The 144179-nt window shown below is 36.5% G+C and overlaps 1 protein-coding gene across 2 annotated transcripts; it reads left to right on the top strand.

Annotated features, from left to right (window-relative positions):
* The first annotated feature begins 51352 nt into the window (after positions 1-51352).
* Pclo (piccolo presynaptic cytomatrix protein) lies at positions 51353-134510 on the top strand. 2 transcript variants are annotated; one of them, XM_059257267.1, is made up of 13 exons: positions 51353-53535; positions 58036-58172; positions 62351-62441; positions 92104-92229; positions 102376-102484; positions 102999-103066; positions 104300-104514; positions 111990-112040; positions 115239-115363; positions 127743-127836; positions 129086-129157; positions 130706-130886; positions 132313-134510. In XM_059257267.1, exons 1-13 carry the CDS (start codon positions 51462-51464, stop codon positions 132522-132524), a joined length of 3555 nt encoding a protein of 1184 aa, XP_059113250.1. In that variant the 5' UTR covers positions 51353-51461; the 3' UTR covers positions 132525-134510. The 2 variants fall into 2 exon arrangements, with proteins under 2 accessions (XP_059113250.1, XP_059113248.1); XM_059257265.1 differs by having other exon boundaries at positions 57997-58172.
* The last annotated feature ends 9669 nt before the right edge of the window (positions 134511-144179 follow it).

The raw sequence follows: 144179 nt of genomic DNA, 5'->3' as shown, positions 1-144179 counted from the left end.
TTCTGAGGGAACCAGTATATATACCCAAACAGTAATTCTTTGGCAAAGCAAGGCGAGGCTTGAAGTTTTCAGGGTAGCAGTGAGAGGTAGTAAGGATCCACACATAAAACAATAAATGTCATCTTCCAGTTACAACCCAAAAGGGGAATGACTAAAGGAGAATTCTCTGGTAGGGTCAACTAAAGGCTAAGATCAATTAGGGAATCTGGGAATAGCACCTGACTGAGGAGAAATTAAAACTTAATTTGCACAAGAAAGAAGCTTGGCACCTATTCTGCCTGGCCTTGAGGGCAATCTTCTTGGGTCAGTGGGAAGTAACTGTCTTAACTCAGTAACTAGCAAATGGCTAAAACAGCATCCCAGGAATGTGAGCAGTAAATTTCTTAAATTAGGGTCTTGTGTAAATAACCTGGGGTGAAGGTAAGGAGTTGAGGATTTAATTGTTAGTGGTTCTTTTCTCTATTTGTGAGTGAGATGAGCTAATGTTTATCTACGTGCAGTTTTGTCCTTGGAAAAAAGGTGTCTTTGCTGAAATACCTTTGTCTGGAGAATGGCCCTGGCCAGATACATGTTATGAAAAACAAACACAGCTGGGGTCAGTTATCCAATTACCCCAAATGTATAGGGAAAATTGTGCCCAAGATTGAGATGCAGTCGTGAGATTACATGTACAAGTAACATGGAGATGCATGGTAAATGGGGAGAATCATAGCTGTTATTGCACAAGAAGTTTACAAGAGACAGCCAGTTCATTCAAAAGGCAGTAATTCCATAATGCCGTGTGTGATGGTTTCCTCTAACAGAACCCTTAGTTCTGATAGGTTGACCTTCTGAACTCTAGTTGTCACTGCTGTATACTCTCATGGACTTTTGCTATCAGCAGCTCTCAATAATTATATATTAGGCATATATATTTTTGTATGCCTAAATATACAAATACAACATATTCGGTTTGTTTAATGTTACTTATATGTATATAATGTCAGGGATGACCACTTGGTGTTGAATAATCAAATAGGAGGATCATCCTTAGTGAAGACGGTTTCTTCTTCCACTTTCAAACATTTAGTGGCCTGTAGTTCTTTGGTTATGAGTAGAGCCTTGGGAGGTTCCCACTTTCATTTTAGCTTGTCTGTTGGTTTAGTACTTCTTCAGGCCTTGTGGAAGTATTATGGGTGAAGCTTCCCTCTCATTTCTAGGAGACAAAATTTTACAGCAGATTTCCTGGCCTTTTGGATCTTAAAATGTTTCTTCCTCATCCTCCATGATATTCTCTGAACCTTGGATGCAGAGTTGACTTTGTATATATAAAAAAAAATACATTTTGATCTTATTCTTTTCCCTTTCCCAACTCCTCACAGATTCTCCTCAACTTCTCCTTGTACACAACTTCATGTACTTCTCTCTCTCTTAAAACAAGCAAACAAACAACCATAGAGTCCAATTTATACTGGCCAACTACTACTGAGGATGAGACCTGGCCCACAGTGTGGTTGGTATCCCCAGTGTCACTTCATTGAAGAAATCTGAATTTCCTTCTACCTACATCTATCCATCATGAACAGCTTCTTGGAGGGGGGTAGGGTTTTATGCTTTCTTCCTCTCTTCTGTGCTGGGCAGGCCTTGTGAATGTTGTCATGGTGTATGTAAGTTCCTAGATGCACCTGCCCTGTTGTGTCTGGAAAATGCTGTTTCCTTGAGGTCATCCACCACTATGGCTCTTAAAATCTTTCCACACCCTCTTCTGCACAGATCTTTGAGCCTACACTTCAGGAGTGTGATACAGATACCATGTATAGGGCGGGGCATCCCAAAGTCCCTTATTCTCTACACATTGTCCATTGGTGGGTGTCAGTGTTAATTACTGTAAGAAGAAGCTTCTCTGATGACAGTAGAGAACGACACTTATCTATAGGTATAGCAATATGCCATTAGGAGATAGTTTATTGTATGTTGTCTTAGCAGAATAATAATAGTCGAGTTTTCCCTAGAGCCCATGACTTACCTCGGTTTAGGATCTTGGCCTCACTAACACTGTCTTATATAGATGGGATCCAACTCTGGAGTGTGTCAGAAACCCACCCAGAGTGGTTGATTATCTCCAATACCATTTGTTCTGCTCTCGCACCAGTATATCTTGCAGGCAGAGAGCTGCTGTAGGTTTCAGGGTTTTTAGCTGGGTATTATCTCAGAGAGCTGCTCTACCATCTGTTCACGTGGGAGACGCTGGTGGTGTAGTCACCACTGCTTTATAAGTTTACCACATGCTATAAATTGGAGAAATGAAGTATTTTATTTGGCATAGTATACACTAAAGTTAAGCTTCTTACCTAAATTTCCAAAAGGTATGAAAATATTGAGTATACCACCTCCCAAATACCAATGTGCTTCATTTTCTCAATACGTTTCCTTTTTAATAAAAGCCACATGCTCTGTGGTACTTACCATATACTCAATATATGGCAACTAAGTAAGAGTAATTTTACAAGAAAATAATCAGAATTTTATAATAGACAAAACTTCTGAATGGAATAAAACCTGTATTCCCACTAGATTAAAAATCCCCAGCTTATTTACACTGGGACATGTCCTGATGAGAATGCTTTGTACACACCTGCATGTGATTTTTAGAATCCTTGTGACAAAACAGCACTGCGAGACTGCTATTTTTGTCTGTTTTTGTTTTTTGAAATGTCAAGTTCAAAATATGAATAATGAAAATATCTTATGATGTGTTTCAATCCAGTAATGGTTTCTGAAACCACAGCACAGATCAAGGTTGGTGTTCTGTAGGTATTATCTTTGGGAACTGTTCAGCACAGAGCTACGGCTCTCACTGTTTGACAATGATCAAGTCAGTTTCTTTCCCATGACTGGTTGTTACGTAAAACTGTAGTTCACATCAAAGATGCTTTCATGGGAATTCAAGAAAGGTTTGATATTGAGGGGTCATACACAGCAAAAGCAAAGGCACCCAAATACATCCTAATGTTTTAAGAAAGGGCTTACTGAACTCAACAGTTGGCTTTCACCTTTGTACTTTAGATAAGAAACTAAGGATCTATGACCCCTTACAGATTACAGAGTAGTCACATATATTAAGTGCCATTGTTAACATTTCTAAAAAATAGAAAGCAGGGGACAAAATGAAGCTTTTTCTCTAATAGTATTCTACTATAGTAAGTGACTTTTCTGTAAGGAATTTAAACCAAGCACCTGGAGAAAGGAGCCAGTATAAAAAGCAATTTGAAATTGAATTTATCTGGAGACAATGCACCATAAGAAAGCAGGCAGTCTTATTTATAGACCCTCCCACCTTGTTTCTTGCATAATAAATACACATTAAATGGTAATAATTAGAAAGAAGCAACATGCACAGACTTTATCTCTTACATTAAAATACGTATAATGGAGGGCAAAATACAAAACACAAAAGTCAAGGATAGCGTCTGCCCTTAGCCTAGCATCTGCCTCCTGTGTGCTTGTTTTGCCTGCCTTCTTCTCAGAGAGTACTTTTCATGGTTAGATTGCCAGAGCAGTGAACTGGCTTTTTCTCAGAATGGTGGGTCTTCTTTTCTTCCCTTGGTGCTCTGCTAAAATAGTCCCCTAGGAGGCGGTATATCTGAGTACCACCTAAGGTGATCTGCTGAAGGGTGTTACAACTTCTTATGCCTTGAGCAGCATGCACACAAGGAAACATTTCAGTCAGAAAATCAGAATACTTTTAGGAAAAAGCAAGGCAAGCAATTTGATCTATGACTCCACCCTGCTTAACTGATGAATGCATGTAATTAGTATTAAAAATGGAATCATTTTATTAATTAGAAAGAAGATAGAGAACCAAACACAAGTGATACTTGAAAACTCTATGCTACTCGGTGCAATTGTATTTGGTTGATACCAAGAGATAAAGAGTTGGTAAATTAAACTCAAATAACCTTTGCTTAATTTTAAATAAAATGAAAATTATTATAAAATGTAATTGTATTTGAGTAAATTTATGATGGAAATACTAAGGTGTTTTTTTGTTTTGTTTTGTTTTGTTTTGTTTCGTTTTTTTGAGACAGGGTTTCTCTGTGTAGCTTTGAGCCTTTCCTGGAACTCACTCTGTAGCCCAGGCTGGCCTCGAACTCACAGAGATCCGCCTGCCTCTGCCTCCCGAGTGCTGGGATTAAATGCATGCGCCACCACCGCCAGGCGTAAATACTAAGTTTTAAGGTACTAGGCTTAAAACAATTTTTCTTTCAAACTTACAGATTCCTTTCCTCTGCAAACCCCTAAATGAGTATTTCTCTGGGTCCTCCTTAAGTTCCTTCTTCTATCACCTTCTCTTTTTCTTGGTAGTGGTGAACGTAGAGATTAGTAGTCATCATAGATTTTGCCCACGTCTATATTTTAAATAGTCTTTTTACATTTTTTTCAATGACTTGCCCTGTGCCTATCAACAGTCAACAAAACAACCAGGCACTTTCAATTTTCATCTTGATTAGTGCGCTAAGATAGAAAGTCTGAGACAACCCTAATATGTTCATTGCTGTTTGTCTTGCAGATTCAAGAATGGCTTTGCTTAAATTGCCAGACGCAGAGAGCAATATCAGGACAACTGGGAGATACGGGCAAAATGCCGCCTGTGTCATCAGGATCCACGGCATCCCCTGTGCCTGCCCCTGTGGGACCATCAACTCAGGAAACACCCGCAGGGGCCCGTGGAAACGGTAAAAAGAAGGAAACAGAAGTAAAAACTGAAACTGAAACACTTATTCCAGAAAAAGAAACACCATCAATTGAGAAAACCCCTCCAACGGCCACCACAGATCAAAAGCTAGAAGAGAGTAAACTAGACAAGAGCAAAGTTCCAACCCGGCAAGAGAAGAAACCACCCTCTGAAAAAGAGCAGCCGCTCTCGGAAGATAAAACCGGAAAGAAGCCACCTGCAGAAGAAAAGTCAGCACCTGCCGAAGGAAAACCACCGCTGGAAGGAAAGAAGCCAGCCCCCGAAGAAAAGAGATTACCCCCCGAGGAAAAGCCACTGGCCTTGGAGGAGGAAGAGAAACGCGGCATGCTTGAAGCTCATGTAGACATTCCCGAAGAGCCCACAGGAAGAGTGGCCGCAAAGCCAGTGGAGGAAGAGGGGCAGCCGGAGGCCAGGACTGCAGATCTGCCACAGGACACACCTCAGACTCTGCCCAAGGATGGAGAGAAGGAAAGGGGAGCAGCAAAACCCCCACAGGTGGAAGGCGGTGCCAAGTCTGACCAAGGGGAGCCTGGCAAAGAAAAAACAGTAAGTACACTTCCTACCACCACAGTCTTCAATATGCAGGCCACAGGTTTACTTAGTACCTGATGTGATCACTGAGAGAATGGATGTGAAAACCTTTAAACCATGAATTACGTTTCAGAGAACTCTATTTTTTTTCCACTCAAATGAAAAGCAATGGCATTTTGATACCTCAATCAAATTCCATAAAGCATAGAGATAAAATTCTCTAAATCATACAGAAAACTGAGAAGATTTTTTTATAGCTCCATGTTCTCTTTTTTAAATCCAGAATGGGTGTATAAGTCAGTTTTTCTCTTTTCCTAAAATGAAGTATCATTAAGGTTTTGTAAGAGGCAAGTAGTTGTTTGTGTTGTTTTGGTTGGTTTTCCTTCTGATAGGTTTCTAAGCTGTGGTCAGCCACAAATTTCTTGGTTAACAAAAAGAGGCATGGTCAAATCTGTAATGAATGGAAATTTATGTATTCATATTTAATTCTAGATTTTTCTCATGGTTTAGTGTCTCATGGTTTAGTGTCATACATTTAATATGGGAGGATTAGTTATAATCTGCATATAGTATGGAATGATACATACTTTTCCTTTAGTGAGAAGTTTCATAAATGCTCCATTTTAAGTAATATTTGCATAAGTAATTCTGCAATTTTAAAGGAACTCTTTTCTTTCAAAATATATTCATTTTAATTAAAATCTAATTACATCATCCCTTCTCTCTCCACCCTCCTGTCTGTTCCCTCTAGCCCCTGTCAGCCCCCCTTTACCCCTTTACTCCCTCTCAAAGTGATGGACTCTTTTGCTTTTATTTTTATTGTTATGTATATATTTGTGTGTATGTTTATATACACAGGAGTTAAAATATAAGCTGCTTAGAGATCCACAAATATATCTAATTAAATAACCTTAATTCATAGAGGACACCGAGGATTCACAGAAAAATGACCTATTGTATATCTATTAAAATTCCAAGTAGACGTTACAATTGCAACCTTGAATCAGTTTGTAGGAGTTTGCTATTTTGTGTTCACTTTGACACATGCCTGCTAACCCATCTCCACCATCTTTCTTTCTCATTCTGATGACCTTTGTGGGTTCTGCATTTGCCATTTTCAGGATTTCTCTTTGTCAGTTTCCATTTTTTTCCTTTGATTTTTTTCCTTCTTTTCTATCCAGAGAAGTCACATGAATAACCTTTAAATCCACATGTGCACATGCGTCTCTATTTTGGGTTTCAGAACTGTGTTTTTATGTGCCCAAGTACATAGTTTCCCTTTAAATATCATTGCAAATTCAAGCTCAACATGTTTGACTATTACTTGTTTTTCTTTAGAACCCACCACTCTATTTGGCTTTCTGTAATAGTAACACCATCATTTACTTGTCTCTTGTCTTCCAGGCACTAATCTGAGGCCAAATAGGTTTCTTTTTTTCTTGCCTCCGTCCTCCATGCCATTATTGATCATAAGGACATCCCTCTATTTAATGTTTCCCTGAGTTCCTGAGTTTGTTATTCTCCTAGTGGTTATAGGTGCAGATTCCATCAAGTTTTTCCTGGCACTTTCAAATATTTTACTTACTCCATGTGGGATCTCATTTAAACGTTGTTTTACCTTGGTATGCTGCTAATCAAATGCCTGTAGCAATACAGGAAGTGTCAGTTCCCTAGTGATACACTTGTGAGTTCTTTGCATTGTAAGTTTTATCAGCACATGACCTTTGTGTGTGTTTGTTATTGTTTTATCTGCCACTAACCTACCATACAAAAGGGTTTAGCTGAAACTGTATAATATAAGCCATATTTCTTCTTTACCAAACAATTAGCTTTAAATTAACAATGAACAAATTAAGTGATTGCTTCACTATACTTTTTTCTTATAGTAGGATTTCCAATTTTCTTTTAGGATTTTGTAGACCATATGAACAATTAACAGGAAATTAAAGAACACCAATACTATCAGTCTATTTCCAAAATCAAAAATAAAACTTTCAGTCTTGCATTTAAATGATATCATAAACATTCTAATATTTTGTTTTCCTGCTTTGAGTCATTTACATAGCAGTCAGGGTATCCACACCTGTAAGATGAATTGCTAAATGGTCTTATTAATAAAAAAACCCAGAGCCAGATATTGGGGTGAACACCGAGAGATTAGGGAATAGGACACGCCACAGCCAACCCCACCTCACCAACTCCTCAGCTTCCAAAGAGAGTGACTTCATGTATACCCTATATGCCTATATGCCTTTCTGTCCCTGCCATCTCACTCCTCTCTCTGCCCAGCTACATCACTTCCTGTCTGTCTGTACACACCTCCAGACCTCTATAGTTAGTGCTGGGATTAAAGGCATGTGCCACCACATCTGGCTCTGTTCCCAGTGTGGCCTTGAATTCACAGAGATCCAGATGGATCTCTGCCTCCAGAATGCTAGGATAAAGGGCGTGTGCTGCCATTGCCTGACTTCTATGTTTAATATGGCTGGCTTTTTCCTCTGATCTCCAGATAAGCTTTATTAGCATGCACAATATATTGGGGGACACAATATGTCACCACACACACCCACAGTAGATAGTCCTGCCTAAATAGCGTAGGTTGGCTTTTCACCCTCTGGTATCTGGCTGCAATATAACTTCCCTGCAAACCTTACCATTCTCTCCCAGTGAGAAATCAAAACCACAGAGGCTTCCATGTGTTTCCTATGCATAGATTGTTTTCTCCTCTCTGGAACTGTCTGAGCGTCTCTGTGTGTACCTGTGCAGCGCCTTCCCTGCAGGTCCATCGCAGAAGTCCCACCTGAGCTGCTGTCCTTTTGGAGCCCACCCGTCACCCAGGACTGAAAGTCAGCCTCTCCTGCTGCAGAACTCCCGTATATTGATTCCTTTTTATATTACCATTCAAAAGCCAAGCAATACTCCTCATTTACCTCTTACCATGCTCTAGGCACTTTATAAAACCCATTTCCTACTGTCTGACCTATACACATATTGATAATATAAGCATTATGATGGTTGTTTTAAAAATAGGGAAATTAGATTTTATATTCCAAATACAAGTATACTTGGAGGGAAATAGCAGAGTGAGGATCTTAGTACAGTTCTGATTATAAAGCCTCTATTCACAGCCACCGCCTAGGAGGATGTTTCTCCTGGGACACTTCTGACATAAGGTTTTTCCTTATTAGCCATCTCCTTTTGCAACTTTTGTCACAATCTTTTGGGTAACTTTCACAACTTGTATATCTGTGCTACTTTATAGTCTTTTATCAATTTGTCAGTTGTTTCAATATTGTGTTGTTTATATTTCATTGTTGCTAAATCATTGTTTCTTTATTCAAGTTTCCTGAATGTGTTTATTATATAAAATTAAAATGAATATATAATATATTGAAATGAATATATTTGAATATTATATATTTGAAAGTATACCTCTTTAAACTTTTTAGTTTCGTATTTTTAAGACATGTTGCCCTAAAATTCTGTCTTTTTACTTATTTATCCAAGCAGGAAACTTTTAGTCTTTATTTCATATACCATACTGAAAAACTACAGTCCTCCAGATGGGAATTAAATTAACAGAGATTTTTATGTGGACTTTGGTTTCTGTTTAAAATAACTGAAGGATTAATATTCAGTTTATCTATTGACATAAAATACAATGTTTGCATTGTTTTGTGACTGCATAATCAGAGTGAAAAATAATCAAGTGTTCTGGTGAACTATTTTATCTTTTTCTTGGGTTGAGTTCTGTGGACTCAATCTTGATTGGAGTGCTTTAGTTATTCATATTTGCAGTCCATCTTAACATAAACTTTCTATAAATGATCAAAGATAATCCCTGTGTTCTTTCAGTTCATTTAAAATAAAGTCCAAAAAAAAATAACCAAGCACTTACTGTTATCTGTCTTTGCACATTTTTGTATGAATCCTAGAACTCATTTTTCCCTTTATTAAAAATTTTTTTATTCATTTTACATACCAACCACAGATCCCCTTCTCTTTCCTCCTCCCGCTCCCACCCAGCATTCCCCCCAACACCCCCATTCCGTCTTACAAAAAGAGAAGGCCTCTCATAGGGAGTCAGCAAAGCCTGGTACATTCAACTGAGGCATGTCCAAGCCCCTCCACCCCTAAATCAAGACTGTACAAGGTGTCCCACCGTAGGTAATGGGCTCCAAAAGGCCAGCTCACGTACCAGGGATGGATCCTGATCCTACTGCCAGGGGCCCCTCAAACAGACCAAGCGCTTATGCAGAAGGCCTAGTCCAGACCCATGGAGGCTCCACAGCTCTTGGTCTAAAGGTCATGAGTTCCCACTAGCTTGGTAGAACTCAGTTCTTAACTCTTATCAACTTAAGAAACTTTTGTCTTCCTTCAATGTGAAGTGCTGCTGGCTTCGACGCTTGTGGAAAAGCACAGACCAAGTTGACAAAGCACGTGTATTTTTGTGCATTTCTCCCACTAGGTTCCCCACAAAGTACACCACCAGCAGAAGAGTGTCAAGTGGTGCTAACTCATTACCGCCTTCTCTCTGACTCATCTGCTGTCAATCAATGGTGATGGATGCTCACAGGAAAGGGGATGTTCAATCTCTGCTGTCCGTTAGCACATTGAAAACTGAAGCTTAGCCCTGAAATTCTGGAGTGATTCTTTTTTTTTTTTTCACAGAGATCCGCCTGCCTCTGCCTCCCGAGTGCAATGCATAGATAAGCAAAACTCAAGTAACTAAAATTCTTTGCATGGAAAACATGCAATACAATATAGGCCAATGTGGTGGAATGTGATGATAAACCATTAAAAACAGATAGAAACTGTTTTCTTTAGGGGAAATGAAAAATAGCATTGCTGTTTCAAAGCTGTGCCTACAATGGTACTGTTCTCACCGCTTGACATCGAAGGTAACAAAATTTGTATGCAAAAGCAACCTAACTGAAATTTTATTCTTATTTCAGAATTTCAGAGGTTGTCCTAAATGGTATTTAATATAAAAAGTGAAACAGATAATTAATAAAAATGTCAATTTCCTGATGATTCAAATAAAAAAATGAGTAAATTTTTACAAATCAGTAATATTTTATACAGCTATGTGTGTTCTATATGTTATATAAAAGTATGCTTGTTAAATTTCTATCTTTAAATATTATTTAACTAAATAGATTAATATTTTTCCTTAAATAAGTACACTCTTACAAATTTTTGAAGCACCCAAGAAAAGGTTTCCAGTCTTTTAGTCTGGTATAATAAGAAATTGGTGAGAAAATGGTCCATATTATGTTGCCTTCACATGAGTCCTTTGACTATATCCTAGTCTGTGGTACTTCAAACACCCATTTTGAAGTTCAATAATTAGAGAAAAAAGATCCAGCTTATGGACTGTAATCTGCATCTGATTTCCCCTTGTTAATAAGTGTTATTAATGAAGTAGTGTCAAGGACCAGTTAACCACAAGACAGACAAATGGTTGCCAAGTCCTGATATGTGGAAATCCTTTTTAAATCAATTAATAACAGTTGTAAAGATTAATTTGTAGGTGCCTTCAATCAGTGAAGCAAAGGACCTGATCATTGAGTGATCCCATGTTTCACAGCTAAACTATGTAGTTAACTAGGGTACATTATTCTGTGAGGGGATACATACCTAAATCTAGTTACTGGGAGAAAATGAACATTATGAAGTTTTTCAGTGTACCCTGGTGAACTTGACTCTCTCTTTTGAATCTTCCGGTGAGGTGCATTAGAAGTTACTAACTGATTCTTCATCAGCCACTCCTAACATATTGTCTTAGACCCACAAGCCTGTAGAATGAACATTTATACACTTGCTACCCTTTAATACAGAATAGAGACATCAGCAGAGCAGCAGCCCCACAAAACGTGGTGATTGAGACAGAGACATGTGGGACAGAGACAGGCCCAGAGGGATGATCAGGTAGAGTATAGCACAGAGAAATTTAGGAAGCATGGGCACAGAGGGAAGCCATACACAGGCAGGTATAGGGAAAATATTTTGATATTTTGTGTTAGAATTTCCTGAGTTTATTTTTGCTTTTATTTGTTACATTCTGTGTAGCTAGTCTTGATTTTATTTTTATAAAAATTTCAGGATAGACTTCAAAAATCTATATTTTCAAACTAACGTGTCTTTTTATTATGTTCCAAACAATAATACATACTTTACCTTCATATGTATGAAATTTTATTATGTTTTTGGGCTTTACCATATGTGTAGGCAGAAATAATGTATAAAAATAATATTATCAAAATTAAATTATGAAAGATCATATTTTGATTGATTTTTCTTCATAACCATGGTGTTTACTGTGAGTGATGGGTAGATAGCATTAACTAAAGAAATCATGGAGACTATCTTGTTCTTTCAAAAACTGCTCTGTGTCATCATGTGGGATGTGATGAGGTAATGCTGTCCACTCAGGAAAGCCTTTTGTTGGTGGGCTGGTGTGATGTCTCCGTGGGTTTGTTTTTGTTTTCTGCCTGTTTGTTTATTTCTAAAGAGAGAGAGAAAGAAAGGATATGTGGGTGAGTGAGGAGGTAGGAGGGATCTGAGAGGATATCCTGGTAAGAGTTACTATTGCTGTGATGAAACATCACGAACAAGGAAACTTGGAGAGGAAGGGTTTGTTCCATCTTACACTTCCAGGTGACATTATCACTAAGGGAAGTTAGAGCAGGAACTCAAACTGGACAGGAACCTGAAGGCAGGAGCTGATGAAGAAGCCTTGGAGGGGTGCTACTTACTGGTTTGCTCCCCATGGCTTGCTCAGTCAAGGACCACCAGCCCAGGGACGGCACCGCCCACAATGGGCTGACCCTTCCCCATCAATCACTAACTAAGAAAATGACTTACAGCTGGATTTTATGGAGGTATCGTCTCAATTGAAGTTCCCTTTTCTCAGATAACTCTAGCTTGTGTCAAGTTGACATAAAGCTATTCATCACAGAGGAGCTGAAGGAGAGAAAACCATATTCAGAATATATTTATGAAAAACTTTTCAATTAAATAAAAGGAACATACACACACACACACACACACACACACACACATACACATGACTCTTTTAACAATTTAAGCTTTGTCACAATGTAAATGTATTGATACAGATAATGTATTTGAGGAAAAGTGAAATTAAAATGTAAAGGGGCCTCATAGAATTAATGGAAGAAAATCAAGTAACATTGAGAATTAATATGTAATTTAAATTTAGGTTAAATGAAAACTAACCTAAGTTAGTGGTTATCAACTGTTGTCAATTTTGTCCTCATACAAACATTTATAAGACTATCATCATATGCCAGGGGGTAGTGGCACACACCTTTAATCCCAGTACTCAGGAGGCAGAAGCAGGTGGATCTCTGTGAGTTCGAGGCCAGCCTGGTCTACAGAGCGAAATCCAGGACTGGCTATAAAGCTGCACAGAGAAACCTTGTCTTGAAATAGGAAAAAATAACAACAAAAAAACCCCTATCATCATATAGCTGAATTTTCCATAATTATTCCTCAATTATTAATGGTTATTTAATAATAATGGCAAAGCTATGTGATTGGTTTGACTCTAATCCATTTCCCTGTGTCTTTCCCACTCTACTAGGAAAAGGAAGAGGACAAATCAGACACCTCCAGTTCTCAGCAACCCAAGAGTCCACAAGGTCTGAGTGACACGGGATATTCTTCTGATGGAATATCGGGTTCTCTAGGTGAAATTCCAAGTCTTATACCAAGTGATGAAAAAGATTTGCTCAAAGGGCTCAAAAAGGACTCCTTCTCACAAGAAAGCAGTCCTTCTAGCCCCTCAGACTTAGCAAAATTGGAAAGTACAGTACTATCCATTTTGGAAGCTCAGGCAAGTACACTGGATGAAAAATCAGAAAAGAAAGCCCAGCCCCAGAGGGTTTCTCCCGAGCAGTCTCAGGACCAGCAGAAAACTCAGATTCCATCTGAAACACTGGATGTCACTATTTCAGAAGAGGTCAAAGAGAGCCAAGACAAGAAAGAAAGTTCAAAAAGGGACAGCCAACAAGGCTTTCCTTCCAGGAAGGACCATAAAGAAAAGCCTGAGCTAGCTGATGACCTAAGTCCAAGAAGAGCATCCTATGATTCAGTGGAAGATAGCAGTGAGAGTGAAAACTCCCCCGTCGCACGTAGGAAGCGGAGAACTAGTGTTGGCTCATCAAGCAGTGATGAGTATAAACAGGAAGACAGTCAAGGTTCGGGGGAAGAGGAGGACTTCATTCGCAAACAGATCATAGAAATGAGTGCTGATGAGGATGCTTCTGGCTCTGAAGATGATGAGTTCATTCGGAGTCAGCTCAAAGAGATCAGCGGTGTTACTGAAAGCCAGAAGAGGGAAGAAGCAAAAGGGAAAGGGAGAAGCACAGCAGGAAAACACAGGAGACTGACTCGTAAGAGCAGTGCCAGCTTCGATGATGACGCAGGGAGACGTCATTCCTGGCATGACGAGGATGACGAAACATTTGATGAAAGTCCTGAACTCAAGTTTCGAGAAACTAAAAGTCAGGAGAGCGAAGAACTTGTAGTTGCCGGAGGAGGAGGGTTACGTCGATTTAAGACGATCGAACTCAACAGTACAATAGCAGATAAATACTCTGCAGAGTCCTCTCAGAAGAAAACAACGTTGTATTTCGATGAAGAGCCAGAATTAGAAATGGAAAGCCTGACAGACTCACCTGAGGATAGATCTAGGGGAGAGGGATCCTCTAGTCTCCATGCATCCAGCTTCACTCCTGGCACGTCCCCTACATCAGTCTCATCACTTGATGAGGACAGTGACAGTAGCCCAAGTCACAAAAAAGGAGAGAGCAAGCAGCAGCGCAAAGCTCGGCACAGGACACACGGCCCTCTTTTACCTACCATTGAAGATTCTTCGGAGGAAGAAGAATTGAGAGAGGAAGAAGAACTGTTAAAAGAGCAAGAGAAGCAGCGAGAATTAGAGCAGCAACAAAGGAAGAGTTCTAGTAAGAAATCAAAGAAAGACAAAGACGAACTTCGAGCTCAGAGAAGGAGAGAAAGACCAAAGACACCACCCAGTAATCTCTCTCCCATTGAGGATGCCTCTCCCACAGAAGAATTGCGCCAGGCGGCAGAAATGGAGGAGCTCCATAGGTCCTCTTGTTCTGAATACTCACCTAGCATAGAGTCAGACCCGGAAGGATTTGAAATAAGCCCTGAGAAAATAATAGAAGTTCAAAAAGTGTATAAATTGCCCACAGCTGTGTCTTTGTACTCGCCAACAGATGAGCAATCCGCTATGCAGAAGGAAGGTGTCCAGAAGGGTCTGAAAAGTGCTGAGGAGATGTATGAAGAAATGATGCACAAAACCCACAAATATAAAGCTTTCCCAGCTGCAAATGAACGAGATGAAGTCTTTGAAAAAGAGCCATTGTATGGTGGCATGTTAATAGAGGACTACATTTATGAATCTTTAGTAGAGGACACATACAATGGATCAGTAGATGGCAGTCTGCTCACAAGGCAAGAAGAACAAAATGGATTTACGCAGCAGAGAGGAAGAGAGCACAAAATAAGACTCCCTGAGCAGATTTATGATGACCCTATGCAGAAAATCACAGACCTCCAAAAAGAGTTTTATGAGTTAGAAAGCTTACATTCTGTGGTGCCTCAAGAAGACATAGTTTCAAGCTCTTACATCATTCCAGAAAGCCACGAGATAGTGGATCTGGGAACCATGGTAACTTGTACCAGTGAAGAAAAGAAGTTATTAGATGCTGACACTGCCTATGAAGAACTCATGAGGCGGCAACAGATGCAGATGACAGATGGGTCCAGTCCCACACAGACCACCATTGGGGATGACATGGCCGAGTCCACCGTGGACTTTGACAGGGTGCAAGACGCATCTTTGACATCCAGTATCCTTTCTGGAGCATCCCTGACAGACTCAACCAGCAGTGCAACTCTCTCTATCCCAGATGTTAAGATAACCCAACATTTTTCAACGGAAGATCTGGAGGATGAATATGTAACTGATTATACGAGAGAAATTCAAGAGATCATTGCCCACGAATCACTGATATTGACCTACTCTGAGCCTTCAGAAAGTGCTGCGTCTGTCCCACCCTCTGACACACCTTCGCTCACATCATCTATTTCTTCAGTCTGCACCACAGATAGCTCCTCACCTGTTACTACCCTGGATAGCCTAACCACTGCTTATACAGAGCCAGCAGACGTAATAACAAAATTTGAAGACTCTGAGGAAATTTCTTCATCAACTTATTTTCGGGGCAGCATCATAGACTACCCAGAAGACATAAGTGTGTCTTTAGATCGGACCATCCCACCTGAAAGTAGAGCTAATGCTGATCATATTATGATTTCCTTCTCTAGTATAGCACCGTCGGTCACAGAATCTGTAAGTCCTAAAGCTGAGAGGCCACAAGCAGACACTATGTCCACTGACTTACCTCTGTCTGAAAAGGACCCAATAAAAGGCAAGAAGGAAACTGGGGATGGAATTATTCTAGAAGTTTTGGATGCTTACAAAGATAAAAGGGAAGAGTCTGAGGTTGAACTAACAAAAATGAGCTTACCTGATACTGGGTTGGTCCAAACACCTTCTGTAACAGCCCCTCAAATGAAGGAACAAGCTGTATCTCCATATTCTGTATCTGGAAAGCTCTCTGGTCAGGAAAAGCCCACATATAGGTTACCATCAGCTGGTCTTCCCGTTTCTACCCATCCATCTAAGTCTCGTCCATTTTTCCGAAGTTCTTCTTTGGACATATCAGCCCAGCCACCCCCTCCTCCTCCACCACCACCCCCTCCCCCTCCCCCACCACCTCCTCCCCCTCCTCCACCATTGCCCCCAGCAACTTCACCTAAGCCAACCCCTTATCCTAAAAAGAAGCTGGCAGCGGCCCCTCCAGTGACTCCAACGACGATTGGTACCGCCCATGTTGATGCCGTTACCCCAATAGAGGCCACCACTGCTCGGAGGAGCAATGGGGTACCTGCAACCAAAATCTGTACCGCTGCACCTCCTCCTGTCCCTCCTAAACCCTCTTCAATCCCAACTGGACTTGTGTTTACACACAGGCCAGAGCCAAGCAAACCCCCAATTGCCCCCAAGCCAGCAGTTCCTCAGCTTCCGGTGACTGCACAGAAAACATCAGATGTGTGCCCCAAACCAACAGGTCTATCTTTGACCTCCAGTATGTCCTTAAATTTAGTGACTTCCGCAGATTACAAACTGCCTTCCCCTACCTCTCCACTCTCCCCACACTCTAATAAATCCTCACCAAGATATTCTAAGTCTCTAATGGAGACTTACGTGGTTATTACATTGCCCTCTGAACCTGGGACTCCAACAGATTCTTCCGCTGCTCAAGCCATTACCAGTTGGCCCTTGGGATCACCCCCAAAAGATTTGGTTTCCCTTGAAACAGTGTTTTCTGTAGTTCCTCCTGTGACAGTTACAGAAATTCCAACTTCTCCACAGCCAACCCTGTATGCACCAGGAGCTTTGGAGACATATTCTGCTGCCCCTGTTGTAACTCCATCTCTGTTTCAAGGAGCTCCAACTTCACTTACACAGTTTCTTCCAACAGAAGCTTCAAAAACGGAGGTTTCTGCAACCAGAAGTGCAGCCCCAAGTGTGGCTCCCAGAAGCGTTTCCATACCCATTCCTCCAGAGCCTCTTGCTCTGGACAGACATCAGTACAGGGAAAATGGAAAGTTGCAGCTTATTGGTGATGCCATTGATTTGCGTACAATACCAAAAATAGAAGCTAAAGCAACTGAAAAATGTATGGATCTTTCTGCTTCTGCAATGGATGGGAAAAGGCAGACCACAGCAAGTGAAGTTTACGGGCGACAAATTAGTGCCATCCAACCTTCTATCATAAATCTCAGTGCATCTTCCTCATTAGTAACTCCAGTCACCCTAGACTCTGAGACGGTGGCTGTTGTCACATGCACAGATACTACAGTTTACACAACAGGCACAGGAAGCCAAGTGAGTGCAGAGTATGCAATGACATCACCACTCCAGCTTACTATGTCAAAACATACTGAGTCACCATACAGGATACCAAGTGGCCAGACATTTCCTGTGATCAGAGATGAAGCGCCAATAAACTTATCCCTAGGTCCTTCAGCTCAGGCAGTGGCTGTTACAAAGCCTGTCACTGTACCTCCTGTGGGTGTCACAAACGGCTGGGCTGACAGCACTGCATCTCGGGGGATCACGGATGGAGAAGTGGTGGATCTCAGCACATCCAAGTCTCATAGGACTGTTGTTACAATGGACGAATCTACTTCAAGTGTGGTGACCAAAATAGTTGAAGACGATGAAAAACCTGTTGATTTGACTGCAGGGAGAAGAGCTGTGTGCTGTGACATGGTCTATAAACTACCTTTTGGAAGGAGCTGCACAGCACAGCAGCCCGCAACGACCCTTCCTGAAGACCGTTTCGGTTACAGGGATGACCACTACCAATATGATAGATCAGGGCCATATGGGTACAGAGGGATTGGTGGAATGAAACCTTCCATGTCTGATACTAATTTAGCAGAAGCTGGACATTTTTTCTATAAAAGTAAAAATGCTTTTGATTATTCTGGAGGAGCTGATGCAGCAGTAGATCTAACTTCAGGGAGAGTATCTACAGGTCAGTATGATATAGTAATAGACCCTGCCTTGAAATGCCATTACGGTGTTATGCATCTCGTTTCAGGATGAAAAATGCCCCTCCTCTGGTTTTATTTACATTTTGGCTTCCCTTGGATGTTCTGGCAGTACGTTTTAAAGTCCATGTGCATTTTTTGTTTCTTCTTGGTTCTTGCTGTTGTCCTCGCCTGCATGTGCCTGCATGTTCAACATTGCTTTTCTTCCGCATCGCATTAGGTTAACCTGTGGATTTGCATGCAGTCCCATTCATTGCGCTCATCAAGATAAAGGGGCTTTCAGACCCAAACAGCAGCATTCATTCTGAGAACTGGACGATAACTCTACCCTGTATTTCAGGTGAGGTAATGGATTATTCAAGCAAGACTACAGGTCCCTACCCAGAAACACGCCAAGTCATTTCAGGAGTTGGGATTAGTACCCCACAGTATTCCACAGCAAGAATGACTCCACCTCCAGGACCCCAATATGGTGTGGGAAGTGTTTTGAGGTCATCTAATGGTGTTGTCTATTCTTCAGTAGCAACTCCAATCCCCTCCACATTTGCTATCACCACTCAACCTGGCTCCATTTTCAGCACCACGGTGAGGGACTTATCTGGTATTCACACAACAGATGCACTGACTTCATTATCAGCCCTGCATCAAAGCCAGCCAATGCCTCGATCATACTTCATAACAACAGGTGCATCAGAAACAGACATCGCAGTAACCAGTATCGACATCAATGCCAGTCTGCAAACTATTACTATGGAAACTCTTCCTGCTGCGATGATGGACTCTGCTCCGGCTTTAACCACAGCATCGGAAGTGCTTTCTGAGGTGGGAGGCGAGGAAAGCACTCTTTTAATCGTCTCTGATGAAGATAAACAGCAGCAGCAACTTGACTTGGAGCGAGAGCTCCTGGAACTGGAGAAAATTAAGCAACAACGCTTTGCTGAGGAACTGGAGTGGGAACGTCAGGAGATTCAGAGGTTCCGAGAACAAGAAAAGATCATGGTTCAAAAGAAGCTGGAGGAGCTGCAGTCTATGAAACAGCACCTCCTATTTCAGCAAGAGGAAGAGCGGCAGGCCCAGTTCATGATGAGGCAGGAGACCCTAGCTCAGCAACAGTTACAGCTGGAGCAGATCCAACAGCTGCAACAACAGCTGCACCAGCAGCTGGAGGAGCAAAAACTTCGCCAGATCTACCAGTATAACTATGACCCCTCTGGAAATGCTTCTCCACAAACCACCACTGAACAGGCAATTTTGGAGGGTCAATATGCTGCTCCAGAGGGCAGTCAGTTTTGGGCCACTGAAGATGCCACCACTACAGCTTCTACTGTGGTGGCCATTGAAATACCACAGAGCCAAGGATGGTACACTGTTCAGTCTGATGGGGTGACTCAGTACATTGCCCCACCTGGCATCTTGAGCACTGTTTCAGAGATACCTCTGACAGATGTTGTTGTAAAAGAGGAGAAACAACCCAAAAAGAGAAGTTCTGGAGCTAAAGTTCGGGGGCAGTATGATGAGATGGGGGAAAGCGTGGCAGACGACCCACGGAATTTAAAAAAGATAGTGGACAGTGGTGTACAAACTGATGACGAAGAAACCGCTGATCGGAGTTACTCAAGTAGGAGGCGAAGAACTAAAAAGAGCGTTGATACCAGTGTCCAAACAGATGATGAAGATCAGGATGAATGGGATGTGCCTTCTAGGTCAAGGAGAAAAGCACGTCCGGGGAAATATGGAGACAGCACCACGGAGGGTGACAAGACCAAACCCGCTTCCAAAGTCTCCAGTGTAGCAGTTCAGACAGTCGCAGAGATATCTGTGCAAACTGAACCCGTGGGAACCATACGGACACCTTCCATCCGAGCACGAGTGGATGCCAAGGTAGAAATAATTAAACACATTTCCGCACCTGAAAAGACTTACAAAGGGGGCAGTTTAGGATGTCAAACAGAAACAGATTCAGACACACAGAGCCCTCCATACCTGGGTGCCACCTCTCCACCCAAAGACAAGAAACGCCCGACACCTTTAGAGATTGGTTACTCATCATCTCACCTTCGGGCAGACACCACAGTGCAGCTGGCTCCTTCCCCACCCAAATCTCCAAAAGTCCTTTATTCCCCCATCTCACCACTTTCACCAGGCAAAGCTTTAGAATCAGCCTTTGTACCTTACGAAAAGCCCCTCCCTGATGACCTAAGTCCACAGAAAGTACTACATCCAGATATGGCTAAAGCTCCCCCAGCAAGTCCTAAAACAGCCAAGATGATGCAGCGTTCTATGTCTGACCCCAAGCCTCTGAGTCCAACAGCAGACGAAAGTTCCAGGGCTCCTTTTCAGTGTCCCGAGGGCTTCACGGTAAGAGGGATTCAATTCAGTTAGAAGACAATGGATGAGTTGATGTTAATCATGTGTTTGCAGACTTGCAAGGTAACAAAACTAGCATGCAGAAAGTGAAATACTAAAATTGAGGGAGGATTATTGCATTATAAATGTGTGTGTCGGGGGTAAGGGGGAGGGCCATGTTCACTTAAAAGTGCCAAAGATAAAAGCTGTTATGTGAGATGCCAAAGATAAAAGCTGTTATGTGAGACTGAAGTTTTATTCTTAATATAAAAATCTCTAAATTGCAACCTGCTTTCAGTGTATTTAACTGATATTCCTTTCCCCGCATGGTGGAATAAGTATTGAATATAAACAAACAAGGCAAAGGATGAAGCATGAGCATGTGTTTACATCAGGAGTGCTAGGACTCAGGACTGAAGTGCTGGTCAAATGTGTGTGGTCAGCCTCTTCCGGCCAGAGTATTGACCTCAGCTTAGCATAAGCTCGTTGTCCAAGATGCGCAGGAGAAAGGATGCTCCTTTAGCCCCGTTCATCCATGCTTATTTTGTTTGTGGCAGCTTCCTTAAACTAATCTCAGATGAAATTCACTGCTACTGCTTAGAGAAGCATAACTAATTTTTATGTCGGTTTCAATAGTAGAGGTTATTTTATGACGCATAATTTTGCCTCAAGGAAAGAAAGAGATAAATATGTTAGACATAAAGTTATAAATGGCAATGGGAAATGTTAATTACTCATAATAGCAGGCATATTCTAATTAATAAAATCAATTATATATAGTTTAAGTATCAGTTCAGTCTTGAACAAATCTTCTCAAATCAAAATTTTCCCATGTGCAGTAGTTACTTAACTCTGGACCTTCAAACTCTGAAGCTTCTAAATATAATAATCTGAAATACCACAATTTTCCACTGATCCCGTGTGCTAAACAGTGGCTGTGATCTATAAAATATAATATAATTTTAAGTACATATATTATTATATTATTTATTATATAATATACAATATATTATATGTGTTATAAAATATATTATATATTATATGATATAAAATATATATTGATAAGTCTGTAGTTATAAAGACATGATGTTTATAATCATATTTATTAAAATTTCACATCTAAATTTTCCATATTTAAAGTGAAATTTCATTATCTTCTGTATTTCCTTCTCAAAGAGTATTGTGAAGTAAATATTATAGATACAAGTAAAACTGTCTTTATGTGGGTACAGAAAACAAAACTATGGTTAGATAGGCACTTGTGCATTGAGATTGCATTCAATTTTCAGTTACTTCATGATAGTCTGCTTCTGGAATCTGTTTAATCTTTTGTGAAAGTGACATTTAAATAATTGCAGTGCATATTTATTTTTATGGCCTATAAATTCACATAACTAATAAAATGAGAAAGCATTATGTTTCGGACTTTGAAAGGAGTGTTCCAAGCTTCAGTCAGTAGAAAGAGTAGCTTTGCCAGCTGATGATTGGTCGTCTACTCATTGTGACTTGAAACTTTTAATTCACTTATGGCAGAGACCCAAGCTACTGGGATTTTTCTCACATTTCCCTTTGCATTTGCAAATGTACAAGGAAGAATATAATAGGTGGCATGGGTATATGAAGTAAAAATAACCAAATGATAGCTAAGTCTGAAACATATGAAACATAAGTCTAAACAATGAAACGTAAGTTCATTGAGCATTAGATCACAACTCCAACTTCTAGACTACCTGGTCAACTTGTACATATAACAAACATGGAATAATTGTATACATGGTATTGATACTGATATTGGTAGGACCCACCACAACAAACACAAGGTAAGTCTTATAGTCTGTAAAAGTCTGGACCAGCATCTCCTGCTTCCAATAGGTCAGGAAAGGTTCCAAGGAGGAGACTCTGGGACATGAAGGCTGAGCTTTCTGCTGGACCACAAAGAAAAAGGTGAAGGTCATTCCAAATAGAGGACAAAAAATATTCAAGTGTCCAGATTAATAGCCAGATGTGCAGCTAAAGGGGGTGAACATGGTTTACATTCTCTAAAACTGGCATGGTGAGTGAGGGGTCAGCTGCAAGGAATCGAATGTATCAAACTTCCTTTGTCCCTGAGAAGTTAGTTCAAGGTCAGCATCCTTCTGTGTTCAGCCTCTGGACTCCTGTGTTCTGCTCTTTCCCAAAGTCAGTTCTCTAAGGAGCAAGGAGAGCAGTTTCTGATTAAAATCTATGTAAACAAATACATTACCTGCTTCACAATTTAAACTCACTAGTAGAATCTTACAAAGTTCAATCAATACTAGGAATTTATTTTTTATTGAAGATTTTTTTCATGCAATATATTATTCTGGTCATGGTATCCCCCTCCCTCATCTCCTTTCCAATCTTCTCTACATCCCCACCCACCCAACCCAACTCCATTCTCTCTCTCTCTTTCTCTCTCTCTCTCTTTCTCTCTCTCTCTCTCTCTCTCTCTCTCTCTCTCTCTCTCTCTCTCTCTCAAAACAGACAGAAAAGAAAATAATAAGAAAAAGAAAAAGCATGAGGAACACATACACATTAAGAGACACACACAAAGAAAATAAAATCCATAAGAATATAAAATAAGAAAATAAAATATATGAGCAAAAGACTAATGAAGTTAAAAATGTACGAACAAAGAAGTATGAGATTGAAAACAGTCTCCAAAAATACTATTGCATGGGTTTTATGCCATCTATCTATTGCTGGGCATTGCCCCACTCTTAGTTATGGTTTGTATACCCAGTGAGGCTCCATCGGAGAACACTAGCTGTACCTTTTCAAACAGTGGTCAGTTGGAGATAGCTTCTTGGTTAGAGATGGGAGCTTGTGTCCCCTTCACTCACCACTGTGACTCCCTGTAGCTTAGACCTGTGCAGACCCTGTGCTTGTTGCCACAGTCTCTGCAAGTCATATGTGCATCAGTCCTGTTGTGTCTGGAAGACACTATTTCCTTGGTGTCCTGAATCCTCTTGGGCTTTTACAATCTTTCCACCTCATCTTCTGCAGAGTTCCCTGAGCCCTGAGGAGGGAATATTTGATAGAGATATCCCATTTAGGACTGAGTTTTCCAAAGTCTCTCACCATCTGCACATTTTTCAGTTGTGGGTCTCTGTGTTAGTTCCCATCTACTGCAGAAGGAAGTTTCTCTGTTCATGACTGAGTGAGACATTGATCTATAGGTATTGGTGAACGTTGTTTGAAGTCATTTTATTGCTATGTTCCTTTAGCAAAACAATAGTATTTGGTTTTCCCCTAGGTCCATGGCCTCCTATCTAGTGTCAGGTATGGGTTCCATCTCATTGAGTGGACCTTATAGTTACTTCCACAAGTTTGTGCATCATGCAGTTTATCATGCAGGCAGGTCATCACTGTAGACCTCAGGGTTTGTAGCTGGCCTGATGTTCACCCTTCTCCCCTGGAAGTGTGCAAAGCACCTTCCAGTACTACAAACATTTGGCAATAGGGGTGAAGAAGGCACCAGGTAGACACCAGGTTGACGTTTCCATGATCTATGAAATGTATAAGTGTTGTCTTCAATAATAAGGCCTTGCCATCAATTTGTGGACAGCAAGAAATAGCCTTGGCAACAGCCTGAGTAGTTTAGGGGTTTCAGATGGGCTTCTTTGGCCAAAAACTTAATTAAATGAAACCAATTCCTTGCTCTGGAGGTATAGGTTAGTGGCAAAATACGTCTAGTAGTAGCCTTGTCTCCCGATCATTTGGTGACTACTCGGTTTAGATTTTATGTTTCTATTTTAAGAGCTTCTGTTGTTTGCAGGTTTCAATAGGACCCTCCCAAGTGGCCCTTAGTGTTAGTTTCCCTTCTCCATCGTCCCCCCCTATCTTAGTCACTGTCCTATTGCTGGGAAGAGACGTCATGACCAAGGCAACCTGTGTAAAAGAAAGCATTTAATTGGAGGGCTGCTTACCACTTTAGAGAGGTAGCTCATGATTGCTGTAGAAGGAAGCAGATGTGCACGGCACTGGAGTAGTAGCTGAGAGCTTCACAGTCTGAGCCACAGGCAGCAGGAAGAGACAAAGAAACACTGATCCTGACATGGGTGTTTGAAACATCAAAGCCCGACCCAGTGACACACTTCCTCCAACAAGGTCACACCTCCTAATACTTCCCAAATTGTTCCATCAATTGGGAGACCAAACATTTAAATACAAGAGCCTATGAGGCCGTTCTCATTCAAACCACTACACTCCTTTACACCTGACTTCTCTCCCCATCTCTATTTAATTTTCCTATTCTAATTCACCCCCCCCATCTTTCATAACTATGTGTTCTATTTCCCCTTCATTAAGAGAGCCTCCCCTTCACCCTAGTTACTATTCTATACCTAACCTCTGTGGTTATGTGGATTGTATAGCACGTCTATTGAAGGCCAAAAGCTTACATCCACGTATAAGAGAACACATATCTCATTTTTTCATTTGGGGTCTATTTTACCTCACTCAGAATGATTTGTTCTAGCTCTATCCATTTACCTATGAAATTCATAATTTCATTTTTTTAAACAACTGGATAATTCCATTGTGCAAATGGAATTATACCATTTTTAATTTTAAAAATATACCACATTTTTGCAGGGCGGTGGTGGCGCATGCCTTTAATCCCAGCACTCGGGAGGCAGAGCCAGGCAGATCTCTGTGAGTTCGAGGCCAGCCTGGGCTACCAAGTGAGTTCCAGGAAAGGCGCAAAGCTACACAGAGAAACCCTGTCTCAAAAAAAAAAAACAAACAAAAAAACAAACTATATATATATATATACATATATATATATATGTATATATATATATATATGTATATATATATATATATCACATTTTAATTATCCATTCATCTGTTGATGGGCATCGAGGCAGTTTCCGGTTTTAGCTATTGTTAGTAGAGAAGCAGTGAGCATGAATGAGCAAGTGTCATTGTAGTAGGATGTAAATAGAGTCCTTTAAGTATATGACCAAGCAAATTATAGCTGGATCTTGAGGTAAATCTACTCTCAGTTCCCCAAGGCTATTTATGCCACACTGATTTCCATAGTGGAAATACAAGTTTGCAATCCCACCAGCAATGCATGAGTGTTTCCCTTACCCCACATTCTGACCAGCATGACCATCATTTGTTCTACTGATCTTTGCCATTCTGACTGGTGTAGTCAAATCTCAAGGCAGTTTTGATTTGTATTTCTTAAGAAGGACTTTATTCCATAAACTCTGCCTGTCTCATAGCATCCTCTGCTGTTCCTGCATTCTTCCCACTTCTGGCTCTGCACAAACCACCAGTTTGCTGTTATTTGGACGTGCCCACATCATCTGTCATCCCAATCAAGGTTCCACTTCTGGATTTCTCCCAGATCTTTGTATAATTCACTCCTACTTGATGGGGTTTTGCTCAGATTATATTCAACAGAGGCCCTCCTGCCTAATTTTCTTATATATTCTTACGACCTTAAGTCTCACTTTCACCCCTAAATTTATACATAATACATATGAAATATTATCCTTATTATCTAGTAGAATATACATATGACATATGACATAATATTCTTACCTAGTAGAATAAAAACTCAGATTTTATTCATGGGTGAGGATTTTCTTTACTGAGTTCACAGTTCTATATAATGCACAGAAAAATGCCTGACCAAAAAAATGTTTAATTTTAATTTCTTGGTTATCAAACTGCTTCCATTTTTCCAGTTTCAAAGGCTTTACAAATTTTTAATGCCCACAAAAACAAAAAGCAAAAGTTAAGCCTGAAATAAACAAGCCAATATTCACCCACTCACTAAACTTGCCTAATTCAATGTTGTATTATTTCATTCTGTTTTATTCTGTTTGTTTTTCTACCTCCTGGATGTGCAACATTGGACTTTGTCAAAATTTATTTCAACACACTTTTTAAAAATGTGTTTGTGGAGTATCTGTAGCTGCAGGTCCATGAGGATTTCATAGCTGAGAAGAAACAAACTATGTTCCCTGTGTCCTTTCTCTTCCACAATGAGACTGATTTGCATCACTAACCCAGGTAATCCATAACTTCGGGAAGGAATGTTAATTCAGCATGTCAGGAGAGAAGGTGACTTTAGCCACAGCAAGAAAGCAATGTAAATTCTAAGAACTTGCCTCCAGCAAGAAAGATCTGAATCCATTCAAAGATTCATACGTCCTGAAGAATAGAAATTCTTTAATGATTTCCCTGTCAAAAAGATGATGCATTTCAAAAAACTAATCATTCCTCAATAATAATGCATAATACTTTTTGCACTGAGATAGGCTATTGTTGAACATGTTACCACCTCTCCATAGAAACACAACGTATTAAAACTGTTTGAGTCTATTCGCAGCCTTAACTGACAGAATCATTATTAAAATTATTTTTATCTAGAGGAAGCCAGGATCCTTTAGAAAAACAGATGCAAATTATGAGCTGACTATTACAAGAATATATTTTGCTTCACTGATTGCTGTTTTGATAGCTATTTTTAAATTTTTTGGAACCCTTCAGTGTCTGTTCCTCAGAGTAATTTCCATAACCAAAAACTTAGAAATTTTGTTTTGTCAAAATTTTATTTTTGTATTCTTCCAAAATAAGAATTTAAGAAATAATGACTAAGTGGGATTTGAAGAAAGATTTTTAGCATGGGTGATTGCCCTACCTTTTAAGAAAAATCAAGATAAAAATCAGTTTATTACTGATTTTGATGAAATCATGTTTATAATGGCATTATGTAAGAAAATGTATTTACATGTTAAAGATGTTTATAAGTACGTCATCTTTTCTAGTTCTGATCTTTCTTTATTTCTTATGTTGTTCATATATTTGTTGGGATTAAATTTTATGTTGTAAAATCCAACTACATTAAAATTTCAATAGGCAGCAGTATATTAGTGTTTTTCAAAATATAACAGTAAAATGGCTTAGAGTTATTAATAGTTAGCAAAGTATAATCAAGTCTTAGGATAAAATCAACTAAGACAAATGAATGCATAAATACAAATGTCAGTTTATCATTTGTTCAATAATATTGCAATTTATTATGATCAATATTGAAAGATTAATTCAAAACCAAATTCAGAAGACTGAAGAAAAGGCCATGTTTTCTTATGTTCTCCAGAAATCCATATTTCAAAATATAAAAATTAGCATGCTTCTAAGAAACAGATTTCTACTCTTGCTAAGCAGTGAAGACCTCTGCCAAAGTGTAACAGTGGCATTTTACATACCAGTTTAACAGAGACAAGGGGCCCTTCTCAACTGAGATTCATCTGATTGTGATTAGTGTAATTTACTGATGTACAGCATTACTTAACATTAATTAGTTTCCAAAGTATTTTATAATATGATTTTCTCAACAACTCATGTTAGTTTCTATTTGAACAGTTGTGAGGCTGATTATCACCTCTTCAATAAAGCTACATACACACATTTTCCCAAGTATACTTCCTTCAAAACTCACATGCAAATAAATGCACATTTGTGTATCTATTTGTATTTCTAAAAATTACTAATTTTTAGGACTTAAAGGTATAGCATTAGCTATATATTAAGCACTATATACAGCACTAGCTATTATTAAGAATAATAAAATAATAATTAAACTGATAATAATATAAAAATTTGGAAAAAATGGATATATTTCAAGACATACATTACAGTTAAAGAACAATATGTTCCACTAATTTTCTGATATTTTCTTGTCATATTCAATATCATAACATACATTTATATCATGTATATATTGTTTTAATATACATACATATAGAGAATATTCACACATACACCTATGGCATTGTATAATGTTTCATGTGCTGCTGCATAGTTCAAATGTACAAATCACTTCATTTCTGTAGGTGCTAAATCTATTTTATTCAATACTTTCACGGTGAGTAATCTGAAATCAAGATGTATGTCCTTTGAATTACTACACCAACCAAACATCAATTTTACTGTTGTGTGATTTTGTTACTGTTTAACAGGCTTTCTTTTTTATGATGTTCTGTGTCTGGGTTATAATTAAGGTCTCAGTTAGGGAATGATGAGAATAAGTTTGTCAGCTACACAGAGTCTCAAAGAACTGGCTAAATAAGTCGAAGTAGGTTAGTCCAAAGATAAATAGCAGAAGGGCTTTTATTTATTTAAATTTCACATTAAGAACGAGATGTGAAAGATTCAAATTAAATGGCTGATAAAAATAACAGTCTTAATATGTAGCCCTGGCTGTCCTATGGAACTCATTATGTAGACCAGGCTGGCCTCAGACTCACAGAAGTCCACCTGCCCCTGCCTCCAAAATGCTGGAATTAAAGTTGTGTACCATCAAGCCAGGAAAATTCTTGAAAATAATATGAGAAAAAAAAGAAAATAATATGAGAAATTATTAACCTTGATTATAGCCCCATAATTTAAGGACTTATTTGCTGTGAAAAATGAATGTCACATTTAATTACATATGATGTCAAATAAAAGCTTAATATTGTGGATAACAGTAAAGAACACATACTGAATCCAGGGAACAAGTAGATTTGAGGCTGAAGGTGATTACATTTGTTATTCCCATTCTTCCCAATTGAAAGGCTAATTATTTAGTTATTATTTATTTTTTGAAGAAATAGAAATTCTTTCTGATAAGTTATTTTAACCACATGACTAAATCACTCTTTTGAAGTTGGATCAAAATTCCATTTAATTTCTGTTAGGTACTGAGTTTCTGCAGGACAAGGATAGACCTGTCCCCCTTGTTTTTCTAACAAAACTTGGCCCTAATTACAGATTTGTGCTCTGTGCCTAGAGGCTACTTGGGTAGTTACTTCCTCCTTTGAGCCTTGACCTGAAAACACTTCTTAATGTGCTAATTAATAGTGTGAAGTTGTGAATATTTCCTAAACCACTCAGTGTGACAATTTACTTTCCTTTGCACCTGAAAAAATGTGCACAAGTTTCTTCAGTGTGATGTAGTCATCAGTGTCCAAAATTGTTCTAACAAAAATCATCCCAATATTGCATTCAGGAAAGTCATCTTTATTGAAAAGTTCAACCAGTTTTTCATGTATGGCAGGAATCACTTACCTATAACTACTTATAGAAATGCACAAAAGGCTCATATTTCATGGATTATCTATTGAAAGATGATTGACTTGCTCATTTCTACTTCTGTATAGAATTGGGAATTGAAAGCAAATTTAAGAACTTAAAATAACAGAAAAAAAGACATGATTTTACAAGCCTGTGAACTTTATCTTCTAATCTATGGAATGCTTGTTGACACTAACTGAATTAAATGTACAAGCCCTAATGAATTGTAAATATTATTGTCTCATAAGGAACCAAATGATCTCAAGACCATTTAAAATATGGTCTATCACCATTACTTAACAGCAGGACTTAAGTTTTAGGGGCACTGTTTCACATGATTTAAATTTATGAAGAAGAAATATTTCGTCAATTGCAATCATACATAGATTTAAAAAAAATCTCTTGGAGCTAGAGAGATGGTTCACAGAATAAGGGTGCTTGTGGACGCACATACTGGAAGAAGCAAACCAGTTCCCACACATTGTCCACTGTGATGCATGTGTTCATACACATCCACATACACAAGATAAATTAACAAATACACAAGCAAACACAAACCCATGTCACGTTTGTTTTGATGTTGTTTCAAGGTTATGTTCTTGGGCAAGGAATAACCAGCAAGATAGAAACACCGAATAATAGAGATCTCTGTGACTGTGGGCAGTGATTACAACAACCTGAACACAGAATGTCTTTCTCACTCTGTGTAAATCAATGTCACTTGTAAAATTGTCATTACAGTTCTCAACACTTTCGATATTCAGTGGTTGCATCATTCTTCATATTGCTAATGGTCTGATGCTTGGGAAGCATTTTACAGCAGTCGCAGATCTAATACTTCATGTTCAAAAAGAACTGAAAGAATACTTCATGTGAAATAAAGAATTGCATTTTACTGTCTATAAAACAGAGTTAATTGTATCCAGATGGAAGTGACAGTAGGTAGATATTTCATGAAGACACTGCAATCACAGCAGTGACTCTCTATGGAGAAGTGGTTTGTTCTCAAGCCGACTAAATCAATGGTAGGCCATGCTACAGTTAACACCCCTGAGTCAGAAAGAATGGTTGCAGGTAAAAAGTAAGAGATGCTTTTCAATTTTCATATTTGCATCTATGTCTTCATATAAGTTATTGTTTTAATTTTTAGAAGTTTTATTAGTTTTATACTCTCTTCAGATTTCCCGCACAAATGATTTAGCCCATTTTCCAGTAACTGAATATAGTTAGGTGCCATATAATATTTTTTACCTTGAAGAGAGTAGCATTAGATACCAGTAATTGGTATTCAGTATCTCTAGGTGAACAGCGCCCTGTAAAAATTAAGTTGTTTAGAAATGAGAAAATAGTAACTGTCTGCAACTTAAAGAGGCGGGGATTTAATTTGGCTCACATTTCCAGGGTACAGCCAGTCCATCATAGCAGGGAATGCATTCACATACACATAAATTAAAATATTTTTTAAATCTTAAATAAAGTGAAACATTTCACTACATAGCCCTGGCTAGCCTGGAACTCACTGTCTAGACCACACTGGCCTCATACTCCTGGTAATCATCCCACTTCTGCCCCCTGGGTGAGGGGATCACAGGCTAATTCTAATATCTAAAGGCTATTAATCATTCCTGTATTATTCCTTAATCCATTATCCTATTCCCAACCTTCATGGTACTTTAAAGAGAGCAACTCTTACTTTTATTTGTACAAACTTTGCCTCATGGTCTTTTATGTGGCTTCCAAAGTCACAGCTCTTAAAATTCCACACCCTGAAAGCAGCCATACCCTAAATATGTATGTTCAAGGAGAAAAGAATAAGCTTGGGTGGGCTCCTTTACCAAGTAAGATACTATAGTCATGTGAGTAAAATGGGAGAGAGTGCTTCATTGTTTTAAGTTTATAGAACAAAGCCCTTTCATTCCACTAAATTCCCATTCATACTGTAATATATTCTTCAATGAATAAATGCTGGACTGTAAAATATAGAAGTAAAATTTGAGTGGCTTTGGCTAATTACATGCAGATGAGACAGTGCTACCCCTAAATAGAACTAAAATAGAACCTGCTGGTGGCAACAATTGTAAAATTTATAAAATAGGAAAATTGTGTTTCTCATCTGTACTTGCCATTGATTATGTAAAATATGCAGTGGAATGCTATTGCCAAAGTTAGAGAAAGTTTCCAAATGCATATCAAGCATAAACACTCATAGGAGAAACATTTGTATAATATTCTTTACACTGTAAGTACTTTGAATAGTCAAGGGATTGATCAACCTAGATATAGGGTTTTTATATTCCATTATACAAATAATTAAGCAAAATTTTGAGTTATGGCTGATAGAGATGATTATTTTACACACCAAAATAGATTCATATGGAGTGGGTTGCTTTTTTTTTTTTTTTAATGTGCTGGGAATCAAGCCCAGAGTCTTGCCTGTACTAGGCCGCATTCTACCACTAAGCTACACACCTCAGCTCAGAATGTGTTTTACAAGGAAAATCCTGTAATTCTGATGCTGCTAGCCACTGCCAAGAATTTGAAATTAACATTTAATTGCAATAAAGCGTCAACAAAAAGTTCAGAAGTAAAAGGGTTTTAAAATGTAAGCAACTCTTGTTCATATATCAAATATTAGAAAGTAAAAATAATTTCTAAGAACAGCTTTTTATAATTAATGTGAAATTCATAGCAAATTAATCATTTAAAAGTAAGGAATCTGGCTGTTTTTAGTATATTTATACTGTTACACAGCCACCACCCCCTCTATGTATTTCTACAACATTTCATCCCATCAGAATAAACTTCTGCACCTATTCAGGGGTGACTTTCCACTCCCTCTCTCCTTCCTCTCCATCAGCCAGCGGTGTTTTCTGTCCATGGAGATCCAGCTCCTCTGGCTATACATATAAATGGGATCATATATATGTGACCTGTGTGCCTGGGTACTTTTACTTTAAGTAATATTTCCAACATTCATCACATTTTAGCATGTATCAGTAGTTTTTTCCCTTTGTACTCTAGAAAGCCATTGTACCATACACTCTCCAATTTGTTTATCTCTTCATCTCTTGAGGGACATATTGGTTATTTAGAATTATTCTGGTGTGTATATGAATGCATATGTATTTGTTAAAGTGCCTGCTTTTATTATTTGTATATGTACTTAGGAGCACAAGTGATAAACCTTACAGTAATTCCTCATTGCGCTTGAGTAATTATCAAACTCTTCCATAGCACTTAAACTTTTACATTCCTATCAGCAATGTACAAGCATTACTATTTTTCTATCTGCTTTCAAACACTGATTCCCCTTTAATTAAAGAAACAGCAGCCATCCTATTGAGTATAAAGTAGTATCTAGTTGTGATTTTGATTTTCTGAGTAACTAACGATGCTGAACATTAGTTCAAATGTTTTTTGGCATTTGTATTCATATTCTCATTTGGAGAAATTATTCAAGACTTTTGACTAGTTTTTAATTTAATGATAATAGTTTGTAAAAAGCCATGCTTTAATATTAATGAATAAAGACAACTAACATAATAGGTAGCTTCTAAAAATATTGCTTAACTGAGGAGTAAGGTGAATGTGTATAGTTATATGAATCTCAACAAATAATGCTCTATTTCTCTTAACTAGGAAAAGCTACCTGCACATAAAATTCCTACTATTAAAGTTTACAAGTCTGAAAAGGAGCTGGTTTCAAGTTTCTAAGGAACAGTTCACTCACTTAGAAAGAAGAATAGTACAGAGAGCAGGGGACATTTATTTAATCTGCAGCTCAGTTTGGCAAATCCTGAAAATGTAGACTTCTCAATGCACTGCTTGTACAAAACATTGTGTGTTTGTGCTTGGAGATTTGTTGGAGCTCAATGATATGTCAACATTTAATGTGCACCAGAGCTTTTTGATCATATAGGGTTGTTTACTTATGTAGCAGGAATAGTTTTAAAATGTGGACATAACTGTGACCTTTCGCAATGGTCAAGAAGCTGTGAACTCAGCCATGCTCCCAGGCCAATGAGGAAGACTGGAGCCTGGTCACGAAATAGGAAGATGACCTGAGACTTTCTCCCCAGCCCAAGCTGTTTGCTCCCTTGAATCCCTGCTCTTCCTGAGAGTAACCAAAGTGAGGGCATTTGAAACATTTCTCTGAAAACTCTAACCTAGAAAATAAAAGAGTCCTAGGACAAACTTAATACAGAAAAGTACTAAGGATTCATCTAAAATCTTGACATACAATAAGAAAAGTAACGTGTGTGTCCAAAGGTGAAACTCAGGTTTTCAGGTTGCTGGCTGATGCATTTCCCCAGTCCCAGACAGGCAAGTATTGTTATATCTAGTTTTGAAAAAGCAATTCCAATAGGAAAATCCTTCTTGGTTAAAAAAAAAAAGCATCAGAAAGCCTTAGATGATCCACTTTCCCCAATGAATTCCTATGCTACTTCCAAACTACTTCTTTTTCTATTATTATTATTATTATTATTATTATTATTATTATTATTAAGAAATTTTCTATTCATCTTACATGCCAACCACAGACCTCCTCCTCCCTCCCCCTGTACCCCAGCCTTCTCCCCCAGTCCACCCTCCATTTCCACCTACTCCAAGTCAAGATCTTCCATGGGGAGTCCGCAGAGCCTGGCACATTCAGTTGAGGCAGGTCCAAGCCCCTCCCCGCTGCACCAAGGCTGCCCAAGGTGTCACACCTTAAGCACTGGGCTCCAAAAAGCCAGCTCATGCACCAGGGATGGATCCTGATCCCTCTGCCTGGGAGCCTCCTAAACAGTTCAAGCTAAACAACTGTCTCGCCTATTCAGAGGGCTCAGTCCAGTCCCATGGGGGCTCCATAGCTATTGGTCCACAGTTCATGGGTTTCCACTAGTGTGGCTGGTCGTCGCTGTACATTTTCCCATCATGATCTCGATGTCCCCTGCCCACAGAATCCCTCCTCTCAACGACTGGATTCCTGGAGATTGGCCTGGTGCCCAGCCATGGATCTCTGCATCTGCTTCCATCAGTAACTGGATAAAGGCTCTATGATTACAGTTAGGGTATTCACTAATCTGGTTACCAGAGTAGACCAGTTCAGGCACCCTCTCAACTCTTGCTAGTAGTCTAAGTTGGGGTCATCCTTGTGGATTCCTGGCAACTTCCCTAGCACCCTGTTTCTTCCTATTCCCATGATATCTTCATTTATCATGGTATCTCTTTCCTAGCTCTCCAACTCTGTCCCTGTTCCAGCTCAAACTTCCCATTTCCTTATGTTCTCATCCCCCATTCCTTGCCCTCCATTTCCCCCTCACCCCCAGTTTGCTCATGTAGATCTCATCTATTTATCCTTTGCTGGGCTATAGAATGTGTCCCTCTCAGGGTCCTCCTTTTTAGCTAGCTTCTCTGGAGCTGTGGGTTGTAGTCTGGTTATCCTTTGCTTTACATCTAGTATCCACTTATGAGTGAGTACATACCATGTTTGTCCTTCTGAGTCTGGGTTACCTCACTCAGTATGACATTTTCTAGTTCCATCCATTTGCCTGCAAATTTCATGATATCATTGTTTTTTACTGCTGAGTAGTACTCCATTGTGTATATATGCCACATTTTCTTTATCCATTCTTTGGTTCAAGGGCATCTAGGTTTTTTCCATGTTCTGGCTATTAAGAATAATGCTGCTATGAACATAATTGAGCATGTGTCCTTGTCGTAAGGATTGAGCATTCCTTGGGTATATGCCCAAGAGTGGTATAGCTGGGTCTTAAGGTATATTAATTCCCAATTTTCTGAGAAACCACCATACTGATTTCCAAAGTGGCTGTACAAGTTTGCATTCCCACCAACAGTGGAGGAGTTTTTGCCTTGTTCCAAATCTTCTCCAACATAAGCTATCTTCAGTGTTTTTGATCATAACCATTCTGACAGGTATAAGATGGTATCTCAGAGTTATTTTGATTTGCATATCTTTGATGATTAGGGGTGTTGAACAATTCCTCAAATGCTTTTCAGCCATTTGAGATTCTTCTGTTGAGAATTCTCTGTTTAGCTTTTTAGCCCATTTTTTTTTATTAGATTGTTTGGTATTTTGATGTCCAGTTCTTTTTAATTCTTTATATATTTTGGAGATCATCCCTCTGTCAGATGTGGGGTTGGTGAAGATCTTTTCCCATTCTGTAGGCTGTCATTTTGTCTTATTGACCATATCCTTTGCCATACAAAAGCTTCTCAGTTTCAGGAGGTCCCATTTATTAATTGTTGCTCTTAGTGCCTGTGCTACTGGTGTTATATTTAGGAAGTGGTCTTCTGTGCCAGTGAGCTCAAGACTGCTTCCTACTTTCTCTTCTATCAGGTTCAGTGTAGCTGGATTTATGTTGAGGTCTTTGATCCACTTGAACTTGAGTTTTGTGCATGGTGACAGATATGGCTCTATTTGCAATCTTCTACATGTTGACATCCAGTTATGCCATCACCATTTGTTGAAGATGCTTTCTTTTTTCCATGGTACAGTTTGGCGTCTTTGTCAAAAATCAGGTGTTCATAGGTGTGTGGATTAGTGTCAGGATCTTCAATTTGATTCCACTGGTCCACATGTCGGTTTTTATGCCAGTACCCAGCTGTTTTTATTATTATCGCTCTATAGCAGAGCTTGAAGTCAGGGATCATGATGCCTCCAGAGGTTGCTTTATTATAGAGGATTCTTTTAGCTATCCTGGGTAATTTTGTTTTTCCATATGAAGTTAAGTATTGTTCTTTCCAAGTCTGTGAAGAATTGTGTTTGGATTTTGATGGGATTGCATTGAATCTGTAGAGTGCTTTTGGTAAGATTGCCATTTTTACTATTAATCCTACCTATCCATGAGCATGGGAGATCTTTCCATTTTCTGATATCGTCTTTGATTTTTTTCTTCAGAGACTTAAAGTTCTTATCGTACGGATCTTTTACTTGCTTAGTTAGAGTTATCCCAAGGTATTTGATATTATTTGTGGCTATTGTAAAGGGTGATGTTTTTCTGATTTCATTCTCAGCTCATTTATCATTTGTATATAGGAGGGCTACTGATTTTTTTGAGTTAATCTTGTATCCTGCCACATTACTGAAGGAGTTTATCAGCTGTAGGAGTTCCCTGGTAGAATTTTTGGGAATATGATAGTCTACATAGACACTTATGTAGACTATCATATCATCTGCAAATAGTGAAATTTTCACTTCTTCCTTTCTAATTTGTATCCCCTTGATCTCCTTTTTCAGTATCTAATGAGATGATCATGTGGGTTTTTTTCTTTTAGTTTGTTTTTGTGATAGATTACATTGACAGATTTTCATATGTTGAATCATCCCTGCATCTCTGGGATGAAGCCTACTTGATCATGATGGTCGATTTTTTTTTGGTGTGTTCTTGGATTCAGTTTGCCAGTATTTTATTGAATATTTTTGCATAAATGTCCATGATGGAGATTGATCTGTAATTCTCTTTGTTGCATCTTTGTGTGGTTTGAGTATCAAGTAAAAAAGAAATCATCCTACTGTCAATTCATAGGAGTAACTGTGCCCAATAAGTGAAAAGCACACTGCCAATAGACTGTGGAAGGGTCCCACAGCTGCTTTAAGGGAGAATATGGTAGTTCACAAGAAAACTACAAACAGAAGCCATCAGTCATTTATAGGCAGTGACCCACAAGCCTTTCCTGACTAGGTTCCTCTATCAGAGAACTTTTCATCTGGTGGGTCAGCCATATGAATATCAGTTGTCATCTGTTGTATAGCTAGAAGACTTCCTGTGTCCCAGCCTGCTGGTGGTCAGGACAAATCTCTCTCACCCACCAGTCCCATAACCGCTCAGACCCCAAGTCAACATACAGAGGCTTATATTATTTACAAACTGTATAGCCATTAGCTCAAGCTTATTATTGACTAGCTCATACACTTTAAATTAACCCATAATTTTTATTTATGTTTAGCCATGTGGCTTGGTACCTTTTCTCAGCTCTGTCTTGCCATCTTGCCTCCTCTGTGTCTGGCTGGCAACTCCTGACTCAGCCTTCCTCTTCTCAGAATTCTCCTCTCTGCTTTTCTTGCCTATACTATACTTCCTGCCTGGCTACTAGCCAATCAGCATTTTGTTTATCAATCAATCCGAGCAACACATTCACAGCATACCGAAAGACATCTCCAGCACTGTTGCATATTTTTTGTGGCCTCCAACAATCTATCTTTTGTGTGTTCTACTTAAGACCCTGATTCTAGGAATGGTTTACTTTATAACTCTTCATTTTTCTTCATTCAAATTTTGTTAGATGCAAGCACTGGGAACTTGAGGAAATTGATAAACCTTCCTCGGCTTGATTGGAGGTAATAGAATTTACCCTAAAAATTATAAATTGAAATAAGTCAACCAAGTAACATAGTAAGATATAACATGAAATTCTTAATATCATATATATATATGTCTTACATCTAACCACTTACTACTGCTCTTTCAAAGGCAGGTCATCTTTTGCTCCTGGACCATTTGATGAATTGTGGCATGTTCTCCTACCTTATCTGTATTTCCACCCCACCCATTCTGCACTTCAAGCAGAATGTTTTCCATGTGTAAGTGATATCATCCAGTCAGTATTCTCGAAGTAAGTAATATGAAAAACTAATAGGAAGCCCCCTGACTTTCAAGACATATCACATGGCATCCCATGTCTTTCTTTGTGCCCTGAAACTTGAGTTAGTCTACTGAACAACATTTTCAGCTGACTCTACATTCCTGTATGTGTATAGCACCCCCATCAGTAATAGCTGTTTGTATAACCAAATGCATTTTAATATAATGTATACAAATATCAGAATATTCTGAAAAATGTTGGGCCCTTGCCCCCGTTTTTTTTTTATTATTTTTTTAATATAAAAAATAAAGTCCGGGCTGGAGAGATGGCTCAGCGGTTAAGAGCACTGACTGCTCTTCCAGAGGTCCTGAGTTCAATTCCCAGCAACCACATGGTGGCTCCCAACCATCTGTAATGAGATCTGGCGCCCTCTTCTGGCATGCAGGCAGAACACTGTACACATAATAAAATCTTTAAAAAAAAATAAAGTCCATCTTTTTCCAGATTAGAATGTCTCAGTGGAACAAATAGCCACAGAGCTTAAAACCACTTTGTGAATGTCAGTACCACTCAAAGTTCTAGGTCCAATTCAAGGCCAGTTTTGCCCCATCTACTAGAAAATAAGTTAGTAGCAAAGTGAAGGCCGCTAAACTCTGGAAATTAGTGTGCGATTGCTTCTCACTGAGGACCAAGCACGAGGCAGTGCTTCACCCTAGACCAGACAAGAGTCTGGCATTGCAGTTCCTGCACTGATTTCTCCACATCCCAAGGGAGAGTCCGCCAGCAATCTCAATCTAATGTTTTAGTCACCCTGGTTATTCTATGGTGTCTGGATGAAGTCTTGTTCTTAGGGATGGCATAAAAAAAGACCAGTCCAACTCTGAGTTGTCATGATGCAGAAGTCACTCCAACATTAGTGCAAGGGACTCAGGAAAGATAGGAGGCAGGGTTTATCTACAGAGGATAATCTCCCACTGACCTGAGAGTCAGACACACCTCTAAAATCCTGAGGCAGATTAAAAGTGTCAAAGGGCTGGGCAGTGGTGACATACATCTTTAATCCAAGTACTTGGGAGGCAGGGGCAGATTTCTAAGTTCAAGGCCAGCCTGGTCTACATAGCAAGTTCCAGGACAGCCAGGACAGAGAAAGGTGGCAAAAGTACACAACCATAGTTTAAAACAGCCCTATGCCTCTGTAATTTCCCAGTCCTAGACACAATTTAATCATGCTGTAAAAGCATTGGCAGAATGTTCCAGAAGACAGCTCCAGTTGGAAATAGGCTGCAGAGGAGAGCTCCTGAACTGGGCTCTAGTCCCCCTGAAGAATATTATGCATATTCAAAACACCTCTGGAGGCCATTAAAACTCTAGGTAGCCAATGACAGGGTAGCCCCGTCATCCATACCTTAGAACTGCCTGCTCTGGGCCTGGCCCCGGTTTTGGGGGAGCTGTTGCCTTGCTTCCTGACCTTGATCAGATGTCCTCCCTATGCTAATTCCCTGCCGGATTCATTTCTCCTTAACTGCTTACCGAAGGTTCCTTGTTTGTGTATCCTACATATTGGTGTAATGCTAGAATGTAAAACAGCTGTAGTGAACTTCTGCCCTCCCAGGTTCTTCCACTGTCTGTCAGTCTGTATTTAAGGCCTCGTCCCTCCTTCAATAAAGGGCATTCTACTGAGACGAATGACCCGCTGTCTTGTCTCTCTTTTTAATCTTCAGTCCCTTGCTCGAAAATGGTGAATGGGTAGTAACATGGGCATTGCTACAGAAAAAAAACAGAAGTGTTAAAAATAACTAGTACTTCAGGAACTAAGAAAAGTGATTGCCAATGCCTGCAACCCGATACTGTTGGGTTGTCCTCATTTTCTGTGATATTATTCCAACATCTGAAACAGTATTTCTTGTTTGTTTGTTTTCACTATAGAAAGCTTCAATCTTCATCCCTTATTTTTTAGTCAGACCTCCTTTTTTTTTCTACTGTGTCATAACTACAAGTTCCATATGGTTTTTGTTTTTAACATCTGTTCTACCATAAGAACCTAGTATAATGTCTGTTTGCTCAGGGAAAACACTCTAAGAATTTTATAAGTTAAAAAACATTTTAAGGACCATTGTGTTGAAATTCCATCAAGGAAATGGTAAAAGGAACCAAAATATTTGTGAAATATCCTTAAATTTTAGGTGAGGTAGAGAGTGCACAATCTAATAACCAATTTTAGGAAAGGTACTATCTTAGCTAGAGACCCAAGTTAGAAATTTTCAAGTAGGAAACTATTTACCACAGAAGTCAGAGTTTATAGACTAACCTTTGGCCATTTGAATATTAGCTTCTACTTTTGTAGTGATGAGATGAGTGTTCTGCTGTTGTTGTTGATGATGATTTTGTTAAACCACTACCTGGGAAATTCAGTTTCTATCAATGTTTGTTGAGTTTAATAGTTAATGCACTATTTATATTAATAAAAATTTTCAAGGACATTCTCTGATAAATACTCATTACTGCATCATTTCTGTATATAGACTCTTCAGTCACACTTTTGTTGACATGATTAATCTAAACTTGGTCTGATTGCCTCCCCTCCTCTCCATACATACATGAACACTCCGTGGTCCGCACTGTAGATCCAAGGACATGTGTGTATCAATGTGCTCATGCCCTTTGTCCATGGGGTTTGCTGCCAAGAACTCTTTTTCTTATGGACCTTGGATTTCCTCTGAGTGTTTGGAACAACAGCACAAGTTCTCTCAGTTGCAATATGTGTATCAATCAACTGAGATCTACTTGATGCTCCCTGAGAAAAAAGTATACGCTTTCTTTCTAAAATGGGATGTGTTAAATTATAGCCTGGAGTGAGACATTTCTATTCTTTTTTAAACTGCATGTTCTTAAACAAGAGCCATTCATCTTTATATAACCACAGAACATGACACCAAGTGAAGGTTTAGCAAATACTTGTCAGACAGGCAGACAGACTGGCAATTAGAATTCTTCTATCCCAAGTATTTATTCACTTTATTTTAGACTTTATGACTCCAGTTCATTCATTAAGAGTAATTTCTTTGAAATTTCTTTGAATCTTCATAAATTTAAGAGATATACATTACACTTTGAGAATAAAGTAGAAAGCTTTAAAGACAGAGATCAGCGTACTAGAAAACTGAAATTAAAACACATTGATAATCACTTTTCAATGCTTTCCTTGTGTATTTGGCATTGGCTTCCTCTGAGCCACTAAGTAGAGCATTTATTTTATGCATCATATATAACCACTTTGTCTTAATATGAGAATACTATTTATCATATATCCCGATGTTTACATGTGTGTCGTAGATTGCTTTCTTCTTTTAGAATTTGAGGTTTATTTAAATCACATTGTACTTGAGCAACAGTGTTAAACAAACATAGACTGAGGATCATCTCTGTTTTCTAGTACTGGTGTAATCTTGACCAAGTTGTGTAAGTCCCTGAAGTTACATATAACGGAAACATACAGTTAAAATTACTCCCTCTCAATAGTCTGTTGGAGATTTTATAAGATATATATTAAGCTCTTAGTAACATTGAATACACAGTACTTTTTGATATAGTTTTGGTATTAATCTTTAGTTATTGCTCTCAAAACAATGCATTCTCCCTACTTAACTGATATTATATAAAAGTTTTGTTGCTTTGTACTAGGCACTTTTATATCTTTGATAATTCCCATCCTTGCTTTCAAAACACAGAATTTTATATGTTGTCTGTCTGCTCTTTCTCAGATTGGTAACCCCCAAACCATAACACAACCTGTATTAATTACAAGCTGACAAGTCACTGCATCCTCAGGGTTTTTGCTCCCGTTTGTTTTTGAGTCTAGACCACTCTGGGTAAACTGAGGACTCACTGAGAAAATGAGTGCCTCTGACTCTGCCTCCTCCTGACACTGGCACCGTGGGTGGTGTGCACACGCAGTGACATTATGACCTTTCCATCTTGCTTCTAACGGCCCTGACTGCTCCACTTCAGAACTGTGTGGCATTGTCCATGTTTATGTGTAACGTAGCTGTTTGGTGCGACAATTCATTCAGTTGCATCATTTTCGACTATTTTATTTTACCCATTCTGTCTTTCTTCCTTTAAATGGTTTCTTAAATGACTTATATTTTTCTGATTTTCCATTAAGAGTTTACAAATTTGTCCAGATCACACTGGGCTTAGTAATGTATGTACTTGGGAAAAGAGTCAGGATGATCAAGAGTTCTATGCTACTCTTAGCTAATTAGAAAATTAGCAGCTAGCCTGTGCTACATGTGACTCTGTCTAAGCAAAACAAAGCAAACAAAAGCAAGAAAACAAAAATATAGTAAATTTCACTGATTGCATTAATCTTTTTAGACATGTTTTCTCATTGTCAGTGAATATAGTTGCCAAAGATACTATTTTGTTTATCATATATTTAGAGTAAATATAAGAAATATGTTGAGCTTTAGTGTATATTGATCACACCACCATTTAACATTATTTAAAGGAGAAATAAAACCTGTATATATTATTCCACAATAATATTCTAAATTATAAATCTTTTTAATTGAAACCAACATACATTTATCCTGCCCATCCTGAAAGTCATAATAGAATACTACTTGAAATAACTACCTTTTTCACATAAGCTCTGTTTTCACAAAGATAAATAAACAAATTTTGAATAAAACTCAAAGTTGAATAAAACTCAACTTTAATTGCCTTTTTTAAAGATTTGAAACATGTGTTTAGATTGACCTCCTTTTTTAGTATTCATATCACATAAACTAAGGTTTTGTATTTAAGCATAAACATTATCCTCACTTCTTAAACCTGGGTCTGAAGGTACTAGTTACAAATATGGTGTCTTACAGAATTTTGTCTGCCTTCCTATTCATAACAAAATCCTGAGTCTACTTTATGAAGAAAAGAGGTTTATTCATATCATGTTTGTGAAACTTCAAGGGCATGGCAATGAACTCAGTCAGTTTGATGAGGAACCCATGCATAAGGAAGAGATTACCTGGACAGACAAGACACTAGAGAGGCTACAGTCCCACAACCCCTTCCAGTAATCTATCCCCAAAAGACCTAAGGACTTTCCATTAGCCCCACCACATTAAGTTCCACACTCTCTCTTCATTGCCAAACTAAAAAGCAAGCCTCTCACACATGAGCCATTGTGACATGGTCATATGATATGGTATGCACTTGAATGCAGATATAAGACGTGTAAACCCCAATATGATGGATGTATGTAAGAGAATGGCAATATAAATTCTATTAATTGTTAACTATAAAGGTAGAGTACTTTACCGAACAGGTAGTGAAATGGAAAGCATTTTTACTAAATAATATTTGAGAGAATATGGTGAGGAAGGAGAATTAAAAAGATGAATGGATTGTGATGGTTAATGTTAATTACCAGCTTGACAGTCTAGAATCACCCAGAAGACAGCCTCGAAGCGTGCTTGTGGGGATGCTTCAAGCACCTCCTGCTTTGACTGCTGCACAATCATGGAGTATACTCTTGAACTATGAGTCATAGCATTTCTCCCTTAACTTGCTTGTGTCCACATATTTTACAACAGCAGAGAGAAAAACATTATGACAGTGAATGTGTGACAGAGCCTTGAAATCCTGGCAGAATAATTTTGTTGATATGTGATTACCAGTAGAAAAACTTGGAGAATTAGGGAAAGTGTTGACTTACTGTTAGTTGTCCTCTCAGAGATGGCCTAAAGGAGGGAAACCTTCTAGAAAACAATTCATGACCAGTTAAAAAATTATAAAACACTAGATGAGCCAAGTTCCCTTCAGTTTAAAAGCAGGAGCTTTTGCAAAGATTGATATAGAAAACATAAACACTGCTTGTCAGTAGAGGGATAACTAATATACTGATGCTTATGTACAGTAAAGAATTAGTCTTGAAGATTGTGTATGTGATAACAGCTTCATGCCATTTTGTTAAATGTTATTTTTTGTTGCTTTAAATGGCAGTTAAAAACAGGCTGTAGGTACTCCATCCTTATTTTCTTAAAGGTTTTATCATTGATCATAATGGTTTCAGACGGATTTGACCTTCTACTCAAGCACTCATAGTAAAATACTATTTTAACATCAGTTATGGAATGTCGATATTCCATGGAAGCCTGCTTATGGGTGTGATAATAGAACAAAGCAGTTGAGAAGAAAGTCAAAGGAAAAAGAAACTTAATAAGGCTGTTGGATTGCACAAAAATCCTTAGGGACATCATTTATATTATTTTCTTCATTGTGATGAAGACATCTGAGTCAATAGATGGGAAGAAGGGAGAGAGGGAGAGAAAGGAGAAACACAAATGTATGTGGCTGCATCACCTTAATAAAAGTCCCAAGAGCACTTTAAAAAATACTTTATACAGATTTGGAGAAAGAAGAAATTCATCTCTTTGGGACTTTCCAGATAATATGAAGTAATAAATGTCACACAGACTGGCGTCTCTCATACTCTGTCCAGTGAGGTAGAAACTCGTTTTCTGCTTGGCTGCTCAGCCCAAGAGCAACGACTTTCAGCAAGAAAACAAAGCAAACTGGGACATAAGGTTCAACAAGGGACAGCTTCAGGGTGACTGACGGAATGTGAGTGCATTTTCAGTCTATCGGAACGTAAACAACTTGTGAGACTTTGAAGTGTGTTCTAGTGCTTGGTTTTCACTCTTTTACTACTACCAGAGTACTATAATTTAGCTTCTCACACGTTATTAATTATTATTATTTTACTTTTATTATTGCCCCCAGACTCTTTCAATTAAACTATCCTCTGGCCAATTTCAGTTCCATTCACAAAGGATAAATTCTCCCTGTCAGCAGTACACATTCAAGATTTTATCAAGTATCTGATTTTTCCTATAATTTGAAGATATTCCCATTATCCTAGTACTGTTTTTCTAGTATTTTGATCATGGAATCAGTCACTCATATGGGCTGCAGCACTGTAGTTGAAAAGATATGAAATACATATGTATGTGTCAAAAATATAATACATATATATATGGAGTAAGACATATATATGAAGCAAGATACTGTACCCTGTTGCAGGGTATATGGATTTGAGAATCTCAACAGTATTTAAGCATTTTTCTACATGTAGAATTTTAGTGTTTCCCTTCCATTAAACTCGTGGGAGTGGAGGACTGAGAGGAAGATAAAGGTTTTCTGTGAAGGTTTAATTAATGGCATACAGTGGAGGACATGCTCTTGTCTGTTTTTATATTTGACTGCTATTTTGTCTCAAAACTGTTGAGTCTTGTTGGAGATGGAGAGCTGTGGATACAGGAAAGCATCTTGGTGTTTCCATTGACATTTAAGTTATTTGTGCTTACAATCAATTTAATTGGAAGGAAGTATAATATGTATTTCCTTCTGTATATCCTTATGCTTACCTACAACTTCACCATCATTTCCTAACTTATCAAAGCTAAATGAACATGGTACCCAGGCTTATGTTTTATATAGCTACCTTGTTTGGAGGAGGCAAAATGCCTACACATTTCCACTTTTTGACTAATGATTTAGAAGCATGAGGGTTTATAATTTTTTTGTATCCAGACCTGAGGGAAATAAAGCCAGAGATTAGAAGAATGTATTAATTTTTTTAGCAAGATTACAGGAAAAAAAGGCTTATTCTCATATTCAAAATGAATAGAATTTCCAAATTTGGAAGACTGAAGTAGAAAGGAAGAAATGACCTCAGAGTGATTTCTGTTCTTGGGTTCTGTATATTTTCCAAAAATGAAGGGTACAGATCGCATCTTACTTATCATTACAATCTCAGTCTTTAGTATAATGAGCAATATTCAAGTGTTTATTGTTTGTTACAATGTTCCCAACTATTTGTTTTAACTCCTGTTAGATTTCAGATGCATTTTTGTTCTAACTTTTGTTTCTTAAGTTATTTTTGATGGCTGGGGTTTCCTGACTTTAAAATTAACTTTAGCTGTACAACTGATCTCACTGAGTAATTCCAACATTTAATTTTACAAACTAAATAAGTACAATATTAGGGTTTTAATGTGTATTTGTTACATAACTAATTATTCTTTTAAACTTAGTAATAGTCTTTAATGAAATCTAGAATCTTTCAAGTTTTCAGTCAGAGTGACAGTTTCTTTCATATTGTTTTTCATAGTTACTGCAGTAGTGGAAAGTATCCCAGGAATTTTCAGAGGCATCTTGTTGCTGTAACAAAATAGCCCTAGATCAGCCCATGTCAGTCTAATCTCTGGTGAGGGCCTCAATGGTCAACATTGTAGCAAAACAAGATGAAGAGGAGGAGAAAGATGAGGAGGAAGAAGAGGATTTCTTTTAAGCAGGTCTAAGAAGGCCTAAGCAGATGGGCGATCTTACATTGTAGCAGCCCACTCTTGGAAAAAATATTCAGAAGAGGTGAACTTATTTTACTTTCATGGGGCAAATTGATAATGAGGCAATATAATCTAGTACATTCTTGGTTTATTTTTATCAGATTATTACTGTAACATAGACTCTTTTTTCTTGAGTAGTTTATCTTACTCGTGTCTTTTCAAGACACCATTCTAGGAACAGGTTTTTGTTTGTTGTTTGTTTGTTTTATTTTGTTTTTGAAATATGTTTTCCCACTCAGACTAAAGCAGTCTGAGATACATACAAAGAGTAGCCTTTTCCACATTAGGAGATAGATTTAATCATAATAGAATAATGATCTCTCCCTGAGAACATTTCCTAATATCTGTGAGTATTAGCTAAAGGCTGCTTGAGAAGATGATTGGTAATACACAACATTAATTTTTATATTATGTGTGGTAGATAAAGGCCATAGGTATAAATATGTGCAGAGAAACATCTGGTCCCAATAGATTAGTAAGAAGGATAAGTAACATTGGGTAATTATATACGTGCATGTAATGTGTGTGCCAGATCATGAATAGCCATGATCTGCTTATGTACCCAATAGATCACATTACTATTTTCCATTCTTATGGCCAAAACGATTTTGGTGATGCTCTTGGGAAGACACTGAATGTCCTGCTGAAGCACTGGTAGATGACATCTATGGCCTTTGTGTTATCTGCTCTGATAGCTGCATGGTCACTGAAGGGAATTAGACAAAGCCACACTGATTACTGCCAGTGGACAATATCACAAGCCAGAGCCAGTGACTGAATACTGACACTGATGGTTTGCCCTGCATTTCATATGTTCCTGGGTGGGTAATTTAACCTGGATGTGATAACCAGGGTTGCCTTTGCAGCCTGAAAGAGAATGACACGGAGGGTTTGAGATGTTAATATAGACACAGATTTTGAAGGTTTGTGTTGTAGTTCCCCATACATTTATTTATTTTTCCAGTTTTCCTCTCCAAGCTTGTATCACGAAGTCACTGATCTGATTCTTCTCATAGGACTTGTTGCATTACCAGCTGATAATGAAGCCAGATGATCCTTGCCGTTTCCCTGAAAATTTGTATTTTATACATTTCCCTCCAATAGAATATATACACCTGCTTGAAACTCATCCATTTTTGACCCTGAATTTGTTATATCTGTTATATTTTCCTTTCCCAAACTGATGATAAAACTTTATTTTGGGGCCCAATACTCTATATGATCTTTTAACTCACCTCCTGGCATATTACACGGACCAACAAAAAAGAGAATATGTTTTCTCTAGAAAATTCTACCTTTACATTCTCAAAATGTCTTGTTTATCAGCAGTTTTGGTTGACTTGTAGTGTTTAACATAAATCCGTGCAAAGTCAAGATACAGTATAACTATCATGATAAATATTTATTTATATGTTTATAAAATGAGACATACATTGCCTTGTCTTTCAAATGATATAATGATAGTTTACCTTTACATCTCAGATATTGACACCAAGAGCTAGCCAAGAAAGTAGTAGTGCAACAGTGTAGTGTATGTGTGCATGTGTGTGCATGTGTGTGTGTGTGTGTGTGTGTGTGTGTATGTGTGTGTGTGTGTGTGTGTGTAGGCTACAGGTCAATGTTGTATGTGTTCCCAGTTACTCTTTATCTTATTTGTTAAGACAAGCTCTCTTGCAGAACCTAGAGCTCACTGACCCAGCTAGAATGGTTTGCCAGAAAACCCCAGGGGCCCAGGGGTTCACCTGTCTCTGTTTCCTTGGTGCTTAGGTTATAAGCTCTTGCTCATGAGCAGCTTTTTATGTAGTATCCTCATGCTTTCATGGCAAGTACTGTACATAACAATGCTTCTCCTCTACCATATAATTTGATTTGTATTTATTTTTAACTGAAACAGAAACATAAAAAGTGCACATGTAAGCATCTTGTGTAATGTGTAATGATCAAGTCATGCTAAACCCTTTAAGTAATTCCTTCATACAATTTCCTAAAAAAAGCTTTCCAGTGTATGATGTTTTTATAGGTAGAAGGTTTTTTGTTGTTGTAGCTTTGGGTTGTATTGTTCCCAAACACATGATTCTTGTGCTTCAGTCTCCAAGATGCCAGGGCACCAAGCAAATGTCACCGTACTGGGCTTTGAGCAAGTTCAAACTGCTCTATCTCATCCTATTCTATAATTATGCATAGCAACTCTTTGAAGAGATTTTAAAACTGAGTTTTGTCATATATATAATTATTGAATAATTTTGTTCAGGCATTTATGACTTTAAACAATAGTTTTTGCATAAATTTAGCTTGTTCAACTTTTTGAAAAAAAATGTTTCTTCTCTCTTAGAATACCATTCAGTGCCAAAACAAATACACACTCAACCATACACACTTAAATTTAAATCTCCATATTTAATGATTTTACAGTTTAGAGTCACTGCACATATGTGTATCTGCCAGAAATCTGTGAACCAGAGAGTAGTTGAAATAATCTATCTCATAAAATTGGCAAAAATACAAGGGGAAATTGTGTAATGTAGAAGGAAAAATCTCTAAAGGATCCTATTTCAGAGTTAGCTAAACGATGAAGAAAACTCAACAAGTAAGTAAAGTTGAAGGGTTTATCTTGAAGGCCATTTTATTCTCCCCATGTCTTCCTTCATTCTTTAAAATCTATGGCCTTCTGGGCTTGTTTCAACCATCCACTGTTATGTTTTCCCCTCCCTAGAATGGCATCTCAGTGGGTGTTTCCCATAAGCCTGAACAGTCTTCTTTAGAGCAGTGATTTATAACTGACATGCACCCCAAAACTTTGGTTTCTCAGATATTGATAATGTTATGAATCCATTTAAATTGAAGACCAAAAATTTAATGGATATTCCTATTTCTGATGAAAAACAAAACAGATGTCTTGACAGTGGGCCTCCATATTTTATGAAAGAAACCTAAAGCTTAACAGATGGGACTTATTCACTTAGCACAATGCTTCGCTTCCACTTCATTTCCTTCCATCACATCCTAAGCTGCTTTGCCAACATAGTTTTGTGCCCTGAGTGGTATGGAGTCCATGACCTTGTCTATTTTCCAGATGACCTCTCATTTTCATCCCTGTGTAACTTTCCTACAAGACTTACTTTATGTTCTCCCAACAGTTTAAATATAACCAGTGGCAACAATATTCTATAAAAACCATAACAGTGGTGAAAAACTCAAGAAGTCCTTGGCAAGGCTATACTTAAAAATAACAATCAGTTCTTTTCAAATTGCACACTGAAGGTAGTTATATTCAAAGAAGATAATCTTTTGTTTAAGGAATGAAAAGTGAATAAACATTGACCTATCCATTGCTATTGTCTATCTACAAGGCAGAAAGGATGATTCATTCTGACGACTCACTAAGACTCAGTGTTGCAACACCAGTATGTAAGAAAAAGGTGTTCCAGAAAACAATTTTTTGTCATTCTTTGTTAGACAGTATAACCTTCAGTGCTTACCTTCCCTAACCTAACACATTCAGAATATGACCTACTCTCTTTTCCAAGATCAAGGTTCTTGCTATCTGACATATTAGAATATAGAAAGCCTGGACTTGGAACATTAGACTCAATTTTTGCTTACTTAAAGGAAAAGTATGCTTTTAGAAGTCTTTATGAATCTTTAAAGACACAACTTCTATCTCAATATTCCAGTTGATAAAAGAATGAGTACTGTGCTGACAATCATTACATTTATGTCAAGGTCAGCACATTGAGAGCTAACGTTTTCCCCAAAGGGATAAACAAATGAATGAGTAGACTTGATTGAAAAATGGGTGGTGGAGGGGGGAGGCTGGAGGGATGGGAGGAGGGAAGAGGTGGATCTGTGATTGTTATGTAAAATGAATAAAAAATTTCTTAATTAAAAAAAATGAAACGTGAAGGAAATGGACTATGAGATGATGTTTGAAAGCAACAGAAGTACAGGGGCCTAGACAAATACGATCTAGTTACTAAGGACTAATTTATAATTATTATAACAATAAATAAAGAAATGAGATTTTATTTCCAAAACTCATAGAGACATGTATCATCTATTCATGTCCTATGTATTTGATGACTGAAGGTAGGTAGGAATTGCCTTTGGATTGCTGAAGAGAGAAAGGAAAATGGCATCTTCTCAAGAAATGGAAGAGAACAGTGGAGACCAAGCTCCAGCTTGAGCATGCTGCTGTTTAACACACAGACAGCTTTGAGAGCATCAGGGTATTGTAACTATACAATGATCTTTCATGTCTCTAATTTTATAATTCTCAAGGCTTCCCTCTATCAAAAAACAAGTTTATGTCAAATTAATGAAATAAAACAAAAAGTACTTCACTTGCTATTTTAAAAATTTATTGCTTTACCTGATTGAAACTAGCTCCAATAAACTTTTATTGCAGTCAATTATTTTTGCTTTTATAAAGTTGATAAAAAAACACTTGGAAGAAGGTAGAGTCTCTAAAGAATACCAAAGTTTAAAGGGCATGGGAATCCAAATAATTGTGGAAATATTGGCAATTGTGAGATATGTACAAGGTGAAACAAAAAAGTTAGACATAAATCTCCAACAAATGTATATGGCATTTCAGATGAGCAACACAGTTACATTGAGCATAGATTAAGTAAGCAATCTTATTTTTAATAACTTGAATTGAAAATAAGTGTGCAAAGAGTTCTTCTAAGAGCGAAACTAAAATGTGAGCTTGCATAAAATAAGAGTTTGCCCTGAGTTAAATACACCCCTCAAATGTTACAGACATTATGACTATAAATTAATTTACAAAGAAAAAATTTCACTGATTTGTGATCAACTTTTGAAATACAGGTGAAATTTTAATTTTGCTATGCTATAATACTGCAATGTATCATTCAAGTGGAATTTATATAGCTTGTTTTTGGCCTTTATGTTCTTATTTGATAGTGAAATACTATGTTTTGTTTACTTGATTGTAGACTAAAGGTTCCCAAACCACAACCGCCTCTGGGTCCCAGAAAAAAGTGAAGAGAACCCTGCCAAATCCCCCTCCTGAGGAGGCGTCCTCTGGAACACAGCCGACCTACGGCACAATGGGCACTGCGTCCAGGAGAAGAATGTGCAGAACCAATACCATGGCTCGAGCCAAGATTCTCCAGGACATAGACCGAGAGCTTGACCTCGTGGAAAGGGAGTCTGCCAAGCTTAGAAAGAAGCAAGCAGAACTTGATGAAGAAGAAAAGGAGATTGATGCCAAGCTGCGGTATCTGGAAATGGGAATCAACAGGAGAAAAGAAGCATTACTGAAGGAGAGAGAAAAGAGAGAGCGTGCTTACCTGCAGGGGGTAGCTGAGGACCGCGATTACATGTCTGACAGTGAGGTCAGCAGCACCAGACCAAGCCGAATAGAAAGTCAGCACGGCATTGAGCGACCAAGGACAGCTCCCCAAACTGAATTCAGCCAGTTCATACCACCACAAACGCAAACTGAAGCTCAGCTGGTTCCTCCAACCAGTCCTTACACACAATACCAGTACTCATCGCCTGCTCTTCCCACCCAAGCACCCACCCCGTATACTCAACAATCTCATTTCCAACAGCAGACGTTGTACCATCAGCAAGTCTCACCTTACCAGACTCAACCAACCTTCCAAGCGGTGGCAACCATGTCCTTCACACCTCAAGCTCAACCTACTCCGAGCCCACAAACATCGTATCAATTACCATCACAGATGATGGTAATACAACAGAAGCCTCGGCAAACAACACTGTATTTGGAACCCAAGATAACTTCCAACTATGAAGTGATTCGCAACCAACCCCTGATGATCGCTCCTGTTTCTTCTGATAATACGTATGCTGTCTCCCATCTCGGGAGCAAGTACAATAGTTTGGATTTGAGAATAGGTTTGGAGGAAAGAAGCAGCATGGTGAGCAGTCCAATATCAAGCATATCTGCAGACTCTTTCTATGCAGACATCGACCACCACACTTCAAGGAATTATGTCCTAATAGATGACATTGGAGAGATCACCAAAGGGACAGCAGCACTGAGCACAGCATTTAGTCTTCATGAAAAGGATCTGTCCAAAACAGACCGTCTCCTTAGAACCACGGAGACACGGAGGTCTCAGGAAGTGACAGATTTCCTAGCACCTTTGCAGACTTCCTCAAGACTGCATAGCTACGTGAAAGCGGAGGAGGACTCGATGGAGGACCCGTATGAGTTAAAGCTTCTGAAACAGCAGATTAAGCAGGAATTTCGTAGAGGGACGGAGAGCCTAGATCACCTTGCTGGTCTTTCACATTATTACCATGCTGATACTAGCTATAGACACTTTCCCAAGTCTGAGAAGTATAGCATCAGTAGACTCACCCTTGAAAAGCAAGCAGCCAAACAATTACCAGCAGCCATACTTTACCAAAAGCAATCAAAGCATAAGAAATCATTAATTGACCCTAAAATGTCAAAGTTTTCACCTATTCAAGAAAGTAGAGACCTTGAACCAGATTATCCAAGTTATATGAGTTCCAGCACTTCATCTATTGGTGGCATTTCTTCTAGGGCAAGGCTTCTTCAAGATGATATAACATTTGGCCTCAGAAAAAATATTACAGATCAACAAAAATTTATGGGCTCATCACTTGGGTCAGGACTAGGCACATTAGGAAATACCATCAGGTCAGCACTCCAGGATGAAGCAGATAAGCCATACAGCAGCGGGAGCAGGTCCAGACCTTCCTCTAGACCTTCATCTGTCTATGGGCTTGATTTATCCATTAAGAGGGAATCTTCCAGCTCATCGCTAAGACTGAAAGCTCAAGAGGCTGAAGCTCTTGATGTCTCCTTTGGCCATTCATCATCTTCTTCCAGAACTAAGCCCACCAGCTTACCAATCAGCCAAAGTAGAGGAAGAATACCAATTGTGGCCCAGAATTCAGAAGAAGAAAGTCCACTCAGTCCTGTTGGCCAACCAATGGGAATGGCCAGGGCTGCAGCTGGACCTTTGCCCCCCATATCTGCAGACACAAGGGATCAGTTTGGATCAAGTCACTCATTGCCCGAAGTTCAGCAACACATGAGAGAAGAGTCACGGACACGGGGGTATGACCGTGACATAGCATTCATCATGGATGACTTCCAACATGCTATGTCTGACAGTGAAGGTAAATGGGGCCTCAAACTACCGTGTTACTCTCAAAACTCAAACTCGTACCTTTCTGCATGTTTAATTTTCTTTCTCCAAGGATGCAGTTCATCTTTCTTGGTGCAACTTGTGCATGTTTATTTCAGTTTTATTTCTTGTATGTGTACTTCTTGTATGTAGATTCAGTGGCATGTTTCTCTTTGATTATTTTTAGTTTATTATTTTAGTCTGTTTCTTGATTGTTGGCTTGATTTGTTTTGTATATCATTTTTTAAACAAATATTACATAATTCTATCAATAAAATATGGTCATCCTTAAAATATATAACTGGGAAGATTTTCATTGTATGGTTCTTTCCACTTCAAAAATATATTTTGACATATTTAATAAATTTTCCTAAAATCACTAAGGTTTAGAGCCATTCAGTAATAGTACTTGATTCTACTATGAATGGAGATGAGTATTTGCTTCATCAGAGCTTGTTCTCTTATGGAGAGAGCTTTTGCAACAACTTGACGTTAGGATAATGTAGAATTTTATCATTGTCATTGAATAGATGTGTTTCATCTTCCTTTATTATGAAAATTATTACTGACAATTTTGTATATTTAGTGTTTTACATTAGAAAGTTTCACTCTAATTAAGAAATTAAAATAATTTTTCAGTATATATAAAACATTCTGTTCAAAACTGAATAAATATATGGACTGCTTTTGCGGCTGTAGCTGTCTGGAGTCTTGCCTCCTGCTGTACTGTGGAGTCTAGTCCTTCCTGCTGTACCCCTTTGCCATTTCCTTGCCTTTTCTTTTTGCCCCAAAGTGTCTTGCTACTTTTTTGGTTGAGCAAGTACATACTATACTAAAGTTTCTTTAAAGTGGAAATTCTTATAGAAATATAAAGATTTTCAAAATTATTTTGTGAAGTCTATGATGTTAGATATATAATTTTTATTTATTTTATTGATTTTTTTTAGATGGATCCTATTCTGTAGCCCATGCAGGCCTGGAACTCATTATACGGGTCAGACTAGCTTCAGATTTATGGTGACCTGCCTATCTCAGGCCCATAAGTGCTTGTATCAAAGACATGAGCCACTGTACCCATCTTGTATATTGGTTTGTGTTTGAATATATGTGGGGCTGAAGCCCTGGAAATAAAACATGTCTAAACACATAAAAATATTATTTCATTCATTTGGATACTAAAAAAATACTAAACTGATGTGAATATCCTCCCATTTGTATCTAACTTGCTCAGTTAAAAACTCACATTAAAATGTGTTTTCATAAAGAGCATTTTCTTTTTTTATTCTGTATGTAGACACAGATATGATTTTAGAACTGAAATATAGACTGTTTGATGAACTGAAGAGGGAGGTCTGTGGGCCTGAGGTAAAAGAACCATTTGTGTTGCTTATGAAGTTCTGATCACCACGTTTCTTTCAAACCTGTTTTTTTCTCAACAGGCGATTGGTTGACCATTTTTATTGACAGTTTGTTATTTGAGTAAAACATTTCATTTGTGTGTATCTGTACTAGGCTAATATTTTAATTAATCCATTTAGCTTACCTGGAATTATGATACTATGTGGAAACAGTTGTTCTTTTAGTCTAGTACATATTTGATACTCATTGTATACATGTAGAATGACTGTGAAAAGGAATAAGAAGCCATTCAATGGCCATATCTGTAAAAATAAAACAAGAACTCTTGGAATTACAGAGCAACTCAATACCTAAAGGATATGAGCACGAAGGTGACAGTTACCTGGAAAGATTTTGACAAATGGAGTTATTCCTCAGAAATGTGTCTTTAGCTTGGTGTTAGAGATGTAAATGTTTGTAACTAGTCCCAAATGTGGCATTTATTTGATTCCACACAAATTAAATTAGCCAAGTCCTTTTTATTTCTAGAATTTTGTATATAGCAGTAATCACTGACTGAACTCTTGTTTCATGATAATATGATAAGAGAGCACATACCCTACACAGTAGTAAGGTGAATAAAGATTGTGCCCAACTGAAAAGACAATTGGAGGGAAATTTAAGAACTAAAATATATTTCAAAATGAAGCAGACAAAACTCATTCATTCATAAAGAATATCAATAGAGAATTAGGTAAAGGGCTATAATAAATTGAATTATGTTAGTAACTAGTGATTGCATTGTACTGGATATCTTTAAAATACATGCACAATAAAATGTTACATATTTTCATTGTTTGTATTTTATACAAATACATGAAGTTTTGTAGTGATATAAAAGCAAAGAAAATTATTTGCATCAGCATAGAACATATATGTTACATTTTATAAAATTCATTTGTAATATGGTTCCACTACAGCAGATCAAACACAGGCTATTAGGAATAGATAACCCTGCACACCTGGCACTTCGTGAGGAAGACAGAGTCACTCTATCCGGTTACCTTAGATTGACTCTGCATCCTATAAAAAAATGATGCATATCTTTTCCATTCAGTTACATATGGAAATAGTATTAGAAATAACAAAAATCAAAACAGGTCACCAGAATTAGAGATAAACTGACAAAACCTGGATCAGGTTGAGGTTCTGTCATCTTTGTAGTATCTAAAAACTCCTAAAACACATTTAAACAGTTGCATTTAAAAGGTAATTAGAGAAGTTATATATTCAAATGAAAGTCTATACTATTCAGGATAACCACGTGTTGAAAACATGATGAATCATTACTTTCTTTTTTAAAAAAACTTAAAAATGAATGATAAATATATGTAATACCTATACAAAATTATTTTCACCTAAGGGATGTTAAATATAATCTACTAAATTCACAGATTGATGACTATCTGGTTTATTTTTTTATTTATCAAGTAGTTGCTATACTGAATAATTTTGTAAATTTATTCACTCAGCTTCAAATTAGTACTGTGGTTTACCAAAATAATTATCCAGTAGACTGTGAAAAGAATATTGAAATCTATGAATTAGGTATAAGGACAGGTTATTAATCTAAAACTATCATAATTATGATATTTAGCTTCTTTCTTTTGATGGTGACAAATAACTCTATGCTTAACACAAAAAATTATTAAACACTATGCTCCAAATAAGATGGAGGAAAAAATTCTAAGAGGAGAAAATAACAAAAGAGATATGAATTTCCTCTTCAAGCAACTACTAGTCTAATGGGCAAATCAGTTAAGAGTATATGTAGCCTCAATCAAAGCATTAAGTCTGAAATGGGTAAAACAGTGCTATGTCACCCTCTCATTCCATGTTTCCATGGGAGAGGTGGTGTGATTGAGGACCAGTGGTGTGCAAGGCTACAGATGTGCACCTGAGCAGTGGTGCACACACTGACTGTCTAACCCTACCATCCAATAAATACTGGAAAAGGCAGTCTCTGGAGAAATTCTTAAGGACACAAAAAGCCACCTTGAACAAGATAGAGAGAAGAGTTCAATCTGTGACATTTTAGAAGCTGCCATTTCAAGAAAATAATATATTGAAATCATCATGTATCAGGTTGAGCAAGGGAACAGGTCCTTTCATTGCCATTTGAGAAACTACAATATATTGTTTCCAAAGGCTATTAACTGAGATGGGGTAAGAACATAGCCAAAGAATGTCAAGAAGAAGCAATTTATGCTAAGTCCAGTGTTAACCATTCAGTAAAATGTAAGTTTTAGTCACTTTGCAATACCCTAAAGAAACCTGGAAAGTATTGATATAACTAGGTGAAATTTTTAAATTTGTATTTGAATGCTTTAAATGTGATTAAAATTGCAAAATATACTATCAAGTTTTATCATATTGGTAAGTTAATAAAAAGTAATTGTCAAATTTCTAATTTAATGTTAAAATTCAGATAATTATAATTTTATTTATATTAAAGATTCTCACATACATACCAATTTTAGATATATTTTTATTATTAAGCTATAATGATCTTGTAGTACACGTATTTTTAGCAATGAAACATAGGATATCTTAGCATTAAATGCTTTTCTTTACTTATGATTGTCAAAGAATTGTCATATTTTCAGAAATATATATTCACTTGGTGTTAAAACCAGAAGCCATATGCGGCTGCTTAAAAGTGGAAAGTTAAGAAACACTGCATATGCACATAGTGCATTTCCTGTTGACTTTTGGTCATACATGGTGGGTTGTAGGATAAGGTTTCTAAGTGGGAATTGATGGACTTAAGTTGACCAAAATTATTCTTATATACTTTTATTTATTTATTTATTGTCTTCGAAATTTCATTTATACTGATTTAAAATGTAATTTTGTGTTGTCTTATTTTACTGAGGTGTTGTGCATATATGTACCTCTTTTTCTTTAGATTATTCTGTTGTATGAAAATCTGTAGATACTATTGGAAATGTTTCTAGCTCTGATGGGAGTTATGTCTGAAATGCATGCTGTGGTCAACAAGCCCAGTGCATGCTAATACTGCAGACCATTTGCTTCCCTCTATCACCTGTATTAGTTGCGGTTGCAATGTATGATGTTTCCTTGGTCTCCAAAGCCTATCACTTACGTCGGGAGGAAACGGATTGGTTTGATAAACCCAGGGAGTCTCGGTTGGAAAATGGCCATGGTCTGGACCGGAAACTGCCAGAAAGATTGGTTCACTCTAGACCCCTCAGTCAACATCAAGAGCAAGTAAGTGTGAAATTTTACAGTCTCTTGGACTTGTTAGCAAAAAGATTTGGTACTAAAATAGACGAGTCTGTTAACCTAAATATTTGCCAATCAAGTTCAAGATTGTTTCCTTTCAGTAATTTAATGAAGAAAGTACTTTATTTTATTAATTTGATGGACATTTTGATGCTTCTACCAGACAATTGGAATGATTCATTCATGCAATAGATGATTATTGTATGGATAAACCATCTCTGGTACTGAATAAAGGAAAATACATGGGCTAATGAAGAGGTTGCAAGAACATTGTGCAGTATAGATATATGTGAGTAAACATTCCTTTTTCTTGTTTTTAACATACTCTTGTTTAGGGTTATATTGACTAAATGTTTACATACTTTTCTTTATTTTGTATTTTAACATACATTGTATTGAATTTTATTTTCTTGTTGCTCTTAATATTGTATTTATAGTTATGTTTTAACCCTTATCATAAAGATTTAGCTAGGAATGTCCACAATAATGAAACGAATATAATTATTATTTATTGGCCATCTGGGTCTCTGTAGCTTAGTACTCCCTAAAAGCCTGGACAAAGTCAATGGAATGTTAAATATGTTAACAAAATCATAATAACACCTGCTATAGAAACCACAAGTCTAAAATTCCCTTTGCCATCAAATACTGTTCCCTAGATACTCAAGAGTTCTTCAATTAAATTATTACCCAATGTTATTTGAGAATATAGTGAGGTAATCTGTATCTATTCCTATAAATTTTGAAAATTATGTTCTGTTCTACTTAGATAAATGAAATATATGTATTGCAAATGACATTTTGTTTTTAATTTTCTGATATTGACATATACAAATCAGTAACTTTGACTGAGGACATAGTACATCATATCTTAAATATGTACTTATAGACTAGTGTAATGCAAAAATAAAGCAGAAAGGGTTTATTGAAGATTGTTTCATAAAATTCTGGCTAGTTCAAGAAATAGAAGCATAAAGATCCTTGTTAATGAATGTAACAATCATAATATATTTTATTGCTAATAGAAGTCTTACATTTTCAAAATGAACCTTTGCATTAATACCCATTGAATTATAAAACAATATGTAATGATCAAAAGGACAAATACATAAAGTTATAAACTACTATAAAGTGAAGAGCCATACAAGTACTCCCAATAGCCAAGACAGGGAATATAGCCTGCCCCAGAAACTTGCATGCCCATTTTGAATCATAGCCTCTTCTTCAACAAGTAACAAGCATGTTGATTTTTATGCCAATAATGTGTCTTACTTTATATGTTTTCTAAATAGATTCTATATAGAAAATAGCATATGCCTTAAATATATAGCATTACAAAGTTTAATTACATGTTAAGTTTATGCTTTCCTGTATTGATATTTGACTTCAAATACTGTTTTCTCCTTTAAATCAAGAACTTTATTTGGCCTATAGGCATTTTCATTTTATTTACGTCTTTGTATATCTGATAATAAAAGGTAATACTTAGCTCTTGATACTAATAAATGAGGATGCTGTTACTTGAAACCTGAACAAGAAATTATTCTCATGACGTGCTCTGGGGGAAAGAGGATAAAATCCAATTGACTAATCCAAACATGAATTTGTCTTCTATAAAAATTTATACACAAAGCACTACATGGATACAGGATTATTTCTGAAAAAAAGTATTAGATTTACAGTCATATTAACTACAAATTTAACAAAGCAGTATTTGTTTCCTTTCAAATGTTTGTACTTTTCAAGAGAAATCCAAATGTTCTTTGTGAAATAAATAGACCATGTAATCTTATTTATTTTTAAGGTTTTTCTTTATAAAGAGGATCGATATCCTTTACATGATAGTTGTAAAAGTAAGTCACTATATATTGGCTATAACAGTATTCCCCGCTGTCAAGTAAAGTACATGTCATCTGCAAACCCTATGGAGCTCCTGCCTTTGGTATATTGAGCTCATGAAGGGGCCATGCTTTTTCGTATATTTGTAGCTGAACATTCTGTTTTCTCTCTCTAGACTCTGGTTACTTTGCTAAGCATACTGGTCATTCAGGTTCTCATGAATAAGCCCCCTCATGCAATAGGACATCTTGCTACAAAACTGGAGAAAGTCTCTTTCCCTTATGCTTTGGTATAAACTGTGTCATGTCTTTGACCATGATCATATACAACATAGCAGCTCTCTGCCCTACACACCCTGACATGTAAGTGTGCAGTGTCCAGTATAGTGTGGGGAAACAGGCCAACATCTGTTCCCTATATTGAGCATTTGTGCTAATCAAAGAGGATGAATGTGTAAATAAAGCTATGCTAATGCAAATTTAATTACTTTATAAATATGCAGACTCGGCCCATGAAAATATTTGTGGTTAGGAAAGAACACTGCATTTTCTGGTATACATGCAGGTGACAATCTTGTTGATGTAGAACCATCAGAAAACCGTAACAGCAGAGTCTAGCACCTTGGTGCATCACTTAATCTCCTTTGTCCCTTGGTATGCTCTTGATAATACTGATTTCATACAAAACAAAACCAACCAACAAACAAAAATCAGATGGCCTGTAAGTCTATTTTCTAGAAGGCTCTGTCAGTATTTGCCTTGAATTGTGATTCTTCTGTCTATTGGCTCATTCATGTCAATCATAACTATAAAAGTTTAATATTTTAGTAAGTGAACTCATGATGCTGGTTGTAAAGTCTTAAAAATTGTGGAATTGTGTGGAGACACTCTAAGGAAACCACCATGGAAATGAAGTATCCTAACATCACAGATATTGATTAAAATGTGATAACGATTTACTGATTTTTTTTTTTTACTGATAAAAACTCTCATGAACACACTAGGAAGCTTGCCTATTCTTGCAAAATGCAGTCTGTGCATTATGATTATATCTGCAGTAAGAAAACAGAAAGAAACCCTAAATGCAAAATAGTGTTGTCTTAGTTTATTTTTGACCAATTGAGTAAATGACTTAAATTGTCATTAAATGTACATGAAGTCAAAAAATCACTGAAATCAGAGTCAAGTGGTGTACACCAACTTTAAGGAATAATATCAACAATAGTATACCCAGGAAGAGACCTAGTAGGACCCAGCATCAATAGTGTAGTAGTTTCCAGAGGCCTCAAACCAGACCAATGACTTTTTGCAATGAACATTTGTAAATAAATATATGTGGACAAAGGGGTTTATGGCATGACTCACTATGTCACACTGCAGCTTCTATGATGAGATTTTTAATTTTTTTCTCTTTTATTTTTTTTCCTTTTTTGTTAAATTTTGTTTTGCTTTATGAGGGGTGCAGAGGCTGAGGGCTAATGCAAAGGAACTGGGAAATGAATGGGATCAAGATACATGATGTAAGAGACACATAGAATAAATTAAAAAACAAACAAACAAACAAAAACAACCCTCCCCCCCCAAAAAAAAACCAAAGTCCAGTATTGTGATAGTGTGGAAACCACACATACAAGAGCAGCTTTAGTGTTGCACCTTCTGCTTTAGAAATTCCTGTAGGAATAAGAAATATCTCCATCAGCAACATAACCTTTGAATATAAAGACAGAATCAGGGAGCATTTGCATGAACAAAGTCTTTATTCATTTAGACAGAACTATTCTGAACTAGAATCTAGTAGATATCCTCAGTGGAAATTCACAATAAAATTCAAGTACCTTAAATCTAGCACAGACCTACTTAGGGTGATGGAGATGTGACAAGAGGGGATATTCTGAGATTTCTCCACTAATTCCACATAATTACTTAAAGTTAAGAATGCCTTTCCATTTCCTAACTTTCAAGTGCAGAATCAAGGGCTGGATTTTCTCAATATAAATTATTTATTGTCATCAATAATGAGTACATATTACTGTAGTCAGAAACATCCTTGAACAGCAGATATACATGCACATTGATTTCCCAAATAAGACAAGTCAGTCTTCAAGAGTGATTGATTGTAAATGAAACATCATAATGAACTCAGAAACTGATTTAATCATTATGCAGTATGAGTGTAAATTCTTCAATTGCCATCACTCACGAATCTTCGGGTATATTTTCATTGATGTAATTGGTGTGCTTTGAATTGAGCAAGTGTAGTTCTGCATAATGTATTTCAAGGGTTTTTATTACTTATTTTTTTACCGAATCCCTTCTATGTCCTAGATTCTGCAGATGAATGGCAAGACAATGCACTACATCTTTCCTCATGCAAGGATAAAAATAACCAGAGACTCTAAGGACCACACAGTTTCAGGTAAAGCAACCTGAACTATCTGATCATTTCTAATTCTAATGTCATATTGACATATGTATTTGTATTGCAGTTTAAATGACTCGTTGAATTTTAGAAAACAACCATTTATATCTATTTTAGCACATGTCCCAAAATAACAGGCTATTCATTTGAACACAAAAAACATTAATGACATGATTTTTGCATGAAGAGTCACTAAGTGGTACAGATCCTCTCTTCATTTTCTGTATTTTTAACAGTGCATGATTTGGCAGTGCTCATAATTACTATTTCAGGAAGTATTATGGTCACCACATTATGGTGTGGTTTGCTCTCTTGAATACTATGATTGCTGAGTATAGAGAAAATAGAGGCTTGGAGATTTCAGGATTAGAGTCTTCTGTATTTATCCAGGTGAACACTAACAATCATGCTGAGCTTTAGGATTACTTGTGTATATTTATAGATCAAATCTGATAATAGGCTTTCTAAGCTTCTTATTTTGGAATAACTTCAGACTTCAAGAAAATGGTCCAGAGTGCTGTATTGCCCATTCTTTGACCAGCTTTCCTAATGTTGACAGAAATCTAGCATAAATCAACCCAAGAAAATCAACATGGATATAATATTAAAACAGCTGTGACTTTTACCCAAATTTTGAGATTCTCCACTAATCAATTATTTTATCTACTGCCTCAAGATACAATCTAGAGCTCACACTGTATTTTATTGTCATGATTCCTACATCTCTTCTAGCATAAATATTTTTGTATTTCTTTGTATTTCCTAGACCTAAAATGCTTAAAAATTATGAAACATTCATATTACAAATGATATTTCCATTATTTGAAGTCTGAGATAAAATAAATTTTTCAAGTTGATGAACTATACCCTAGGTATTTCTTGTATTCTTTCTCAGTTACTGCACACTACCTGTGTTTCACGTTCACTCAATATAAACAGAAAATCCTGGTAATATTTTAAAGACATTGTTGTGCTCTCTGTACAGAGGTAGATCTAACATGGTGCACACACTTCTTTCATTTTGTTTGTTTTCATGGTGACTCAGGAAGGCACTTGTCTCCTCAGCTGCAATTGTATTGCAGACTTTGATACATGATTGTGCAATGAGGAATGGTCTGCTCTCTATTTCCACGGAATACTTCTCACTTACAAATCTAGCATTGTTTTCCTGTTAGGATGGGTATTTTTTCTTGTACCAAAGAAAGATATTTTAACTTCATGTATATATTGTTGTTCAGGTTGAAAATACAAGGGAAATATTTAAATCCTAAGTGCTCTGTTTTCCCTCACTTCATTCTTATAAAATACATTCTATAGTTGTAGTATATATTTAGATTTGATTTTCAGTTTTTAGAAAAATTTTACATATTGAGTCCAATTAGTGCTTTAAGAGGTATTTGTAGAAGTTATTCTTTGTTGAAAATTATTTCAGTTGCTTCCAGAAGATAAATCAAAATTGCATAATGTTTTCTGGTAATGCTAATATTATTTTTATGGGATAGATAATAGAAATCTTGAAGCATTTTCCATAAATGAACAGGTTATACATCAATGTATCTGTCTACTTATGTCATTATTTCTATTTCATATCAAATGATTCCTCTCAGCCTTGTCTTCTCTAACTCATTAGGGTCTTACTTGAACTATAGAAAGTCTAAACTATAAGAATGGTAGTAATAAATCCTATTAATTTACTGTTATAAATATTCTATGCTAAAACTAAACTTATTTCCCTTCATTTTTTCATAATGAAGAAAAGAATTATTATTTTTGGAAACTAATTTTTCAAACAAATGCATGTTATCGCTCTCCAAGTTTCCCTTTCTTTTTTATTTTCCTAAAATAATATAATATTTTCCATTTTTATTCACAATTTAATAATTACTACTAAATGTATAGTTTCGTTTATCCTCAGGGAACACAGTTTCATACACAATTAAATATCTTGAAATAATCTGTAACATTTTCAGTAAATCCTTAGGAATCTAGATTATTTTAAATCTATGAACCTGTAAATCAGGAGCCACATGTGATAGTCTTTGTACAGTGCCTAAAGGTAGACAAACCATCAAAGAGAAAACTCAACCTTATGACATGTCCTTGTGGCTTCCAAGATCAAGCTAGCTATGATTTACTATAAGGTTGTTGATAGTAATTAAATACTAATTATTTAGTAATTAATATTACAAATACCATTTTGTATTATTTTTAATTCAGGAAAACTTCTTGACAGATAAAAACTATCTACTTATCATGTATAACATGATATTTTGAAATAAATATATATAATAAATATATATATACATGCATGTATATGTGTGTTTGTACATGTGTATTTGTGTGTGTGTGTGTGTGTGTGTGTGTGTGTGTGTTATTTAATGATTAAAGGAAGCTATTACCCATGTTATTTTGTTTGTGTGGGAATGTTTTGCATTTATTCTATGAGCATTTTCAAAAATAAAATATGTTCTTATTATCTTTAATTGTGATTGAGTATATCTTTTTGAGATGCATACTAAAATATTTACAAATAATGGTAGAATATCTAAAATTTGCTTAAAAACTAACTAGATATGGAGAAAAGTACACAGGTAGATGAAACAAAATTTGCCATGATTTTGTGATCATGGAAGCTAGAACACTAACTGTATTGTGATGAACTATTTGTTATAGTCTGGTCATTTCCTGTACATATAAAATTTTCCAGAGTAAGTTTTTCCATCCCTACTTGTTTCTCATGTTTAGAGAAAAATAATGTGAATGGTAGCTTCCATAGTAATGAAACGCTATACAAACCCATAGATAACATCTGAACCCAAGGGTAGGAGCAACAAAGTGAAGAATAAAATGTATCATACCCATTCTCCTAAACATAGTAGAAAACATTTTGGTTACCTAAATTCATTTAAAGTAGATATACTGTGTGTCTCTGACAATATCTTATCAGACATATATAGCCAAAAGAGAAGCACAAACAGAAAATAGGTTAATAGCATTCCCCTTGTCAATCATATCTCAAGATATGGATAGTGGAGTCTTATGGTCCCATGCTGTTTTCATGGATCCACCAACTCAAACTGCTCTAAGAGTGATGCTACCATGAGTTTTGCCTTTATCCTTCTCATTCTTTGAGAATATCTAGGGTTTTTTTGGAGGCTATCTACAGTGTGACATCAGGAGAGATTGCATATAAAAATAAACATGAGAATTCAGCTCTCTTTGGATATGTCTCAAAGAGACAGATTGAAGAATGGGAATAAGTGGCACCATTCTCTCTTCTTTAGTAAAATCATTTTATTAAGCATATGTAATGTTTTAAAGCAGAGTGGTTTTAGTATTTCAAATGAGTTAATAAATATTTTAATTCTGTTTTGATAACAGAGAAAATACACACAGTTATAATATGTGCTAACAAAGGCTCTTTGAAGCTGCCAGGAATAGTGGACATGATGAATGGCTTTTGAAACCAAATCTTGAGGACTTACACTGTAAAGATATTTACAGAGGCAGTTGAAAAGCAATATAAATACAAGAGATAGGCCTTTTGTCTTTGTTTTTTAAATTTTCATACCATAGGATCTCCTTTCCAAATACTTTTATACCTCATAGTGCATGAGGTTTTATGTTTGTGTGATAATACCTGTCATTCCTTATTATGTTTTGTTGTGTGATTAGAAGAAATGCACGAAAGCCCCGGCTCTCACTTTCCTCATGATTTAGTAAGATGTTCAAATTGTAATCAATTATTACAAAAAATGTCAAGGGGAGCTTAGATAAAAGCTAAGAGAGTTATAAAACTTTAATACTTATACCAATTTTATTGTATGAATAAAACATATACATGCAAACATGTTACTGTATCATTATTCATAATTTTGTAACGTACACAATAACATTCTAACTTTTAAAAAGTAGTTCCTTAACTTTTGAACATATGAATTTCCAACATAGAGAAATTTTCAACCATTGTACAGTGGTTTTGAAAGTCTTTGTTCACTAGACACAGACCGTGAAATGGAATGGAGCCAGTAACTAATGCACTTTGGAGTAATAAAGCACCTGGGCTCTGATTCGGTGTTAACATTCACTTAAATTTTGAAAATACCTTTTTTATTGTGAAATAAGATGAGTTTGATGCCTTATAAATAACTGCAAGTAAACCTAATGCAAATCCCTGCAATTTCCACAAATGCAACAAATACTACCTTTCTCTTCGCTACAAAGAAACAAAGTGAGGAAAAAAGAAAAAATACAATGTTCAGGAAATGAGCCCCCTCCCCTCAATTTGGAACTCCATCTTATGGTTTCGCAGAAGCAATTTGAAATAAACCAAAGAAATTCTGATTCTTAAAAAAGTCATTTACTATGTACAGTTCCATAGTAGACTGGCTGCACCTGCTAAGGTATAAAGATTAATTGGCCACTTCATAGCGAAGAACATGGAAAATGTTGTTTAACTTTGAAAGATAGCAGAGTCTTAGGAAATAGTAGCTCAATTTTAACTTATTAGTCACCATCTTTTTTTTTTATAAACAGTAGATATATTCTAGTGAATTCCTTTGGAGCTGAGTTGAAATTTCCAATGTGTATTTCATTATTAGTATTAGTGTTAATCATCATCATAATTAGCATTATTGTTTCATCAATGTATAATTTTAATATTACAAATACCCATTGTTAATGTTCAGGTCAGTAGTTTTAATAAACTTACAGGATTTTATTACCTTTACCACAGTTCTGTTTTAAAATTATCCACCATCATAAACTTTCCTAGAAATTGCTAATCTAAACTTATGTCTGTTGCCCAGTCATGAGAAAGTCCACATTATTGTCTGACTCTACCAGTTTACCTCTTAAAAGCATTACATGTAAACAGAATCAAATAATATCTATTTTGGTATCTGGAGTTTCACTTTTCAAAGTTTTAGATTAGTCTATGTTACCACATGCATCAGTTATATGTTTCTCTTTGTTGCTAAATATATTCCATTCTTTTAATGTTCTACTTTTCATTTAATTTATTGGATATTTTCTAGGTTTTAAAAATATTTGAATATAAATTTTAGTATGTTTCTATGTTATTCCTATTTCATAGTTTCCTGGATGTTTCACATCTGCCCTGTACAGTTTCTGTTCAACTTTTTTTCTTTTTTATTTATTCTTCTCTCATATATTATGTCCCCACTGAAGTCTCCCCTCCTTCTTCTTCTCTGAGTCCCTTTCCCATCTCCCTTCTCCCCTAGAACCACTGCTCCTCCATTTGTCTTTAGGAAAGGGCAAGCCTCCCAGGGATATCAACCAAACATGGCATAATAAGCAAGTTGCAATAAGACTAGGCAATACTTTCATATCAAGGCTGGACAAGGCAACCCAGTAAGAAGAAAAGGGTCCCAAGAGCAGACAAAAGAATCAGAGACAGCCCTGCTCCCGTTATTAGGAATCCCACAAGTGCAGCAAACTACTTAGCCTTAACATACATGCAGAGGACCTAGGTCAGACCCATGAAGGATCCCTGGTTATCAGTTCAGTCTCTGTGATCCCCCATGAGCCCAGATTAGTTGATTCTGTGGGCTCTGTTCTTGTGGTATCTTTGACCTCTCTGTTTCCTACAGTCTGTCCTCCCCTTCTTCTTTATGTGTTTTTTAAAGATTTATGTATTTATTATGTATACAGAAAAGGAGCCAGATCTCATTATAGATGGTTGTGAGCCACCATGTGGGGGCTGGGAATTGAACTCAGGACCTCTTTAAGAGCAGTCGGTGCTCTTAACCTCTGAGCCATCTCTCCAGCCCTTGTCCTCCCCTTCTTATGCCAGATTCCCTGAGCTCTGCCTAATGTTTGGCTGTGTGTCTCTGCATCTGCTCCTATCAGTGCTGGATGAAGCCTCTCTGATGACAATGATGCCAGGATCTGCTTTACAAGTATAGCAGAATGTCATTAAGAATCATTTCATTGACTTTTTTTTTTTGCCAGTCCTGTTGGTGAAATGCCCCCCAATCCAGTTGTCTCTGCCAAGTACTTTCTCCCCCAACCCACCACCTGATTCTTCCTGTTCCCGTTCTCATTCCATCCTTGAAAGGTATTGTTACTCCTCCCCAGGGAAATCTATGCATCCCCCTTGTGCCCTACTTGTTACTTAGTCTCTCTGAGTCTATGGGTTATAGAATAATTATCTTTTATTTTACAGCTAATATCCACTTATAAGTGAGTACATGCCATGTTTGTCTTTCTGAGTCTAGAGTACCTCACTCAGGATGTTTTCCATCCATTTGTCTTCAAATTTCATGGTGTCATTTCTTTTAACAGCTAGGTGATACTCTGTTGTGTAAATGTACTACATTTTCTTTATCCATTCTTCAGTTGAGGGACATTTAGGTTGTTTCTGGCTATTATACAAAAAGTTGCTATGATCATAGCTGAGAAAGTGTCCTTGTGGTAGGATGGATTGTCCTTTGGGTATATGCAGAGGAGTGGTATAGCTGGGTCTTGGAATAGATTGACTCTCAGTTTTCTGAGAAACTACCATCTTGGTTTCCAAAGATGCTATACAAGTTTATACTCCCACCAATAGTGGAGGAGTGTTCCCCTTGTTCCATATCTTTACAAGCATGAGTAGTCACTTGTGGTTTTTTTTATCTTAGTCATTCTGACAAGTGTAAGATGTAATCTCAGAGTCATTTTGATTTGCATTTCCCTGATGACTAAGGATAATGAGAATTTCTCTAAGTGTTTCTTAGCTATTTGAGATTCTTCTGTTAAGAATTCTCTGTTTGGATCTGCACGTCATTTTTATTTGGAATGTTTGGTTTGTTGATGTCTAGTTTCTTGAGTTCTTTACATATTTTGTATATTAGCCCTCTGTCAGATGTGGAGTTGGTGAAAATCTTTTCCCATTCTGTGGACTACCACTTTGTCTTGTTTACAGTCCTTTAATTTTCAGAAGCTTTTCAGTTTCATGACTTCCCATTTATTAATTGTAGATCTCAGTGCCTACACTATTGGTATTCTGTTCAGGAAGTTTTCTCAGGTGCCAATGAATTCAAGGATATTTCCTCCTTTCTATTCTATTAGGTTTACAACATCTGGTTTATGTTGAGGTCTTTGATGCACTTGGATGTGAGTTTCATGCAGGGCGAAAAATCTGAATCTACTTGCATTCTTCTACATACTGACATCCAGGTAGACCAGTACCATTTGTTGAAGATGCTTTTTTTTCATTGTATAATCCTGGCTTCTTTTATCAAAAATCAAGTGTGTGGATTTACACCTGGGTCTTCCATTTGATTCCATTGATCAACCTGTCTGTTTTTATACCAATACCATATGGTTTATATTACTATGTTATGCCCTGGGCATGAGGCCCCTGAAGAGACCACCAGAGACATGAACTCACCGTAATGCAACAGCAAGGTTTATTGAAGCAGTTCAAGGCACACTGCAGGGACCTTGTCAAGCCATCCAACACAATAGAGGTTGGAGGAGGTGCCCGCCCCTCTGCAAGCTCAGGTTTTAAAGACAAAAACCACAAAGTTACATCATTTAGGGGTGCTTGTATGGGTACAATTCTGATTGGCTCAAGTTTTAGGGGCTTTTCAGAATTTCTGTGTTATCTTACTTTATAGTTTTAACCGGTTGTTTGTCAAACTTTATAGACTACCTCCACCATTAGGTTATTCTGTGGTTAATCAGTTGCTACCAGATAGTTCTTCAAACATCCTGACTTTGTACTTTTGACCATCTCCGGCATTGGGGCATTCTATGGTTAATCAGTTGTTACCAAACATCCTGACTTTGTCCTGGGACCTATGTCAGCAGCTCTGAGAATTTTGAAACTCAGGCCTGTTTCAAGCTGGGGTGAGGGGCTTGCTTGAAATGTGGATGCTTTGGTTCTTCAACTATAGCTCTGTAGTAGAGCTTAAAATCAGGTGTGGTGTTACCTCTGGAAATTCTTTTATTTCAAAGGATTGTTTAAGCTATCCTGGGTTTTTTCTTTTTCCATATGAAGTTAAGAATTTTCCTTTCAAGAGCTATAAAGAATTGTGTTGGAATTTTGATGGGAATTTGGTTTAATCTGTAGATTGCTTATGTTAGGATGGCCGTTTTTTACTATGTTAATCCTACCAATGCATGAGCATGGGATATCTTTGCATCTTTTGATTTCTTATTCAATTTCTTTCTTCATAGACTTGAAGTTCTTGTCATACAGGTCTGTTACTTGCTTGGTTAGAGTTACCTCAAGACATTTTATATTATTTGTGGCTCTTCTGAATGGTGTTGTTTCTCTGATTTCTTTCTCGGCCCCTTTGTTCTTTGTCCATAGTAGGGGCTACCAATTTCTTTGAGTTAATCTTGAATCTAGCCACTTCACTGAAGGTATTTATCAGCTCTAGGAGTTTCCTGGTAGAATTTTTATATGTATACTATCATATCACCTGCAAATAGAGATAATTTGACTTCCTTCTTTCCAATTTGTATCACCTTGATCTCCTTTAATTGTATTATTGCTCTAGGTAGAAATTTAAGTACTTTATTGAATAGATAAGGAGAGAATGGATAACCTTGTCTTATTTCTGATTTTGGTGGAATTGCTTTGAGTTTCTCTCCATTTAATTTGATGTTGACTATAGGCTTGTTATAAATTGCCTCAGTTATGTTTAGGTATGTTCTTTGTATCCCTGATCTCTCTGAGACTTTTATCATGAAGGGGGAGTTGGATTTTTTAAAGGCTTTTTCAGCATCTATTGAGTTGACCATGTGTATTTCTTTTTCTTTCAGTTTCTTTATATGGTAGATTATACTCACAGATTTTCATATATTGAACTATCCCTGACTCGCTGGGATGAAGCCTATTTGATCATGGTAGATGATCTTTTTGATGTATTCTTGGATTCAGTTTGAGAGTACTTTATTGAGTGTTTTTGGATCTATGTTCATGAAGGAAATTGGTCTGTAATTCTCTTTTTTGTTGAGCTTTTGTGTGGTTGGGGTATAAGGGTGACTGTGGCCTCATAAAATGAATTGGTCAATGTTCCTTCTGTTTCAATTTTGTGGAATAATTACAGGAGTATTGGTATTACCACTTCTTTGAAAGTTTTATAGAATTCTGCCCCTAAACTATCTGGCCCTGGGTTGTTGTTGTTTTTTTTTTTCTTTAAACAGATTTTAATGGCTGCTTCTATTTCCTTGGCGGTTATACGTCTATTTACAGTGTTTATCTGATCTTTATTTAACTTTAGTATGTGGTACTTATCCAGAAAATTTTCAGTTTCTTGTAGATTTTCCAATTTTGTGGAGCACAGGTTTTTGAAGTATGACCTGATTCTTTGGATTTCCTCACTGTCATCTTATGTCCTCCATTTCATTTCAGATTTTGTTAATTTGGACATCCTCTCTTGTCTTTTGATTTGTTTGGATAAGGGTTTACCTGTCTTGTTGATTTTCTCCAAGAACCAACTCTTTGTTTCTTTGATTCTTTGTATTGTTCTCTTTGTTTCTATTTTATTGATTTCAGCCCTGAATTTGATTATTTCCTGCCTTCTACTCCTCCTGAGTGCATTTGCTTCTTTTTGTTCTAGAGCTCTCAGGTATGCTGTGAAGTCATTGTGTGGGATTTCTCCAAATTCTTTATGTAGGCACTTAGTGCTATGAACCTTCCTCTTAGTACTGCTTTCAAAGTGTCCCGAAAGTTTGGGTACATTGTACATTAATTGTCATTGAATTCTTGGAAGTCTTTCATTTCTTTCTTTATTTCTGCCTTGACCCAGTAGTCATTTAGTAGAGAGTTGATCCGTTTCCATGAGTTTGTAGGCTTTCTGTTGTTTCTGTTGTTGTTGAAGTCCAGCTTTAATCCATGGTACTCTGATATGATACAGGGGATTCTTTCAATTTTCTTGAATCTGTTGAGACTTGCTTTGTGACAATTTTGGAGAAAATTTTATGAGATGCTGAGAAGAAGGTATGTTCTTTTGTGTTTGGGTGAAATGTTCTGTAGATATCTGTTAGGTCCATTTGATTCATAATGTCTCTTAGTTCCATTATTTCTCTGTTTAGTTTCTGTCTGGATGGCCTATTTGTTGGTGAGGGAGAGATGTTGAAGTCTCCTACTATTAATGTGTGAGGTTTGACATGTGGATTTAAGCTTTAATAATTTTTTTTTTTTTTTTTACAAATGTCATTGCCCTTGCATTTGGGGCATAGTTGCTAAGAATTAAGATGTCATCTTGGTAGATTCTCTTCTTTGATAAGTATGAAGTGTCCTTCCCCATCTCTTTTAATTAATTTTGTTGGAGACCTATTTTTCAGATATTAGAATTGCTGAACCAGCTGGCTTTTTGTGTCCATTTGCTTGGAAAAAAATCTTTTTAAACCCTTTACTCTCAGGTGATATTTATCTTTGATGTTAAGGTGTCTTTCTTGTATGCAGCAGATGAATGGATCTTGTTTTTGCATCCATTCTGTTAGCCTGTGTCTTTTTATTGGAGAATTGAGTCCATTGGTATTGAGAGATATTAATGAGCCATGACTGTTCATTCCTGTTATTTTGCTGGGATGTGTGTGTGTGTGTGTGTGTGTGTGTGTGTGTGTGTGTGTTTCTCTTCTTTGGGTTTTGTTGGTGTGAGATTATTTACTGTATTTTCATGGGTACAGTTAGCCTCCTTGGGATGGAATTGTCCTTCTAGTGCCATCTGTAGGGCTGAATTTGTGGATAGATATTGTTTACATTTGACTTTCTCATGAAATATCTTGTTTTCTCCAATCTCTGTTTACTGAAAGTTCTACTAGATATAGTGGTCTATGCTGGCATCTGTAATCTCCTAGAGTCTGCAAGACATTTGTCAAGCCCTTTGGCTTTTAGAATCTCCATTGAGAAGTCCAGTGTAATTCTCATGGGTCTGCCTTTATGTTACTTGGCCTTTTCCCTTGCAGGTTTTAATATTCTTTCTTTTCTGTATGTTTAGTGTTTTGATTATTATACGGTGAGGGGACTTTCTTTTCTAGTCCAATCTATTTGTTGTTCTGTAAATTTCTTGCATCTTCATAGGCATGTCCTTCTTAAGGTTAGAAAATTTTTCTTCTATGATTTTGTTAAAAATATTTTCTGGGCATTTGAGCACAGATTTTTCTCCTTCCTCTATTCCTATTATTATTAGGTTTGGTCTTTTCATAGTATCCCAGATTTTCTGTATTTTTTTCTGCCAGGATTTTTAGATTTAACATTTTCTTTGACAGATGTGTCAGTTTCTCCTATTGTATCTTCAACGCCTGAGATTCTTTCTTACATCCCTTGTATTCTGTTGGTGATGCTTGTGTCTGTACTTCCTGTTCACTTACCTAGATTTTGTATCTCCAGGATTCCCTCAGTTTGTGTTTCCTTTATTGCTTCTATTTCCATTTTCAGGTATTGAACAGTTTTATTCATTTCCTTCGCCTGATTATTATTTTTCCTTGTCTTTCTTAGCTTATTTTAAGGGATTTATTCATTTCTTCCAATTGTTTGTTAGTGTTTTCCTGGATTTCTTTAAGGGATTTATTCATTTCTTCTTTAAGAACCACTATTATCTTAATAAAGTTAGTTTTAAGGTTATTTTCTTATGCTTCAGCTGTGTTGGAATATTCAGGGGTTGCTGTAGTTGGATAGCTGGGCTCTGGTGGGGCCATATTGCCCTGGAGATTGTTGATTGTGTTCTTACACTGGCATCTAGACATCTGGTTTGGGATGAATATAGGTCTAGGTGCTAATTTCTGAGTTTTTATATGTTGGATGTGTATTTTGTTCCTTGTTTCTGTTTTCTCTTTGGTCTTCTGGTCTTTGTTGTCTGTATTTTTGGTGGACTGCATGACCTCTGGTCCAGAAGGGAGTCTCTGTCAGAGCTGCAGGCTGGATTCTGGCAGCTAGCATACATAGCCTTTGGTTCAGCAGAGGTCTCTGTTCTTCTGACTGGCATGACCTGCACATGAGCATCAGGTATCTGCTCACGTAGGGGGAAGGGACACAGTCTCTGTACAACTTCTTAAGAAACTGCCTATCTAACCATTTCTCATATTGAGCTTGTCTTTTTATATTCCCTCAAGCCATATCTAAGGCTTCCCCTTGGCATTGCCATTACTGACAGTTGCCATAGGACTCTAGTTTTGATTTGCTTTTCCTCCTGATATAAGTTTGAGTATCTTTTTGTATGTTCCAAAGCAGCATATAGAGTCCCTGGTGAAATGCTCATCTAAACAGAGTTCTTGGTGAGGTGACTGTCCACACAGTCCCTGGTGAGGTGACTACCCACACAGAGTCCCTGGAGAGGTGACTATCCACACAGATTCCCTGGTGAGGTAACTATCCACACAGATTCCCTGGTGAGGTGACTACCCACACAGCGTCCCTGGTGAGGTGACTACCCGCATAGATTCCCTGGTGACTGACTACCCACACAGAGTCCCTGGTGAGGTGACTACCCACACAGCGTCCCTGGTGAGGTGACTACCCACACAGTCCCTGGTGAGGTGACTACCCACACAGTCCCTGGTGACTGACTACCCACACAGTGTCCCTGGTGAGGTGACTACCCAAACCTTCTGCTGTTTTTTGCTTGCGTTGTTGGCCATAGAAGTTGTAAACACTTGTGTATGTTGTAGCTAATAGTCCTTTGTAGTGTATGTCATCTTCTTGCATTTGTTTCTGGTATATTTTTTGTCATTCTATGTTTTATTTTTTTATTTTTCAGATTATAATTTATTACATTCTCCCTTCCCTTTCCTCCCTTCAAACTCTTTCATATGTCCTTCTCCACCCTAATTCAAATTCATGGCCTCTCTTTTTACTATTTGTTATTGCATTCCTATATGCATTTGTGTATACATTTTATGCATATATGTGTATGAGTGTATGTATTCCTAAATTTTGAAAATTGTGGCAACTACTATAGAAATTAGTTTTGCAAGTTCTCAAAAAGCTAAAAAGAAATCTACCATTTGACACAGCTATACTACTCATTGGCATATGTCTAAAGGACTTGACATCCTACCACAGATGCTTGCTCAGCCATGTTCATTGCCACTATATTCACAATAGCTAGAAAGTGGAAGCAACCTAACTGTCCTTCAGCTAATAAATGTATAGTGAAAATATAGTCCTTGCACAACAGAACTCTATTCAGCTGTACATAAAATCATTACATTTGCAGCTTAGTGAACTGGACTAGAAATATGTCCCCTTCATTAGCACAATCTTGTATTGAGTTTTAAAATCTGGTAGTATATCATTCCTCAAACACTTTAGTTTTCAAAAATGTTTGAGTAACTCTATTGCCTTGGAATTGTGACTAGGTTTTGAATCAGCTTTCCAGGACTAGAATGGGGATTGTGCTGAAAGTGAAGCTCTCACATAAAACTTCTGCCTTAGAAACAATGAATTTTCCGGTCCATGAATATGTAACCTCTCATTTATTAGATTCCTCTCATTTTTCTCACCAAAATTTTTATTTCTCAGGTATAAAATTAGCATTTATCCTACTAACTGTGTTCAAAATTTTTATTCAGTTTGATCTTATTTTAAAGAATTTTCTTAATTGGGATTTTGAATTATCTGTAAACATTATGTAGAAATTGTTATTTATATATTAACCTTTAGCTTATAGCCTCACAGATTTGATCTTCTTAGAGTTTTTTATTTAATACTCATAATTTTTTACATGCAAAATTATGTCATATGCCAACAAAATATTTCCTACTTCTATTCCAGTTGATGTTCTGTGTTTCTTTGATAGCACTAGGCAGAATTTTCTGTACAATCCTGAATATAGTATCCAAGGAAAGCATTTTTGTTCTGCCCTGACTTTTTGAGAAAACGTTTACTCTTTCACAATGACAGTGTTATGAAGTACAAACATCTTCCTGTTTCCACCTGGCATTTTTTGTTTGTTTTTCTATTGTTTTGTTTTGTGTTGTTTGAGAGAGGGTCTTGAGCTCACTGGGTAGTTAGAGAATGGTCTCCTGTCTCCAGTGTGCTAGCATTATAGGAACATACCATACCTATATGAATCAGACCTATTTCTACCTTAGTTTATGGTTTTTATTATGAATATATTCAGCATTTTGCCCAAACTATTGACTACATGTAACAAGGTCATCATGTGTTCTTTGTTGTCAATAAGACACATATTAATTGATTTTTTGATTACAATCTACATTGCATTCGTAGAATAATTTCCATTTGTTATAATGTGTGATTATTTTATGTTTCATGATTTAGCTTGTATGTTAGGTATTTTTGTGTCATGTTCCAAGGTTAGTCTATGCTTATATTTTCATGTGATGTCTTTGAATAGCCTTGTATTATAGTTTTCTAAGTGTTCTATCTGAATAGCCAATGATGGGCCACAAGTTTACCTCGAGTGACTTTCACCTACCTCTAAGGCTTTAATGTCTCATTGCTAAATTGGAATATAAATTGGGGAGAAATTTCAAAGCTCAAGTAAGTTTTAGTTTTCTAGTTTCTTACCTGAATTATGTATCTGGGTTATCTTCTTCAGACTAAATATTCTTGGTGGCTTAGGCTCTTCCTGGTCTATGCTGCCTATAGACCAAGATACCATTTACCCAGAAGTATGGAGAGAGTTTATTAACTGACTATGATTCACCTAGTTATCAGTGAGTGGCCCAACTTAATACCTGGAGAATCTTCAGATTTCCTACTTGTTCCATTCCATAGCAGCCGAGCCCCTGGTCTTTACAGTTCTTTCTGCTCTGTTAGTCATATGACAGCTGAACTTGGTGGTAGAGAAGTAGTCTAGAATGGCACAATAGAGTTCGACTGTTCTTCCTCAGAGGCCAGTAGTTCCTCTGGAATATATATACTTCTCTCATTGTTGTATGATTTACTCAACTTCCAAATGTTGAAATGGTTAATAATTTATAAAATTTTGCTCAGTTATATAGTTCACTCATTGAAAGAGGATTTGATTTTATAAACTCTATATATAATTTTTTAGCATTTAAAAGGTTTTCTTTTTATGGTTCGTAGTTCCACTTTTTATTTTCTATCAAATGTAAAGGACAAATGCATAAAATCATTATAAATTGATGTCATTGGAAAATAATATATACAACTATAATTTGTGATATTGAACTATAACAGAGATATAGAACTTTATGGGAATAGACTTTTCACGTGAAATTGATGATAAATTGGTATCACTTGATATTTGACAGTTTTAATAGTAGGTTCAAATATAAAACTCTCATGGTAATCACAAGGAAAATATCAATAGAATAGAGATAAGTGGAAATAAAAATAAAATAAATTATATCAATACAAAAAAAATAAAATAAACATGAAATAAAGTAAAAATACAGGAAGCAATAGTCAAACCTATAAAGTATGCAGAAAACAAATTACAAAGTAGCAATATGAGTCTTTAATAAGGAAGTAGATTAAATTTACCAAACACCATGCATTAACAAAGAGTATTTGTAAAAATATTCAACAATGTGCTATCTACAATGTATTTAGATTAGATCCAAAGACCCAAATAATTTGAAAATAAAAGGACTGAAAAAGATATTTCATTCACGTAGTAACCAAAAGATGGCAAAAGTAATTAATAATAGATAACACAAAGACAAAAGCTGTAATGAAATATATATATATTGAAATATATATATTGAAATATATATATATATTGAAAAGGTGAGAGAATTCACCAAGAATATGTAATGATTATAAATATGCTTGTACTAAACATCAAAGCCCTTAAATATATGAAGTAATCATTGTCAACATTAATATAGTTATAATTGAAGACTTCATTGTGTCATTTTCAATGTCAAAATGACTAGAGATATGACCACCAATAAAATAGAAGAAATGAACAGCATTTAGACTTAAAAGACCTACAGGCTCTTTTCAAACCAAAAGGAAAGCATACATCTTTTTCTTCCTCAGATTAACATGGAGGATTCTGCAAGATGGAGCAGAAAGTAGGCCAGCAAACAAGCCATTAATTATGATACATTGATACATTAGTAAAAATACCATATTACCTTGGGATTTTAAGTCACCTACACAACTGTTTTTGATTGTACAGTGTTATGGCAGTTAAATTACTATATTTAAGTAAAACAAGAAAGATTAATCTATAGAAATTTGTCCTGATGCAATATTCTCATAAGCAATAGTATCTAAGTGTTGCATTAAAATACTTTTTGTATGCCTAAAAAGAAAGCTGAACTCCTAACAAATGTCCCTGTACTCCAGCAGAATGAATCATGAGGTAACAGAATAGTAGTTCTAGGTTCTGGATCAAACTTACTCACAGAAACAATAGAGTTCTGAGAATCTCAGAAATCTGGAGAAAAGAGTCACAGTGCTCTATTGCTTCAATGAGTCCAGTAAGTTCCTAAGGAATATAATGCAATTCTTAGAATCTTAAAGAAAGCTAATGTCTACTTTGTGAGAACAGCACAGAGGTTCTAAACTCACCCTGCAGCATAATTCCTTCCTTTCCTCCCTTTCTTTAAAACTTTTATTATTATTTAATGATTCCGCTAATAATAAAAATTATATAAAGTTAATACTGTGTAGAGAACCAAAGAGAATATGAATATAGACAGATTATAGTCACCTTGACTCCTTGATTAGTTCATGCTCATGCTCTATGCCCACAAACTGAATTTTAAAGAATGTCCTAGACTGAGGTGTAAATTATAAATCTATATGACTGAAAATATCATTTATTTTATGTTTTGAAATTCCACTTAATGTTGCATTAAAATAAATTTATCATTACAATTTTTTAGACCCACTTTTTACTTCTGCTCAGCCTTCTGTGGCTTAGACCAATGAGATACAGAGTAGGTGGTGTAAGCATTACAGCTTAGATGGAAAAGTATCCTGGCAGTCAGGGGCCAAGGAATACCACAAAGTCACACCACACAACAAACCTCACACAAGACATTTATTGGGAGGGAAAGAAAACAGGAGTATGGCTGCTTCTGCTCTGACAAGAAACAGTGGAGAACTGAGCAGAGGGCAGGGCTTCTGCAGAGTTTCTTTAGGAGGAGATTGGAACTTTTAGGTGAAGCTTTCCAGAGTGGAGACTGGTGGGATTTCAAGTCCAGAGATTGGGCTTTTTACTCTGCAGGGTGTGGGAAGGTTCCAGCAGTTAGGGCATTTAGTGTGATCTGTGGGTGGAACCTGGCAGTTGGAGGTCCTCAGGGGAGGAGAAGGCCACTCGTGTAGCTAGGGGCTTAAAGGTTGTAATATTTGACAAGTGCCAAGCATGAGTAAAACTCATTGCTTCCATATTCTGTATAGCATAATAGTATGGTCTGGCACTTCTGCTGTGATAGGAAACCCTACAAACACAGTTTTATGCCCCATTGAATAATAATAGATATCAAACACATTAAAAAATTTAACATATAATCAATTAAAATATTTTCCAGACTATTAAACATACATGAATTGACAACAAGAAAGTAAAGATATATATAAGAAGAAGCAACCCGTATGTCAATCCCTACATGAATACATAAGTAGGTGATGTGATTATGCACTACACAAAGATAATAGCCATCTTTATTTACATATACACTATGAAGGGTCAACAAAGTTGCCTGACAGCATATGTCTCAGAATGTCTCCTTTGTTCTGTGAGGCAGGACTGTACATCCATAGAATGAATATTACTTACCATATAAAAGGAATGAAGAATTAGTTCACACTGAAACTTGAAAGAGTTTTGGAACCATTATACCAAGTGAAAGAAGGCATGGCCCAGAGTCCATATGTTGTATGATTCTGTGCATAGGAAAGGATAGAATAAGACATCTATAGGACAAAAAAATAGATGTGTAGGGCAAGGCTGGAAGGCTGTGGAGTAGGTGAGTGATAAAAAGCAGGTATGTAGTTTCTTTTTAAAAAGATAAAAATGTATTCTCAAATTGACTATGGCTGTACATACATTATTACATACATTGTTAACTAACCACCATTTATTTGTAAACTATAAAAGGATAAGATCTACAATACCTGACTATATCTCTATAAAGCTGTTAGAAACATCTACGTTGTTATAATTCTCTTTCACAAGAGAACACATATTCCTGTCTTTGCTGTTGTCCACAGTGCATATCAATCCCAAATTGATGTTTCTTATATCTTACTTACTTCCCATTACTCAGACACTCCGTGGTCATTGATAGGGGAATCTGTACAGGAATGTGGGAGAGATGAATATCACCTGCTTTATGCTGCATGCCACTTTTGCATACATTTTAAACGGATGTATCAGTAAGCTGGCACATCACTGTGGAAATCTCAGAATGTGTACTTTTTTCTATTTTCTTCTATTGAAAGTAGATGTTTTCCATACAATGTTCTTATTACAGTTTCCTCTCCAACTCTTTCCAGATCCTCGCCACCTCTTCTCCCAGCCGAATCCCCACAAGCATAAGAAGAATAATAACTAAAATAAAATAAAAACCAGAGTAGGACAAAACAAGCAAACAGAAGAAAAAGTGTCAAAGAAAAGCATAAGAAACACATACAGACACAGAGACACTTGTTCACATACACAGAAACCCCACAAAACTGGAAAACATGATGTGTACTCAAACAACCAGGAAAGTTTTGAAAAAAAAAAAAAAGCTCTGACAAAGCATTATGAGAAAAGATCCTCCAAAAAAGCCACTGAGTTAATTTTGTGTAGGCCATCTACTGCTGGGCATGGAGCCTTCAGAGTGGTTTGTGTACACAGTGTTTCAGCAGAGTAGTAGTATTTGGTTTTTCCCCTGTGTCTCTGGCCTACTAGTCTCAAGTACCTGGCCACCCAAGCAGTCTTGGAGATGGGTCTCATCTCATGGGGAGGATATATAATCCATTCAGATATTGGGTGGTTTTTCCCAAAGGCTTTGTGCCACTGTTGGGCTAGTTCATCTTGCAGGTAGATCATCATTGTAGATGAATGGGTTTGTTTCTAGGTCGGCGTTTCCTTTTCTCCTTTGGTAGGTGTAGCACACCTTCCAGTACCATGAACATTAATCAGCAGCAGTGAAAGCATTCGTCTTGTAGGTGTTGTCTTCACCATGGAGCTTCACCATCCATTTATGGAGAGCTACTGATAGACCTAACAGTAGCCTGGGTTGTTTGGCATTTCCCCGAAGCCCCTTTGGCCAACAGTTGGGTAACTTCACTACTTGATGAAAGATGTCTAGTTGGGATACACCTACTATTTGGCAATTTCACTAAGATCAACTTCATATATGTATATATTTTAGGAAGCTTCTGCTGTATTAGATTTCCATATGACCCCTTAAACGGCCCTTAGTTTAACTGTACCACCCTCACCCCCAACTTCCTTACCCTTCCACATTTGATCCTCCTGTTCTAGTCCTACCCACCTTGTCCAGTGTTCTCTTCCCTCTTCCTAAGAATATCCATTCCTTCCACCTATCCCTTTACTCTGTAGCTATAGGATTATAGCCTGCTTATCAAAGACCTAACAGCCAACATCCACGTATAAGTTAATACATAACTTATTTGTCTTTTAAGGTCTGGGTTACCTTACCTGGGATAGTATCTTGTAGCTCTATCCATTTACCTGAAAATTATACAATTTCATTTTTTAATGGCTGAATAGTATTGTTATGCAAATATATCACATTCTCTTTTCCCACTCATCCATTGAAAGGCATCTTGGCTGTTTCCAGTTCCTGGATATTTTGAAAAAGGCATAAATGAATGTGGTTGTGCAAATGTTTCTATAGTAGGGTGCAGTATCCTTTGGGTCTATGGAATACTAAGCAAGCTTCCAGGCTTTACTCCTTTGAGAAGAGATCTTGAGGTAGATCCATTCCTAGCTTCTAAGGAACCCATACCAACTTCCACAGTGGCTGTACAAGTTTGCATTTCCACCATCAGTGGATGAGTGTTCTCCTTACTCCACACATAAGCTGTCATGTGTTTAATTGATCTTGTCCATTCTTACTGGTGTAAGATAAAAGCGCCCTTTGTTTAATGCACACTAAAAGAGTTTTTCTGTTTGCAAGGAAAATTAAAAAATTACAAGTATAAGTGATTTAGAGATTTATATTCAGAATCTAGATAGAAAAGCCTAAAAAGAATTCTATGATATTTTGTGCCTGTTTTCTAAAGATACAATATTATAATCCATAGATTAATTAAAGATCCTATCACCAACAAACTTCTTATGTTCTACTTCTAAATAATAAAAAACACTAAAAATTATTTAATCACTTTCTGTACACTATAAGACCGCAGTTCTTCCTTGATTCCAAAATATCAAAATCCCGAAGCAGTTCTCTGCTGCCAAGGACTTGATACTTGAAATAAAACATGCAACACTGACTACATGAATATTAATATTTGTGTTAAAATATTTTTGACTATCTAAATATGTGTTACGAACTATGTCTTCATACATTTTTTGCTCTATATTTCATTTCCTTAAATTTTTTTACTAATTAAATATGAAACTCTCATTTTATTTCATTTTCTAATGAAGATTGTAGTTTCACTGTCTCCTTGGCTGTAGATCTCAAAGTCAAAATGCTCATCTAGATCTCAACTTATCATTTCTAAATGTCTAAAGTCATATATATCCAACCTTCTTATACATACCAGGGGTATGCATGCATATGTTTATACACTTATGTACTATAATTTCCTTACTATAGATGGCAATGATGTAAAGTATAAAGCTAAAAGAGAACCATCTTAATTTTACAATTCATGTTTTCATTCCTTTCTATTTTTGAATACACATGGACATACATACTAAAAGTTAAAAATAAACTGTAATTCAGTTGATATTTGCATTTAATACTCTGAAAATTACCTAGTAAGGGCATTGGTATCTCATATGTTTTTATGAACATAAATTCCATGACTAGTTATGATGTATAGATATTTAATAGTTTACTCTAGCCATTCCTTTTAAAATATTTTAATTTATTCTTTAAAAATATCTTCCATAGATTTAATAGATTTTAAACATAACCACTTCCACCCCTGCCTTTGAACTCCCCTCAGATTCCTTCTATATTAATTTTCTCATGATGTGATAAAATACCATGAATCAAAGCAACATACAGAAAGACAAGTTTATTTTGGTTTATGGTTCCAGTAGAAGAGTCCATAAGGGCTAGAAAGGCATGGCAATGACATGTCAGAGCAGGAAGCTGGCTCATCTCATTTTATCTCACAGGAAACCCAGAGAGAGAACTAGAAGTGGAACAAGACTATAAGATCTCAAATTCATCTCTAAGTGATGTACATTATTCTAAGACTATATCCTAACATGTCCACAACCTGCCCAAGCAGTGTCTTAAGTGTTCACATACATGAGCATCTTTCATTCAAACCACTTCCGCTCCAGTACACACTCTTTTGTTTTTTTTAAACCTACTGTATCTAATTAGTGCTGTCCGTATGCCCTGGGGTATGCAGTCATCCTCTCAAGCATGGGACCTATCAATGGATATACCCCAAGACAAATGGACTTCTCCTCCAACAGCCATCAGTTTCCCATAGCTCCTTGAGTAAAGGTCGGGCTTCAGCAAGCCCCTCGGCCATCCATGCCAGAACTTAGACTGGCTTGACCTTGCTCAGGTCTTGTGCATGCTGCCTCAGCTGTCAGGAGTTCACACATGCAGAGGCTGGGTGATGCTCAGAATGCAAAGCTTGACTGCACTCCTCCCTAATTCTCTGGGTCTTTGATTCTCCTTTTCCTTCCACAATGATCCCTGAGTCTTGGGACAGGAAGTTGCAGTACACATGGTCTGTTTAGAGGCACACACTCTTTATTCTCAGCTATTTGACCAGTTATGATTCTCTGCATCAATCACTGCCCACTTCAAAAAAAAAAGTTTGGTGACCAAGATTGAGAACAGTGTACCTTAAAATTTCTTCTGCTCAAAAAAATTAGTACTTTTTCTTTTAAATTAGCATCGTGTAAACTTTCAGGAGATGGGCAGAGTGCATCCAGATTCTTCTTCACTGCTGATAGGGTCTTGATCTCCACAGCACTCAACAGCTTTCCAACCCAAGTTCCAAATTTTCTCACAGCACTGTTCACTTACATAAAAGCCACATAGTCAAATGTATCACAACAGTACCCCACCTCAGCTCCAAGTTCCTGTGTCTATTTCTGTTATTTTGCAGTGATAAAACATCCAAACCACAAGCAGCTTAGGTAAGGACTGTGGTTACTTAGGTGAGGACTGGTATATTTCCAGTGTGGTTGTACCCAATGTGACAGGGTAGGCATAGCACCTGTCAAAGAAGTCATGGTGACAAGAGCAGAAAGCTGACTGGTCACATTTCCATCACCCACAGAATGAAGAGAAATAGCGTGAGGACACTTTTAGTTGACATTATAAAAATAGTCTGGACACCTGAGCTTTATTTATATACTAATGTGAGTCAGCAACATTAGAACTCTTTCTGAATCAGTCTCTCAACTCATCCCTCCAAAAATGTGGCTCCTGGAAAAATTCATCACCAGGCATGCACCATTTATACTTATAGATTTTCAAACCAAATCACCTAACTAGTAATCCAGATACTATTCATTTAATAAATCTATAAGAATTTCATATTTGTATAGAATGCTAAAACTTATTGTTGCAACAATATTCATTTCCATTCTGACAATATTTCACAAAGATATAAACATGTCATAAAAATGTTTGCAACAGTTGAAAAATATAAATTATACTGACAACATCATAATCATTTCCAACTAACCCATTCCAAATTTATTTGTGCGACATAACACATGGGCTGCCTAAGCTGTGAATATTTCTTTTCAGCCTTCACTGAAAGAGTCTGGTTCTCAATTGTTTGTTGTTGTTTTCATATCTCAGTAATTTCTCCTTTTAATGTATCTGATGGCAATTTCTCCTTTCACCCTTAACATCTGAGCAGAGGAGGGAGGGTGTGTTGCCGTCAGAATGATGAAGTATCCATGTATTCATTATTTGAGACAGTGAGTGTTCACTACTCTTATTGTTCCAGAACCCCAACAGCTACAGAAGTCAAAAGATTATTATTCATGGCCCATTTTCTTTTTAATTGTTGTGTTCTAACATTGATTGCTCACTGCCTTCTCAGTACTATAAAATTAATAATCTGCAAGTTTTGATAACAAGGTAATATTAGCACAGAAAAATAAAAATACAATTTTTATTCTCATATTAATTTGGTATTATGGCTTAACAAATTAAGATTTGAAGCAATACTCATTCACTGTGCCAAAGCTGTCAGAGTTTAAATGGGGAGCCTAGTCGTGACCTTGCAAATCTACAATCTGTGCACTAATCAAGCTTTGTTCCTCTCTAAATATGGGAGGCCCCTCCCAAGGCAGCAGGTTTTAAAAGTTAGTTCCTTGAGGTTGTAGGTCTGAATTCTAGTTCTTCCTGATGGCTGTCATTCAGGGACCACTCTTATCATCTAGAACTCTTTCTCAGGCCCATGCCAAGTGTCCCTCACTCAAGGCCTCTCATAGAAGCAGCTTACACCAGAAGTCCAGCAGGACTGTCATTTAGGTTAGCTAAAATGCCATTTCTTTTAATATGTGGTAACCACAGTACTGGCTGCACATCACTTTTGCTAAATCCTATTAATAAGAAAGTCATGAATTCTACCTATGCCGAAAAGGAGATTGTGACTCAATGGTAATTATGATAAAATATATCTGTCACACACATAAATTATCCTAAAGCACTTGATTCTCAATTTGGGATTAGAATAGTACTATATTTCTTCCTTATATTTTTTATAAGTAAAACTGGTGTTTATTATGGAAGCACACTCTAGCTTCAAACTAATGTAACTAGTTTAGTTTCAGTGACACTGTTAAATTACAAAAGCATCTCACAAGAAAAAAAATGTCTTCCCAAGACTAATGAATGACTTCTGCCCAGGAGTCCTGATCACTCAATAATACTGATATTTGTCCCCAGTAGATTTAGTATAATTCAATATCTACAAAATATGTATCAAGTGACTCTACCTTCTGACAGCACATTCAATTGCTTTGGACTCTTTATTCCTAGTAAGTACAAGAGGACTACTTCAATTGTTTTTATGAAAGTATTAGTGAACTGTCTCAGATTAGTCTTGATGTTTATAATTTTGCAATTGCTTTAGATAAGATACAACAAAAAACAGAAATGTTATGTCATTTCATAAAGAAAGAATGTGCTCATAAGTATGTCAGTCCTGGAAAACTTTTTAATGGGAATTATTTCTTCAGAGTAAAATTACTTTAACAGCTTATGGATTGCCCAGAGTCCAGGGAAGACGCTACATCTGGCGTGGCATATCTGTGGGAGAAAAAAAATCTATGTACACTATGCTCTTATGTCTGTTAACTTTATTCCTCTGAGACAAAATTCTATCTTTACAGCTACATCTCCATCAGGCATTCAGGGCAAAAGAAAATCTAGACACACCAAGCTCTTTGTCCATCTACTATATTTCTCTGGGATGAAATCCTGTCTACATAGCTTCAGTTCCATTCTGACACAGTTTCTCTGTGTCCTCTCTTTTACTGCCCTCTCATAGTCCTGCTAACGACTAAGCTCTTATGCTTTCAGCCTCATTTTTACCCTCTGTTTCTTTGCCCTCCATCTCTGCTTGCTCTCTACTCTTGGCTCTGACGAACTCTATAAGAGTTCTGCCTTACCATTAACCAAACCTCTGTGTTTTTCTCTTCTCCCAAGTCATGTAGTTCTGTGTGCCTCTATAGAAAATCGCCTGTTCCTTCTGCCTCCTCAGGAATGTTGCTCCACCCTACCTTCCACCTTGATATGTAAAAATCTCTTTTGTTCTCAGTCAATTGCTCTGGAGAGCCACTAAGCCTCAAGGCAAGAGGATAGTCTAAACTTCATTAGCATAAGAAGCAAAGCTATGTGTCTCCAGCCAGCTTGTCTCCTAGGCTCAGCCATAGGGAGTTAGTTACCTAGAAGTTCAGCAGGTCTGAGGAGCTGAACTGTTTGCCAAATGGTCTGGGAATATTTGGGCACACAAGAATTTCATAGCAGAAGACAGCTGAAATATTAAAAGCTGGATAACACCAAATATTCATAATAAATGGCTTGCCTTTTGACAGATACTTGCCCAAAGTATAGCTTTAATACACAGCTGGACTCCTTATAACATATTCTTGTGGCTTGCCACAACAGCATACTCATGATATGTCATTTGAAAACTTGTTCAACAAAGCCAAAATACAAATGCCCTCTGCTTTACATTCTGACATTTTTTTTTTATGTGCCATGTCAATGGTTGTTTCAGATATATAGCAGGAAATTGGATTTATCTCATTCTGTGTGTTATGAATGGGGATATCCTTTTAAACCTTTTGAGTCCCATATAACATTTTCATTAACATAAATCTATATAATTAGAAAAGACAAATATGAAGTAAAGTTTAAAAATAGAAAAGAAATACTGTCTTCATATCTTTGAAAAAAGAAACATCTTTTCATAGATAGAAAAATAAGATACATACATACATATATACATACATACATACACATATACATATTTAAAATTTTGGTGGAGGGCAGCATCCTAAGCAGTAATGCCTGTATAAGAAAAAGCAAATGGGAATACCTGAGATTAAAACTGGTCTCTTTGGTTTTCAGGTGGACTGGCTTTGTGTGTTTCACAGTCTTGCTTTCAGGAAGGTATCATCTGTGGACTGTGATTAAGGAATCACTATGCATTTTAGGAAGGTTTCTCTTATACCAAGCAGAATTATTTTTAATTAAAGAAAAATCATGAACTATTCTTTCGCTCCTCATATTTCAATATCCATGTACAAACTGTAACATTTTCTTTTTCACTGTGCATTACTATTGATTTTAGTATAATTTAGTTTGCTTTTCTAAGTACTTACATTTATAGTTTAAAACAGAAATTCATAAATGAAAAGTACAAAAACAAATGTTCATTCCCTTAAGAGTACAATTAATATTTAACGTACATAAAAGATGATGTAATTGACCTAATGTAAACAGTATACAGAGACATTTACTTTGCCCTTCACACTTTGCAAGCATTAATATTTGTGTTGATATCTGATTTTTCTTTCTCAAACTAAAGACAAAACTCTGTGTGATACATTTATATTCTTTAGGTTTTTATGGACAAATATAATTTGTTAGAATAATTATTCGTAACTTATAACATTTAAATCATACAAATTCCCCTGATCCTTAGTTGCATCATGTAATAATAAGAATGGAGTGAAGCCAGTACTTTAATTTTGCCCAAACTAAATGCTCTAAAATCTCTTAATATTTTCATGTATTATTTTAAATGGCACAAAAGCCTTTTTTGTGACATTTAAAGAATTTAATGTAACATATTGATAAACATATACAATTAAATCATCTTCAAACTGTGAACTCACATGGGAATATAGTTTTCCCTAAATATGCTCACTTTTATGCATAAGTTATTTTAAAAATTATTTCATCAACCTAATATCTCAGTATATGTATCAAATATTTATAATATGTATAGAGATATAGACAATCAATCCGTTTCTGTTGTAATTCTAGGCACATTAATAATAACGCCTTTTCTTACTGCTTTGCTGGCTCATTGAGCTTCTTCTGGTACACTTTAAATGTGTTGTGAATTGTAAATGACCCTGTAAGACTTGCTCTACTTAAAATTCTAACTTCTTTCTTTTCTTTTTTGGTTAAAGCTATTATATTCTTCATGTTAATTGTTGTTTCATATGTTTCTTTCTCCTGTCACACTGTGAAATCAAGTCCTGTGTATTTCGTGACCTCCTACTAAGAGAGTGTTAATCAGTGCTTCTACATAACTAAATAGAATGGCAGAGGAGATTGTATAGGGTTTTTCCTTAAAAAATTGTCAAAAGTTATATGTTGTGCCCAGATCGTGACCCTCAGAGAGACTACCAAAGACGAGCATGCTGGAATGCAAAAGCAAGGTTTAATTCTGGATATACAAGCCTAGGCAGGGACTTCGTCCAATACATCCAACACAGTGGAGGCTGGAGGAAGCAGCCGCCTGTCTGCAAGCTCAGTTTTTAAAAAAAAAAAAAAAATCACAAAGTTACATCATTTAGGGGTGCTAGTACGGGTACAATTCTGATTGGCTCGCTTCTAGGGGCTTTCGAGAAATCATGGCTTAATCTTACTTCTAAGGGAGTGGTTGCCCACCACCATTTCTCATTGGCTGCCCTCAGGTGGGGGCATTTCTGTGGTCAGTTACCTGGAAACCAGGGAGAGGACATTCCATAGTCTGGCAGGCATTACCTCGTGACTATCTTACTTTTACACTTCCTGGTTTCTGGAATCTGAACTGACTGGTTTCAGTAACTAATGGCCTGTTCCCAAAAGGAGAAATCTTAGGCCTTAATTTTAGGGTGAAAGCATTTTGGTCTTATTTCTAAGATGGCTCATTTTGGTCTCACATTATATAAACATGGAACCAGTCAAATGGCTCAAATGGTAAATGTATTTGCCACCGAGCCTGATAACATGAATTCAGTCCCAGAACCTATGGTAGAAGGAGAAAACCCGCTCCCACAAGTCATCGTGAGACCTCCACATGATTATCATGGCTTACACACACACACACACACACACACACACACACACATACACACACTTACACACGCATACTTACACACAGAAACACACACCTCTCATATGTATGTCTACACACTAAAAAAATAAATACAAAAAGCTAAAAATTGCTAATATAAATACTACATATTATGGGCCCTTTAATTCCAGTCATTTTAGTTCAAAACTACTATATTTTTCCATTCAACGACTTACATTGACATCGTACTTTCTATACTTGAAGACGGATATTTTAGTTTTATGGAAATATAACACACAATGTCCAAAGATCCACATTTTATTTTTCAAAAAACATATAAATTCAATTAGCTTTCATGATATACAAGTTAGTGTAAAAACAACCTAGTTTTCCTTCCCAAGACTTTTTACTTTCCTACTTTATGTTATTATACAAACTTTTAATATTTTATGAAACTTTTAGTAATTTCTAAAACATACTTAGTATATTGGTAAACATGGACTAGATTAGTTGATTAAAGACTGGCTAATACTATTTTATTGACAAGTATCTATACTGTTATTGTAGATTCTATCCTGATGACTTCATAAAGTCTAAATTCCAATGACTCACCAGGTTAGACCCAGATGTATTTGAGTGTTATTTACCAGATTTATTTCAATTAATGCAATATGTTAAATTTGTTGCATAAAATAATTACTAAAAATGTCATGCTGAGCCATGAACCTTGGGACAGAAAAATCTCTAAATGTGGAAATAAAAGGAGTCAGTATCTTGCTTCACCATGAATCCTTAATGACAGAACATTTAGAAGCAGGTTACTAATTTTGATTATTCTGACTTAAATAAGGGATGGAAGGCAGGAGAGAAATGGAGAAAACAAGAAGAGAGAAAAGAGAAAACAAGAGAAAAAGGTAGAGTGACAGAGGAAGACTGGGGGAAACAAGGGAGAGACAGGAAAGGAAGAAAGAGGGACGGTACATGAAGGAAACAAGGAAAGGAAGGAAGTGAGGAGGCGGAAGGAAGTTCATCTATTTTATCACATGAACTGGAAGGTTGTGTTATACTAAAATATATCTTTGCTTTAGAAGTGACAGAAAGATCCCATGATTTAGTATAGTTAGTTGTATAACCTTGAACTGTGCAGACACGGGCCAGGGCATTATTTTTGAAGAATAAAGTAAGAAAGGAGCAGGATTTTGAGACTGAAAAGCTTTAAGAATTGTACTTCCAATATCAAATGTAATAAAATTCACATAAATTAATAGGTAATTGTGTCTTCATTAGACATTAAGAGTTCTGCTTTCTTGTATTACATTTTGCTACAAAACCTTTAAAATTTGTCACAGAAATATATCTAGTACTGTAAGTACTCACTTGTTTTTAGCTTATTTAGAAACAGCACACCAACTTAGGTTGCAACAGTTCATGTGTATCAGAATTGTTTGTCATAATTATTGATGGGTAATTATAGAACAATCTGGTTATGGAGTAAAGAACCAGGACTAAGTTATTCATAATCTGAAACAACATTCTTGTGCCACAAGCAGTACACAGTGGGGAGTTAAAGTTGGAAGTGAAGAGTAACATAGGTTATGGTCTTATTACCATGTAAAGTAGTATTGGGATTGTATTTGTCTGGTTTACAGTAACCATGGTTACATTTCTGGAAGTAAATTGTTCTTAGTTTCATAGTTGAATTATTTACTTTGAAGTTTTTCTGAACATATTCTTTTGTAATTTAAAATATATATATATATATATGTATCTGGTTTAATTTGGGAGCATTTACTATTTGAATGAATATGACCAACTTTGAGAAAGTGTTCAATGATAATCTAATTACTGTAGATTATACTTAAGTCCCAATAACCTTATGTATTATAATCTATTTTTGAATCAGAATAATGTAATTTTGTTATTGAAGTCTAGTTTCAACTCTTAGTGTTGGACTGGGCTTCTGGGTATTTAATCCACTTTTTGTGTAACCTACTTCTGATAAGTGTTTACTTCTCGAATTATTACTAACAGTTTGCTAATTTTTAAATATAGGTAACGGGCTAGGAATTAGAATTGTTGGTGGTAAAGAAATCCCTGGACATAGTGGAGAAATTGGAGCCTATATTGCTAAGATTCTTCCTGGTGGAAGTGCAGAACACACGGGGAAACTTGTAGAAGGTAAGGATTAGAAACTCCGTGGTAAAACACAATGAATGTACTCATATTACATGTGTTTTATTTGTATGAAAATTAATGTGCAAATTTGTTTATATTTTGTATCACAAAATCTTGTAATTGATGGTGATGAAATTGTGGCATAGCAATGTTATAATATATTATGATGTAATAGGAAATGTACTCACAATAACATAATTTTACTTTCACTCACATTGCTCTTTTGGCAGTTTATTAGCTACTGGTATACTTTACTTAAAAACCCAATTAGTCAACATTTTTACTGATGGGTACTTTTTAAAACCTTTAATAATCTAGTTTAAAATTTTATTATCAAAAAGAAAAATCAGACTGAAAGCAGCTATGACAATGTAAAACAAAATTCAGTGGAAGCTAAGGTCAGGTCTCCAGCTACAGATGGCTCACAAACCAAATCCATCTGCCTCCTCTTCTTGTCAACAGTGTGTTTTGGAACATAGCCAGGATTGCTAACTTAGACAGGAACAGGCATGCTTTCCTGCTGCAATAGCAGGGACAGAGATTCCATGGTCAGTGACATCCACAATTCGCTTTACTTCAGAAATTTGCCAACATTTGTATGTGGTACTGTTTACTTTTAGATACTAGTCACCTCACTGTGGATATTTTAAAATAACATGTATTTCATCATCTTTACACAGTAAATTTATAGATGGGTTCTCAAAATACATTATGATGATAATTTTATTTTTCTATGAGATAGTGTAACCATTCTGAATACAAATTCTATAGCATATACATGCAATACTCATGAGCTATATATATATATTTATATAGCTATATATACATATAGCTCATGAGATTCAGTGATATTTTTTGTAGTGAGCATTTGTTTATCACAAAAATATTTGTAACCTCTCTACTTTATTCTAAATAAAGTATTTATTTGGAAAAAGTGTTTTAGTTTCACTTCTTGATTTAAATGGTGCCTGCTACTGCTTGACATCTTTAACTACTTTAAAATTGATTCACTGTCACTTTCAGTGAAATGTGTTGGAACCTACACACACGGGCCTTGCCTATTTTGATAAATTATTATTATAGAATTTACACACACTCTACACAAGATTTACTCATCAAGTGTGTGCTTGGGCCGTTGGTACAGCTCATTGAAGCAGCCTAAGGACAGCTCTTCCAGCTTCACATTCAGATCCACAACATGACTTTCAGTTGGTCGCGGCAGTTTAATGTGGAAAGAGCCAAATGCTATAAATTCACTCTCTCTTTTGGTTGATTATTTCTTTTTTTTATTATTTCTTTTGGAATGCCTTTATTTTACTCTCTCTCTCTCTCTCTCTCTCTCTCTCTCTCTCTCTCTCTCTCTCTCTCTGTGTATGTGTGTGTGTGTGTGTGTGTGTGTGTGTGCATTTCAGTATTTTGTTTGTCAATAGTCAATACCTATATGTCTAATTCATACATAGTATCTTGCACTTCAGCATTAACTTCTCAGAGAATACACTATACACCAGGTCTCAAAGACTTTCGGAGCAGTTGTGGCAGCTTTGATTTTTATTCTTTGTATGAAGTATTACTCAAATGCCAAACATATAGCACTAGAGGTTCTGTTATCATTTAATGTTAAAAAATTATTACGTCTTTGAAACCTATTTATTCAAGGCAATGAGGGTAATTTTCACAGTGTTTTAGATTTCTTTTCTAAGGAAAGAGTTTATGTGTGAATAAATGGGTCAATAGGTAGTAGATGACTTATTTCATTTACGTATATTTGTTCAGATAATTGAATTTCTTTGCTTAATGTGTTCAATATAAACTTAAGGACTGCTCATCTCTTCTAGATTTTGGCTCTCTGTATTTCTACATATCAAAGTATATACTGTAAGCCTTTATAGAATTGATATTGTCTTTCAGGTGTGATATGAGTGGCAACTTGTTCACAATATACATTTTAGGTCTAATGCTCTCCAGTGTTTGTCCACCTCTCCTGTGAAAGGCTTCTCAGGAACATCTGGGTACTATCATTTGGGATCTTTATATCTAGATCAATGATAATAAATCTTTTCATGTCACAATATCAATATCACCTTTATACAAATTTTATCCAGCTATTTTACTTGAGGAAGCTTAGTCAATAGCATCCCAACTTTAGAACGATAAATAATTCATAGCTTGTCTCTATAGTTCCTGTTTAAATTCCAAAATTTTCCATTTCCAGAATTCCCTCCATTTTGCTTTCATTGTAGTTTGTATTTCCATTTTCCGGTCTTGAGCAGTTTGTCTTGTCTTTTTTTTTTTTTTTTTAATTTGGTTTGGTTTTGTCTCTTTCAGCTGTTTGTTTATATTATCTTGGTTCTCTTTAGGGGATTTGTTCATTTCGTCTTTAAGAATTTCTATCATCTTCATATAGTTGGTTTTGAGGTCTTTTTCTTGGCTTCAGCTATCTTGGAATATTCAGGGCCTGGTGTGATAGGATAGCTGAACTGTGGTGGAGACATAATGCCCTGGCTGTTACTGATTGTGTTCTTACACTGGTGTCTAGGCATCTGGGTTTGGGATGAGCATAGGTCTAGGTGCTGATTTCTGATTTTTGTCTTTGTTGGGTGGGTGTTTTGTTCCTTAGTTTCTGTTTCCTCTCTGGGTTTTCAGAGAGAGAGTGATGGCTGTGTGCTGCCTGTTAAACTGGACTGCTCTGCTGGTGTGTTCACATGGAATGCCTGCTGGTATTGGAGGCTGTTTTTCTGCCAGACATGCCTGCTTGAGTTGGGGGCTAGACTACAGTGTTGAAGAGGAGGTTAGGAGGGGCAGATCTGTGGGATCCTCAGGAGATTTGGGCATGCAGAAGGAAGATGCAGCTGGAGATCTGTTGCAGAGATAGGGATGAGACTGAGAGACTGGCTCTGGAGTAACAGAGCCATCCTTTCAGTGCTGATTGAGTGACTTTATAAGCATATACCAAGCAAAAAGTAAAAGAATAAATGACAAGTAGCAGACAGATAGAAGAACATATCAAATTGGGCATTCAAATCATCCAGTAGAGAAAATTAGTGAAAGAAAATTGAGAGAACAAAAAAGGGTAAAATCATCAAATCTGGAGGCTTACAAACACCCAACAGAAACATTGTGAGGGAGCCACTTGAATTCAGCAAGCTGGAGAGTCCCGTGAGATCTCATGGAGAGTACCAGGCAGAGCAGAATGTTCCCTCCAAGTAAAATAACAAATAGCTGCAGATAAAGATTAAAACATCAAATGAGACGCTCACATCCAGCAGAAACCATCTAGGGAAGCTGAGCTGAGTTCCCGTTTGAGCTTTCTGTCCCTGGATGAGAATCCATAGCTGGACTTCCAGTTTCCCTTTCCCACAGCAGGCACTTTTGTATCACATGACAAACAGCAGGAACACCTGCTGGAAACACTTTAGCTTCTTGCTGTTTCAAGAACACAAGGATTTTACTCTTGAGTGTTTCTGTCCCAGTTGGGGTGGGGGAGCAACCCCTCCTCAGCTGAAGGGCATCAAAAGACACTTTTACAAGACATGTTGGAGTCTGAAAGCGGGGTGAGGCTCAGCCCTGCTTCAAGAGCCAGCTTCTCAGTGCGCTCAAACACCACATGGCAGGCAGTTTATCAATATAATATACATGACGAACAATACTAAACAGCCAAATATATTTTAATTTCTTCTCAAAAACTATCTGTACTATATTATTTTCTTAGGCTGATACACATGTACATAAACTTAATTATCAATTAAGCAAATTAGTACATACTTCACATTATATATAATTTATTTATTGGTGAAGAAATTTAAGATTTACTCAGCAAATTTCAAGGAAATAGTAGAGTAATGCCAACTACGCTCACTGTGAATGCTAGTTGCCCAAAATTATTTTTTTCTGTAACTGAAATATTCAATACATTGACCATCATCTCCCATTTCTTTCAGTCTCAGTCTCCTACTAATTCCATTCTCCTTCTGCTTTTAAGAATAATAAGAATATTAGAATCTTCCATTTAATGCGAAATATTGATTATGATATTTCTTACCAAAACTTCCTTTTTAATTATAGTTCTCCTCTTAACTCATTTATGTAGGACTTTAAAATAATATATCAAAAATGTTTGCAACAGTCTGTGCATTTAATCTACAAAATAATATTATGAAATAAAATTTATATTATCCTTTTGAGGATGCTCAGTGGAGATGATGACATTGCCACCTGTTCATAGCACCTATGTTTATTAGGAAACAATTTTCCTGGAATAAAGTGATGATATTCTGTGTTAAAATCCATTATCTGAGTAACAGAGTACATTTACATGGCATTAAAAAGAAATTGTTAAGAATATATGAATATGGGCTGGAGAGATGGCTCAGAGGTTAAGATTACTGCTTGCTCTTCCAAAGGTCCTGAGTTCAATTCCCAGCAACTACATGGTGGCTTACAACCATCTGTAATGAGATCTGGTGTCCTCTTCTGCGGGCATATGTGCAGACAGAACACTGTATACATAATAAATAAATCTTTAAAAAAAAAAGAATATATGAATATAAAAAAAGACATAACAACAGTTAGAGCCGTTAATGGTTCAACCTGGACACTTCAAGTGGAAGGGGTAACCATCTGGGTGTTTCATCACTTCTTTACCTTCCTTTGTCCATTCGGTTAACTATTCATCTCTGCATAATTCCCACACTCTTTTATTTGCTCTGTTTGTTTTAACTAGATGTCATTCTTCATATGTGATAGTTTTAATATGCTAATATCATTTAATTAGTCATTAGAAACATCCATCCTAGGCATATTAACAGAATCAACTAAGAAGTTCAATTATGAATTTTTTTTTTTTTTTTTTTTTTGGATTTTTGAGACAGGGTTTCTCTGTGTAGCTTTGGAGCCTTTGCTGAATCTCGCTCTATAGACCAGGCTGGCCTCAAACTCACAGAGATCCACCTGCCTCTGCCTCCTGAGTGCTGAGATTAAAGGTGTGCGCCACCACTGCCCGGCCCGAAATTTTTTTATATCTGAACTGAAATCTACTTAAAATGAGATAGTGACATTATGCAAATTACATATTTCCTGAGGTACATCAGATTATGCTAACATGCCCATTATCTTCTGCTGATCATTTAGTCACTTTCTGATTTATCTTACTCTAGTAATACACAGTGTTCTAAGACACTAGATTATAGTAATAAATTGGCTTTGGCATGTATATCAGTCTCCAAGAAATACTGGACCATAATAGTGGATTGTTTAAGTAATCATTGTGAACCAAAAGAAAAATTCTATCAGACAATCTCAAGGCTGGGACACAAATCATACCAAATTTTATCCCCTTATCTTCTCTGGTTGTGAAAGCATGGATTTGCAATATTCATACTGAAGTACAAAAAAAAAAATATGTTACTTTCTTTCTACAAATCAATTGTAATCAGTTCCAATTGTCTCTTCAACTGCTGGTAGGAAATTTCATTGCTTTTATTAATTAGTGTTTTTCTATGTTTTTATATTTTTATTTAAAAAAATTTCTTTCCTTTTACATACCAAACCCTGTTCCACTTCCCTCCCCTTCTCCCGTTCTGCCCCCACCTACCCCCATCCTACCCTCATCACCTCCTCATAGAGGGTAAGGCCTCCCTTGGGTAGTGAACACAGGCTGACATACCAAGTTGGGGCCAGACCTAGCTTCTCCTCCTTGCATCAAGGCTAAGTAAAGCATCACAACCATAATTGGTGTTTTTTGTCATATATTCAGTAAAAAAAAAAAAAAATCCAGTTAGAGATTGTACATTCTAGAACATTGAGAATAATCCACAGTACTGAGAATGCCCTGTCAAAGCCAAAGCACGTCTTCCAGGATAGGTGACTTCCTTACTGTGCCCTTGTGTTGACAAGATTTCTGGATACAATGGAAGCCATAGAACTTAAGGACATCTTGTAGCAATTTTTCTTTGAGGTAGTGCCATCTTCCACGGACCACACAAGCAAACAGAATGATAGTTCCTAATGCTTTTGAAAAGCTCAACCACAATATCTTTGCTAAAACTGATTCCCTACTTTAAGTTCATGAATCTTTCCTGTGTGGTTTACTTTCCATCAGATAATAGGATTGTATCCTATCAGCATTGTATAATAACAGCATGCTTAGACAAGGGTGATACTTGCTTCTCTCTAGCAGAGGGACAAAAAAGAGATGAGGAACTCCATCAACCTTGCTCCTTTCATTGCTGACCCTAAAATCATATAGCACATATCAGGTTCCTGTTTATTCACTAATATCTTCAGTTTTTAAATGTCTGCAACTTTAATTAATATTGTATAAGTAATAATCTCTAAATTATCTTGCTTTATTATAATTAAAATGACATCATAAATAATTTGTATATTTTGTGCCAAGTTTATAGATTTGATTATCTGTTGTATTCAGTAGAGCTAAATGTAGTATTAGTAAGCATAAACTGAAAGTATTTTCCTACTTACTAATACTAGCATTGACCTAGAAGATTGTTGAAGGTTATATTTGTATACAGCCAGTAACTGTATCATTTTATGCAAATAATTTAAGCTCTTCTGTGTCTTTTTTCATAATAGATTAAACTAGAACATCTGTCTGAAGGGATTTACTCATTTTCTAACACTAGTCTAAAACCTTATGCCAGTTTCTAATTGATAATATATTCCATTTACCTAATACTTCAGTAAGATTTTTAAATTAATTTTAAGGTACCATACTACTGGATTTCATTACGGCACTTGCACACATATGTGTCATTATGCTCTGTTCTAATCCACCCCTCTACCACAATTCCCTCCCCAGTGACCTATGTGCCTTTCTTACTGGTCCCTTCCTTCCCCAAACTGTCTTCCCTTCTGTTTCATGTCATATTACCCTGTCCTTTCCATTATTCCTTTCTTAAGATGTCTCACTCCCCTGATGGCCCCGGTGATTTACTGATTTTATAAGTTTGAACAGTAAATTATCACTGTTGCGCATTTGGAAAAAGTTAAGACTTTGTCTTGGTTTTTATGCCGGTAGCGGGTGTACTAGGCACTGTCTGTGGATATCATTGTAGTGTCATCTGTGAAGTCTCTATTTGACAGATCACTTAAAATATATCTTGATATAACTTAAATACATGAAAATATTAATGTTTGCTTTTAATTCTAAGTAGTAAACATGATTTGCAGACATAGTATTTTTTTGGAAATTTTCTACAATCTAGTAAAAGATGTACTTTAAGATTGAAAATACATCTGAATCATTAAATGCTAAAATAATACTCTATGGAATACCTGCAAATGTAAGTTTTTCCAAAAGGTTTTGTGCATATTAGTTAGTTAACATAAATTGGCTTGTAGAGTTTCACAGTTGACAAATGTATCATGTATCTTTGAGTGTGGTAGTACAGTACTTTCTGCTTCAATTTTTTCTCAAGTTGGATATCTGTGTTTGGGAGTTTTTGGACTTCCAAATGTATTTAAAATTCTATCTCTTCTGTGAACAGTGCCTTTGATATTTAATAGAAGTTGCTTTGAGTCTGCAGGAGAATTTGGAAACATCAACATTTTTTAACATCATTGATCCTTGAAGACTGTGGCTATATAATTATATTTCCAATTCTTTGTGTCCTTATCAATGGCTTTCATAACTGCTTTATACTTTTTATTCTAAAGATCTTTCACATAATTAAATAAATTTATTTCTGGCTACTTTATTCTTTAAATTTTGTAACATTATAAAAGAGTTTGCTTTCCTGATTTCTATTTCAGTTAATACACTGTCATTATAGCAATGCTACTGAGTGTTGTATGTTGACCCTGTATCTTGCAACTTTACTACATTTATCGGTCTTAAATCACTATTTGGTAATGTATTTGTGCTTCTGTAGTTGTAAGCAGTGTGCAAGCAGTGAGAGTTTGACTGCTACCCCCGAGTCCCAGTGCCTTTCCTGTCTTTCTCTTGCATGACTGCCTGAACTGGCATTTAAAGACCTACGCTGAGTAAAGATGCTGGACGTGCGCATCCTTGTTCTATTCCAGATCATAAAGAGAATTGTTCAGTCTTTCCCAGTCATTATAATACTAACCATTGGCTTATTGTAAATATATTAAATCGTGATGGCATATTTTTCTTCTATACCAAGGTTATTCTTAATTTTATGAAGTCTATTAAAATAGTATAAAATGTTCTTTATGTATCTACTGGGATGATTCTATGGTTATTATCCTTCATTTTGTTTGTGTGATAAGTCAAATACATTGGTTTGAAATCACATGATATTTAACTCATAGTTCTACATATATTTTATAAAATGAATACAAGTTGTATTCCATTCTTTTTCAGGAAGTGAGGGACATTGGAATGGGAAGTATTAAATAACTATGCTGAAAGTAGTGACCTTTTCATTGTATAGCAGCATGGGTACCATACCAAGACAAAGGACGTGCAGAATATTTTTAACTTTTGCCACAGCACTGACTAACATGAAAAAAGATGAGTGAAAAAGAAGTATAGATGTCTATCCTGGGACAAAGCAGAGCTCAGAGTTAGAAGCACCACATACATGTAGTGGCAAGAATACGGGCAGCCATGTTACTGACAATAGAAAATGTGTTTTCCTTCATTATAACGAGAAACATTCTTTATTTCACTAGATAATTAAGTTTTGTCAGTGTTCCCTTTGTTCCAAAATGTGAAAACCTGAACAGGTCAACATGATAGAAAAAACAGACCTCTGACTATTTCCATGGAATATGATTCTGTAGAAATGTAAGGGGTAATAATATCTGAATTATTATGGCACTAATTTTTCAATTCAGAATAAATGTAGGTTTTTCTCCTAGCTCTAAAGATGTTTTGCTTTCTGCTTTCCCTGTGCTGAGTTATTCTTAGAGTCAACGTCTTTTATATAATGCTCTTATTTTCTGTGTACAACAGCTGGGATTGTTGAAATAAACCTAAGACCCATCTGAAGATAAAGTTTTCTTGGAGTAAGTTATAGAAAAGTCTTTCTCTGTGTTACTGTGAGCCTTTTGATGGACTTTTTCTGTTACTCCACTCTAGTATAAAGGCATTTCCTTCACTTAATTGCAACTGGTATCATGCCTCCCAATGTATATTATGCCATTAAAATTAATGACACAACCGTACAATATTTACAATTTCCCATTGAGCCAGTGCTGAAGTAAGCAATAGGGAATTACAGAGTGTGAAACATATTAAAGATGTAATTGATCAGTAATTACCATTTTTCATTTACTATATAATGGCATACAGACATTTTCTCTAGGGTAAAGCTGATAACATTCAAAAATATTTGGGTACCTTATTGGATGATTTTCAGCTACGTATATCCATCTCATATAGCTGTATTTTATGGCCATGTGAATCATGTCAAATATGCGCTCTTCAGTTATTTTGACAACTCACAAAATGAACCAAAAACACTGGATATAAAATGTTTAAATATTAAGTATATTACTATTTCCTTTTTGCATAAAATTATCTTTTCAGAAAGATTGCATAAGTGAAATGCCTTGCTCAGGCAAGAAGAGTACATAATTTATTAGATTCAGTGAAAAATGAAAAAGGCGATTTTCAAGATGACAGCAGAGCATGGGGCCTTTCTGAATACAGAGCCTGTACTATTGCACAAAGCTGACCTTCCTACAGCATTCTTGCTGTTCTCTTCAGAAACATCTGCCACGTAGTGAAGTGGAAGACATAAAGCACAGTCTGACTTATCTGGGCAAAAATCAAGAGCAGAGCGTCATCAGGAAATCCTAGGACTTTTTACCACTCCATTCCATAAAGGAATAGGGAAGTCAATATCTAAAGCTAATGGTTGCAATTACTTGTTTGTTTATTCAATATGGTTTTCTTTATAGAAGTGTGAACAGAATGCATGTGTTTGGTAAGAACTGATCGGTTTTTTTAAAACGAAGTTTGCATGTTGTCTTAAACATATATTATACATTCAGGTAAGTTCATATCCGAATACATGATGTTTTGGAGAACATTGAGCTGATGTTCTCTGAAATGGTGTGCTGATTTGTCTTTTAAAAGCACAGGAAGTCTTTTGTGCCCTGTGAACTAAGACTGAAGATAGATAGCACACATGTTTGATTTTATACTCAAATTTGTCTTTTCAGGGATGCAAGTGTTGGAATGGAATGGGATCCCCTTAACTTCTAAAACATATGAAGAAGTACAGAGCATCATTAACCAGCAAAGTGGGGAAGCAGAAATATGTGTAAGACTGTGAGTTTTTCCCCATCTTTCTGTTTCCATTTTTTGGCTCTTCATGTCTCCTTTGATTTAAAATTGTTAAGGTGGAACCTTTGCCAGTCAGCAAGAGTTTCAGCATGAGAAAACAAAGTGAATACAAGGTTGCTGGCCTTCTTGTGCTCTGCATCAAAGGCTAGGGTGTAGCCGAGACTCCGGCAACTGCTTCTTTTGTGTCACGGCCTCCCTCGTGCTTTTAAAATACGCTCCGCTTGAAAGAAGGCCAGAACCCAATGTGCGTCATATTTTGAAGTGACTTGCATTTAATCCATAAAGATTTCACCTTAAATGATCATTTTTATCAGCTTTGACTTTTAACAACATGGCTAATATGTACTGGGTTAGCAGGGTGAGCATGCCTGGGAGCCGCCTTACATCATAACCCACTTCTCATTGACCTCCTGAGAAGAAAATCCAGGCAGATGGCAAAAGGTACCTTTGCTTTCAGCCTTCCTCAATGTCTTTCTTAATAATCTGTCTTAATTTTTAGGGACCTCAATATGTTGTCAGATTCTGAAAATCCCCAGCACCTGGAACTTCATGAGCCACCAAAAGCTGGTAGGTGACAGCAGTCTGACTTCACCCATGGGTGAAGAGGAAGACACAGGGGTAGCCTGTTAGACATAGTACAGAGAGAATCCCATGGGTGAAGAGGAAAACACAGGGGTAGCCTGTTAGACATAGTACAGAGAGAATCCCATGGGTGAAGAGGAAAACACAGGGGTAGCCTGTTTGACATAGTACAGAGAGAATCCCATGGGTGAAGAGGAAAACACAGGGGTAGCCTGTTAGACATAGTACAGAGAGAATCCCATGGGTGAAGAGGAAAACACAGGGGTAGCCTGTTAGACATAGTACAGAGAGAATCCCATGGGTGAAGAGGAAAACACAGGGGTAGCCTGTTAGACATAGTACAGAGAGAATCCCATGAGTGAAGAGGAAAACACAGGGGTAGCCTGTTAGACATAGTACAGAGAGAATCCCATGGGTGAAAAGGAAAACACAGGGGTAGCCTGTTAGACATAGTACAGAGAGAATTATAGATTTCTATATAGATGTGTGTGATTCTGAATGATATGAAAAGTGTTTTAGTTACATTATTAGCATCTTGGGAAACATATTGCATCTTTAACTGTTTGAGTAGGCAAGAAAACGGTATTAAATATGTACTATATGAGTTCATGTTTTAAATTTGTTAAATGTGAATTCATCCTGTAAAGGAAATCCATGGAGCAATTTCTTTTTAATAATAATAATAATGCAGTTTTCAGTTACTACTTTTTTTTTCAGCACAACTTGGCCTTTGTTATTGTCATTACAGTGATATTAGGAAGTCTAGGTTATTGAAATAAATAGACCAGGTCCAACAGAGAATGGAGTGTGTGTATGTGTGACACACACACACATATTCTGTGAAATTTCTTCCATAAAGAACAAAATATGGAACATTTAGAAGAGAGAAAATATGTATCCATACAAATTCTTGGGGGATAAAATAGGGTATTTTGTCATTCCCAGAGTTCACTCAATAAAATATTCAAAGTATTTTTTCTGAAAACGTAATAGAACTTCAAATTCTCATTGTAATTCATCATTATAACACTCCTATCTGGGCCTTCTAGATTTCCCTAAAAATAGATACATAAATTTTTCCATAGAGAACATTTGATTTTAAAATTTTAACTTAATATTTAAATAATGTGGTGTCATTACCTAGAACTCCAGCAAGTGTGCTGTCACAATATGGCCGACATATGGACCCAAGACATAAAGCCTTTTGTTTTGTTCTAGTGGATAAGGCAAAATCCCCAGGGGTTGATCCCAAGCAGTTGGCGGCCGAGCTGCAGAAGGTCTCACTCCAGCAGTCACCGCTGGTCATGTCGTCAGTCGTGGAGAAAGGATCTCATGCTCACTCAGGTCCCACATCAGCAGGATCCAGTTCTGTTCCCAGCCCTGGGCAGCCAGGATCACCCTCTGTGAGCAAAAAGAAGCATGGCAGCAGCAAGGTGAGACGTGCCCCGTGTCACGGCAAGTGGCCACTTCCGGCTCTTTAATCTTGTGATGTGTCATATCCTAAGGATCTACTGAAACAGATATTTCCCTTTTCTGATTGGGCCAGATAGAAAATCACATCTTAAGACACTTCCGTTTTTAGAAAGACAACTTTGAACAATGTGGTACTTCATGATTTTGATGTGCAGCAGGTGGTCATTGTTCCACAAATCTTAGTTTCCTTCCATATAGAACATTAGCTTTATGACCTTTTGAAAACAAAAGATACATATTCTGCTAGATTTTTCTCAGTAAAAGTACAAGGAGATTGAAATAACTTAAGTCAAAAAGGAGGAAAAACAGCAGCAGCACAGGACCACCCTTCTGAATGTCATTCCGTTCTAACTCATGGGTTGCTCTGCATGTGCACGTCTTTACGGGAAACACTTCCAGTTCTCATTTCTGAAAGTTGCTGGGACCATGCACTAGTGCTTCAACCTAGAAAAGCAGGCGACAATTCAGTGTCACTTTTCTGACATGTCACTCTCCTATTTAAGAGGCATTCCTGCTACCTGAATGTCCACTGTGCCATCTCTCCTAGGGTCCTATGCTATTCATTCTAAAAAAACCTAGAAAGGACATTGGTTTCCTTTCTTAGAAATTATGGATGGCATGATGCTGTTGTGTCTGTCCTGATGTCCTTGTAATCAGTGTTGCATTTATGAACCTTCCACTCCAGCTTATGCTCCACAGCCACTGTCCACAACCATCCAGTTTCAGGCGTCATGCTCTACCAGAGTACAAAGATGGAAAAATCCCTTCCTTGTCATTGCAAGGAAACCAGTAGTTCTGAATCGTGTTCCCAGTTCACCAGATTTGGCACAGCACCATATGGGAATGTGTTAGAATTGCATTTTTTACACAGACTTGACTATTTCAAAAACTGTGCGAATTGAGCTCAGGAACCTAGGTTTTGTAATGTCTCCAGCTGTGCCCGGTGCTCCTTAAAGTTTGAGAACCGCTGGTGTAATTACAGATGAAAAGATGCTCAGCCAACTTTAGTGCGTATAAGTAGAGTGAGGACACCTAGGAGAGTGGTGGTTATGAACCAATTTAGGTAAAAGGAAGAAAGGAGTCAGCATTCCCAGAGAGAACACAGAGCGAAAAGAGTTTCAGACAGAAAATTACATGTCTGGAGGATAGCTGTTCCCAGGCACTTTAGGGGTGGATATCCTGTAGAAGCAGATGGTTGCATATTGAAAGGCATGAAGGGCTGTGCTGAGCCTTTCCTCTACAGTCCGTAGGAAATGCAGAGCTGGCGATGGGCAGAAGGTGAGATACTAACAAGACATGTCCCCTATGAAGTCTTCGTGTGTTAGTCTTTCTGACGTTAGAAATCTTTCTGTGTTCTTTTCCCTCCTTCCATCCTTTCTTGCTTCCTTCTTCTGCCCTCCCTTCCTCCCTCTCCTCCTCCTTTACTCCCAGCCTCCCAGCCTGCCTGCTTGCCTACTGTCTTCTTCCTTCTTCCTTCCACAGCTTCTTTCTGTGTCTCTTAAGACATTTATAAATGTATAAATAAAAACATTGACTGTGGTGGTCAGGCTCTTCGTTTATTTCCTATGCTGGCTGCAGGCACCATAAAACATAACTATTTTTGTTATAGTTAAGTGACTTGCACAGAACAGCAACAAACAATCAAAATGTTAGTGATCACCTGTGAACCTGTTCTTGTTGTGGGTATGAATTTACAAATTCACCTTACTATAATATGTTAGCTTTGGGGACCATGGTTTAGAAGTTGGAAACTCTTGATGCAGGACAGCATTAGGAAAGTGGTATTGGCAGCTGGTATGACATGTAACCATTCTTTAATTTGCAAATAATTTGGGTCTGTGTAGCTTTGTGATATTTGGCTGAAATAGTTCTAGCGTTCCATTGTCCAAAGAATAACTGCTAATCACATGGAGCTGGTCTCAGTTGACATCTGTGTGAATTGCAGGCCAAATTCCAGTGACTTTGTGTGAAAAAAAGACTGAAATATCTCAACACAATGTTTATTTTGCTAACATGGTGAAGTGACAATATTTAGGATGAATATAAATATTTTTATAATATTTCTTGTTTGATTTTAGTGTGATTATTAGGAATTTTTAATTACTTCTGTGACTCATAAATCTACTACTCCATTGGTTAGTTCTAGTACAGAGATTGCTTAACTCTTAGCAATGACAGTAATCAAATCTGCTTATTTTAGACATATATGTAGTGTGTGTGTGTGTGTGTGTGTGTGTGTGTGTGTGTGTTTAAGTGAAAATATGAAGGTTTACCTTAGAGACAGGATCTATTACCTATTAGTCTTTTGTTTCTTTCTTTGACTTATTTTTAGCAGGTACCATTTGCTAAATAATATATTTGTAAATAGCTGACATTTTGAATTATCATTTGTTTCCTGTCTCCTACATGCTAAAAGCATAGAGTTTTCTGAAGCTTTCATACCCTAATGCCAGGCAACAGCAAAGCTAGACATGCCATATGTTCTTAAGATAATATACAGAATTAGGGTTTTAAATATTTTTATTTCTGTAAACATAAAACTAACTAAATTAAATATAAAATTCCAAATGAATTGCACAAGATAATATACTAAATCTAAATTAAATTATAATTAATATCAGTATATATTTAGATGTTTACATCTATTAAACATTTTTATTAGATGATTTTGATTAAAATATTTATGTGCATCTGTAGAGTATTTTGTGAGTTGTTTCCTTATTTTCTTACAATATATTTTGATTGTTTTATTTATTTATTTATGTTGTGCAGGTAGTAGTAGGCATATGCATGCCATAGCGCATGTGTGGAAGTCAGAGTTTTTTGTTCAGACTTGGAGTCCCTGCTTGTCAGGCTGGGCTGCAAGCCCTTTCACACACGGAACCATCACACTGGCACTTTTGCAAACTTTTTCTTCTAGTATATCCTGGGATGATCTTCTCAGAGTAATGAGCATATGCATCACATGTGATTATTACTGTTTATTCATATTGGACATATTCAACATCCATTCTTCTAAATGTTTTAGGTAAATACTCCACTATTGCTAATCAGTAGAACTCTGGATCTGATTCTCATCTCACTCCCTCCTTCTCTTCCCTCTACCTTCTCTCTGATAAATTACCACTCCAGTCTCTAATTCAGGAAAAATTGAGTTTAGATCCCACATGTGAGTAAGTCATGTAGTACTTGTCTTTCTGCACTTGGATTATTTTTTTTTACTTAATAGATCCTACAAACAATAGGATTTTACATTTTTTGATATCTCAATAGTATGCCATCAGGTATACATCACATTTTCTTTTTTATATTATATTTTTATTTATTAATTAAATTTTTTCATTTATTTTACATCTGATCTCAGTTCCCTATTCCTCTCTTCACACACACCCCACCACCACCTCCCCTCTACCCCCCCCCCACACACACACACACATCCTTTCTCCTCTGTCTCCATTCAGAAAGGGTAAGGCCTCCAATGGGTGTCAACAAGCATCAAGTTGAGGCAGGACCAAGCTCCTCCCCCAGGAGAAACCTGGTGCCAGGGAAACTCCCAGGAATCCACAAGGATGACCCACCCTAGACTCCTAACAATAGTGGAGAGGATGCCTTAACTGGTCATCTCCTGTAATCAGATTGGTGACTACCCTGATTGTCATCAGAGAGCTTTTACCCAGTAACTAATGGAAGTAGATGCAGAGATCCACAGCCAAGCACTGGGCCAGGGCCGGGAGTCCTCCTCAAGAAATGGGGGAGGGATTATATGACAGCTAGGGAGTCACATTTTCTTTATCCTTATTCATCAGTTGATGAACTGATGCTTCTGTTACTTGGCCAGTGTTAATACTGCTGAAATAGATGTGGACAGGCAAAGGCCTCTTCAAATACAGGTTCCATTTCCTTAGATGTGTGGCCAGGAATTGATTTCTGGAGCCTATTCTTGTTTTAGGATATATCGTGCTGTTTTTTAAATGGCTGTGCTAATTTACACTCCCACCAACCGTGCTCAATGGCTCTTTTTCACCTCGGCCTTCCCAGTACTTTTCATCATAGTCTTTTTAATATAACCATTCCTTTGAGAGTGTATGTAGGGTTGATCTCCATGGTTGGTCTGATTTGCACTTCCTGGACAGGGGGATGGAATATGCTGGGAATTTTTTTTTTAATAGACCTGACCAGTTGATATAACTTCTTTTTTGACAGATACCTATTTCGGACTATGGTCCATTTTTTATAATTATTTGTTTTGTAGTATTAAATTTTTGAAGTTCCTTATATACTGAGGAAATTAATTGTTTGTTGGATATATTTTACTGATGTTCTCTGTTCAGAGGGGTGTGTTTGTTTCTCTTCTTAGCTAGGCAGAAGATGTAAGTCCTATTTAATTGCATTTGCCAATTGTAGCTTTCACTGTCTGTTAACTTGGGGTCACAAAAAAAGTCTTTCCCCAGGCCACTGTTGAGCGTTCCTCCCACATTTAAGTGATTATGTGTAAATAATTGCTGGAACATTAACAATATTTTGGATGGTTGCTTTTGAATAATGTATATCATCTATGAATTATACTTATTTTAAAAAAATTTAAAATTATATAATGATACACAGAATTGTTTTATATATTTTAAAACCATTTAATAGTTATTCTTGAAAGGATATACTTTATTAGAACATTAGTTAATAATTTTTACATGATGCTTATATAAAATACAACAGAATTTCAACCTCCTTGATTTAACAATAAAAACCCACAAGCAAATATATAAACTATTTTAATTTATTATTTTGCTTTATCTACTTAAGTGTACAGTTTTGTCTTGAAAGGTTTTAGCACTGAAATTCTAACCTGTCTTTGTTTTTATCTTTAAAATATGGTCTTCTAAATCTTGGTGTAAATAATTTAACTGAAGTACATGTTAGTTTTATATGTTCTTATGCAATAGGAATTTGCTGTCATGATACCCTCAAAACTCTAGTAGGACTTGGTAAAAAGAAGTCTCACACATTTGAAATTTAGTTAGTTATTTGAAGAACATGTATTTGGACCTATTGTGGGGGGAAGTAAAAAAAATAAGTAAATGAACTTGTGAAATAGAATGCAATATTTAATATATGACAGAATAAAATATAATTATGGGTCGCCGGGCGGTGGTGGCGCACGCCTTTAATCCCAGCACTCGGGAGGCAGAGCCAGGCGGATCTCTGTGAGTTTGAGGCCAGCCTGGGCTACCAAGTGAGTTCCAGGAAAGGCGCAAAGCTACACAGAGAAACCCTGTCTCGAAAAAGAAAAAAAAATATATATATATATATATATATATATATATATATATATATATATATATATATATATATATAATTATGGGGAAAGAGATGATAAAATTCAAAACCAGCTGTGCTAAGTTTTCCATGCCAATAATAGGCCTATTCATGAAATAATTAGTGCTAAACAATTTAAGAATTATCTGTATCCTAAGTCCTAGTCATTTTTTTAAAACCTTCATGTGAAATTAAAACACTGTTTTTATTCTCTTCTTAGTAACATGTCTCTGGACCTGTGCACCTGAAGAGCAACGCACAGCTTCTCAGACTCATTACACAGTAATACCCCATTACCTGCTCCATAGCACCAACCCACTGGTTTCCTTGAAGTAGTTGTTTTCATATAACAGTTAATAAACTAGCTTCAAAACACATTACTCATTTAAAAGGACTACAGGGGTCTGTAAACTCAAACTACTGTAATTTTCACAATATCCAATACGAATATGCCATTTATCCTCCGAAATTTAAAAGTTCCTGTTGTCTTCATAGCAGAACCAGGAGAGCGTAAATAAGACAAGTTTATTTTCCTCCTGAATCTGGTCCATTTTTTAATGAATCAAGGATACTTGAGAAAGTCCAAGCTGTTTTTTCAATGTATAATCACGTCTAGGCATTTGCATGGAAACCTTTTCACTGTTTAGTTTTCTTGTTTTATTAATTTAAAATAGAATACATACTAAATAAGTCTGATTATTTAGTAGCAAACATTAATTGTTTGAAGGCCAGCAGAGTTTCAATGTTAATAGAGGGCAGAGGCTTTGAGTGAGCTGAGCTACTACAAGATATGGAGTTGAGTGCCTATAACCCCTTGACCCCACCAGTGGTTCCATTAAGTTTATTCTTTGGTTGACATAGAGTTACTTTTTTTTTTTAGTATGCTCATTATGAGATAAAATTATATTTAAAAAGTAGCTAAACAAATATATGAAGATACTATAATGGATATTTTAGTTTTTCCATTCAATTACTAAAAGAAAACCAGTTTCCCATGCAAATAAGTAGATAGGCTTTAATGTGTAAGGTGATTTTCATTCTACCTTGATGCCATACTACCTAATGTTCTATCGTAGACTTGGGGGCAGAGATATCTCTATTTATATAGAGAAATATAAAGGAGCTGGGTAGTGGTGGCGCACGCCTTTAATCCCAGCACTCGGGAGGCAGAGGCAGGCGGATCTTTGTGAGTTCGAGGCCAGCCTGGTCTACAGAGTGAGATCCAGGAAAGGCGCCAAAGCTACACAGAGAAACCCTGTCTTGAAAAACCAAACAAAAAAAGAAAAAAAGGAAAAAAAAAGAAATATAAAGGAAATGTAACAAGTTCGTAAACAACAATTTATTCAGTAGCATGAATTAGTTTACAAGATCACTTCTTTTAATTAATTAATTTATTTACTTTATTATTTATATATTTATTTATTTTGAGAAAGAGTTTCCCTGTGTAACATTGGCTGGCTGGGAACTTCACTATCTAGACCTGGTTGGCTTTGAATTCACAGTGGTCCACCAACCTCTGCCTCCTGACTGCCGGGATTAAAGGTGTGTAAGGTGTATGCCACTGCATCTGACCCATAGATTACTTTCTGAACTGCTTTGACAGCTCCATTTGCCTAAGGACTTATGAGGGAAATAAAAACTTATCTGAATTTTAACTCAAGATGACCTGTTCATAGGAAAATGTTTCTTGGGTGCTTCACTGTGCAGTGAGCTAGAAGAAGAGGAGCATGAGACATGACTTTGACTGCAGCTTCTACGCTTCTAGGCAGTCTTACGTAAACACTGTTTCATTACTAAATAGCTTTTTAAAATCTCTAAATACTTAGTCAAAATGCTTTGAACAAAAAGTATTATTTTGTAAGTAATTGAGAATACTGATGATATAAAATCATGGCTTCAATACAGGTTTTACAAAATGAAAAATAGATTTATGTATCCATAAACTTAAATAAATATGAGAATTATAAGTAGATGCTATAATTTGGAAGCAACCAAATGGATAAAATGTATTTTGTAGGCAGTGTGCTATAACCAACTGAAGTTAATTTCAAAAGACAGTTAAGATGAAAACACCTATGAATACTTTATTTATTAATGTAATATGTGGTCTTTATTATTACAGCCGACTGATGCAGCAAAGGTTGCCTCTCATCCAATTACAGGAGAAATTCAGGTATGAAAAACTTTTAATATCATCATTCTATCATCTTTTCTGTTTTTATCCTTTATCAATTTGAATTTCTAAGTCTGTTTGGATCTTTCATTTTCTATAACATATATAAAACTGTATAGGAAACACAATGTTACAGCATAGCATGTCCATGTGTGTTTGTGTGTGTGTGTGTGTGTGTGTGTGTGTGTAGAAACTAGTCACAGCTCTGAAATCCCAGACTGTAAAATCCTCAGTCAGTAGACACTGAGCTTCAGCTAGTGTGTACTTGTTGAGCATTTCACACCCAACTTCTCCTTCCAAACACCTGAAGGCCCGTCTTCAAGCTTCATGAGTCCAATGACATCTCATTGGTTTCTAATTAATTGATAAACAACATCATAGGGAAGTTTTTTCATATTGTAAGTCATGATAACTTTGTCATTCATAAGGTAAATATTTTAACTGGAAAATAGAATAAAAAGTATAAAAATTGTTACTTTAGTACTGCATATAATTTTATATTTGCATATTATATTATCACAGTTTAGATATTAGATATGAGTCACAGTAACATGTTTTTAAAACTTAGCTTTAGGCAATATCAAAAATTAATTCTAGGTAGATGAGATGAGAAACATCACATAGAAATTAACACAGTACAAATTAGCTATCAGAGGACAGGATGGTGCCAATAAGGAAAAACTGCTGTGTTTCCAACATGGTGTAAAAGAAATTCTCACAAAGACTTCACCGTGTAGCAGAAATGTGGACGAATGTTTCAATAAGCATAGAGAAGGGGGAAATGTGCTACTGGAAGCAGTAATACACAGAAAGCTGTTGCATTCAGAGTCGAGCAATGACGGAATCAGCTTTGAGAGGCTGACCCCTCCAGAAAGAACCTTGGATGAAAGCAGAGGTGAATTCTCCCTCACGTAATATAGTATTACATGTTTTAGAGGGATGGGCAGAGTGACGGGGGAAACATAATAAAAAGCTGTGTATTAATAGCCTACAGAAGAACAAGGATACACAGAATGGGGAGTGATTGCACACACAGGAAAAAGCTAACGTGAAGCTGTGAGAATGCAGAGGGGCATCCCAGAGCGCCTCGGGGGACAGAATCGGTGAAACTGCGCATGCCCTGCTGTGCATTCCTGACCTTGGTGTCCCTGTGCGGTGCCATTCTTTTTACCAGACCTTCCTTCTGTCCCTCCACAGGCAACACCAGGAGGACTCCAGCTTTTGATTCTTACTAGTTTTCGCCTACATTTTTAACTTCTTACCTTTAGACAGATGTTTGCTGTTTCTGTTGAGTTTGATGTTCCTTTGTTTCTTCTCCTGCATCCGACCCTTCAGCAGTAAGACATAATTCTGAAGTTGAGATTTACTGACACAAATGCCTCTTAGCAGTTAACCGTGGTTCTCAACTTTCCTAACGCTGTGGCCCTTTAATACAGTTCCTCATGTGTGGTGACCCCCAACCATAAAATTATTTTTGTTGCTACTTCATAACTGTAAATTTGCTGTTATGAACCCTAGTGTAAACATTTTTCAAGGTAGAGGTTTGCCAAAAGGTCGTACCCCACAGGTTGAGAACCACTGAGTTAGAATAACCTGAAAGCTGGTGTTTCAATTATTTCCCCTTGTGTGGCAAAGCCTTATTCCCATGGCACACACAGAATTGTAATCATAAAGATGTGGGCACTGGAGCCCCTGTGTGTGAGCATGGCCCAGGTCTCCCATGCCCACACTGGTCTGACCCCTGAGCTCCTTGGAGGTCTTTAGAAATGAATGGGGAACATTTTGAAAAGCAGTCTCTCAAGGTGGCCTTCAGGTTTCCATGTCAGTGAGAAATAGATGAAGTTCAGTGTCAAATGAAAATGAACTTCAGAGAAAGCTAAATGTGAATTATTTACCTCTGTGTTCCTGTGTCCTGTCATAGCATGCAGTTCCAAAATCCCTGTCTTTGTTTTCCCCTTAGGACAGATGACTTTGTCGATTCACACATTTTTTCATGGTTGTCAGAGATACCTAGGCTTTTCCCTGTGGAATCATGCAATTAAAGACTTGTTTTCTATTGAAAAACATGCACAAATCAAAATTGTGCCAAATGATAGTTGTATATTAATTGTGAAACTTTAAAGTCAAGATTTGATCCTATATAAACACTGTGTATATGTTTTCTGTGAATTTTTTTTTTTTTTTTTTTTTTGGTTTTTCTCTGTGTAGCTTTGCGCCTTTTTCTGGAACTCACTCGGTAGCCCAGGCTGGCCTCGAACTCACAGAGATCCGCCTGGCTCTGCCTCCCGAGTGCTGGGATTAAAGGCGTGCGCCACCACCGCCCGGCTCTGTGAATTATTTTAAAAAGTCAGTATTTTTACACATAAGTTCCCTCCTTAAATATAGTTCTTTTCATTTCTACTACTTGGAAAACCTAAAGGAAATTAAGACTTCATCTAAATAATTACAAAAGAATTTTTCAATGGTAAAAGAGAAAACTATTAAGCTCAATCATTTTAGATTATGACAGTTTCTCAAATAATTATCTGATTTATAAATCTTGTTCTTTGATGGCAATGTATCTAATAAGCATCTTAAAGATATGATTCATCTTTCTTCTTCAACTTTTAAAGCAAAAGAGTAAGTTAATATCATCCCAGTCTCCTACTTTATAAGTAGTTGTTCAGAAAGAAAAACTACAGGCTCAATCTCAGAGAAATTAGGAAAAATGAAATCTATTCTTTTCTTTTATTTTTTTTAATCTCAATACTGATAGACTCTTCTCCACATAAGCTTTCTTCTTACCGTTCATTGATGAAATGTCAATGCCATTTTATATACATTTATAAATAATTTTCAAAACCCTAGTAATTGCAATAATGAATATAAGTGGGGTATATTATTTTGCTATGAATAAATTTTCATTATGAAAATATAACAAAAATTTACTGTATTGTTTTCCTTCTAAATGAACTTTAAGTAGGCCAAGACTCTTCTCTGTGCAGAGTCTTGGAAACATGAACATTACATTTATTAGAAATCCAGACATGACTGCGAGCTTTTGGATAAACTGGGTGCACTAACTGTTTAGTTTCAAGTAAAATTGAGATGAAGTAGGTAACTTCTTATAAAGTGTTGAAAGAACTAGTAAAGTATGAAATGATGAAATGATACTGTTTCACATGTTTTTTTTTTTCATGGATTTTCTACATCCTAAAGCTTCAAATCAACTATGATCTTGGAAATCTTATAATACATATTCTTCAAGCAAGAAATCTTGTCCCTAGAGACAACAATGGCTACTCTGACCCTTTTGTTAAGGTGTACCTACTTCCGGGGCGAGGGTAAGTAAAAAGGCGTTGTCTTCTGAGTACCAGGGCCCACAGTCTAAACAATCCTAAGAGCATCTTCCACTCTTCAATTTCCAAGCCTAACCTGGACTGCTCCTCTTACCCTGTCCTTGTCTGCTTTTGCTGTCATATTTATTTCTAATTAGTAGACACGGTTGAATTAAAATTTTAAACGAAGTCTGAGAGAGCAGTGGTCAGAATAAAGTCCATCTCCCTGGGAGTAAGCAGTGTTTTGGTTGTGGGAACCACTCTTGTGCTGTGTGGTCAGATTAATTCTAAAAGCATTTAAGAAATTGTGGTGGATAACTTACATTGAATCTTTTCTGGGATCTGTACATTGATGATATAAAGTAAGTGCTGTGGGCTTGTGGTCTAACTCCATGACAAGGTATGTGTTTAACATACCTGAGTACTTCAGTCCCCAGCACCAAATAAAAATACTAAGTAAAAGATGTGCTCTTTGATGATTCATAAAATTAATCACATAATTGATGCTAATAGCAATGTTCTAGTATATGAACAAGTACTTGAGAATGGTTTAGCGCAGAGACGACCTCCACAAATCATTGTACCTTATCTAAGATATTTATAATAGCCAAGTTAATGTTGTGGAACCATGAACAGTCAACAAATGGAGATGTATTGAAAAACTTCCTCAGCTGATGGCAACATTGGTTTCATTTCTCTTGAATTTGGAGGAAATGTTTGAGGATTGATTTTTGCTTGGAAATTTTTAAGTATAGTGCAGAAGCAGAGGGTGTAGTCTGGTGGCTGACTATCCTTTATTTTCAAAAGCTTTTGCTTACTAGCCAGTGAGATTTTACACTTACTCTTATACGCTTTCTACATCCAGATCATTTTGAAAAAAATCCCAGCAATTAACTGTTTTTGCGAATATTTCAGTATATATCTTTAAATAATAACTCATTTAAAATTCACAAATAATTTCTTCATTTCCTCAATAATATCTTTCATAATATTTTTAGTTGGCTTGAGGACCTCACTAGTGTTTTTAGAACACGCTACCCATCAACTACAAATGCTTTTAAGTACGTATCAGACATTCTGCAGAACTACATTGTGTGCTGCAAAGCCTCAACAGACTTAAAAGCAGCCAAACTGCACAAGTGTGTGTTCCGACCCTGACTGGTTTGTCTGAAAAGGAGCCATCTTAGAGTTCCATGGGTGCTGCTGTGAGTCTGCGCTTTTCTTCCTGAGTCACCGCAGGCAGATCCCTAGTTCTGTGATACTCAGTTTCCTTGTCAATATTAAGAGAGCACAATCATAATTTTTAATTTGTCAATGGAAAGAAATCAGATAATGCAGAGAGAATAAATCACAAACAGTATACCTGCTCTGATTCCATACTCCTACCCCAAGAATTCCTTTTAGGAAGTTAGAATTGTTAGTGTGGTTTGTCTAATATTATTTTCTTAAGGATTTTTGAAATCCTCAGTAATTTTTATGAACAATCAATAAAATAGCCACATAACCCAGGAAAGAGAATCTTATATTTTAATTAATTATCAAGTTTATATAGTTATGTATACAAGTTGGCCCCATCTTTTAAGGAGAGTCTGACAAAAATAACAAACAATAAAAACTTTGATTTTGGTCATGAGAACTTTTGTGTTCTTTAAAGAAATTAGGAAGTTATGGGAAATTACTCCAAGGGATTTGTCTCTAAGTATTTTAAGTGGATTAAGGGAAGATGCTGTCACTCATTTTCCGTCTTCCCTGATGATGGTCCTTGGGGTCATTTTTTATGCTACACAAGAACACTAATATTTATACATGGCGTGACTTAGGTGGAAATCAGGACAGCTCTGTAATACTTAGCTGGGAAGCATAAAAAGTAGAGTGAAATGGACAAAAAATACACACCCAGTACTACTACCCCTATAGTTCCTCCAACCGTCCCTCACTGAGTGGGATTCAGCTCCAGTGTGGCTAACCTGTTCAATTCCCAGGCTGTCCTTAAGGTGTCACTAGTTACTGAGTGACCAAGTAATTGGGATTAATAGACATGTGAGAGCTGTTTCACTGTAGTTCCAAGTTATCATCTGTCTCAAGACAGTTTCATGCTATGCATTGCTTCTGTGATTGCTATTCTCATACTCCTGTCTATTTCTGCTCCTAACTTTTTTCTTCCTGTCTTTCCCTCTTTCCTGCTGTACCTTTTCCTCTGGCTTCTGGAATCAATGCAGTCAAGTCATGGTTGTCCAGAATGCAAGGTAGAGTTGATTCTCCTTCAGTGTCAACTACACTGTTATGCCTAAAGTCATATTCTGTGTGTTTTTAAGTACTAATACCAACACTTCTTGGCCAATACTACTACTAATACTACTTGGCTGTAACTATTATTTTTCTACCAGGGGATGTCTGTTGAATTAGGCCTACAGCAAATAGTCTGACCAATGTGCAATAGGACATAGAAAATTAGAAATTATTCAAAAGAAGGATAAGGAAATTTTACCCTAAAATTAAATATAACTACAATTTTCACTTGTATTCTGTGTACCGAATCTCATTTAGCTGCTTATGTGATAATCACAGCTTAGGTTCTTCTGACTTCCTATCACAAATGAAGATATTACAAGTGTTTTTAAGTGAATTTATGGACTACTCCTGTATGTATATCTTATTTTAAATATAATGCGTGTCTGATCTGTTCTTTCCTTGCTTGATATTGAAATGTTTCCATGATTTATGTTTTCTGTATCACAAAATCATTAGAAGGCAAAATCAGCTTACACGAATATATGAGTAATTACGTACACACTTTTCTTTGGTTCTAGTAGTAGGGAGTTTTTCTGATTTGTTACCGGCTCTATCACTATCTTACCAACCAAGACTACCTCTCAAGACATAGCTCAAAGAATTTTTTTTTGCACATCACTCACTGCATTATCAATTAAATGTGTTGTTTAATTGAAGAGACTCATATACCATCTGTACTAATAGGATGATAAGGATTTTAGCCTCAGCTATATTATTAATGCTACAGCATTTGTTTGTCTGTGTTATTAAAATATGACATTTTATTAATCCTGAAAGCTGTGACCCAAAAGAGACTGTTCCTGACTTTTAAAGATGTAAATATTTATCTTCGACACTCGGATTCACTAGCAGCCTTGGAACAGAGACACTGTGGAGGCTTTCTTGTGGTGACTTGTTCTCTGACTGTGGATACAATCTGAGTTTCTTCCGCTGAGATATAAAATTAGTTGTGTTTCAAAGAGATGTATCAGTTTAGAGCTCACATTATCATTCTCTTTATTCCTAATCTCCTAGCCTGTTATCTTAGGAAGCTCAGAAAGCATTATCAGGGTGGTGATTGTTTACATTTAATTTATAGGAGAATTTGTTTGGAAACTGTTTGTAATGAATGGAATATTTTGATTATCACTTGAATGGTTAAGAAGCCAACCTGTTGTCCTTATATCATTTTCATCATATTTTTGAGAACTGTCAGTGTGAGAGGGAATTGCAATGGCCGTGGAAAGCACTGACTGGAGACCTTAAGAACCTGGGTTTGAATTTCAGCATTGTCATAGAAGCCATGAGTTGTCACATGAGGGGCCAGAGCTCCTCCTGTGCTCCCTCCTGTAACTAGGAAGAATAACTTCCTTTGTGTGTATGTGTGTGTGTAAGGGCAAACACATGTGTGTGAACATTCTTAGTGTGTCACATTATAATCTTCAGTCAGTGGCAATTGCTATTATTACTTCTGGTACTATGTATAATAAATTTCTAGTAGCCAAGGACAGTTAAATAAGAGAGAGGCAAAATGTGTAGCAACTCAATTATACAAAAGAATTTTACAGTAATATCAAGAAAACCAAAAAAACCTTTCTTCCATAAAAAATCACAATGTATTAAAAATAATAAAATGAGGGGTAAGAGTTTACTCAGCAATAAAAGCCCTGGCTGCTCTTCCAAAGGAAGATTTCAATTCCCAGCACAACTTTCTCTAACGCCAGTGCCAGGGGAAGCAGCATCCTCTTCCAGCGTCTGTGGACACTGGAGACACAGGAGCTACACAGACAGAAATGCAGGCTAAACCCTCACACATAAACAATAAATTAATTAAAAAAAACAAAACAGTAACAGTCCTATTACCCTGAAAACCTACACTGGTCCAGCTTTATCATTTCCTTTCATTTAGTTTTCTACAGTTTTACCTAAAAATACTCATATGCTCCGAAAGGATTGAGGTCAGGTAGGACTGGGATGAGAGGATACCAAGGAAAGTCAGCATATGACTTTGATGTAATTCCTTGGATAGCTACAAAGTGAAAATATGCATAACTGAAGTATCTCCCACTTTTTTCTCAGCATCCTGCTGAACAAAGTGTGGTTTTTCTCATTAATGAGACTTTGCTGTGATTTTAACAATTTTTTAACTATCATTATAACTGGAGCTGCAGTTACTTGAGAGACTTTCTTTAAACACACTTGTTAGCATGTGAGTATTGCCATTTGGAACAAATATTGCAATGTGATGTCCAAACCTGACTCCACTGTAATAAATTTAAAGGAAAACAAAGGCATAAAGTCATATTTTAAGATGAAGTGCTGACGAGCGGTGGTAATGCACACCTTTAGTCCCAGGACCCCTGAAGGCAGAGGCAGTCAAGTCTCTGTGAGTTCAAGTCCACCTGGTCTACAGAGTGAGTTCCAGGACAGCTAGGGGTATTACACAGAGAAACCCTGTCTCAAAAAAACAAAACAAGACAAGACAAACAAACAAACAAACAAAAGATGAAGTGCCATGTTCCATTTTCATTTGATGAACTGACTTTTATATTTTCCCATATTTATAAATCTTTAATTATTAAACATGACCTAATTATCATAATGTTTTATCATTAATGTACTCTACACTCCCGGACAAGAAAGCCAAAGAAGAATACCCTTTTTCCCCTCAGACTGAATATATGCTCTCACTCAAGATCCCCAGTTTAGCTATTTATGTTTGGCTCACAAATGCAGAGGTTTTGGCATAGCTTTTAAAATTGTGGTAATTTGTCAATTGTATCAAGCGTCAACATAGCATTATTGTATCGTGCACACGAGAACCAGAAAGTGATGGCTGTAAACAAGTGTTTAAAAGGCATGGCTTTCATGTGGTGGTGACATTGAGGGAAAGATGCCCCACCATGCCCCTGTGGCAGGTGGGAGAGCTGATCCTTTACCTCACCAGCTATAGCACGAGGGGGAGCAGGCCCTCCCTGTACCTTGTCTAGACAGCTCAATGGAGCTGACCCTGTTGAGAAGGATGTGGGCGAGCTGGCCTTGGAACATGGGCATGGGAGATCTAGCCCTGCCCCTCATCTGCTATATGGTGTTGTGAAAAAGGGGAAGATGTTCTCCCCTCCCCCACTATCACCGGTGACCTGTGGCAGGTGAGAGAGCTGGCCCTGAGGTCAAGAGAACCAGTGAGCTGGCCCAGCATCTCACCAGCTGCAATACTCAGGAAAGCAGGCCCTGCACCTCACCTGGGCAACTCAGTGGTGCCGACCCTGCACTGGGGGGTGCAGGTGAGCCTGCCCTGAGGTTGTGAGAGTGTGAGAGCTGGCCCTGCACCACTTGTCTGCCATGTGGTAGTGGGGGAGAGAAAAAGATGCCCTCCCCCTCACTCTTTGCTACCTGCTGCAGATGAGAGAGTTGATCCTGCCCCTCACCAGATACAGAACTAAGGAGAGCGGGCCCTGTACCTCACTTGGGCAAACAGTAGAGTTGACCCCAAGGATATGAGAGCAGGAGAATTGGTCCCACACCTTGCTGCTTACTACATAGGGTGAGCTAGCTGGGGCAGTACTGGACAGCTCACCCTGGCATTGAGGATGAAGAAGACCTGGTGGGCTGACCAACCCAGCAAACACCCAGACCCAGAACCAGAGCTATGAGTTGGTGCATCCCATCATTCACCCCATCTATGGTCTACTGGAGAATGTGAAGGGGCTGGTCCTGCAGACTCAAAGTTATAGGATCTCCATGACATAGATAAACAGCAGAATATCAAAGAGGAGCCACAGTGAGGGCTCAGTATCAATGATGTAGCAAAAGCAAAAACCAGAGACCTCAAGCCAGACCAATAACTCAATGTAATGAACACTTGCAAGTCAAAATATATGGACTAAAAGACTGTGTGACTCACTGTGTCACACTACAGCTTCCACGATGAGATTTTCTTTTCTTTTTCTTTTAAATGTTATCTTGTGCCTAGTGGTAGTTTCACATGCCTTTAATCCCAGCACTCGGGAGGCAGAGGCAGGCAGATCTCTGTGAGTTCAAGGCCAGCCTGGGCTACAGAGTGAGATCCAGAAAAGGCTCCAAAGCTACACAGAGAAACCCTGTCTCAAAAAAAAAAAATGTTATCTTGTTTTATCCTGGGTAGAAGGACAGTTGGACAGGTAGAGGGCAGATAGGAAGGGACTGGGAGGTGAGTGGGATCTAGATGTATGATGTGAAATCCACAAAGAATCAATAAAAAGTTAAATTTGAAAAAAAAAAAAGGAATGGCTTTATTTGCCCAGCTATGCAGTTTAGGAAATGCTAGACAGACAGACAGACAGACAGACAGACAGACAGATAGATAGATAGATAGATAGATAGATAGATAGATAGAATTATGGAGGAAGATTTCAAGTTCAAGGCCAGGGTGGAGTACATTATATTATGCAGCCTATAGACTAATTAATAAATTGAAGGAAGGAAAGAGGAAAGCAGAAAAACTAGAAAAGAAAAGATCTGCTAGAGGACTTCTTTGGATTCTAAAATGACGCAATCAAAGCTGTGGAAAGGTCACAAGACCTGCACAAGATCAGACCAGCCATAGACCAGCATGGGGGAGGGGCAGTTAAGGAATTCTCACCCCTAGCTGAGAGGCTATTGCTACTGGGCAAGGAAAACTCAGCGTTTTGGGTTTTTTTTGGGGGGGGGGGGCAGGGAGGGTATGATGGGGCAGGGCAGAAGCCCTTGAGAGGCTACCTGTGCTCCAACAGATAGCTCTACATCCATGTACATACAAGCAACACTGAATGAACTCTGTGACTTTGCACATAAATTTGGGAAAGAAAAGTGGGGAGGGGAGGAGTTGGAGAGGAAGGGGATCTGATTTGATCAAAGCACACTATATACATATTTGAAATTCTCAAATTACAAAAAAGATTATTATTTTAAAGTTGTAGAAAGTATTCTGTAGTAAAGCTTCCTATTGGCCTGTATTGTTGGTTGTGGCATGCTTGCTATACCTCTGTACCAAGAAGATATTTTCACTAAAAAAAGTTAATTAGGTTCACAGGCTAAGTATACAAAACAAGATGAATACCCTAGAAAAAATATCCCCAGATAGAGAAAGAAAAAGGAGCAGTGAGGTGTATTCCTTTGTCCTGGAGCCAAAAACATCATTATTCAAGATAATGGCCAAGGTCAAGAGAAAGAAACTGAAGGTCAGATAATGAAGGACATAAACACAGGTGCTGCAGAAGAAGCAAAGAGCAGACCAAGGAGTGAAGTGACTGAACTGAAGAGGCTGCAGACTCATGCCAATAGTGAGCCTATCTCATGATAAAGACAAGAAAACATGGTCCAAAGATGAATCCTCTAAGACACAAGTCTGAGGAACACATGGCAAAGAACAATCTTCTCATCGATAAGGAAGCATCTAAGTTCATCTAAAAATGGTGAAGACAGACACAGCACACAGAAAGGAAATCATCATGAGGCAGAACATCTGAACACCACTCAACATTTAGATCTCATGAAAGTCTCCATCGAAGTAAGAAAGGAAGAAGTCTTGGTCCAGGAACAGGAATCAAAGAAGTCTCAGTCCAGGATCAGAGATAAGGAGAAGTCAAGGTCTAGAAGCAGGGATAGAAAATGATCGATCAGAACACATTCAATCAAGATCCAGACACAAGCTCAACACTAGAACAAGGAGCCGAAGTTGAGCTAGAAGAGATTGGGAAGCCACGAAGAGTAGCTGAAGCCTAAACTGACACCTAGTCCATCCCCTTCAGAGGCAGAAAAACAGCAATGGACACCTAGGAAGCTCTAGTTCAGATATTGGAAATGGAAAAGAAATTGCAAGAACAACAGCACAAGCCTATGATTGGAAACAAAACAACAGGAAACAGTTTCAAGAGTTGCAGTTCAAGAATCTGGGGGTTCTGTTCTCAGTGTTGCTGTGATGTTGTGGTTGGGAACCCAAATAACTCCTCAGATAGCTACAAACGCTCAAAAGAGGCCCTGCAAGCTAACACCTGGGCAGAGACATGCATAGCTGTGCGTGGCAACTGTAACCAAGAGCGGTTTGCTGAGCAAGAGGAGGAAAGGGAAAGGCTGTGGCCAGAAAGAAGGCAACAAGGCTCAGACTGCCAGAGTGTGAGAAAATGGAGTTCTAGAAACAAGGACCGGAATGTCAAATGTAGAAACTTACAAGCATTAAGCGTGATGAAGCTGGCTGGCTAGAACTCAGTTTATAAAGAAAGCTACAAGACATTGAAGCCAAAATAAGTTTTTCAAAATCTCAATACTCAGTACAAAATGGTAAGATCACAAATGCACACACAAAGAGGAATGGGTTTGAGCTTCACACTGCCAATGCACAGAATGGATACAGTTCGAAAAGGATCAGCTTGGGACTTTACAGACCTATATTGACAGAAGGTCTTTGTTCACCAAACAGCTAGCATTCTAGCCTGGATGAGTGTTGCATTGATTTTAATTTATTGAAAAATATGATTTTGTTTATAAATAGCAGATAAGTGATACTGGTGTTGGTGTTTGTAAATAAGGTTAAACTCACTTCCATTGAACTTGACAGAACTATAAAAAGACAATATTTGTTAGCTCATGAACTCTACTTTTCAAATATATAAAAGCTTGAGGTGGCATAATATCTCATACATAGACTTCTTATGTTTGATGTCCTGTGTACTTTTACACTTAAGCATGTAAGTTATTTTTATCCATTGATACATGGAAGAAATGTTATGTGGATGCTCTATAGAAGAGTTGGCCATTGATAATTAAAATGGTTTTCTAAAAAAAAAAAATTTGTGGAAAGGAGGTTGAGTCTGGACAGAATTGGAGAATCAAATTCAATAAAACAAAGATACTCTATTGATATAATGCTTTAATCTGTGCCATCTGAGATTACTTCTGACTCTTAAAAAAAGATAAATTCCTGTAATATTTATCCCTGATTCTCACATAGTATTTACATACCCTATGAGATACAGAATATCTCTAGGCAAATCTAAAAGTGTTCTAATGTCTTTCATTGTGAAAGTGTATGTATACATATTTATAACTTGTGTTATATGTAAATTGAGGTGGAGGAACTTTATGTTATAGAGATAAAGTAAAAACTTCAACTAATAAAGCCTGTTAAGAAAACATAACTAAGTGATACTTTTGGATGAGTTTAATAAGTTAATTTCATATAACATATTGAGTAAAGAATAAGGATTTTTTTATACTTAATTCCTAATCCTACCACATAACACCCATGTAGCCTTACTAGCACATCTTCCCCTAAGGCTTAGAGTTTAAGCTTCAGACAATCTTACCTATTAAATAAGATAATAAATAGAACCTATTTTGTAAGGAAGCCTTAAAGATTAAGTGGGTTAACACAAAAAAGCAGTTAGAGCTCAGGAAGCAGTCAGAACTTAATGTAGTTTTATTTCAATGTGACTGTTTTACAAAATGCTTTTCAAGTATAAATAAAATATATGATCATAAGGTTAACACCATTACAGTTGTACTGGTATGCAGTGATTTTTCTATCTGTAAAAGTAACAAGAATTACTAAATATGGATGTGAAATTTTTATTATTTATTCATATTGTATGGATTAAGAAGCCATGGGGATTGATAAATCCTTTGGATAAATCCTTTCAGTTTAAGGCATAGCTATATTTTAATGAAAGAACATGCTTATAGTTGACTTCATGCCTGTCTTAAAAATTATGTAGATTCACTACTTTAGAACTTTAAAAAATAATATTATTACTGGTAATCATCAAATTTTGGATTTTATCATTACTGTGGTGTTCCCATAATTCTACCATCTTGATAACTAAGTCTGAGCCACATAGAAATTTAAAATTCTATTAGTTTGTGCCTTGCTTAAGTACACCTGCTTAGAAGGACAGTTATGAATCCAAAGTATTGAGCAAGGTTGGCAGTTAACCTGAAGGTGTTCAGATTAATTGTTCCCATAACTAAACAACAAACACAGTATAAAAGAACATACCCTGCCAAGAACTTCCCAATTTTTGGAACTGGAACCTTTCAAGTTTACTGAAAATTATACCTTAACTAATACCTATGTGCTTACTATCTAATTTTATCATCAACAATTTTGCTATACTTGCTTCAGATGTTTTTATAAAAGTAGATACATTATAGGTACATTTGGAGCCTTTAAAACTACTTCCACATCGACCTAGAACATTTACTTAATTGAAGTTAATATTTATACTTCCTAAGTCTTCCTGTGGTATTAATATAGATGTCTTATGTACAAATGTACCCAGTGATTTATACAATTATTTAATGATTTTAAATTCACATAATGATAACATTTAAATGTTTATCTTTCTGCAAAACTTTAAATAAAAATATTTTCAGGTATTTGATTTAATTCATCCTGTTGCTTATTGGTTCACTGATTGAATATATAAGTACATATTTCACTTATTAACTTTAGTAGAAATAACATTATGGTGAATAGTTTTGAATAAATTCCTTTTGTACAAGTAAGAAAATTCTCTGAGGTAGAAGCAGAATTAGTAGAATTGAAATATCCTGGATAGATATATATATATATATATATATATATATATATATATATATATGAATGTATATATATATTAACTTAAACTTCACTAGATAGTGACAAAATTATAGACAAAATATATATACAAACTTATAATTTAATGAGAATTCTGTTCGTTAAAATCATTGTGTAAGCATTTCTTCTAAAGCATCTGTAATTTATCTTTATTGACGAACATTAAATCCTATTCTTACTTTTGTACACTCAAATGGGACGGTTAGAAGTGAGAAGGGCCTGGAATCAGTTTGTCATGGCTAACGTGAGGTTTGGTGAGACACAAAACCCACAGCTCAAATTTCACTGCATATTACAGTACAGCCTTCAAAAATCAATGTTCAAGCCTTATCCCAGAATAATTACATTGTATTCTCCTGGAGTGGAAGGCGTATGGAGTCTTGACTGTCTTTAAGGAAAAGTAGCCAGTAAATTTAGACAAGTATCCAAGACTCCCTAGTAAATAGATGACACCTACCAAAAATAAAATGTTATTTCATCAGTGAGATGTAAACTAAGATGGAAAATCCAGAAAAGGTGAAGCTAAGGAAAGGCCTTGCCTGTGGGATCACCATCTGTTAATCACAGATAGCAGTTGCCTAGTTCCAGCTCCAGCCACCAGTTCATGCCAGCTGTATATTTAATTCGGATAGATTTTCAGTCTCAGTTGGTGAATGTATATATACAATATAAGCTTCTAATGATTGCTTAGAGACAATGGAAGAATTGGGGATTCATTGAAATGCCCCAAGTTACAATGAAGGAAGGAAGATTTTAATTTAGTTTCAATTTTAATGTAAACTTGTGGCATAAGACATTCAAATCTGCTTCATAACCATGGTAAATATCATACTTTAAAAGGAGTTTCAAATACCCTTTTGGGAAAGTTTTGAAATTTCATCTATTATAAGAGCCATTTGTCTTTATTTTTCTGTAAAGGCAATCATTTCTTTACCTTTCTTTCTTTCTTTTTAAAAAACAAAAGAAAACAGGGTCTAATGTAACCCAAATTGGGTCCAAAGTAAGTATGTAGCCGAGGAAGCTGAATTCTGTTTCCACCTGTGAATGCTGGTGTCACACTCTTGTGCCACAATGCCCTTCTCTTGATATCATTACTTTTTAGGCGCGGTTGCGGGGAGACAATTTAGCTTTGCTGACAAGATTAGGTGTAAAACTATCAGAAAGTTGGACTATATTACTATTTATGAAGCACAAAGATATTAACATTATTATATAGTTAATGTAAGTCTCTCCCACATTTAGGAAAAAGTAAAATTTATAAAGTATAGTCCAAAGTCATGCAGGAATTTATTTAAAAACATACTCAGTAATACAAGCAAAACTCAAGACACCCAATATATTTTCAAAATGTCATTGTATGTTCAACTTGAAGTTGAGTTTCAAGATGCAGTGGCCACACAGTGGTATGAGGCCACAGATCTGGCACATGCTGCATGTCCTTCAGTGTGACCAGGAAGTCATCAGTTAAATGTCACACTAACTCTTTTCTCTCTTCCAATTCAGTGCTGAGCACAAGAGAAGAACTAAATATGTCCAGAAAAGTCTTAATCCTGAATGGAATCAGACAGTAATTTATAAAAGTATTTCCATGGAGCAGGTATGTAATTATTATTTTATAAATGACAGATGTAGGCTGATGTAAGTGTAGTCATGGCAACATTATGGAAGAGTCAGGGCCTCTATCAAGGTTTCCCACACACAGTAAGAGTCCATTAAAGACACGAAAGAAATATATTCAGTGATAATAAATGAGGAAAGTTCAAAGGTAAAGTAAAAACAAATGCTCATATTTTAATAAAGCAGCCAAAACATGAACAAATAATTTAGTGAAATGAGGCTTTTAAAATATTTTTAGATGAAACATTTTCAATAGACTGGGTCAGATTTGCACATTGGGAGGAAATATTTTCAACTGGCTGTATTTGTTTTTTTTTTTCAGAAGGAACATATAAAAATAAGATAAAATGTGTTATTTATTCTACCCAACTATGACATAGGAATTCATTTCTGTAAATTGAAGTTTCCCAAGAGGAGAAAATTAAAATTAAAATTGTGAAGAAAGTGTAATGGTGACTATCATAAAACATCAAAACCAAAAATAAGTGTTTGGAGACAAAATTATATTAGTGCATATTTTTTAATTTGAAAGAATGTGAATTCCATAACTGTCATAAATAACAGTAGATAAATATCCCTTTAATGCCAGCATTTGGGAAGCAGAGGCAGGCAGATCTCTGTGAGTTCAAAGCCAGTCTATTCTACAGAGTGAGTTCCAGGATAGCCAGGGCTACAGAGAGAAACTCTGTCTCAAAAAACAAAACAAACAAGAAGAAGAGCAAAAAGAAAGAAAAAAAACAGAAAAGTCATAAGATAATTTACAGGAAACAATCTTTCAAAATGAAGTTCTGGTTTGCTCTCTGGAAGGTGTATATGAATATAAAGTTATAAATTAATATTAATCTGGGTTCTTTAAAAAGTTAAATTCTACAGAAGTAAAAATGCTTCGTTTTTGGCAATGATTGAGATGAAGAAAAATGTAAATGCTTTAGATTCATGGCTTTCGTATATTTAGCAAATATAGACTGCTTTTTGTTAAGTGAGTAGTAAGAATGACATAAAGTGAATGTGACCAGTTTATTCACAAAATAATGAGGGCTCCTATAATCAAACACTAGATTGAACTACAAATTAATCATTACAATTTCACACAACATTTAATGTAGAATCTTAAGTAAAATACCAAGTACTTTCATAAAATGAAAAGAATTCAAGGTGAGAATCATCTATGAATATACTGAAATGCATGTTGGAGATATGGGGTTGATGACCACTGTATCCGAATGCAGCTCATGAAGAAGACATTGGAGGTGACAGTTTGGGATTATGATAGATTCTCTTCCAACGACTTCCTTGGAGAGGTAAGTCTTTCATTTCCTTTTTTTATACTGTCCCCATATGCCACAAATTAAAGCATGATGAAAAATAATTTTTTTTGCATTTATACAATAGTGGTCCCTGACCAACATCTTTTGGTGGGTAAGTTAATTTCCTGAGTTACTTTTTGAATAGGTAAATAGAAACTTGAGAAATGATTTTCAGTCTACCATTTGATGTGCTTTTTAATTTGGTTAAGATTAAATAGTTTTTTAGCAGGAAAATAAAAAAATCACAATGTGGTTACAAATGAGATCAAAGATAACAAAAGAATTAAAAACTAAGCTGGATTTTTTTAAAAGCAATACCAGTTTCTTGAATTGCTCTTCCTTACATATAGAGATGTAACATTTCACATTGCTATTGATGATTAAATATCATGCTAAAGGTTTTCAAATGCCTTAAAAGTTAAAACTAGATGCAAGAGAAAACACTTGAAGTAATTATTATATAACTTTGTTAGAAACCACATAGGTCTAAGAACAGAATCTGGGAGAGTGAATGGACCTTTGGGTGTTTTCATCAACAATATCAAAAAGCCATGACATTTATTTAGTGCTTTTACATTATATGTATGTACACACTATATGTATATGATTTCCAGGAAACCTAAAGCTTACAAAATGTGACCCTTTCTTGCTTGGAACTGTGTGTGCTGCATGTGTTGTCTCTATAATGAGGGCTTGTTTGAATCTACAGATACGATTCCTCTCTTTCCCGTCAAATCTGCACCACCAAAGCCTGGCATTCAGAGTCCTTCCTAGTTCAGCCACTATACTAGTGTTGATTGTGTGCAAAATTATTCTAGAATAACAGGTTTTAAATTATAAATAATAATTTATAAAAATGTAAATAGGTTATATTTGGTTTACTGTCATATTTCAAAATATTGACTTACTGAAGTCCTTCTGATTTACTCTTGTTTATATGAACCTAAATCATATATCTATATTATTTATTATTTATGGACTCTAAGATGTCAATGACTGTTAAAAACACAATATGTGTGTGTGTGTCCCATAACAAAAGGAAGAATGCTAGATAAGCCGTGGCACAATGCTTTCTCATCATCACCTGGTAATCAGATCTCTACTTAAAACATTAAAATGTGCTTTAAATGGAAGAAATAAGCTGGTAATTGCAAATTACTCATTCTTTTCCTTCTTTTATTTTGCCCATCTTCTGATCAAAATCATACATTTCTTCTGAAGTAAAAATAATTTGATAGAACAACCCAAAACAACTTGTGTTTCATAAAAATGATGACTTATGACTCTGATCTTTTCATATTACCCAAGTAAATTAGGGAATAGTCAAAGAAATGATAGAGTTCAGTTTAATCCCACATTTATTAAGCATCTCAATATCTTAGCTGAGGAAAAATTAGTAAATACACAAAGAAAGGTGACATCACCATCCTTAAGGTTGTGTTACTCACCTGTTACATCCTTAGTAAGTGCTAGGTTATGGAAAAACTAACAAACCAGTTATAGCTCAATCCATGTACTTTACTGCTTCCTGTCCTTTTCCAGGTATTGATTGATCTATCTAGCACATCTTACCTGGACAACACTCCTCGGTGGTACCCGCTGAAAGAACAGACCGAGAGCATTGACCATGGCAAGTCTCACTCCAGTCAAAACAGCCAGCAGTCCCCAAAGCCCTCTGTCATCAAAAGCAGAAGCCATGGCATCTTCCCTGACCCATCCAAGGGTAGGAGACATTTCAAGTAGAACACAGTTGTTTGTCTGTTTTTTTGAGTCAGTACCTTCTTGAGTTTGAGTGCCTCTGTGTTTAATATGCATGGTAAAGTTTAGTTCCACTGGGAGAATTAATGTGGTATCGTGAGAAATGCGCTGTGAATTAGGAAGAACGGGCTTTGAGCACATATCAGCCCATACTGAGGTGTTGGCTTTGCCTTCTGCGTTTCCTCGTTTTGTAAAAATGAGATTGGACTACATAAGCTAACTATATTTCTGGAAATCCATCCTAATAGGCTTTTAGAAAATTCACTGAGCTATTTCATAAAACAATATAAAATTCCTTCTAGTATGTTGACTAAAAACGTGACCATCATTACCATTAGGTATATTCCTTTTAACCGTTTGGATCTCTGAATTCTCATACAGTCAGTCTACAAAGAAAATTTTACATTCTATTTTTACTTTTCCTATAAAAAGCATTTTCCCATTTCATCAAAACAAATGGCAATTCAAATTCCTCAAGTCTTTCCTAGATGTTGGATTCTGATTAATTTTTAATTTAAGTAAGTGTTATTACACATAGGGTTTAGCAATAGGCACAGCATTTTATTGGGATGAATTTTCCCTTTATTTTTTAACAATTATTCTACAACATAAGACTAATATATAATGTATATATATAAATATCATCAATCTATATAGGAGAAACATGTGGTTACTGGATACATTATAAGTATTAAAGACAATTAGTGAGCACTTCTTCCTTCTGAGAGTGCTTTTGTGTACATCAGAAGGGGACAGATTGTATGAAAATGCTCTAGAGGATGAGAAGCCGAGGTCTCATCTAATAGGCCACTGAGTTAATATAACTGAGACTCTGACAACAGAGACTTTAGAAGATGATTTATGCATATCCGTTTCAACTTTGCCATGCTCAACCTTCTGGAAGATGATTAGTATAAAAATCTCATTCTTCTCTCACTCTGGTCTAGTTCTCTGCATCCATACATTCTGCTTCCTAAGACAATGAATCCACAGACGCTCTATTCCAATATGTGCTAATCTGCTCATCCGACATTTCACTATGGTTTTACTTAAGCGTGTCCTGCAGCTGAATAAACCACTGTCTTTTACCAGCCTCTACAAAAATGAGCAGAGCTGCTGGGGAAGGACCAAGCGGAGGCAGGCATCTATTACCTGAGGCTGCTTACAACTCATTCTTGATGAATAAGTCACTTTTCCAGGCTGGGCTCCCTTTTCTTCCTTCCCCTAATTGCTTTCAAATCTTCAATCACATTATTGTATGGTTTGAAGTTGCATAAATGACCCATGAAAGATAGCGTTAATGTAAATTTCAAATTATGTGTGGACTAGTCTTTGACAGCAGGGGGAGCTGGGGAGCAACTTTAACTCATTTTTTATCCTTTCATAACCAGACATGCAAGTTCCCACCATTGAGAAATCCCACAGTAGTCCTGGTAGCTCAAAATCATCATCAGAAGGCCATCTCCGATCTCATGGACCATCACGCAGTCAAAGCAAAACCAGTGTCACTCAAACCCACCTGGAAGATGCAGGGGCTGCCATAGCTGCGGCCGAAGCCGCCGTGCAACAACTCCGCATTCAACCAAGTAAAAGACGCAAATAAATTCCTCAGCATGGCAGCTTAATGTTCATCTGTTGCCTCTCTCTCCTGCTGTCTTTCCCTGTTTGCTTTCTGTTTTTTGGCATCCCCTGCTCACTCTGTTCTCTGTCCTTTTGTCTGTGTAAGAACAGTATCAATACATAAATATGCTCTTCCGCCTTTCGTTTTTCTTTTTCTTTTGATTTACATAGACAAATAAAACTGGCTGTTTCTCCTTTGTTCCCACTATCCATCCAACCTGGCTCATAGTATTTGGTAATCATGTCTGTGAGTTTGCAGGCACAGCAGTGTTGTGTGTGTGTGTTTGTGTGCACTTCCTTCTCCTTTAGAATACATGAACTACAAGCACAAGCGACTGCCAGTTTCCTAGCATTATCCCCACAAGAGCAAGCACAGGACACACACACACACACACACACACACACACACACACACACACACACACACAAGTCAGGTTAGCAATGAGATACTTGGACCTGAAAACACTCAACATTTAAGCAGATGCTTAGTGAGACCAATAGTCACATTCCAGAACCTAGGTAAAAAGCCATTTGAAACAATGTTTAAAAACAGGATGCATGGGAAAAGAAGCTAAAGTATGAACCTCAAAGTCTCCTGAGGAATCTGCAGAAATTCGTGTTCTCAAAAATACATACTTTTCCTATGCATATAAGCTTAAGTGATGAGGCAATGTAATCTCATTAAGGGGCACAATCTGGTCCATTCTGTTGGATCACACTTTGTACAGAATAACAGAATTTACAGATTATTTTTTTTCCTAATCAGTGGACTGTTTTAAAAGTCAAGAAGTGCCATGTCTAGTAGTTAGTCCATTAAAGTCTAGCCATTCACTCATCTTTAATTGATGAGTTTTCACTTGTGATATTTTCTGATACAATTCTATAAAAGTCTGAGTGCAGATGTTTCCTGGCTATAGATACACTGTCCCTTCCGAGCAGCATCAGCCAGGGCATGGAAGTAGCTTCTTCTTTTCCTCCTCTCTCTGGTCATCATTTCCAAGGAAACAGCCAGTTTTAATCCCCTTCAGTGCTGTGCATGTGGTGTCGTTTTGGCATTTGAAAACACGGTTTCAGCAGAACAAAAGCACACTTCTGTTTGCATGAATAACATCGAAGCTGGTTCCATCTGAGGATACACTCTGGGTTTCCATTTCACCCACACTGCCACAGCAGCACATAAAAGCGGTCAGTGTAATCATGCCAGGAAGCAGCACAGACACAGCATAGCAGGTGTCCTCCCCATTCAAAGAACTCAGTCTGATACTCTGCCTCCACCAGCCAATGGCAACCAAGACCAAAGCCAGCTAGCCCTCAGGAAGGTGATGTCCGATGGACCAGTCAAACCAGAAGGAGGTGAGCAGAAAGGCCCTGTTCAAAGCACACAGCCAGACTGTCCCCCAAATTTAAAGCTCTCATCCTTAATTTTTAGGGATTGTCTAATGAAATATGTTTATCCCCTTTTTAATGTGCTTTTGTGGGCATGGCATTTTAGGATTTCATCATCACCATGTAAGTCCCAAGATCAGTCTCATAATATATTGACTACAGTGATTTGTATTTTTCTATGCACTGGGCGTCTTTTGACTTTTGTTGGAAAATAGTTTAACAGTATTCATATTGCAGAATGGAATGCATGCAACTAACCTAATCTGTTCAAGCATGACTATAAAATATGTTGCATTGTGATAAAAGTTTACATTGCTCACAATTCAAGTTAGCATACCAGTTGGAATGTAGATACAGTTTTTGTTGCGTATATTTGACGTGTAACTTTTGGAAATGCTTGGAGGAAAGCAAAGGAAAAATTGTTAATGCACTCATTCACCACGGCACAGAGGAAGTTCTCTCCTGAGCCTACAAGCAGACATCTGTGCGTGTTTCCTTAGCTGTTAAGTGTACCAGCTGTGTTGGGCATGTGAATATCCAAGTGCCTGTGTAATAAATAAAGTATCTTTATTTCATTCATAAACTACTGGGTTCTGAGCCATTGTTATGTGATGCAGCATAAAATGAGTGTGTCGGTTTTGTTTTTATTTTTTCTCCTTTAATTCCTTTCAGTAGGATTTGGTCACTGATACATGCTAGTTAGAGCTATGATGACAGAAACATTGGGGAACCTAACAAAGTTTCACACTGGAAACAACCTAAGCCGGAAGGAAAAGCCTTACAAAATAAAGTGGAGCTCACGTGGAAACATAAATGATTGATGGAATTGGCTAGCAGGCACCCCTTTCACTTTCCCTAAACTCCTCCCCTTGTCTGGTCTAGTTGACGATCTTCTCAGATTTTTGCAGAGAGGAAGGAACATCCCATGAGTCCCTGCTTTGAATATGCAGCTAACTTTGATGTCTCAGCTATAGTAAGAAAGGAGAAAACTGATAACTGTGGCTATATTGACCCCAACGTCTGGAGTGTTCACACAACTAAGAGTCACTGCCCATGACAGGAATCAAACTAGGACTGCTTTAATTTTTTTCTCCAATTTAATTCAAAATCACATCTAAAAATTAGTATTTTTCTTAAATAATTTCCACTCCTGAAATACTCAGTTTTACATATCTTCCATAAGTCAAAATTATACCTTTCGTCCTCCTATAGCATTTCCGTTTATTCTTAGAAAATTCAAAACATATGATGTGCTCCACTCACACATACCAGATATGTGAGGGCAATGGATGCTTGAGGCGACAGACAGGCAATCCACTGAGGGCCCCTTTAGATGTCCAGTTGGCTAAGGAAGCAGATAGCCTAAAAACAACACTGAATATATGTTTTCCAGCTCAGTTTAAAGACTGACACCAGAGTGCAATCTCCTTTTCCTTGTTTGTCTTCATAGAATATTCTGAACATACTTAAAATACTACTCCTTCCCAGGCATAGTGCCAGATGCTTTTAATCCCAGCACTCAGAGGCCGATCTTGTGAGTTCTAGGGCACCCAGGACTACCTAGTGAGACCCTATTTCCCCACAGAAGATGAAGAAAAACAAAAGAAAAAAATTCTACTTCTTACCTTTTATTCTTTCAAATTACTTGAGTTGATCTCTAGTTACTCATTGTCTTACTTGAGATACTGCATTGGCTTTAAATGTCACAATAACCATATTTCTGCCTTATTTTTAATATTGTGATTTAGTTATTATTATTTAATTGTAAGATTTTAATCATAGACTTGTTCTTAAAGTTTGTATGAAAATAATTTACTTCATTTTCTTTGCATAATGCTCAAATATATATTTATATTTAAAGAGCTATAATTGAATTAGAAGTCACTCTTTATTGATTTCAAATCAGAAGGAAAACTAAGTAACAGCATTTTTCTTATTTATTTTGTCCTAATAAATGAAAAATTTCATTTTCTAAAATATATATATTTTTCCGTTTCTATAAGTGTTATAATAATACAAGTAAATAATAATTCTTCTCAGTCTTTATCATAAACATACTGTAAATTTAATTATGATTTACTTGGTCTAGAGACTAAACTGACCAGGATTGTGAATATAAAAACAAACTAGCAAGACCCTGTTCACTCCTTCACTTTCTGCAGAAGTAGTGGCAATATTTTTATGTGTTCAAATAAAATTTTATCATTTCAATCCTCACAATGTAGTTCATATGATCCCATTTGAATTCTGAAAATAACAGTCTATTTAGATAGTTCTTACCGTTGTACCAAGTGTTATGTCATCCGTTTCTTATTTTATCACAGGAAGTGGATGAGGTAGCCATTCAGCTCTTCTCCCCTGTCCTACAGGTGAATAATCAAGTGTCAGGGGGTGGGGTGCTAAACACACAGCTCGAAGGTTTCTGAGTTGTCCCTATAACCCTTGTCTATGGCTTTGAACTCGTGAATTCTAAATTTAATAGTGCCTTTGAAATCAAACTCTCTTATTTTAAACAATTGTGATTTACTGGTATTGCTAAACATCTTATAAATTATTAGAAGTAGCTAGAACTGGTAGCTAGAACAAATTTGATATTCTCGGCCTACATGATGCTGCTTCCACTGCCTAAAGCACAGAGGTAGCAGGCAGGTCTCCAGAGGAAGCTATGTGTGCACCTGTAGGTATCTCAATCAAAGGTGACAAAATTGTCCCTAAAGACCTTTGCAAATATTTTTATAAGCTTCTCAGAAGATTTATGCTTAACATAATATATGGGTCAAGCAAGAGTTATGGAATAAGCCAATGGAAATTTTCTCTCCCATTGGAGTTTAGTTGCAGACGAGGAAATCTGAAAGGAAGAATTAGGCTGATTGTTCCAAATCAGCCTGATGCCAAATATTGGATTTGTAATAAGAAACCTTAGCAAGTACAAGTGTTTTGTTTGTTTGTTTTCTTCCGCTTCCTTGGTTGAACACAGGTTCTACTACTAATATCATAGCAACCAGGAAAGAAAGTTTACAAAGCAGTTTGGGTTACTTTCATTTTTACCATTTTTTTTAAATATAGTTTTTTTGTTTTTGTTTTTGTTATTGTTTTTGAGGGAAGGTCCTGCAGAGAGGCCTTATAATCCAGGCTAGCCTGAGACTCACGATGGCCCAGGCTGGGGTATAAAAACCACACCAAGCTCTTTATTATACAGTTTTGAAGATCATACCAAAACTCAGACAAGCATCAATAGTCTTGAACTCTGGACAGTTAACTTACTTGACAACTAACTACTGAGTTTAAGTGCAATTTGCAACTTCCAAACAATTTTTGTTTAACATTAAGATCTGAAGTATGCATTTTAGGTTTGGAAGTAGATAATATAGGGTAAGTGTGCATATCCTCCTCCTGATCAGCAAAATAAGAGTGATTTGGACTGATTGAAGATTTGACGTGAGAAGACACTGTCTTACATAAGAGATAGAGTTGAAAGTTTCTTGGTGTGGCCCAATTGTGTGAAGAATGCCCGAAGCTATTTCCACACGTGGCTGCTGGAAATACCACGGTGAATAAACCTCACTGGGGGGTGTTCCATGTCGTGGGTTGCCTTGGCAAACTCTTACCAAGCCATCACTCTGTGTGAGTTGCTTTCTTGGAGAAGTGGTAGTGGGTGGCTGGTCGGGAGAGTTTGGAGTCTGGGAGAGAAGAGAATTGTTGGTTTCAATATTAGTAGCTAACCAATGTCTCATTTTTTTTTTTTCTGAACCAAGTAGACAATCAGTTTTGTCAGAAGGGATTTAATGTGCTCTACTCTGTAAAGGACAGAGCCCTAAGCAAAGTAAAGTGGAAAACCAGACAAATCAAATGGTCATTTGGGGATTGGAGTTGTCTTAATATGGGTGTACATGGTTAACAAACACAAATTTTACATTCTTCAATTCAATGTATTTGTACAAAAATAAAAAGTCATATTTAAAAAATAAAACTCTTGGCAGTTTGAAATTAGAGGAAAATTGACACTACAATCATGTGAACAGAGTAAATACTTCCCCACCCTCCCCCCAAAAAAATCTGAGAAAGTCAATATTCAAACTGTTCAAATTTTTCAGCTTTCAACAGTACCTGTTTTGTGGGGTGGGGTCATTCTTTGTCTGTGAAAACCAAAATGCTTTTTGAGTTTCTATATCTTCTTAGAATGATTTCTTATATTTGCAAATGTTTGGTAAGCATTTAAGTTCATTGCCAGAAATCTCTATGCATGCAGAGTCACAGACTGACCATAGGATAGTCTTACTGATGAGCTTTCCTTCCTGAAGGTGAACACAATACCCCATCAGTGGGTATTTTTGTTCTTTTCTAGTCATAGTTATGGGTCACCAACATACCATTCACATAATTTGATTTTATCAACCCTGGGAATTTTATTCATTTAATTTCATAGGATTAGCAACATCCACTGGCCTTAAGTATAAAATACCAAAACTTGTTTTCAATGTTGTTATACCTTAGAACACTGACTAACTCTGGAGCTAAATAATAAAGATGAGATTATTGATCCATGATCTAAGAAGTTCTGGTTTTAACAGACAAAGACTCATTAAATACTACTTAGGTCTATGGCAAGCAATAACCAAATTTAATTTTAAAATATACATTACTTTACCATGGACTTGAAAAAAATTGCTTTCAAAACATTGATCAATATAGCACAGGAGACAACATCTGAGAAAATATATCAGGCAAATAAATGCAGGAAAGAATCATGGGACTCAGAAAGCATAGTCAAAACAGAACAGGGACACTGGCCAAGGTAAGGTATATGTCCAGGGCCAAAGAGCTTTCTCATCTGGGAGGAGAAGCTGTGGAACTGCCAAGACAGAGGGAAAGCATTGCCAGAGACGCTATTGGACAACTTAACAATATTTCCTCAATTCTGTATCAAAAAACTTGATAATTTTACTATTTTTTATCTACACGTATTATACACATAATCTAAAACCATATTTTACCCTTTTTCCATTGGGCTAGGTGAGAGGGGGTGTAGGTGTGAAACAGAATAAAGGGAATCTTCATGTACATTGGACCATACTTGTCAAAATATTTATTTTATTTTATTGTAATTTTATATTTTTATATAATTCAATGCCAAGAAACTATAAAAAATGATTCAGAAGATAACATCAGAAATACAGAATTTAATTGAGATGTTGAGTTTGTTACATGTGTCAAGAGAAGTAATATAGATGTGATTATGTAGCTTCACATTCATATGAATTCATAGGCACATTTTTCAATGTGACCAAGTATAATGAAAATACACCTAATAACTTGGTAATACTTTGGCCAAAAAATAATTAAATAATATTCTTACAAATGGCAAAAGGCAAAAAAAAAATGTTAAACAAGTACCTGATAAAGGCCACAGGCATGGATGCCTTTCTTAAAAATACAAGAAGGTATAAGAAAAGTTTATTTGTTCTTTAAAAGAACATAACATCAACATCTGCTTTTCCTAAATTGAACTCAATTTCAAAACTACCCACTTTCTAGTTCTGTAGGTCACTATTTTCACTTGATAAATAGAAAATAGACATTTCTATAACTCATTGACTCAAATTTCCTTCAATATAGGTAAATCTATTATATATTCTTAATTTTTAAGTCTTTTAATGTGTTCTTCTTGTTAATGATATTACTTAAAGTAAATAAATATTGGGTTAATATCACCCAACTGTTAATTTATAAGAATATTTAAAAGGCTGCATATAGAGTTTTTGATAATAATTTATATTATTTACTATAAATAATATTAGTTATTATTATAAATAAATTAGTTATCATTTATTTTACTCTAAGTTTTTGTGTACCATAAAATAGTTGTTTTTATTGTTCTTTGTTCAAAGCAAGGAGAAAAGTTAGGTTTTTGTGTTAAATATACTTTCTAATTCAGACCATAACACTAGTTGCTAGAGTCATAGAATTCTGAATGAAGTAAGTTCTGAAGAAACAAAATGTGAAAGAAAGGTATCATTAAATGATTAATGTATATGATTGTGCCAGGTGATTGATGATTGTCAAGAAAGCTTTTGTTAAATGGTATCAATTTGTGTTCACAATTCCTTCTCATTTTATCACTGTGTTCTCACTGATGTGACCACTCACCAAGAAAGTCCCAGAAATCCTTCTTAGCACTCTTTAAGTCAAACATTCATATCACAAGTATTAGTTCTCAATTCTCATTTTTTCTCAAGTATACAGTGAAGTTTACAATGGTTCCATAGCATAACATATTTTCCTGATAATAATGTCAATCCTTTCAAGTTTTCATAATTTTGACTCTGATAAATATCATATATTTAACCTATATAAATTCTCCTGGGTTATTAAATACTTTTATGATCATGTATATATTGTGTTTTGGACAAAATGACCCCTACATTCCTTTCCCTACAATTCCTGCCATAACTCTCCACCACTTTCTCTCCCAATTTCATATGCTCTCTGTATACTTTAAACAGATTGAGTACAATTAGGGCTGCTTGTACGTGCATGGATGTAGGACCAGCTCCTAGAGCATGTGTAGACTTTGGGGGCCACATCTCTGAAAAAACATAACTCCCACTCTTGCAACAACCAAAAAATGGCTTTTTATCAGGGGTGGAACTTCATGAGTCTCTCCCCTGTAAATTATTAATTTTTAAAATATAGAAAGAACCATGAGACCAAAGTGTATAAGATCAACCAAGCAAATTTTTACACACAGTCGTATTTTTTACAATATCCAAAGACAGGAGAATAGCAAGGCCTTCCTCTCAAGACCTACTTACTCTTTTGTCTCCAAGTTTTCTGTCTTCATTATCTCCACTACATTTCAGGACATCTTCTTTTATATTTCATTTAATACTAATTTATAAGTATTAAGGGTTTCAAAAACATTTTTTTCAATTTCTATATAAAATTTAATTTTTCCCTGGGCATCAATTGGATTAACTTATGACTATATATCCATATTCATTGCTTCTTCCTCCTGAACTCTGACTGGTCAGTTGCCTACCAGCTTTTATCATGCCATGCCAAGCCCAGGATGAAGTGATAATGTATTATAACAGTAGAATGAATTGTATTTCTGTTCCTATCTTGAAAGATAGCTGTATCATCTTTATTGCTCATCTCACATATTAAAAATATTTGTTTTAGTATAAAATAGGAGAAGTGAACATTATCACCTTGATTCAAATTTGAAGAGAAATGGAAGAACATGAGCTTATGGTGAACCTGGGCTACAAAGTGAGTTCTGGGCCACCCTGCCCTACAGAGTGAGACACTCTTTCAGAAAAAAAGACAACAACAACAACAAAAAAAGGAGTGAAAATAAATGTTGAAAGTTTCCTACCATCTCATGAAGAAGGAGCAGAATTTTCCCATATCCATTGTTACTCATATTCATAAATATATTTGTTTAAGTGTGTTACATTTCAGAACATCTTCAAGTTGTAGTGATACTACAGCAAACAAAATAGGCAGATATCTCTGTCTTAAGACTCTCCCATGCTAGTTAGCAGTATTTATTAAATAACTATTTATCAGTATGTGGGAAGTGTGAAGTAGTAGAAACTACGTTTTTCTCTAACCTCATCTGAAATGGAGGTTAATTTTGTAATCAGTGACTTGAGTTTATATGCAACCAAACTTTATCATCTTTAGAAATATCTGGAAATAAAATTGTTTTTAATTTTTTTGTTATTTCTTTGAGAATTTTGTATAATGTATTTTGATTGTGTTCACCCCCTCCCACATCTTTCCTCAGATCCCCGACCCCATCTACCCGATTTTTTGTGCTGCACAAATATTCATGGATATATCCTTCCACTGGAATATGATTAGCTTAGCAGGGCTAACCTCTTAAAGAAAACTGACCCTCTTTTTCTCAGAAGATAACGATTGCCAATAGCTCCATAAAGATGTGTGAGACTTCACGCCCAAGCCCCTTCTCTGTGCTGGAATTTGGTCTGGCTTGTAATACACAGGTTCTGTGCATGCTGCCACACCACTGTGAGTCCATATGTGGAGCTGCTCTACCTTGTCCAGAAGATACTGTTTCCCTGTAGTCATCCACTGACTTCAGCTGTTACATTCTTTATGCCCTCTCTCCAGCAATGGTTACTGAGCCTTGGGAAGTGAGAGTGAGGGATATTTGTTCCACCAAGGGCTGATCAATCTTTAGTCTCTGACTCTCTGTACCTTGGCCTGTTGTGGGTCTTCATGTTAATCACCATCTACTATGACGAAAATTTTCTTTGAAGAGGGTTGAGAGACCCATTAATCTGTATGTATAAATCACTATGAGTCAGTTTAATGCTATGCCCATTTAGCAAAATATAGTAGTAGGTAATTGTACTGGCCCAACTCTGAGTCTCTATCATTCTCTTTGCATTCCATTGGAACCAACTACATGAGGACAGTGATTGACAATGATCTTTTGGGAAATTTAAAAAAAAATAGGCTAAATCTCCTGGTTCTACACATGTATTTATCAAATATTTTCCAAGCTTCCTCTTTACAACTACTGAATAAATTTTAAAAAAAATATGAAAAACAATACTAAATGTTTGCTGTAGTATTATCCACATAAGCCTATTTGCTAATATTAATTTGTTGCTTCTACTGGAAATTTACTCCTTTACTTCCTTCGAGTTGATATTATACATTGCAGATTGGTGGTGTGGGAAAATGCTCCCCCAGCATGTATGAAGGTGTGGTTCAATTTGTAGAACAACATAAAATCCAAACCAGGCTGGTGGCCAAAACTATTATCACAGCATTTGGATGTTACTCTTGATACCTTGTTAGCTCAGCTTGAAATACATAAGACCTTTCTCAGATTTTAATAAATAAATGATAAAAATGAATTTCATAGAGCAACCATTTGGATTTCATTTAAGGATAACCTCTTGGTTATTAAAATATTTATTATAGCTGTTTCTAGAAGTACTTTACAGTTAGTTGGAATACTATCAAGTACTTTCTTTTCCTGGGTAATTTTTTTCTTTCTGGTTATCAGTTAGAAATACATGTTGGACAATGTAATACAAGGATATTGTCAGCAAAACACAAAAAAGATAATATTTCTCCTTCAAACACAAATCAATTTAGTACTGAAAAAAGTAAGAGTTACTCATGAAAGTGAAACTCTTTAATATTACTTCATCTAAATATGATCCTCAGCATCGGTCTTTTATAGATAAAAATCTTTATTGAGTTAGAGTCTTAGTGAAAAATCAAAACTTCCCTTGATCTACTGTGGTTCATTCTATTTACTTGAATGTAGCTAAAATTATAATTAGGTTTATTCTAGATAAATGAATTGACTTTCTTAATTTTATTGAAGGTATCTTAAACCTATCTTAATCAAACTTTAATCCATGATTCAATATGAAATTTTAGTGTTAATTTAAAAATGTGTTTAGATTTTTCTCTCCCCAAATCAGTTCTGAATTAAATGTTTTGTAGATGTAACCAACCGTCTTATTAAATAAGAAACACAGAGCCGATTCAGAAAACTCTAGCAACAATGTTTCTCAGAAAAAGAAGACATGCTTAAAAGGAAAATTATAAGATACTGGCGAGTACTATAGTATATGAGCCAATATGTGTAACTTATATAAGGAAAGCTCCTCCCTGTATTGTTAGTAAATTAACTTCACTCTCATTTGTAATGTTAAACACACCCTTACTTCTGTACCCCAAAGGGAACATGGATTGTTTCTACAGTGCCCAAGCAAATGATTAATGAGTATAAAAAACATCTGCCAGTTACTACAGTATTAGATAAAAACAGAACAAATTGATACTTGAAACGTCTTGATAATTTCATTCATGAAACCAACATGTACGGAAAGGGGGAACATATGAACATGATAAAGAGTGTTACCAAGTTTCCTGTACGATATCAAAGGAGATTGCTTTCTATCTGCATTTCCATCTCTAGAAAAAGCTCTGTGAACATGGAATAACTTAAGTGTCTCCATGTTTTACAAGGAAAACGATAGCAGAACTTCATGGATCATGGTTTGCATAACATAGGAGTATACATTAGTCATTTGTATATGAAATACTTATAATGACTGTTATATAGTCAACCAGTAATTTGTTATGTAAAGATGTTTCAATGACATCCTTACTTCAATTGTTCAACTCCAAGGTTTACAGGTGATTAAGTTAGGTGTCAGAGATACTTATTTTCAATAATTTTCATTGCAAAAACTTA

Source organism: Peromyscus eremicus, chromosome 3 (genome assembly GCF_949786415.1).
Source record: "Peromyscus eremicus chromosome 3, PerEre_H2_v1, whole genome shotgun sequence".
Lineage (NCBI taxonomy): Eukaryota > Metazoa > Chordata > Mammalia > Rodentia > Cricetidae > Peromyscus > Peromyscus eremicus.
This window is presented reverse-complemented; position numbering and strand designations above follow the sequence as displayed.

Bases quoted from the DNA above. Each gene is read 5' to 3' on its own strand.
- Pclo (XM_059257265.1), top strand. From the start codon at position 51,462: ATGGGCACTGCGTCCAGGAGAAGAATGTGCAGAACCAATACCATGGCT. The intron at 104,515-111,989 runs GTGAGACGTGCC...TTATTATTACAG, and splicing joins AGAAGCATGGCAGCAGCAAG to CCGACTGATGCAGCAAAGGT. The intron at 112,041-115,238 runs GTATGAAAAACT...TACATCCTAAAG, and splicing joins CAATTACAGGAGAAATTCAG to CTTCAAATCAACTATGATCT.